Genomic DNA, 106755 nt, shown 5'->3' on the forward strand with positions numbered 1-106755 from the left:
GCATAAGACTCTCTGACCATGGTTCCTGTTCCCCCAGTGACATTATGCCCCTTATCCAACTCCACTAGTGCTGGGAATAGGTGAAAAACCACGGAAGCACTTCAAAGAAAAGAGAGACATCACCCTATCTTGCTAGGGAGATGGCCCTGGGCCCCTCTATTTTTGCTATAGTCTAGGAGGCTCAATAAAAGACTCAGTCATGGGTCCCAACTTGCAGTTGGGCCCTGGAACTGGGCCTCCTATCCCTTCAACATACTGAGGCCTGACAGGACCTGAAGTCTTTGTTTCCCCTCCTGAGCTATTGCCCACAGACTGAGAGGCATCATCAGAGTACCCACTTGGTGCTGGCCTGGCAGGGTGTGCAAACGAGACCCCCACTGTCCCATCTCTCATCAAGCGCTGCTCTTCCTGGGGCAGCCAAGTGCCTCTCCTCCCAGGCATCATTACCACCCATTCTCTGAAGACCCCTCGGCCCAGACTTCTTCCTGGATCTCAGTCCCCCTTCTGCCTCTGTCTTGACTCTTATTTCCTGTTTCAGCAATTTTACCCTCTCTCTATCTTCTTTTTGCAGATTTTTCCTCTAAGTCTGGTACTTCCCCTGGTTGCTGGGCCTCTGTTTCACCATTTCCCAAACAGGTTTAGAGCTGGAAAGAGACTTAGACAAAAAGACTAGTTGAACATTTCCCAAATGGTGTCTATGAAAGGGTAACGCCAGGAGATTCTCTATGATCTCATGGTCTTCAAGGTCAAATTAGAGGAATTCTGCCTCCTTGGCCTCCACAGAGCTGTATACTGCCTGCCTCATGAAAGCACCGAGAAATCCTGTGCCGGTCTGCAATTATTATGTACTATATGTTCTATGATTCTCCAAAACTTGGTTCTCTTTCTTTCTTTCTTTCTTTCTTTCTTTCTTTCTTTCTTTCTTTCTTTCTTTCTTTCTTTCTTTCTTTCTTTCTTTCGCAGCTAACATCTCATACTTCTAATGTTCTGAAGAGCATACTTTGAAAAAGCGCTAATTAGTTAATTCCTTCCCTTTACATGTGAGATTAATTTGTTAATCTCTGTCCCCCAAGCCTATAAACTCTAGAGGCCCAGACCTCCCAGATTTCAGTCATGTTTTTGTTTCCTATGGTTTTCATCAGAGTAGAACCTGCCACCTCAGGGACAGTGCTGCCAAGCTACCAGTCTGCCTACACTTAGAATTGATTCTGTCTCCTACACCCATCCTCCCACACCCAGCCTGCATTCCCAACCTAACTTCCAGCCCCTCCTGTGTTTGGCATGGTCCTTTGAGGGCATGGCCAAGATTCACCCCAAGCCTGTGGTTGTCCTGCAATTCAACAGAGAAATTTCTAAGGAAGGTTGGGGGAAGGGAAGGGTCAGAATAAGGGAGAAAAACATCCTTTTTGTTTTCTCAAATGGTATCTTGCTTCCCTTTCATTTAGCTAAGCTTGAGGTCAAGTCTTAGATACCCCTAAAACTGGAAAGGGGAGCACATAAAGGCCACTAGGAGCCTGAATTGTCTCTCACCAGGCTGCCACCTAGGCCTGGAGGGGCTCATATACCTCTCCCAGTCCAGCAAACTGAGGCTTCTCTGGCCAGCCACATCATATTCTCAGTGCTAGGAGAAAGTTGACCAGAAATAGTCCACTTTCCATCTGGATTAAGGGCCCACCCCAGCCTCACCCAGGTCCTGGGCTGCAGAGGATTCCATGAGGAGAAAGTTTAACACACACCAAGAACAAATCCCCAGGGTTTCCCAAGACTACAAACTTGGAGAGAAAGGACTGGGCAGGGCTGGATTTGAACACAATATCTGATAAGGAACTTGGGGATTGTTGGGACCCCACCCTGGCTCCTCTTCCGGACTTACCCACCCCTCTGGTATATGGGGTGGGGTGAGGCAAGGCAGCTCTGGTCCTGTGCCCACTTCCCACTGCCCAGCCCCCACCTACATTTGTTATGCTGGGTCCCTCTCCCTTAAGGGTGGTAATCTAATGAAGCCTTTCACTTTCCCTGCTGGAGTTTCATTAAGGAAATTTCGGTTCCTCAATGTAGCTTAATTTTTTTTTTTTTTTGTTCTCCACTTGGGATAGGAATTGTTGTAGTCTCCAGGGGAAACTTGTAAGGGATGTGGAGCTCTCCTCTCCTCTGACCAGGCCTCCAGATAATAGTCTGCGGATGTGGGGATTCAAGTGACCAATATTGAACTTTATCCCATGGAGGAAGATACCCAGAGTGTATCCTTCTTTTTTGGTTCCCAAGGATTGAATCCAGGGGCGCTTAACCACTGAGCCACATCCCCAGCCCTTTTTATGTTTTATTTTGAGACGGGGTCTCACTAAGTTGCTGAGGCTGGCTTTGAACTCATGATTACAGGTGTTTGCCCTGCAAAGTGTATCCTAATACATCTCATGGTGCTTATTTCACTGCCATGAATATTTCACTTCCACTAGGCAAAGAGGGACAATCAGGGCAGGCAGATTGCTGAGGGCTTACTGATAGGACACCTAAGTGAATGGACAGGGGGCTAGAGCAGAGTCTGTCTGACATCAAATGGAAAGACACTTGAAGCCCAGAATGGCCTGTTGGGAGGGCAAGGCAGGCTCTTCTCTCACAGATAAAGGTATAGAAGAATGACGTGTCAAACCAGCAGCTTGCTTTATGGACATGATCTCACCCACCAGCCCCAGCTGATAAAAATCTGGAGCTGTTTCCTGTAGTCCAAGGGTCTCAGACAATGGTGTGAACGGCTAGACCTACTGGAAAGCACATTGTTCAGGGAAGAAAAAACAACACCCCAGCACAAAGCCAGGGCAGGATCTGTCTAAATGTAAGGGCCTGTTTACAAATCCATGATTTTCAAGGGTTGGAACACAATGGGGAATTGTTGTGGAGAGGTTGGTGTCCCCTTCAGTATGCTCCTGTCTGGCTTTGATGGCTCAGACAGGTCTCAGATGCTCTGAGAGGGATGGACACTGATGGCTACAGACGCCTTCCTGTTTATCACGAGCATGCAGAGCAGGGTCAAGGAGCCAGTTACACCAAAGACAAGTCGGGGGCTCCTGGGCCTCACCCCTTCTATCCAGGCCTCATGCTGGCTCACTGCTCAGGGCCCCAGAATTAGAGGGGGTTTGTTAGGACGATTAAAGGGCAAGGGTATTAGGACTGGGGACGTGGCTCAGTAGTAATGGGTAATGCACTTGCCTATCAAGGGTTCGATCCCCAGCAATAACAACAAAAAAAAGGGCAAGTTTTTTTTGTTTTGTTTTGTTTTTTTTTTTTTTGTGATGAGAATGGTATTTGTGTGTATGTGTGTGTTTGTAAACATCAACTCTTTATATTTTATGGCCTCCAATTGCATGTTGCTTTTTGAAAAACATGTACAAGCCTTGAAACCTTTGAAAAATAGTTAGATCCTTTGGAATGGGGCTCGCTTGCTTGGTCACAGGCAACCTTCTCACATCTGGGGCCCCACGATGCTGTGATTCATTTCCAGCCTGCCTGGGAGCATACAGGGAACTGACGTGCCCCTGGGGTCAGGGCCAGTGGAGGCACTCTTTTTCATAGCAACCTGTTGCTCTGCCCACGGGGATTGGGCTTTTGAACCACTACCCAGATGTCCTGGTGTGAGTGAGCATGTGTTTCCGTGTGCATGTGCTTTTGTGTATGTGTGTGTGACTGTGGTAAGAGGGTAGGGCAGAAGAGGAATAGAAACATAGAAACATATTTCCCTTGAGACTGGCTGTCACCATTTTTAGTGTGGGAGGGCCACTGGGGTTAGGAAGTCTACTTTGGGTCTGGAGAAACAATAAGGGCAGTCTTATTTGAGGATTTGACCTGTGGTGGAAGTATCATTAGTAGCCTTTTTTTTTTCTTTTCCCTGCTACTGAAGATTGAACTCAGAGGCACTGAACTACTGAGCTACATCCTTATCCTCCCTACTTTTTTTGTTGACAGATCTCTATTTTTTATTTGTATTCAGTGTTGAGAATTGAACCCAATGCCTCACATATTTGAGACAAGCGTTTTACCACTAAGTTGCTGAGGCTGTGATCCTTTTGCCTCATCCGTAGTACATTTATACTAATATCTAAACCCAACAGAAGTATAGTTTACAAAAAAAACTAAAAAAAAAAAAATGAGGAGCAATAAGTGCCATGCAATTCCAAAAACAGAAGCAAACTTTTCATGAGGCTTTTATCTTTTCAGGTTTAAAGGGTTAGAATCTTCTTGGTCAACATGTTAACAGTGCCCTCTGGTGTTTGGCAGCAGAACAACAGGCATATTAGTACAGGGTATGAGTACTTCCATTAGATTAGCAGTCTTGAAACTGCCTCTGAATGTAAGATTCTGGGCCCAGCACCACTAGGGGAAGAAAGGCTAATAAGACAGATAGGTCTCTGCCTGTAAGAGGCTTCCCATCTAACAGGACAGACAGATCCACAACTGTAGGGCTATACAGGGGTTTAAATAGAGGCCAGAGAGCATGCAGGTTGAAGATGTGTGGCCCTATGCTGCCTTCAACAGGCTGAGGATAGAAGTTAGAACTCTCTAGGCTAAGAATCCTAGGCCCAGGTCCCAGGATTTCAGAGTGGCCAGGGCAGAACGCCCATGGTGGGGCTATCCTTAGAAATACAGCTGTGCAGGGCCCTATTTGAGAAGACCGCAAATGCCAATCTGAGCAGGGCCAAAAAGCTACCACATGTTTTATGGCAAAAAAGCTACTACATATTTTATGGCAAATGGCAGGAGGGAAAAGGGTGGATGTATCAGTGAAGTGGACATAGGAAGCCATGCAGACAGAAGGATTTTATAGCAATCCTGTGAGGCGCAAGTGTCTGAGCTGAGCATGGCAACAGGAGGGAGAAAGAGGCAAACATTCAAAAACCAGTCAAATTGACAAGGAACAAGGTGGATGAGAAGTGAGAGAAACAGAAGGAAATTCTTGAGGTTCTGGCAGTGGTTTATATTTCAACAAAGGTAAGGTGTTAGAAAAGAGGGAGCAGATACTTTGGAGAATTTTTGATTAACATTTATTTCTGGGTTCTAAGTTATGAAATGGTAATTAATTTGAATAGACACATCCATTATAAAAACAGGTATGTAAAGAATACAAGATGAGCTTGGAACATCTCATAGTGCCAGAAAGTCAGGAAGTGCTCAAAAACAAAGCAAACATACCACTATGGGATGTGAAAAAGATACAGGACCAATGCAGCCAACGGCCAAAGCTAGAACAATTTGAACAACAAAATAAATAGTATTGGATGGAAACCCAACATATAATATATACACCCACTGAGTCCATACTGATATAAGCAAATGACTGAATAAAAAAATGACTAAGAGAGAAAAATCAATCTCCCAAGCAGAAGAATTGAAAATAATTTATGTAGCTAATGCATCTTCAAAGCAGAAGGTACATAAACCCTCACTCCTTAATTGTGGGCTGCACACACTTTTTCCCAAAGGGTAAAATATGGAAAGAGGGACAAAAGAGGAACTACAAAGTGGACAAACACTGCTCTAGCCAGGTGACCAAAGTTAACATCAACAGTGATAGGTCATGTTGATAGTGTTAACTCTGATAAGGTGTGATAAAAATGGAGCTGTGCGCCGGGTTTTGTTTTCATGACTAAAAGGCTCAGGGGTCACTCCAGGGAAACTGGGCTGACTGAGCTGCACAAAATAACCACACAAGAGACATAAATACCTTTTTCTTTGGGGTCGCTGTGACGGCTCCTCTGACTTTAAGGGTCCGCAGAAAGAGAACAAGAGACAGCACACACACACACACACAAGGGGTCAGAGTATATCTTCATGATGTCCACTGTCAGCAGGTTCACTGCCACCTGGGTAGACCACACCCAAAGGCACAGTAAGAGAAGGGGACACACACAAGGCACTTCCATGGAACATTCTATTCTAAACAGGGCAAGGGGTTATATTACAAACAAACAGATGAGTGCAGCTCCACCCATGGGGCTGTAGCAAGACACACTCATGCAGGAGACACCAGTCCCTGGAACCCAAGAAGGGTGGGGAAAGCTCTGCCACATTTCTGGGACTGAGCGCCTCAGCACCCAGCCAGGAAGTGTGATTCAGTCATGTGCAAGGCTGGTCTCCCACAGCTGTGGTCTCCTCCCCAAGCCCAGAACCCCAGTCTAAACAGGACAAAAATATCAGATGGATCCCAATTAAGGGTCACTCCCCAAAATACTGGATCAGTACACTTGTAAGACTGTCAAAAGTCATCACAAACAAGGAAGTCTGACAAACTGTCACAGCCAAGAGGAACCTACAGTATTGGATGACTCAAAGTATGATTGGATAACCCAGACTGGATCCTGAACAGAAAAAAAAAAGTGGTAAAAAAAAAAATCTGAAGTTTTGATAATAACTGAGTGTGGGCTTTAATGAATAATTATATATCAATATTGGATCATTAGTTGTGACAAATTTACCATGGTAATGGAAAACACTAATAATAGGGGAAACCAGGTTTGGAATATATGGGGCTTTGCTAAACTATCTTCACAATTTTTCTGTAAAGCTATTCTAAAATTAAAAGTTTAAGAAAAATGCCAATTGTTTGCTGTGCTTGGTGGTGCACACCTGTGATTCCAGCAACTTGGGAGCTGAGGCAAGAAGATTGCAAGTTCCAAAGCCAGCTTCAGCAATTTAGTGAGGCCCAAAGCAACTTAGTGAGACCCTGCCTCAAAATAAAAAATAAAAAGGGGACTGGGGTTGTGGTTCAATGGTAGAAATGCTCCCCTAGCATGGGCGAAGCCTTGGGTTCAATCCTCAGCACCACATAAAAAGAAATAAATAAAATAAATGTATTGTGTCCAACTACAATTAAAATAAACAAAAATTATCTAAAAAAATAAAAGGGCTGGGGATGTGGCTCAGTGATTAAGCACCTCTGGGTTCAATCCCTAGTACCAATAAATTGTTTTGTTGTTTGTTTAATGGATAACAATTGATTAGGCCCACAGGAAGGACAGAACACTTCAAAGTTGGACTTTCCAGCCTACAAGAATGGGAGTAGCTATTAATTTCAATGAAGGATAAAGGTATAAAGAGAAAGAAATGGTTAATAGGTACGTGTATGTGTGTGTGCATGTACCTGTACTGCCCGCTAGCTAGCAGTACCTATTCAGGCCAGCTGCACGTAGAGGTGGGGCAGCTAAACGTCTGGGTGACAAAACCCTCCTCCATTCCTGCAACAAGCTTTGCCTTCCATCCACTGAAGCTGGAGGCCAGAGGGCACAGTTAGGGAGCCATTACCTTCTGTTAAGATGGTGCTCCTCACATGAGCAGTATACAAATGATCTCCTATAAAGGGACAGATACTACCATATTTCTCTAAGAATATTCCTGGTGAGCTCAGTTATAGTAACTATAGGTTAAGAAACTAAAGCCTGTCTTTAATCTAGGAAGTATTTTTCAGTTGTAAATGATCACTACAGGAGTTGAGTTTAGAGGGGTGGGAAAGATATTGCTTTTGAAATGAAAATTCATAATTTAAAAGTTCTCTTATCATTTGCAAAGCTTTGACAAAAATCTTCTTGGATGCTCAGGTTAGAAAGCATAACATTGCTTGTCAAATCAATGAGAGAGGAAATGAAAGGGCACAGTTGTGGGAAGCCCTAGGAATGACAACTATGCAGGAGGCCCAGGACAGCCACCTTAGAAGAAGGAGGCTTTAGAAGACAGGTCTTCCAGGAAAGAAGTGTAATTGAGAGTGATCTGTTGCCTGGCCTGTGAGGAATCAGTAATAGGTTCATAGCAAAAGAGAGAGAGGAAGTTGTTAATTTCAGAAAAAAAGCAAAACACTGTACAGAAGAGCAAACAAAGGTGATCATGATATACTGTCTGGATCAGTAGTAAACAATATTTACATAGTCATAATAATGTAAACACTAAAAATTAATTTAACAAAAATTGTAATGCAACTATTTTAAGATGGGGAGAGTAAAAATGGGAAGATTCTAGGGGCTGGGGTTGGGGCTCAGTGGTAGAGCACTTGCCTAGCATGTGAGACATTGGGTTTGATTCTTAGCACCACCTATAAGTAAAGAAAATAAAGGTCCATTGACAACTGAAAAAAAATACACATATATACACATACATATGTTCATATGTATATATATATATATATATATAAATAAAATGGGAAGATTCTAAAGGTGATACACCTTTATGTAACTTAACAGAAAGTTAATAATGTCTAAAATTAATAAATCAAGAAATAGCTTAAAAAAGAGGAAAATATTGCCTTTGGGGAATAGGACTGAAAATAGAGAAGGGTAAATTGAGAATGTTTTTCATTATAATCCTTCAGTGCTATTAAGACTATTTTTTTCTGGGTCCTGGGGATTGAATCCAAGGCCTCTCACATGTTAAGCATATGTCCTACCATTGAGCTACACCCCTAGCCATTTAGACTTTTTCAAGTTTATACTATATTGCCTACATACGTTGATAATAGCCAAAAGATAATAATACTTAGTTATGGTTTGGATTTGAGGTGTCTCCCAAAAGTTCATGTGTGAGACAATGCAAGAAGGTTCAGAAGAGAAAAATACATGATTGGGTTATGAGAGCCTTCACCTGATCAGTGAATTAATCCATTGATGGGATTAACTGAGTGTTGACTGAAGGCAGGTGAGGTGTGGCTGGAGGAGGTGGGTAATTGGGGGTGTACCTTTAGGTTATATATTTTGTATCTGGAGAGTCTCTCTCTGCTTCTGATCTTCATGTGAGCCAATTCTTCCACATCTTTCACCATGTTGTTTTGCCTCACCTCAAGCCCAAGGGAATGGAGCCTGCTGTCTATGAACTGAGACCCCTGAAACTGTGAGCCAGCCCCCAGGTAAATTGTTCCTCCTCTACAATTGTGCTGGTCAGGTCTTCTAATCACAGCAGCACAAAAAGCTGACTAAAACATATCTTCCATCCTATTTCAAGTGAATCTGGTCAAATCTGAAGGCAATCACAGTCTACACACACCTTGGATGTAAGTCTGCGGGGCTCAGCAGCATTTGTAATGAGAACACTCCACCATCAGTGACAATGACTCAGTGAAACCCTGAGAATTCAGTATCTGGCAATGGTTCTGAGTTTTCCCCGAATCATCCAAATCCCATGAAATTATAAAAACATACAAATGTAAGATGGGCTCTATTTAGTTTCTCCCTAGGCCTTTTGCCAGATTCCCATCCTAGCTGCCTTGCCTAATGTGAATGTCCTGGCATGCAAATTTGTAGTTACAGTTGGGATTTTAAAGCTCAAACCACCAGGCACCAAGAGTTTATTGAGTGGTTCACACATGCTGTAGAGAACACACTGGCCAGTAATGAGTGCAGTCTCTGGCCTCACTGGGCACAGGAGTCCCTAGAATGTTTTTTGAGTCTGGGGTCCCAAGCCTTGCAACAAGGACCTATTCAGTCCAGTGTGCACTCATACTGGCTGACCTTCCCGATGAGAACCTGTGTACTTATTTGCCTGTTATGGTTTAGATGTGGTATCCCCCAAAAGCTGTGAGGCAATACAAGAAAGTTTAGAGGAGAAATGATTGGGTTATGAGAGCCTTAACCCAATCAGTGAATTAATCCCCTGGTGGAGATTAATGGAGTAGTAACTGAAGGTGGGTAGGGTGTAGCTGGAGGAGGTGGGCTTTGGGGTTATGTCTTTGGGGTATGTATTTTGTATCTGATAAGTGGAGTTTCTGCCTTCTGATCATCATGGAAATGGCTTTCCTCCATCAGATTCTGCCTCAATTCTGGTGGAGGAATACAGCCAACTGTCTATGGACTCTGAAACCATGAGCCTCCGAATAAACTTTTCCTCCTCTACTATTCTTCTTTTAGTCACAGAAGCAGAAATGTGACTAAAACACTCACCCTAGGATGTCAAATTCCTTGCAAACTGATTCTTTCTCAAAGAAACATACCTAGGTTCTAAGGTAAAAGTTCTACATTAATTTACTAAATTTTATGGAGTACAAGGGTGACTTTTCTTATTCCCTTACTTCCCCACGCGCCTCACTCCAGATTCCTTAAAAATGCTGGAAAAATTCATGAGTGAATTTATAAGGAGACTTCAATGGAGAGAAAAACCTTTATTTGCATAATAACAAACTTGAGTGAAGTTAAGAAGAGGCATACGAAAACCATATAAAGGTGGAAGAATCTTGGTGGAAGAAGAGAAGAAAGAGAATTGGGGAAAAAAGAGCAGAGGCATTCTCATAGTCACAAATACGCTTGACTGTTGGCATCTGGACTCCGAGCGCTCCTTATGCTCCCTTGGGACTTCTTTCCTTGGCTCTAGTCTCACTGCTGGCCCCCTTTCCTTAGCTCACAGTCCCAAAGTGCTCCCTCCCCCAAATCCAATGGAGGAGTGCTGCTTCGTACCCAATTGTGCTTGGCAGCAACTACTCAGAAGTTTTTACTTGGACTTTTTGCACCTCTTAGTGATTCTGACACCCTTGGACTGCCAGGAGTGGTTCTTCCTGCCACCAGAGGACTCTGGAATTTCTACTAAGGAAGGTCCTGGCCAATCAGTCCAAGAAGGCCCTGGATTCTCTTCCAGGCTGTTGTCTCTGCAGAAATGCTCCTGAGGGTGGAAGGTGCTGCTGCAGCAGGGAATATCATTTGAGTTTTCAGGTCTGTAGTCTGTGGTGAAAGAAAGAAAGGGAAGGAAAATGCAACCCTTTGTTTCTCCCAGGTGCAGGTAGGTCCTTAGGCCCCTCCCTAGCCACTTTCCTTCCATTTTTTTTTTTTGTACCAGGAATTGAACTCAGGAGCAATTAACCATTGAGCCACAACCCTAGCCCTTCTGTGTATTTTATTTAGAGACAGAGTCTTGCTGAGTTGCCTAAGGACTCACTCAGTTGCTGAGGCTGGTTTTGAACTCACGATCCTCCTACCTCAGTCTCCCGAACTGCTGGGATTACAGGCATGCGCCACAACACCTGGCCTCTCCTTCCAAATCTTAAGGCTCCCAAAACCCCCTCTGGTGGCCTGCTTTCCTCCATCCCCAGGCACCACAAGTTCCCCAGCCCCAACCCAGTTCTTATACCAGACCATCCCTCCAGCCCACCTATGGCTGAAGCAGAAGGTGAACACTCATCACACTCCCATTTCTTGCTGTTGGATCTAAGAGAGGAGCAGTCCCTATGGGTTCCGTGGGATCCACACGTAGCACACAGAATGAGGCGCCACTTCCTATGGGGAGAGCCAAGGGGGGATGTCGGGACAAACAGACATTAACTGCTTCTCTGGGGGATGTTTGCTATGGACCAGCCTTGGTTATGTTGAGGGCTTTCACTATCCATTTTACTCATCTCAGATGTGTGAATTAGACCACGTGCTGATCCCAGGACCCTGTAGGCAGGCACAATCACTCATAAGGTGGATTTGGAAAGGAATTGGCTCTAAGTGTCTCTCTACTGGGCACAGGAAGAAGCAGACCATGCAGAGAGACTGGACCACTTGCACATAAATGAGTCAGAGCTGGTCAAAATGGGGTTAGCAATTGCATTCACCTGAGGTCTGCAGATAAACGACAACTTCTTGCTCCTAATAACTGTGCCAAGATCTAAGATGACACTGACAAGAGCTCTTTCTAGTCAGGGCCTTTTCCCTACCCTTCGTCCTGAAAGCTGTCTCTGCCTTGTTCGTACAGACAGATGGGGGCATCACAATGCTGATAGCGCTGATACAGCTCTGAGAAAGCCCCTGGCTCGAGTTCCCAGGCAGCATCTCTGCAGTGGGAGAAGAAATAGTGAATAAGGGACACAAAATCAGCTGGTGAAGCCTTTGTCCATCAAAGAGGAACTAAGGAGAAGCCCAAACTTCTCATTTCTTTTATCCCAGTGTGATTTTGAGGCACAGCAAAGGAGTCCAATAGGCTACCTGAACACCTTCAACAATTGAGTGGCTTGGCTGTGAGAGGGGGCTGACGCAGGGTGACTGGAACATGAGGGTTCCTTAGTTTTGCCCAGGAATTCAAGAACCAACCTCACAAAATGCTTTTTTTTTTTTTTTCAGAAACATCTCCCATCCATTTTTTCCTTGCCTTTTCTTCTGAAAAGCGCTCCTCCCACCTCTGGTATTCACTGTATGTCAGTGTCCCAGCTGCTTTCATTCTTTGAACTATCCTCACATTCACCTAGTGTGATTTCTCTAGAAATCCAGGCAACCCATTCCCTGGCTCAATTCCTGCTTTACAGTTTTCTCTACCTGTCTGGTATATGAATTCCCATTCTTAGCATTTCTTGAGGAAACTCTTCTCGATTGTTACACTGAGGACATTTGAAGAAATGTTTTGCTGATGTGTGAGCATATTTCTATAAGAGAAACAGAAGGGCTTTGTGTTGGTAAAAACACTAACCACCTTCTTTTCCACTCTCACCCTCACCCAATGGGGGTATGGAAAAGGAGTTTGGGTAGGTTAGGATGAGGGCTGCAAATCCAGGTGCCAGGCCCGGGATCAAAATGCTTTCAAGAAAGTTCCCAGGCATGCATGCCTCAGCTGTCATCTCTGGTTATAGAGTTTGGCATGCTGACTAGGTAGGGGATACATTTCCTTTTCTTTTATCCCAGTGTGATTTTTGAGGTTCTTTGAATTGTTCTGGGATGACTCCATTTGCTCTATCAATCCTGAGGATTTTGCTCAGTCTAAATCTTTTCATGAATGAGGTCCCATAGGCCAAGGATGACCAGAGACTGGGCTGAGTTTCTGCTCTCTGACTACTAACAACTTTGCACAGAGGCCTTCAGCATGGTGTACTGAAGCTGTGATTGAGCATTCCCAGGGTGTTCTAGTTCCATGTAGAGAACACTAAGGCAACTATGGAAGGTTCCCCCAGGGCAGAGAAAGCCCCACCTGGATGCACTTGCGGTGGTAGATAGCTTGACTACAACACGGGCTCTGGATGTTCTCAGCAATGGCTTGGGATAAGTTTTCACAACATAAGACACAGCTTTCCTCTCCCACATTCCCCTGTTGGATGTTCTGTGTTGGCCGATGTTTTCCACAAAATGATCTATGGCAGGATAAATAGATTTGGTTTCTGGCTTGTCACTGATGCAGATTCCAGCCGCCTGGCCTAGGAGGACAATCAGTCACCCCGCCTGGTGCCTGGTGAATCTCCACACTCACAGGGAGGAGGAGGAGCAGGGTGAAGAACAGCCACATGCCTTCTCATGGCTGCTTTCCCACTGAGCAAAGCTCCTGGGATTGTCTCCACAGCTTCTCATTCCTGAAATCCCCACTTACTTCAGAGCAGCTGTCTAAGAACCCCAGCTGTTTGTAATTTAAGGAGGGGATGAGAAGCAAGAAGAAACCCCTGTGAAATCTTCAAGTCAATACTCTGTTTCCCATTATTGAAAGGAGGAACAGATTCACTGGTGAATCAAAACAGGCCTATGAGAATCAGATTGTGATTTCATTAGTGCCTAAATAGCAAGTTGCAAAAGAGCAGCCTGACTTTTCCAATTCCTCACTCACTTGTACTCTCCAAAAAATTGTGAAAGGCAACCCCTTTCTTGGCCACAAGGCAGATGGAAGTTTCGGATGCAGTGATCCTTCTGGCAGTTGATAGCGGCTCCCTTTTTCTTGCACACAAAGCAGATCTGCAAATGAGATTCCAGACAGTGCTCAGTACCCCAAGACAACAGATACGCTGTGGCACATCTGTGAATAGCCATTCCTTTCGTTAGTGGTTGTGAAAGGTCCAGGGCCCCTAAAGCTGAGTTTCAAGGGGCACTTTTTTTGTTTGTTTGTCTTCAGGATGCTGTTCCCTCTTTTCACTTAGAATACTACATCCCAGAGGAAAATGGGACTCAAGGACTAGGGCTGGGGCAAGAGGTGAGGTAGCTCAGTGGTAGAGCACTTCCTTAGCATGTACAAGGCCCTGGGTTTGATCCCTAGCACTGCAAAAACAAAAAGATCAGTTGGGAAATCCAAAAGTCCTTTGACTTCTGACCTAGCAATTAGGGAAAGAACAGAAACAGGGATTCTGAGAAAGGTCTGAAAAAAGGCCTACCCCGAGGTCCCTATTGCAGGGGGTTCTAACCTTCCTAGAAGCCCGGGCTGCCTCCTTTTTGATGTCTTCAGGCAGGAATCCATGGAAACCTCTGTTGGATTGGCCCCTCTGAGGCAGCTTGCTAGATAGAATCTGGGGAAGCAGCAAAACAAGGCTATCAACATTGATGATGAATAACATAGTGCAATGGAGCGAGAATGCCAGGGTAAGAGAGCTAAGGAATAGAACTTGTTGGTTTATATATGTATTTATAGTGCAATTTATTTAATGACATCTTAGATAGCATTATGTTTGGGTACTCTGAACACTTTTCAAATATTAACCCATTGGGTACCCTAAAATCCCTCTTTTCTATAAGGAATAAGTGACTTGTTCAAAGCCCTAGCAGTCTAGAACCTGTACTCTTTGTATCTTTATGCTACACTGCTTTTCATCTTTCCTATTTTGTGCTGAGGACTTTGGAGAAACACTCCCATTTTTATGTTCACCATAGTTTCTGAGACTCTTATCTTACAGAGGAGGTCAATGTGGTGCAGTAGTGATCAGGCTGGAGTCACATGGTAAGGAGGAACAGAGATGTCATTTACACCTGGGCCCACACTCTTACCTCTCCTGCTGTATTGTCCCTTCAGTACAGAATAAATACCCTTCTTAGAGTTTTACAAGAAGATAAACAGGATTTAAATTTTTTTTTTTTGACTACAGTCATTCTGCATTATAGGGGAAGGGAAAGGAATTGTATTTTCTTTTACAAACACCCTTCAAAGGGCTATTTGTTTCTGAAAAACTTCTAAAGCAGTGTCTGGAATAGGAAATCAAAGCAAAAGAAGCTAAACTGATCTATTACATGCATTGGGAGAATGTCAGCACCTCACCTCCACACCAAGAATCTACCAAAAGTATTGGGGAGGGGGCTGGACTTGAAGTATTTAGGAAATGTGTAATGGGAGTTCAGGTTATCTTATTTCTGCATTATAGAAAAGTTTACCCTGCCATGTTAGACGACTCTAGGTCACTTGATTTCAGCTGCATGTTCCCAATTATGCTTAAAACATATGATATTATATATTATGTTATGAGTATTATTATCTCAGGGTTTTAGAATAATAAGAGAGATTTCTGTTTTATTTATAAAGTATTCACATTTTATACAATCATCATGTTATTGCTATAAACAGAAAAATCAATAAGTATCATAATCTAAACGTCCTTTAATAACAGGGGTTTGTTTTATTACATTTTGGCACACCCATACCATGAAACACCAAAGAGCTATAAAGAAAAAATTAGGTCTATGTGTTCTATATGTTCTAAGGAATAGAACTTATTGGATTATATATGTATTTATAGGGCAATTTATTTAATGACATCTTAGGTAGCATTATGTGTTGAGATTAAAAAAAAAGATACAAGTTAAAATGTATATACTTGTAATGCATAAAAATTAACCAAGCCCTGATACCTGGGCAGGACTTACAAGAAAGGAAAATAAGATCTATCTTTCTCATGAGCATAAATGTAAAAATCAAACAAAATATTAGCAAATTGAGTTCAGCACTATATAAAGACTATATCATGATCAAGTAGAGTTTAGACCAGCAATGCAAAATTAGTTCAACATTAAATGTTAAAGAATCCAGTTGATGTAACAAACCACATTAACAAATGAAAAAAAAATCAAGATCATCTTAACAGATGCAGAAAAAGCATTTGACAAAATTCAATACATATTCATGATATTCTCTGAAAACAAGGAATAAAAGGGAACTTCAAGTTGATAAAAACCACCTATGAAAAACCTACAGTGAACATATTTTAATAATGAAAAACTAGATGCTATTCCATAATGTTGAGAACAAGACATAGAAAACCATTCAGAGCACCTCTATTGAACATCAGGTTGAAGGTCCTAGCCAGTATAATAAGAAGAATAAATAAAAGACAAAGATTGAAAAGAAGATACAGAACTGTCTTTATTCACAAAACATGACTATGTACACAGCAAATTCTAAGGCATTTTACAACAAAATAAAAATAATTACTGAACTAAGTGAATTTAACAAGATTTCAGGATACAAAATCAATATATAAAAATAGACTGCATTTCTATATTCAGCCACAAACTTTAAATGAAATTTTAAAATGTCACTTACAATAGCATAACCACAAAATATTTAGGAATACATTTAAGAAAAGATGTGCAAGACTTTTTCACTACAACTATAAAATGTTGGGGATGTAGCTCATTGGTAGAATGTTTGCCTACATTGTGCAAGCCTTAGGTTTAATCCCAGCCATTGGGTGGGAAAAAAGTCTAAAAAATAAAGAACTATAAAACTTTGCCGATATAAAAGTTTAAAAGACCCAAATAAATGGAGAAATATACTATGTCGATGGAAGAATTTGATAATTCTCCACAAAATAATCAAAGTTTGAAGTAACCCTAATTACAATCCCAGAAGTTTCTTGGAAAAGAAAAACTAATAAACTTAATAAAAATTTCATAAAGAAAAGGAAAGGACCTGATAACTAAAACAATATTGGAAAAGACTACAACATTTATAATACTTACTTTCAAGACACTACAAAGCAATAATAATTAAGACAGTGGGGTAGGGTTTAAGTATAGACCCACAAAGATCAAAGACATAAACATCATCCAAATTCACAATTGACTTTTATAAAGTCACCTAGGTAATTCAATGGGTAGGCAAAGATTTCTTAGGACACACAAAAAGTACTAATCATAGAAGAAAAAAGTAATAAAGAAGAATTCATCAAAATTAAAAACTTGTTCTTCAAAACATGCCATTAAGAAAATGAAAAGGCAAGCCACAGAAGAAAATACAATACAGATATCTGAAAAACAATTTGTATCCAGAATAGATAAACAATTCTTACAACTCAATTATAGGACCAAACAACCGAATTTTAAAAATGGACAAAAATATTGGTACAGATTCTTCACAGAAAATATGAGAATGATCAAGAAGCTCAACATCTTTAGTTATCAGAGAAGTGCAAATTAAAACCATAATGAGATAGCAATATATATCCAGTAGAATGGTTAAAATGAAAAAGACTGACAATATCAAGTTTTGGCAAGACATCATGCAACTGGAACTCTCATAAATTGCTTGTGGGAGTGTAAACTGGTACAATCACTTTGGAAAATGACTTGGCAACTTCACATGAAGTTAAACATCTATTTAGCATACAACCGGTAATTCCACTCCTAGACATCTGCCTAAGAGAAGTGAAAACACATGTTCACAAAAAAAGTTGGACATGAATGTTCATAGCAGCTTTATTCACAATAGTTCCAAAATGGAAACAATTCAAATGTACACTAGCAGGTGTACACTATAACACATTCATATGACAGAATACTACTAGGCAACAACATGGATGGATCTCCAAAACATTGTGTTAGGAAAAAAAGCCAATGATGAAAAAGTAAAACATCATGGTTCAAATTATATGAAATCTACACTGGGGTTGTAGCTCATAGTAGAGTGTTCACCTTGCATGTGGAGGGCACTGGATTCAATTCTGAGCACCACATAAAAATAAAATAAAGGCATTGTGTCCATCTACAACTAAGAAGTATTAAAAACATTTATATAAAGTCAGATTATGCAGAAATAATCTATAGATCACAACTGTGATTATCTCTGGTGGAACTATCTAGAAAAGGTCAGGATGATGGAAATGCTGTTTGATTAGGGTGGTGGTTATACAAGGATATACTTTTGTCAATATTCACCAAATTGTACACTTAAAATTGGTTGCATTTTATAGTATGCAAATTTTACCTAACAAAAAAGAATACTGGGAAAAAAATAACTTGAAGGATATCCTAAAGTAATGGAAGTATTTGTCTTTGGGGAGGGCAAGAAAGATTGAGGATATTGTTTTGGGAAGAAGCTTTTAATTGTACATACTATACAGTGACAGGATTTTATACCAGGTACATATATTATATTTTTTGGATTAAAAAAAAAGCCTATTAAGGAAAACAAACAATACTATAAATTTGAGACTGGATGCCAAAATAGTCTGTGTGGGAAATGCCATGACATTCAAAGTAAAGGAGGCTTGTACTCACAAGACAGAAATAATGCACGCTGAGATTGTCTTTCTGAAGGAATTCTCCTAACTTTTCGGGATCCCCAGGTTCTCGAAAGCATAGCCGGCAAACTAGAAGAGTGAATGTTAAGAATTAACTATACAGGCTTGGCTCAAGTTTATCTACAAGAATGGAAAAGAAGTGGGAGCTAACCATATAAGTACAGGAAGGAATACAGATGCTCTTTGACTTATGAAGGGCTTATGTACAGACAAACCCTTCATAAGGTGAAAATATCATCGATCAAAAATACATTTAATACATCTAACCTACCAAACATCTCAGCTTAACAACAAAGCATGCTGTAGAGTGTTGGTGGTTGCCCATCATGGTGTGTGGCTGACAGTGGCTCACTGCCACTGTCCAGTGTTTAGTATCATACCATATATACGTAGCTTGAGAAAAGATCAAAATTCAAATTTTAAGTACAGTTTCTATTGTGAATGCATATCAGTTTTGCACCACTGTGAAGTCAAAACATTGTAAGTGATACTATGTTAAGTCAGGAACCATCTGTTTTGGGAAGACAGACATTTTGGCAAGGAGGAAGGTTAGAATGACATCTTATTCAGTATCATTTAGGATTTGATATAATTTTGGTCACACTGAAAAAGTTGGCTGCAACTACTCCACAATTTTTGGTTTTAAGTGGCTTTACTTGTTTCTTTAACTTTGTACATGAAATTTATAGACCGTGAGTTATTCAGGCCCTTAGAGAATCTGGGAAACAAGTAGGGTTGATAGTGAGAAAACCAAGTTTACTGCCCTATACAGGTGGCCTTCTTTGCTGAGGTCTGCAGGCAGCAGCTGAACACAGCCTCATCTTTCTTACCAGGCCCTGAAGATGGCTTCCTCTGGGTTACCTTCCTAGTCCTGGCAGATTTCCTATACAAGAGAAAGAAGTGCAAGAGGCCCTTTGAGGTTTGATAACCCTTATAACATTTCCCTTAAATGCCATTCATGTCTGATAAAGAACCAAAATATTTAAAGACTAAAATATCAACTTATTTTCGTAATTTTTTTTTTTTGTGTGTGTGTGTGTGGTGCTGGGGATTGAACCCAGGGCCTTGTACATGCGAGGCAAGCACTCTACCAACTGAGCTATCTCCCCAGCCCCTTATTTTGATAATTCTTAAAAGCATAAAATACCCACTAAATTATCTGAGGGTGGTAAAACCCCTTTTACTCTTTTATTGTTTACCGTGCCAATACTAAACTGAATTGTAAGGGTATCACCTTCACAAAGCACACTAAAGTGATATCAAAGTTAACTAAGCATTACCCATTGCTAGATACTAACCTTGCCCTTTACTACAGAATAGAACATTCTAAAAAGTGGGTTTGAGTTGGGGTTCAAGTGCTCAGTGGTATAGCACTTGCTAGCATGTGCAAGACCTTAGGGTCTGATCCCCAGCATGGGTGGGTGGGGAAGGTAGCTGCTATTATTTTGCACATCTTATAGATGAGGCATAAAGAAATGATTCGTCAGGTGCTAAAAACATTCATTGGAGAAAAGATAGCCTCTTCAACAAATGGTGCTGGGAAAACTGGAAATCCACATGTAACAAAATGAAATTAAACCTCTATCTCTCACCATGCACAAAACTCAACTCAAAGTGGATCACGGACCTAGGAATTAAACCAGAGACTTTGCACCTAATGAAAGAAAAAGTAGAGCCAAATCTCCATCATGTTGGATTAGGTCCCAACTTTCTTAATAAAACTCCTATAGTGCAAGAATTAAAACCAAGAATCAATAAATGGGATGGATTCAAACTAAAAAGTTTCTTTTCAGCAAAAGAAACAATCAGTGAGGTGAATAGAGAGCCTACAGAATAGGAGCAAATCTTTACCACAAGCACATCAGATACAGCACTAATCTCTAGAATATACAAAGCACTCAAAAACTTAACACCAAAAAAAAACAAAAACAAAAACAAATAACCCAATCAATAAATTGTCTAAGGAACTGAACAGACACTTCTTGGAAGAGGATATACAATCCATCAATAAACATATGAAAAAATGTTCAACATCTCTAGCAATTAGAAAAATGCAAATCAAAACTACACTAAGATTTCATCTCATTCCAGTCAGAATGGCAGCTATCAAGAATACAAATAACAATATTTGTTGGCGAGGATGTGAACTCATACATTGCTGGTGAGACTGCAAATTAGTGCAGCCAATCTGGAAGCAGTATGGAGATTCCTTGGAAAACTTGGAATGAAATCACCATTTGACCCAACCATTCCAGTCCTCGGTTTATACCCAAAGGACTTAAAAACAGCATACTACAGGGACATAGCCTTATCAATGTTTATAGCAGCACAATTCACAATAGCGAAATTATGAACCAACCTAGATGCCCTTCAGGAGATAAATGGATAGGGAAACTTTGGTATATACACAAAATGGAACATTACTCAGCATTAAAAGAGAATAAAATCATGGTATTTACAGGTAAATGGATGAAGCTGGAGAATGTAATGCTAAGTGAAGCAAGCCAATCCCAAAAAACAAAAGGTCAAAAAGTTTTCTTTGATATGAGGATGCTAGCTCATAATGACGATTGGCGGGGAAGCATGGGAGGAATGGAGGAACTTTACATAGGGCAAAAGGGAGGGAGGGGAAAAGGAGGGGGGCAAGGGGGTAATAATGATGGTAGAATGAATTAGACATCATTACCCTAAGTATAAGACACGAATAGTGTGAAATACTTTGTGTACAATCAGTGTCTTGAAAAATTGTGCTCTATATGTGTAATATGAAATGAATTGCATTCTGCCATCATGTATAACAAATCAGAATAAATTTTAAAAAATGAAAAAAAAAAGAAATGATTTGTCTCAGGTAATATAGTAACAAGCAGTAGGGCCAGGACATTAATTTAGGTAGTAAAGTTCTAGAGCCAGAACTTTGCAACTAGGGAATGAATTAGGTAAAAGGGCAGCTTCCTGGGACATTGATATGTGCTTTCACATTGTCCAATCCTACTCCTCGGGACCAGGCCAGGCCAAAGGGAGCAAAAAAGTGCAACTGTACAAGTCAATGGACAACTAGCCTATGTCACCTACTCTACCTCAATCTTAGGCGTTCCTTCTTCTTTTCTTTTATAGTCTTCATTCGCTGCTGCCTCTCTCTCCTATCTTGAATTCTTCTATAGTATTATGAAGACAATACAGGCTCTTCCAGCTATAAATATAAATAGGGCTTGGTCAGCAATTTAATCCTATATTTATTTTGGTTATCAAGTTCCACAGGATCAAAGCAATAGTGCATTTCACCTCTCAACCCATATGATGGAATAAAAGGGATGTACCCAGTATCAACAATAATAATAGCTAATAATTATTAAAACTGTGTCAAGAATTGTTCTAGGTACTTTATATATGTTAACACACACACACACATGCATTAGTTACTATTATTATGACCACTTTCAAGATGAGAAGACTAAGACATGAAGAAGTAATTATCTTGTCCAAGGTCAGAGTTAGTGAGAAATAGAAGTAGGATTTCAACCCAAATAGCCAGATTCCAGAGGCCAACATGTTGTACTGCTATCACATAGCACTTTAAGAACTTGGAATCATCGCTTGACCTAGAAAAGTGATTGTTTCCTTTGTGTCTACCAAATGCATGAGTAAAAAAGTCACCTTTTGCACCCAAGTGTGCAATTTGCCCAGTAAAAGCCAGGTGAGGTAGCTCTCTCCTAGAAAAAGGAGCATGAGGTTTTGGCTGCATAAAAGCAACAATTCCCTCAAAAAATAACACTGAGAGCAACTCAGGAGTCTGAGGGAGAAGGATCATGAGTTCAAAGTCAGTCTCAGCTATTTAGTGAGGCCCTAAGCAACTTTGTGAGACCCTGTCTCAAAATAAAATATGGACAAAGTGCTCAGGATGTGGCTCAGTGGATAAGCGCCCCTGGGTTCAACCCCTGGTACAAAACAAAACAAAACGAAACAAAACAAAAAACACTGAAAAATCAGCCCCTTAGCTCCTATTACTCCTTTTCACCAGGCTCAAATGGCCACTGAGGTTTGGCCTGTTCCTAACCTATGTCTAGATATGAGCAGTGTAAAATACCCTAAAGTGGATGACATCTTGCTACTCCTCTAGCCACCAATGTCAGCAGATTAGAAAGTTTCGAGGTTTTCACTGGTGGTGGGTAAATCCCTGAAAGTGAAGGGGGACAAAAAGAAATCAAATTCACCCCTGTGAAGGAAGGACTGTGTCTAGACGGAGGATAATATTTCTTAGAAGTAGAGCAGGGTGAATTAGGTCACTCCAGAGACACACTCCAGTCACTCCAATAGGTCATTCCAGTACCCACGGCCTCGGATCAAGGCAGGGGATCATGAATCCCTCCAGGGACTTTCAACTATTCTGCATGAATACCACTCTAAGGCAGTAGCTGCTCAGAAGACCAAGGCTAGCCTGCCCGCCTTGTGCTTGCTCCATCTCCTCTTCTAACCCATGAGTTGCAGTTGCAAAAGCTGACATTTGTCGCCTTCTTACTCATCAAAAGCGCTTGGACAGGCTGGAAGAGGAGAGAAAAGGGCGCACGCGCTAAAATTTGCTGTTCCCATAAGGGACCCACTGTAGCTGACATGACTGAGTGGTTCTCAGTTGCTGGGGTTATCCCGATCATCTAGCAATAGAAATAAACCTTGAAACTTCAGTTGTTTGCATCGCTGGACCACGACGTTCCTTGGGTAGGATTCTGTGCACACCGGTAGTTACAAGACGCAACAATCTTCAAAATATTAGAGGAGGGGCGTGGCCAATGCGGGCTTCCACAAGCTGCTCAGTCCGTGATTTCCTAACCCGGCGGTTGCTCCCTCCAAACGCTTACCAAGTTGTTTCACTGTAAAAATGCTGGGCAAATGCTTGCTGAGAAAATGAAAAATAAATTAACGTGTTCGGCCCCGCCGCCGTCGCAAGATAAACACTGATTTATTTGGAAAATACGTGTCGGTGTGGCCACAACCGTCCCCGGAGGTAACTGCCGGAGAAGAGGCTCAAGGACCATCCCGCGGGTGCCAGACCAGGCTCATGTCGCGCCTGCCTGGCGGCTGATGCGGGGTCGGGCCGGAGGTGGGCTCCGCTGCTCGCTCCTCACGATAACTCACGGGCCGCTGCTCCCGGCCGGGGCTGCCCACCCAGCTATCGCTGAGGGCGCCGCTGTCCGGGAGCTTTATTCGTTGTCACAAGCCGTGATAGCTACCTCACGGGCGGCCGCCCCGCGCGGTGACTGCACCCCGCGAAGGAGGCGAACGTGCAAACAGGGGCTGGGTCACGCGGACTGTAGCCCACCAAGAAGGTCATGACGCCGACCGTTGCCAGAGCGCGACCGCTAACGGCCGCGCGCTAACGGCCACGCGCCTGCCCCGCCCCTCCACGCATGCGCGTCCGTCTCCGAGCGCGCGCCCGCACCCCACCCGCATTCGGGCCAGCGGAAGTGGAGCCTAGAGGCGGGGCTGTCGCGCAGTGGTGACGTAGTGTTGCCGGCGCGGGCGGGTGACGCGGCGGGGCCCGTTGTCTGTGTGTGTGGGGCTGAGGGGCCCCGGGGGCGGTGGGGGCTCCCGGCGGGGGCGGCGGTGGGTCGGAAGGGCCTGGACATGGCGTTGAGGGGCCGCCCCGCGGGAAGATGAATAAGGGCTGGCTGGAGCTGGAGAGCGACCCGGGTGAGGAGAGGGCAGGGCGGGCCTCTGGGGTTGGGGAGGTCGGAGGGGGTCGGGACACGGCTGCCTGACCACCACCCCATCCTCTTGTCGCCCTACCCAGGCCTCTTCACCCTCCTGGTGGAAGATTTCGGTAAGTGCCTCTCCCGCCCGCGCTACCCGTGATGTGGGGGCCCATCCCTGTGCCCTCGCCGCAGGGCCAGGGGCTGCCCTTCCCTACCGTTTTCCTTTTCCTGATTGCAGGAGTCAAAGGGGTGCAAGTGGAGGAGATCTATGACCTTCAAAGCAAATGTCAGGGGTGAGTGGCTGGACCGGTCCTTTCACCCAAAGGGCCGGGGACAGGCGGGAACAGTTCGCCTCAAGGGAGGCAGTGTCAGGAAATTCAAATTGTAAAATATAACCTACGGAAACTCCCTTCTCCTTGGATGCTCCCCTAATCAAGCTATTTGTTTTCTGTCTCCCCTCAGTGCTTCCCTTTAGGTAGTAGCCCTTCCCCCATCCTTAACCATCCTTGGGGTAACGTTCAGCTGCCTTTTCTGTTCTTGCAACAGGAAGTCCCTTGCAGCAGGAATCCCCAGGTCATACAGTGCCTTTTGTGCAACTGTGTAATTCATTAATAAGTTCTTATTTGAACTGTGGCTGTAATTTCTACACAAAGATCTTCCTGTATTGATTGATTCATGTAACAAGGTCCTTCCTAGGTGCCCAAACTCAGGGTCTTGTCCTGTTGATGCTACAGAATAGAGGTAAATAGAGAGACTACTATAGGGACTGAATCATTTTCTGGAAAAGAAGATACTAGTGTGGGTGGCTTTATTGGGGCTTTGCCTTGGGGCCCACATTTGAAAATTAGTGCTTAAATTCCTCATCAGACATAGTATTTGTTCTTGACTCACTTTGTGTTCTGACCTTGTTTCTGGCCTCTTGGTTCCAGCTTTTCTACTCAAAACCATAGATTTCATAAGGAGACTGGGAGGATTCTTGGAGCATCACAGTCAGAGCTTATGTTTGACTGTACTTGTGGCAGGCCTCTGGAATGTGAGAGTTCAGGGCCATGTTAGATATAGTATCGGGAAGAAGCCAAGGGAGAGATGGGTTCATGACAGGAGCACTCAAGTTTTGACACGGTGCAAAGGATTAGGGGAAAAAAGAGGGAAATGCTGATTTCCTTCTGCTCTTTACTCCCCCAGCCCTGTATATGGATTCATCTTCCTGTTCAAATGGATCGAAGAGCGCAGGTCCCGTCGCAAGGTCTCCACCTTGGTGGATGATACGTCCGTGATTGATGATGATATTGTGAATAACATGTTCTTTGCCCATCAGGTCTGCTGGACTGTGCTTGTTTGGAGGGTGGGATGCTGCCATTTTTTTTTTTTTTTTTAACTTGGAAAAGGGAAGTAGGAAAGGCAGGAGGAGGAGATAGTCAGATTCCAAGGGTTGTGGCTATAGAACCCCCTTGGCAAAAGAATCCAGCTTTTATTCATTAAAGGGAATATTTTTAGAGTAGGATAGTATCTCAGTCCATTCTCCATGTTTCCAGACACTTGGGGGATATTGAGTTAGTGCATGTTAAATGAACAAATGTTGGGTAAAGATGAGGGGAATTGATAAGCATTGTAGTTAAGATATGACTTCCTGTCTTACCCCCTCTTCCCAATGAATATGGTTTGGGGGAGCTTGGAGTGAAGGGTGCTATGTATGAATATTCTTGGTTTCACAGCTGATCCCCAACTCTTGTGCCACTCATGCCTTGCTGAGTGTGCTCCTCAACTGCAGCAACGTGGACCTTGGGCCCACCCTGAGTCGCATGAAGGATTTCACCAAAGGCTTCAGCCCTGAGGTAGGCTGCAGTGCCTTGTATCTGGCCCATTGCTGGCTAGGCAGATTTGATCATCAGGGCCATTAATATTGCTACCACTTGGTATATGTGGTACTAGTTAGCTATTTGTTAGCTATTTCTTTTTCAGATAGTTGTTGATATTATATTTGACTTGCAACTAATTGTGTAAGGCAGTTGGTTTGTTTTTTTGTAGTACTAGGATTTGAACCCCAAACCTTAGGACCCTCAGGTGTTTGGGGCCTAGTGACAGGGGGTGGGATAGATACTGAGAATATCTAACTCTAGCCAGGATTTCACCCTGCACTGCATTGCCTGACCAACTCATGACTCCCTGACTCAATCACACTTCTCTATATTCCTTTTCATCCTACCACTGAGTTATATTCCCAGCCCGATTTTTTTTTTTTTTATATATATAAATGACACCATGCCAAAACCTTCTCTTTTGGTACTTTTGTTCTCCAGTATCTTCTGATTACTGTGCAAGGCCAGTATACCCATTTCTTTGGGGAACCCAGAACTCTCCACTATCCCTTTAGGAAAGTTCATCTATGTTGCTTCAGATTCTGGACTGTCTCTGGAGCTTTGCCCCTACCCAGGACTCCATTTGAAAAGCTATTCTGATGTGGCCTTATTTTATCCCTCCTAGAGCAAAGGATATGCAATTGGCAATGCCCCAGAATTGGCCAAGGCACATAATAGCCATGCCAGGTATGTGGGAGCTATGGTAGCTTATGTAGGGTGAAGGTGGGAGAGAGTGTCTTCTGTTAGGGCCCTGACACTTTGTCCTTCTCCAGGCCTGAGCCACGTCACCTCCCTGAGAAGCAGAATGGCCTTAGTGCAGTGCGTACCATGGAGGCGTTCCACTTTGTCAGCTATGTGCCTATCACAGGCCGGCTCTTTGAGCTGGATGGGCTGAAGGTCTACCCCATTGATCATGGTAGGCACCCTCATCTAGGGGCCTGTTGAATCTCTGTTTACTTCCTGGGTATCTGGGGCTTAGGACCCTCAGGTGCTTGGGGTCAAGTGGCAGGGGGTGGGGTAGATACTGAGAATATCTAATTCTAGCCAAGATTTCACCCTGCACTGCATTGCCTGACCAGCTCATGACTCCCTGACTCAATCACACTTCTCTATCTTCCTTTCCATCCTTGACCTGCCCAAACTCAGGATTTCCCACCTGCTGATTCCTCGTCTTGGTCTCCCTAGGGCCCTGGGGAGAGGATGAGGAATGGACAGACAAGGCCCGGAGGGTCATCATGGAGCGTATTGGCCTCGCCACTGCAGGGTAAGGATCCCGGAGCCTGATGTGCTATATACTTCTGGAACTGTACCCTCTTTGAGATTGTAAATCTCAAGGTCATGCAGTAATCTGGCAAGAACAACTTTAGATTCTGGGATTCCAACTTCTAGTCTTGTTTCTTGCTTGTGGCTCACTCTAGGATGGGCTGGGGGAGAAGCAGGCCTTGGCAGAGCCCTGTTTGGTCCAGATGTGCTGGCTCACTTCCTGATAGGACCTGATAAGTCATTGGAGGATACCAACTCAGGTGTCTGGGGTGCATGGTCAGCCACTGCCCACCTGTTGGGGTTGGGCCTATACCTATGGCTGCAGGTGTGACTGCAGGGAGCCCTGCCAGGATATCTGCCTCAACCTGATGGCGGAGCTGGGGTGGGAGCTGCTCTCACAGCTACGGCTGTGACTGCAGGGAGCCCTACCACGACATCCGCTTCAACCTGATGGCAGTGGTGCCCGACCGCAGGATCAAGTATGAGGCCAGGCTGCATGTGCTGAAGGTGAACCGTCAGACAGTACTGGAGGCCTTGCAGCAGGTAGATGCCCCTCTTCTCTGGCCCTGACCCAGCCCAACTTAACTCTCCTTGCCTTTGGTGCAGTGCAAGATCTGTCTCTGATTCCCAAATCACACCCTATTGTGAATCTGGGCTTGAGCTAACCACTCCTTTCCTTTGCTTTCTTTGTGGAACTTGGGAGGGAAGGGATAATGGCTTCTTATAGGAGGTTGTGGTTTGGCTTTTATTTTCCTGTGAATGGGTAGAACCAAGGCCATTGTGCTCTCTCAGCTTTTAGCTATCTAGGGTAGAGGCTTGGCTCTGCCCTCCTCTGAGCCTTGGATTCTGTTTTCAGTTGATTAGAGTAACTCAGCCAGAGTTGATTCAGACCCACAAATCTCAAGAGTCACAGCTTCCTGAAGAATCCAAGCCAGCCAGCAGCAAGTCCCCCCTCGTGCTGGAGGCAGGCAGGGCCCCAGCAGTCTCTGAGGGCATCCACACAGGTACTGGGTGGGGAGTGTTTTGGGGCTTCTTTCCTGAGAAGAAGAGTCATCCCTAATAACTTGACCTGAGAGGCCCATACATACCAAGTCTTTCTCTGTAGAAGTACTTAAGCAATTGGCAATGCAGAGTCTTCTACCAGAGGCCTGAAGGCCCAATGCCTGAAGCTCTTTTCACTCAGAACATAGGAGGAGAGTAGTCCTTCCCTAACAGTTATCTGTAAAGGGCTGCCATTACCCCAGGCCCCTGTACCCTCTATAAAGTACCCTTCCTTTCTTCTTTTCTCTAGAGGCCTCTTCTTCTTGCCTCCCTCTTTTTTCCATCTCCTCCTTCTCTCAGTCTTGCTGTGGGACCATGATTTAGAGCTTGCTGACTCCTATTCTCCTCTGGGAAGGGAGAAGAGCAGTGCTATGTTACAAGATTGGGGTGACTGTGGGCTTTTCTTGAGGATCTGACTGAAGGTCCTGCCTATACTCCTTGCCCTGTCTCAGACGGTGCAGAGGAGGTGGCTGGTTCATGCCCACAAGCTCCGACCCACAGTCCTCCCAGCAAACCCAAGCTGGTGGTGAAGCCTCCAGGGAGCAGCCTCAATGGGGTTCCCCCCAACCCCACCCCCATTGTCCAGCGGCTGCCAGCCTTTCTAGACAATCACAACTATGCCAAGTCCCCCATGCAGGTAAGCTGGGTACACCCTTGCAGGATTTCATCCAGGAATCTCTGAGAGGCCATGGTGGTTTCTTGGTGTTTGCCCTCTCCTGGGCCTGGATTGCCAGGTTCCTTGGGGCTTAGGGAGGCAGGGAGAGCTCCTTTAATCTTTAAATCCAGTTACATGGCTGTGGCACTAAACATTTAGGGCATGCTCCTTGATACATCTGTGTGGGTTGGGTTCTGCTGGTAGAATAAAAGCATGTAAGGGCACTCTAGAAGCCTCTGTAGGCCTCTGTGCAGTCAGTGGATGGCAGCCAAGGAGCACACCTGGAGGGGCTCAGTGGACTTGGCCTGCAGAGCTATGTTGCTTTTCTTCCCTGTGAGTATACTATGCCCACCATAGGTGAACAGCCCCTGCTCATGAGTGCCCTGGTCTCTGCTCCAGGAGGAAGAGGACCTGGCAGCAGGTGTGGGCCGCAGTCGAGTTCCAGTTCGCCCTCCCCAGCAGTACTCTGATGATGAGGATGACTATGAGGATGATGAGGAGGAGGATGTGCAGAACACCAACTCTGCCATCAGGTCAGCCCTAGCTCTGTAAAGCTCACCGACTCTAGGCGCCTTGGAGCCTGTTCTGAATATTCTAGCCCATGTCTGGGAACGCCTTGATTCAGCATATAACATTGAGAACCTACAGAATGCAAGGCTCTGGGAGAAGCTGGTCTGAAAGGGCTGACTAGGTTCCAAGAAGTTTTTGGTGGGCTTGAGGGAGAGCTGAACACAGGCATATATCAAAGCAGGTTCTGTTGGCATGGTCTTTCTGCTGGGCCTTGAAGGATTGGTTAAGGCAGGAGAAGAGGTTGGAGGGATATAGGAAATGGGGAGAGGAAGATATGGCATAGCAAAAGGATAGAAGTGAGGTAACTAGAATAGCGGAGGTGTCCAGTGAGGACACCTAGCTGCAGCTCACAGAGCCTAGGGTGCCATGCTTGGGGGCAGGGTCAGGCTGTTTGGAACAAATGTGAGTCACTTCAGGGTTGGCCCTTGGGAGACAGGGTGTGTTCAAGCCATGTTGGGTTTAGTCACTGGCCCACTCCCTTTGCTCACCTCTTCTTTGGGTCCACAGATACAAGCGGAAAGGGACAGGGAAGCCAGGGTCATTGAGCAATTCTGCGGATGGGCAGCTATCGGTGCTGCAGCCCAACACCATCAATGTCTTAGCTGAGAAGCTCAAAGAGTCCCAGAAAGACCTCTCAATTCCTCTGTCCATCAAGACTAGCAGCGGGGCTGGGAGTCCAGCCGTGGCAGTGCCCACACACTCGCAGCCCTCACCTACACCCAGCAATGAGAGCACGGACACAGCCTCTGAGATCGGTAGTGCTTTCAACTCACCTCTGCGCTCGCCCATTCGCTCAGCCAACCCGACACGGCCCTCTAGCCCTGTCACTTCCCACATCTCCAAGGTGCTTTTTGGGGAGGATGACAGTTTGCTGCGTGTTGACTGCATACGCTACAACCGAGCTGTCCGTGACCTGGGTCCTGTCATCAGCACGGGCCTGCTGCACCTTGCTGAGGATGGTGTGCTGAGTCCCTTGGCACTGACAGGTGGGCCTTGGGCTGACTCACTGCTACTTGGTGCAGCCAGGAGGGAAGTAGGAGGTAGCCAGGTGACCATGAAGTATCCTGTACTCTGACACATCTTATGCCTTCTTCCCAGAGAGTGGGAAGGGTTCCTCACCCTCTGTCAGACCAAGCCAAGGCAACCAGGGGTCCAGCAGCCCAGAGGAGAAGGAGGTGGTGGAAGCCACGGACAGCAGAGAGAAGACTGGGCTGGTCAGACCCGGCGAGCCCTTAAGTGGGGAGAAGTACTCACCCAAGGTGAGCCTCCCTTTGTAATTTTCCTTTACAGTCCTGGCAGAGGGAAAGGCATAGGCCTGAGTGGTGGGTTCTTGATTGGAGTTTTGGTGTGAAAGTTGGGGTCTGGAGCCAGGTGCTGGGAAGTCTTATTGGGTTGGGGAGTCAGGCCCCATGCATTCTGCTTGCTCACCTCAGCCTTTAGCTGCCTCCCGGTGAGCTTTGATGCTGGCCAGTCCCCCTCAGGTGCTCTGGTGGGTTTTGGCAGGAGCTACTAGCACTGCTCAAATGTGTGGAGGCTGAGATCGCAAACTACGAGGCTTGTCTCAAGGAGGAGGTAGAGAAGAGAAAGAAGTTCAAGGTGGGTAATGTCTCTACTGTCTGGTCCTCTGCCCCTCCTGAGGGCAGCTGCTCTGAGGAGATGATTTGTGATGCCCTGACCCTTCTTTATTGCAGATTGATGACCAGAGAAGGACCCACAACTATGATGAATTCATTTGTACCTTCATCTCCATGCTGGCTCAGGAAGGTGAGGGGGCTTACTTCTATGTCTTAATTGGCACACCCTTCTGAGATTCATATCTCTCAGATCCTCCTCCCTTAGAACTCTTGAGTAGACTGTGAGGCACAGAGATGTACCTGATGCTGTGGCTGGTTGCACAGCAACTGTGCAACCAGCCACCCGCTCAAGAGTCTCTGCCTTCCACAGGCATGCTGGCCAATCTGGTGGAGCAGAACATCTCAGTACGGCGGCGCCAAGGGGTCAGCATTGGCCGGCTTCACAAGCAGCGGAAGCCTGATAGGCGGAAACGCTCTCGCCCCTATAAAGCCAAGCGCCAGTGAGGACTACGGCTCTGACTCTGCAGCCTGCTCTTGCCGTGAGGCCCTCACCAGGGCCCCTCCCTGCCTCACTCCCCGTTTCCCAGTATTACTGAATAGTTCTAGCCAGAGAGCCCAGGCCTTGGGAGTGGGAGCCAGTCCATGTTATCTGTATCACATCCTAGGGCCTGGCAGTGGGCAGTCAGCCCCATAATGCTCAGGAAGCAGCAGCTGGAGTTGGGTCACAGTAAGGTGCTGTGGCTTCCTCCACAGCTGGCTGTGGAGCAGCAGGACCTGGCCCTTCTGCCTGGGTAGCAGAATATATATTTTACCTATCAGAGACGTCTATTTTTCTGGGCCCCAACCCATCTTGCCACTGTATTAACATAGCCACCTTCATGACTCTGCTTTCTCTCTTAGCAGCTGTCATCCTTGTAGGCCCAGGTCCCTGCATCACACCAGGGTCACAACTGTAGGGTACCAGCTGGCATTGGATCCTGCTGCCCCAGCTACCCGCCTGTCCCTGTGGTGAGGAAGCCAGGCCCACTCTCTTCATTCCTCCTGGGAGAATGCCAAACTCAGGGATGCGGCTGTTGATGAAATGGCAGTTGCTGGGGTCCAGTGACTTGAGCAGAGAGAGAAGTGTTTGAACTCTTTGGTGGCCTATAAACTGTCCTAGTTCTAGCTGGGCTTGTTGAGACTATTGTCCACAGCAAGGCTCTGGGGCTCTTTGCCTTCAGTGTTGTGGCCCTGACTATGGGCCTACCTTGGATTCCTGGTCTCTGTCCCTGGAGCCTGGGGCTCAGAGGAGCCTCTGCCCAGCCCCTCAGTATTACCATATCTCCCTCCTTTTAGGGACAGCAGAGATTGGGCTGCTTGCAGGAGCTGGTGCCTCTCAGCTCTCACTGCTGCACCCGCTTCCTCGGCCTCTGCCAGGCACTCAGGGTGGGGGATGGCAGGATCAAGACAAATCAGTTGGAGTCCCTGTGTTCCCAGAGGGCTTGATGCCAGAGGGTAATGGGCTCAGCACTGCCTCTGGAGCTCAGGCCCCAAACAGCCCTGTGGCCTCCGCCACATGGCTTTGAAGGTGATCCAAACAGGTCCCTTATCTGTACATAATGACTGGGGGGGCTGGCAAGTGTGGCAGCTGCCTCTCTGGGCTGAGCATGGCCTGTCCCTTCTGGCTCCTGTAAATACTGGATCAGTGAATGAATAAAACTGCTACGAAATGATTCCTCTTGTGGTTGCTGGCCTGAGGTATGTCTATAGGCTGGGCCATGGTAGGCATGAGTGATCTACTGGACTTTCTGGGCCCAAGGCCTTGTGACCAGAGGGGTAAAGTGAAGTATGCATTGGAACCTCTGGTTCAGAGATCTTTGGGATGCTAGGCCTGGGATGTAGGACCTGAGCTGAGGGGGACTTCAGATGGCCTCTGAGACAGCTGTACTGAGGACAGAGGACTTGATTGTCACCAGATCTGGTGACTTTGTGACCTGGGGATGTAGGGGACTCTGGGTTGAGGAGGCAGGGCTGCCTCTAGTTCTGCCTGATGTGATTCTCCCTGGAAGGGCCCTGGGACCTGGAAGGGTATATATCTCCCTTTGTGGCATCTGGACAGGTACAGCAGGCCAAAGCTGCCTCTGCCACTCTCTGCTGAGGCTGCTGCAGCCCCTCACCCCCACACTAGCAGTGGAGCCTACAGAGGGAGCCTCATTCAAGCAGCCAAGACAAGCTGGACTGACTGAAAAATGTGACTTTAATGGCTCTGGCCCTTCTGGCCAAGTTTAGTAGTCCAGGGCACAAAGGAGAGCCACACCGCGCTTTATCCAGTGTCGCTGAGGTTGGTCACTGGGGATCTCCACAGCAATGACATAGTTGGTGGAGTGGCCTGTGGTTGATAGTGTTCCTGGAGCAGGCAAGAGAGGGGGAGGGTTAGGTCATGCCTTGTCACTACTGGAGCAGGGATAAGGCAAGATCAAGGGCAATGTGTGGCATATTGAGTTGGGGAGAGGGAGGAAGGGGTCCTGGCCCAAGAGGAAGCCTGCCTGAGGAGTGGGTCTGGCTAAGGATCAGGCCTGCACTGAGGATTGAAGATGGAGATAGAGGAGAGTTGATGCTCTATTGCTCATTCCCTTATAGAACCAGCCCAGGCTCATTCCTGTCCTGGGTCTTGATTATTCCTGTGAACTCTCTGTGGTGTTCTAAAGCTTGTAGGCTCCAGGTCCCAAAGGGGATCTGCAAGGGAGGTGAACAGGCAATGAGTTAAGCCCCTTAACCTGCTGCTGGCCTGGCTCTGCACTGGCCCAAACATTGGCCAGCCTTTCTGTTCAGGTAACTTGGGTCAGTTTAACTGCCTTGGGCTGGGTAGGACTGGGTCAGTCCTACTTGTAGTGTAGGATTCATTCCCTGGGCCTCATACCAGCACGAGTCAGCGTCTTGTAGATTGGGCACAGGTAAAAGTCCTGGTTCTGGACCTTGCGGTTGGGTGTTGGCAAGAGCCAGATTACAGCCATCTCTGTGTATAGCTCCTTGGGCCGAGACTCAGTTAGCTGGAAATCCAGTGGGTCCCAGCGGGCCCCTTCCAGGAACAATCCATGGATATAACACCCCAGTTGGGGCCTTTCCTTGAGCTCTGATGGTGACAGGTCCATCACCTGTGACGGGCACACACAGATATCCACAACTTATCAACACTCAGAATTAGGTTTAGGGTTTTTGGTCAGGAGGCACAAACTCCCTTCTGAGAGCTCTGCCTGCCTGCCTGTCCTTGCTGTTGTAGCCAGTGGTCTGCATTCTGCACCCTGCCCCTGTGAATTTTCTTAGGGTGCATGGTCTCTCCTGGCCTGGGTCTTCCCACTTTCCTGCTCAGGGTTGCCCTAACTGCCAAGCAACTATGGCCTCAGTGACCCTCCTACCTAAGCTGTACCCCAGCTTGTTATCTGACCTGGCTCTGACTGTCCCCTGACCTTGAAATCGAAGGAAATAGTGTCAATGGAGATGACGAACTTGCGGGCAAAGTTCTGCAGAGTGCCTGTAAGGAAGGCCTGGGGAAAGAAGAAGCCACTGATCCAGAAGACAGCTGGGATGCCACCTTGGATCCAGGACTTCAGGAAGTCCAGGCGCTGTAACAGGTCCATGACCCATGAGGCCAGTGGCTTGAGTGATGGATAGGCTTTGGCATTCCAGAACTCAGGCACACTGTTGTTGTACAGGCTGGCAGCCATCAGCTCCAGTTGTGAGGACATTACCACCAGCCCTTTGAGTGCCTTGAGTAGGTCTTGTAGTGTCTGTGTGATCACCTGCAGCAGCCGGTTGTACCTATGGGGCCAGAAGCAAGGAAGTGGGCTGTGGGCTAGGGTCCCTAATTCAGGGCCAGACACAGAAAAGTAACGGCAGAACATAGAGACAAGAGTACAGAGCTGGATCAGGTGGCCTAGGAACAAATCCTAGCTCTGGCCCTTAGCAAAGTATGACCTGGGATAGTCACTTGTCACTTAACCCTTTCAGAGCCTCAGTTTACGTTGAGAGCCACAGTTTAGTCGGAATGACGCCTGGCATTTTTGCCAGAGGGAATGGTTGAAAGGTGACCCTGCTCCGGAATTAGGGCGGATCCTGCTGCCTTGAGGGGGGGGGGCCCACTTTGGAGTTCCCGTTGAGTTCTCGCTGGGTTCTGAGAGAATTGGTGTGCAGAACCCGGTGGAGGGAGTGTGTTCTCGGGAAGTGTGTGTAGCGTGCCGGTGAGAGTTCGGGAATAAAGAGTTGCTGTTTGAACCTTCAAGGCTTTTTGGCGGCTCGGTTATTTGTGCCCAGCCAGACTGCAGCAAGTTTACTCATCTATAACATGGGAATAAAAAACAATTGGCTGAGTTAGAGGATAGATGTATAGCACTGGTGTGGCACTGAGCCCATACGGACTCCTGTTGTCATTTCTCTATAACACAGTAGCCACTGACTCAGAGCTGAGGGTGGGGCAGGAAGAATTACCTAATGACCTCTTGTACTAGCACTGTGTTCATTGATTCTTCATATAGCACAGGATATTTGGCTACCACTGATTGCAGGTTGATTGGATCAGGCACCTGGAGCAGAATGTTCTTGGCCGTATCTTCTACTATCTGCAAGGGCAAAGAGACACTAAGGGACAGGGCTGGCCTCCTTTAACTCCTGCAAGATTCCACATGCAGAATCACCCTCACAGGGGACAGGAAGGATGGTGGAGCCCAATGTTGTCCCTCCCCAAAGCCAACACCCACCTCTTCCCGGCCCTGGCCGCCGACAGAGGACGATTTGGGCTGTAGCTGGATGATGGAGCCCAGCAGGGCAAAAGTCTCATTCTGGGCAAAGGTGATATTGGCATTGTCATGCAGGCCAAAAATCTCGGGCATATCGTTGAGTGGGAGGCTCTTGATATAGTTCAGGTAGCCCTAGGAGGCAGGAGGGCTGAACTGAATGCCCTGCCTTGCTCTATCCCAGCTTTCAGAGTCATCCTCCGTAGGAGCACATCCTAATTGTCATGACTCTCACTTATCACCCCTGGTAGCAACCATATGCATCTCCCTGTTATTCTTGGGACTGCATGGCCGTTGTGTGGTATGACCCTTGCTTTCCTCCCAGCCTGCCTCACTGCCATAGAGCTTCCTGATCTTCATTCAGCTGCTCAAACCCAAATGCTCCCTCCTGCATTGGTGCCCACCCAACCCAGCCTTGGCTCATGACTTCTGTCCACTCATCTCAGTAGAGGTATCATGTCCTCAGGGAGCCTTTCCTGACTGCATAGCATGACTCTGTTACCATCTTGGAGGAGCTGCCCCAACTTGCTCTGAGTAATCACACACAGAGTGGCTCAAGTGGGGTCCATCTCTCCCCAGAACCTGCTTTTCAGTGGGTGGGGACTGACTCTGCCTCCCTTACCCTGAGATGGTTTCAACAGTGAAAATGAGCCCCTGGATGGCCCTGCCTCCTTTCACCCAGCACTGAGGTGTTCATGATACCCCAGAAATCCAGCCTGGCAAGCCCCCTCCTGCTCAATCTTTGCAGGTGGCCTCACATTGAGGTCATAGGTGGGTTGGATCTGGTGGTAGATGCCCGAGTTACTGTAGACATGATCAGGGGAGAGTACGGCAGGCTTGTAGTAGTCCTCCAGGATATTCATGACACAGCGGCGGTCCCAGTCGTCTGTGACGCGACCCCCATAATTGATCTCCCCTGCCGTGTACTTGAGAACCTGTGGGGTGGGTTGGTGAGGACCCCACACAAGTGCCTGGCCCCTGTTCCCAACCTGTTCCTGGCCCACCTTGTAGGGGATGTCCTCATACTCGTCTAGGAACATCTTGAGCTGACTGATGCAGATGCGCAGGTCTCCATCTGTGAACTCGTAGGGGATGTTGAAACCCAGAGGCCCAAACTTACGACGCTCCAATGCATTCCCATGGAATAGGCACAGAGACAGCAGCAGGGACTTGAACTCCATCACCTGTGGGAGTTGGGTAGGGGTGGGGTGGGGTGCATGAGGCAAAGAGATGGGGGCAGGGCCGGCAGACAGACACGCACAGAGCATGTCTCACCTTGCGACAGGAATTGAGGAAGTCATCCGTGAGGCTGCTGTAGGACTTCAGCAGGTTGGCCTTGACACCACGTGGTGGCTCAATAGTCATTTTGGAGCCATTCTGCAGGATGGACACTGGGAACTTGTTGCTGGGCAGGCTGGTGAGCCATAGGCGGAAGTCCCGGTGCACCTGAGAGGCATGGCTCCTCGTGAACACTGAGACCCAACACCAAGCTCCCTTCTACCCAAGGGGCTCTGAGCTCACCTTCCACCTGACTCCATCTGTGGAGCAGGCCAGGAAAGGTTGCATTGACAGCTAGTTAAGAATATGAGCTTTTGCAAGTCCTAGGGTCACCCTATCTGTGCTGGGTAACCCTGGGTAAGTCACCAGGCTATGATACCCAATAACTTGGTTAATTTAGTCAATGCATGGTGCCTATGACAGTTATTGAGCACTTGCTATGTGCCCTGGGCTGGATTGAGTGTGCAGGATAATCTCATTTAAGCCTTATCAGTACTTGATGGGTAGATTATTAGTCCCTTCAGCAAGTCTATAACAGGCAGCATGGCATACCTTGTCAGGGTTGATGTGCTCGATGAGGCGCTCCAAAGCTGGCATCCAGCTTGGCGCCAGGTGGCAGTTCTGGAAGAAGACCCACTTGCCCCTCTCTATGGAGCTGCGCATCATGGCTTCTGCCCGAGGGCCCTGTGAGGGGCAGAAGCACTGAGTGGTGGGGGAAAGCTGCCCCCCCCCCCGGCCACTCTCCTTCTCCCTGCCTAGTCCTCACCTGCCCCTGGCCCAAGGAGATGGCAGAAAGCTTCTTAGAGAACTTCATCTCTTCAGCAAACTTGTAGAGGTCAGCAGCAGGGTCTGTGCCAGGTGACAGTACAAAGATGAGAGGTGTGGTGGAGTTGGACTCTTTGAACACCAATGACAGGTTGGCCGTCTGCAATGACAGGGAGAGATCCTTGGACCACCTGGGGCTGATGAGAGACAGGGACCAGGACAAGGAAAGGGGGTTCCTGGGGTTCTTGGAGAGGTCCCAGACAGGCTTCCTGGTGGGATGTGGAACCTTCCAGATTCTTTGGGATGGAAAGGAGTCCTGACCTGGCCAAGTCTGCAAGGTAGTGTACTTAGGTGCAGTGAGGCCCTTGAGACCCAGGGTGCCAGCTCTGCCTGGGTACCAGCACTTGCCTGGGGTTCAATGAAGCGTGGTTCCAGGTTGGTGGCCACAAAGTCCTGCATGGCATTAGTAACCTTGTCCCCACGCAGGCAGCGGAGGACCAGCAGCTTCTGGAACTGGTCCAGGAATTGGTCCCAGATGCCAGGCAAGGGCTGCCTGCAATAGTGCCCACATCTTCCTGAAAACCAGCCTGTGGGAAGCCTCTGACCCCAGGATTCTCCCAGCTGGACAGCAGGGGAGAGTATGGTGTCCCAAGAGCACAGGGTTGAGGGGCACAGGAGAGAGGTGGTCACAGCTGCATAGCACCCTGATTAGTCCCTTGGAGAAGCTTCCTGGGCAGGTTCCAGAGGCCTCACCTCCTCCCTGTTCCCATCCTGCCATGCTCTGGAACCCAGCTCACCGGTGGGGCTCAAGGCTGTCAAAGATGGCTCGGAATTCTGAGAGGTGCTTTGTGAAATCGAAGGGGAAGGAAGAAAATGTGGGCAGGTTCGAGAGTGCCAAGATATCTCGCCAGGCCCGGTCTGACAGCCAGTCTGGTGCAGGGTTCTCAGTCATGCTCTGGATAGAGCCCCCAGACAGGAGGTAGCGCCATTCAGCCTGGCAGGGGACAGGGCATGTTGATGCCTAGGCTCTGTGGCTGGCTCCTTCCTGCCTCTGGGTCCCCAACCTAGAAAAACTGAGTCATCCTTCAGGATGTTCAGTCAAACAGGTCCAAGTTAGTGTCCCTGCTCTGCTGTTTTCCTGGTTATGTATTCTGTGGGACCTCTTGATCAAACAGTTGTGGGAGGCTCAGGACTATCTGTCCCTGGGGATGGTTTCTATGCTCACTGGCTCTAAGAAGGCCTGTGTTCACAACGTTGGTGGGCCATAATTTACCCAGGGTCTCCTGTTGTATTTAACCAAGGAACTGTGTTTTCTTAGGCCTCTATCCCTCAGCTCTTTCCGTGCTCCTGCACCCGACTTTCTCTTTCCATTGACCGGGTTCTCTCAAGCCCACAACAGGGCAGCCCCTTAGGCAGTCAGCCCACCAGGCCATCTCCCCGCTTCTGCACCTGGTTGATCTTGCCCTCATTCATCATGATGCGGACGCACAGTAGGAAAGCAAACATCAGCTTGTGCTTCTCAAAGAGGCTGCGGCAGACGTTACTGTAGAGGCTATAGGTCAGGTAGCGGTTGATGTTGCTGATGCGCTTCTTCAGGTTTTCTGCAGGGCAGAGAAGTGATAGCAGAGTGCAGGGAGAAGGGAGAGGAAGGAAGATCCCAGGATCCAACTCAGTCTAGCCAGTCTCCCATCAGCCACAGGAACTGTCTGGGCATCTCCTTGGGCAGCTGGTGTTTGCAATAAGGGTAGGGAGTAGTGAGTGTGTACGTAGGTACCGTGAGGCTGATGGGAAACATGTGTCCGTGAACCTAAGTGTGAGTTTATGTATGTATGTGCCCCACAATGGAAATGTATGGCACATGTGTTCTGTCTGTGTTGGGAATGGGGGGGGTCCATTGTGCCTGTGGTCCCAGGGTTACCTGCCCTCTCTGAGTTGGCAATGCCTGAGAGGAAGATATTGAGGAACCACTCGAGGGAGTACTGGTACATGGGGTCCACATTGGCCAGGTCGGACACACAGAAGAAGAGGATCTGGGTGCGGACTGCCACGGGTATGTATTCCATGCGTGTGAGGTCAATGTCCTTCTCTGTCTGCTCTGCAATCCTGACCTTGGCCTGGGGGTACAGTGGGAGGGGTGTCAAGCCTAGGTAGGCTGGCAAAGAACAAAAAATGGAGGTGGATGGGGAGTAGGCTCCAGGCCTGGGGCAGGTGGGGAGGGGCAGGTGGGTGGGCAGGCCAGGCACTTGCCCACCTGGATCTCAGCAGCCTTCATCTTGGAAGCCTCTAGCACTTTGATGAGCTCCATGTCATCCACAGGGTTGCCCTCAGAGGAGCTGAGCCGGTACAGGATCTGGTCTTCAATGTCCTTGAGCTCTTGACGCATCTTGGCATTACTAATAATCAGCTGGTTCTTGGCGTCCTCTAAGTCGGGTCGCTCCTCAGCCACTACCTGTCCCAGTAGCTGGTCCTCTAGGCCACTGCCAGGGGCAGGAGAAACCTTGTTTGTAATACCTGATGAGCCCCAGACAGCTAGTTTTGAGCCTGCTCACTTATCGACTTGTGCTCCCAGAACTCCAAGAGCCCAGTGTCCTTGTCAGTGTCAGCCTGGGAGGCCTGGCCTCTATCTCAGGCTGCAGGGGTGGTACAGAACCTGCCTTTAGAGCAAATGGTTCTCAGTGAGACCTCAGGTGGCAGCCTGGAATCACAGCAGGAGCTGACCAGTTCATGTTAGGGTCTCTGAACAATTCTTCCTCAGCAGGAGGGGGCTGTGGGTGATCAATATGGACAGACTGGCTTGAGAAGAGGTTCACTGTGGTCACCAAATGGAGGCCTTAGCACAGATGCTTCATAAGGTAGAAACTTTGACAAGTACGAAGGCCAAAAACTTTGGAATGCCAGAAGGACTTGGAAGAAGCTGGTGGGGCTCTAAAATGGGAAAAGACTCCCCTCACCCCTGCTGGCCAAGTCCCACCCTGGGGGTAGCCAAGGAGCAGCTGAGTAGGAGGAGGCAGAGCTGATGCTTGGAGATCCCCAGTGGGGGCTTACCTGGGTGACAGGGTGAAGTTGATGAGGGTGAGTTTAGTGGAGATCTCCGGCGTGTAGTGTGGGTTGGGCAGCTTGGTGGTGATGTACATCCTGAAGTCCTCATGATAGGGGATCACTGTGTCCCCCAGCTTCATCACTGTGTTCCCCTGTTGCTTGTACGTCTGTGGACAGGCAGGTGCATGGGGCCTGAGTTCATCAGCATGGCACCTCCTTGTCCAGGCCTATAGCCCGTGTGCATCCTCCCCCCACTTGTCCACCTGCTTGATCAGCACGGGCTCTAGGGCTGGGTCTAGTTCCTCGCCCACGTTCTCCAGAAGGCACGGCTTGCCAAAGCGGATGGCATTCTCCATGCTGCGCAAGAAGTCGCGGTCACTCAGCTTGAACACATCTAGCCCACTGTCTTTCTCCTGGAGGGAGGGGGCAGATTGGGACTGAGTTTGAGACTCAGCTGCCCCTCCATGTGCTCAGCCCAGCCAGGGTGGGATGGCAGTCTTGGTTGGCGGGCTTATACCATGTTCTTGATCCATTTGTTGGCCTGGCTCTGGGGGTCAATGAAGTGGGTCCAGCGCTGGGAGAACTGGTTGATGACCCCATTCTCCACTGATAAAGTGTCGTTTGGGAGGCCAGCAATCTGTGGGAGACCAGGTACCAGACTGAGCCAGGGCTGTCTTACAAGTAGGGTCACCTGGGGGCATTTCTGCTCCTAACCTCATGCTTTGGCTGTAGACTTCTTACTCCTTATTACAGCCCTCATATGTGTGGGGCAGGGGAAGCGTGGGCAAGGTCTCAGCCCCCAGGGTGCCTGTCTCTCCCCTGCTCCTGGGCTGGCTCCTGATGCCCTCTTCCACTGGGCCTCTCTGTCCTCATGTCTACGGAGTCCTTGATACCACCTTCACAAAGCCCACCCGTTGGCCATCCTGGCGATTGCCTCTGCCAAGAGCCTTTCTGTTCTCTCCTTTTGCCAACTAACCTTCTCCTTTAGACATGACTTCTTCTTTTTTTTTTTTTTACATATTTTTTTCTATTTGTTCTAATTAGTTATACTCCACAGTAGAATGCATTTTGATACATCAGACATAAATGGAATATAACTTTTCATTCATCTGGTTATACATAATGTAGAGTTACACAGGTCCTGTAATCATATATGCACATAGAGTGTCCGATTCATTTCACTATCCTTCCTACCCCCATACCCCTTCCCCTCTCTTCACTCCCCTCTGTCTAGTCCAAAATACCTCTATTGTCCACACCCCCTTGTGAATTAGCATCAGCATATCAGAGAAAACATTTGGCTTTTGGTTCTTTGGGATCAGCTTATTTCGCTTAGCATAATATTCTCCAGTTGCATTCATTTACCAGCAAATGCCATAATTTCATTCTTGTTTAAGGCTGAGTAATATTCCATTGAGATATGACTTCTTTCTAGAAAACTTTCTTAAACCTCCCCCTGGACACTGCTCCTCCACCCTATCCCAACTTTTTTTTTTGCACCTGGGATTGAACCCAGGGTGCTCAACCACTGAGCCACATCCCCAGCCCTTTTCTAAAATGTTTTATTAGAGATAGGCTCTTGCTAAGTTGCTTGGAGCCTCCGTAAGTTGCTGAAGCTGGTTTTGAACTCATGATCCTCCTGCCTTAGCCTCCCGAGTGGCTGGGATTACAGGTGTGTGCCACTGTGTCTGACCACTCTTCTACTCTTAAAAGTCCCCCTTAAGCCCTCTCCTCCCATTTAGCTATCATCTGTGTTGCACCGCCTAGTTTTCTCCTCTTTTCCTGTCCTCCACCCTTTTGCCTCCCCAAGGTTCTGGGGAGACACCTCTGAGCCAGATGCCAGAAAAGAGAGTGTGAACGAGTGAGACAGGAGGTTCCTGCCCTGCAGCCCCGTCAGGTCACTCCTGCCTCCTGGGGCCAGTACCTGCCATGAGCGGATCTTCACAGGGTTCCCCAGTGTCCCAATCAACGAGGGCTCAGAGGAGTGCGGGACTTTATGTTTTGTGAGCTGCTGGATCCACTGGTCATAGAGCGCTGTGCGGTACTGGCCCTGGAAGACGCCTGACTCAGGACCGCTGCACTAGACAGCCCTGGTACCCTCTTCACCTCCTGCTACACCACAGTTCTGCACCCAGGTCAGAGCTCGGATGTGGAGCCAGGGACTTGCTTCAGGCAACTTGGGGATTCCACAAACCTCATCCTTCATCTCTGAAACAGGTAACACTAACACCACCCACCTGTACAGGCAGCTGGGTGGACTAAATGGGACCCAGGAAGAAGCATTTAGGGCAGAGCCTGGCACACACAGTTGCGCCTATGTGAGCTCTCATGTTCCCACGAGGGCCAGCCCCACACGGTGGCTATTCTGTGCAGTGCTGTGTCCCCAGAACTTGGCTCAGAGGTCTAGCCCTGCAGGCTGCCCTCTGGGAGGTGAGACCTTAAGGGAGGGTCCTCTTTGGGAGGTGCGGCTGGTCAGAGGCAGAGCTGGAGGCTCCTTACTGTAAAGGGGCCCAGGTAGGCCACAAAGCCGGCAGCCGCTATCACATCACCAGAGATGTTGTCAAGCATGTTCTCCAGGTTCTCCACCGTCTCCTGCCAACGCACCCTCTCATCCGACAGTCCATTGATGAGCTGCAGAGGTAGCACCATGGGGAGGCTCTGGGGTGCTAGGATGGGGGCTGGGACTGGCCCTGCCCACTGCAGCTCCTGAGGTTGCTAAGACAACCCAGAACCCCCTGGCCCCTGTCGGGAGGCACACACCTTGTCAGCCCGATTCAGCCGCTGCTCACACTGATCACACTTCACTTCCAGCTCCTCCTTCTTGGCGATGCATTCTCGGTACTTTGCCTGCATGGTGGCGATACCCTCCTCCACCTCCCGCAGGCGCTGCTTGGCCTCTTCCAGGATCTTCTGTGTCACCTCCAGGTCATCCTGGGCCTCCCGCAGGGCTTGCTGCAGGCAGAGGATGCGGGGGTCAATTTGCCAGCAAGCACCTGGGGCGGTGGGTGAGGGGGAGCCAGTTCTGCACCCGCTGTACTTGCTCCTCACCCGCTTGGGCTCCACAGCCTTGGCCACAAAGTGGTACTTGTGCATCGCGCGTACCCACTGGCAGATAGAGGTACAGGCCTTGGACACCTTGGCAATGGCAGCTGGCTGGAACTCTTCATTGTCAATATATGGCTGGATGGCCTTGATCACCACATCCCCAATGTTGTCCTGGGATGGGAATCAAGACCTCAGAAAGCAGCTTGGTGGCAGGGGAGGGGCTCTGTCGGGACACGCAGATCCTGTTTCTATTTCCTATGCCCTGTGCAGTACAGTGCCCTTCTCTTTAAAGAGAAAACAGCCCAGAAAGGCTGAGCGAACAGAAAATGTCAGTGTTCCCAGAATTTCACGTGAATTCTTCAGAAGCCTTAAGGTCTGATCATATACAAGTCCCCATTTAAAAACAAAATGAAAGTTAAGCGTTCTTTCTTGAGGACAAGAGCGCCAGGAGGTGTGGAGAAGAGAGAGGGGTTCTGATGCCCAACCAGGTCCCAAGAGCTTCCCACACCCTGTGGCTCTTGTCCCACCTGGGGAGAGGTGACCCCTGGTAGTTCACAGTGCACCTAGGAAATTGCATTGCTAAGGAACTCCCAGAGGTTTGAGCTTGGGGCGGGTCCAGGGGAGCCTGAGCCCTGGTCCTGAGCACTCCTGGCTGGATGCTTCTTTCAGAGAGGCTTAAATAGGCCTCTGGGTCTCTCTGATTTTCCATCTGATGGAAGAGGAGGAGGAGGAATGGTGTAGCCAAAAGGGGGTCCAGTGGCTTCTGAGATGGCCCACTGTCTCCATTCTCTGAACTCAGTGTGAGGGATGTCCAGTCCTTGATCCTGGCACCTGGTGGTCAACAGGCAGCTGCCCTTGACCAGTTTCTGGGCTGGAGAGAGTTCCTCTAAAGGGGGCTGCAGGCTCCAGTCTGATCTAACCATGGCTCAACCTATGAGAGAGCACTTACACCTGGGTACTGAGAGCCCCACATGGACAGACAGAGAAATCCAGAGACACATAAGGGAAGTTGAAGCTCAGATGCTGAAGCTAAGGAAGAGAGCTGATTGTAGAGCACACAGTGAAGGTCTTGGCCAAGCCCATGAGGATCCAGGAAGGAAAGAGCATGAAAGGGAATCTTCAGGCTGTGGAGCCTTGGAGTGACTGTGGGTGACATCCTATGGGCCCCAGGAGCCTACCCTGATCCCTGTTTCCTCAATGTCCATCTGTTGGTGGGTTTGCTGCCACTCTACCAGACAGAGAGCTCCTCAGGGCAGGCTCCATGCCGCATGGTCCCACTCATCATGTGGCCCACAGGGTGCTACTGGTGGGGACAGGGAGTAGGCAGAGAGATGCAGCTCCCCACATGCTTCCCTGCTCTGTTGGGTCCTGTCCTCACCCCCTAGCTGGCCCAGGTGCCTGGCATGTTCACCTTGTCAAACTTGAAGAGACTCTCTAGGAAGCGACCGGGGTCCTGCAGAAGCCCCTTGCCTGGTTCCCAATAGTCATCCACTTTGGTGCCCGGCTTCTCTCCAGGTACCTTCTTGGGCTTGATACCCTTCATGATGCACATAGCTTCTATGACCAACTTCACGCCTGGGGGTGGCCGCTGCATGGCACGCACCTGTGAGCCAAAGCATGACGTGGTGAAGGAGGAGGTCCATTATTGAATGGTTACCCCAGACAGGAACTCTGTCAGACAGAATGGGCCCTGCCAAATAAGTCCCTATTGTCATAGGGCCAAATGTATGCCCAAAGATTCTCTGAGGTCAGATTCAAGCCTGTGGCTTCCTGGGGGTAGGCAAAAGTGGGAAGGCCCAGGCAGCTGGGGTCTAGCCCTCATTCTGCCCACCTCCTGACACATGGCCTCCAAGAGATGTGCAGAGGGAGGGCCCAGAAACACCACCAGACCCAAGAGGACACCAGAAAAGAACACAAGAGTGAGTACCAGCCAGGCGCAGTATCCTACGCCTATAATCCCAGCGGCTCAGGAGGCTGAGACAGGAGGATCCTGAGTTCAAAGCCAGCCTCATCAAAAGTGAGGCACTAAGCAACTCAGTGAGTCCCTGTCTCTAAATACAAAATAGGGCTGGGGATGTGGCTTAGTGGTTGAGTGTCCCTGAGTTCAATTCCCGGTACCCGCCCCCACCACCAAATAAAGAGTGCATGCCAGGTGGCACCCGGCTGCTCACCTCAGTCACATCACTCTTGTTGAGGTTGCGCAGGCTGGCCAGGGCCGCATCCAGGGCTGGGAGTGCCTCATTCAGATCCTTCTGAGCATCATCAGCAATAGCTTGTGCTTTTCTGGCCTTCTCGTTGGCCTTTATCTCCTCTGCCTGCACTGATTTCTGGGTCTCCTCGGCAATGGTTGTATCCGCCTGGGGATGGGAGACAGGGGGAACCCAGCTAGTGGCCCGTGACAGAGACAGAGCATGCTTTCCTTCCGTTTTTCCCCTTTGTATCTTGGTCTTCCCAGAAGGAAGGAAATGAGAATTGGGATGTCCTATTCTCCAAGGGCCCTCCCGGTTGTGACAGGTCATAGAGATCTGGGAAGGCCAGCTGCCCCTTCTTCATCCTGAATCCTCACCATGGGGCTGGTTGGGGCTCCAGTCCAGCTTTGAGCATACCTGCCCCTGACATGGTCCCTTCAAGTACAACAAAGAAAGGCATTCCTCCTACCTTTCTTCTGGGGAAATTTTGCAATATCTTGACTTGGTAGAGCAGGACCCTGGACTACTGCCCGAAAACTTTCATAATGAATGTACAAGTTTGATGAGGTTTAGAGGGAATTTGGGGCCTTCAAAGGCAGGCCCTCCTGTTGTGCAGAATCTACATGTCTGCCAGTGGCAACCCTGCCACTCAGTCTGTGTTATGATTATTGGTGTTGCTTGGGTTCATCCGCCTTGCTCTGTTCTGCCCAGCAGACAGAACTGCAGTTACTGTCCAAAGGCCTCCCCCAAACCCACCTTATCAAGGCTAGTCTTCATCCCTAGCCCAGGGAGCACCTACCATAGGATAAGTTCTGACCAACCACTTGCCAAATAAACGGGTAACTGCCAAATAGGGAAACTGAGGCACACGAAGACTAAATAAGTTGAGGAAGTCGGGTAGCTAGTGATCTGGTGATTGTTTGGAGATGCTGAGCATCTTCAGACAGAGCCAGGCATCGAGAGGGTTGCGGGAGGAGGGTCCTGGAGCACTCCTAACCTTGATCTGTTCCATAGTGAGCACAGTGTCCCTGGCAGCCTCTTCCAGCAGGGGACGCATAACCTCTAGCTCTTCCTGCATCTTGGCTACATCTTCAGAAGTCCGCAGTAACTGGAGGGTAGGGGAAACAGAGGGTAAAACAGGTGTGACAGGGGAGAGAGAGAGAGAGAGAGAGAGAGAGAGAGAGAGAGAGCGAGCGCATGCCAGGTCTGGAGGATTTGGAAAGGGCCCTGTTGGGTTACCCCCATTCCTGAGAGGGGGGCCATAGCAATTTCAGTGACTCCCACATTGCTCAGTGGACCCCAAAGTAAGATGCCCAGTCTCCAAGAATTTGCGGGATAGCCTGCTTTAGCCTCATCTTTGGCTGATAACTTTTATTCTTTCATGGAGGGAGGGAATCACCTGTTTAAACACTGTGGGCTGCAGTTTCAAATGCTGGTTCACCCTGGCAAACACCCAGCAGGCAGAACTACAGCTACTGTCCACCAGCCTCCCCCAAACCCACCTTATCAAGGCCACTCTTCATGCGGTTTTTGGCAGTTTTAAGCTCCAGCTTCTTCTGCCCAATGAGGATGGAGAAAATATGGAGCAACTCCAAATAGCTCTTGGGGGTCACATAATTGTGGCGGGCCAGCTCTGCCAGGTACTCGATGCACTTCTTGGCCACTGATTGGTGGATATACACGCAAACCTGAGTCTGCATAGGGGAGACAACTGATGCTGGTTTTGTGGTCCCCCTGCAAAGACAGTACACTGGGTACCCACAAAGTTACTACAGCCTGGTCCCAAGGAGGGGGCCATGGCATCCCCATACCTCAGTCTTTCCCAAGATCCTTACTCTCTAGTTCAAGTCACCTCTTATGCAGATGAAACCCCAAGGCCCAGAATTGGCTTTGAATATGGACCCAGGTGTCTCCTAATTGTGGCCCAGTGTTCTTGTCACAGCTTCCATGACTTGCCTCTCACTGAGAGATCTATGGTGTGTCCTCTCCAAGGCTGGAACTATGGGAAAAGAAGGTGCAAGGCCCGACCATAGCCGGGTGGGGAAAATGTGGTGTTTGACTTAAATCTTGATCGCCAGAAGGCCATTACTCTATGAGGTTCTATCCAACAGATTTGGTTGTAATGGTTTGGATGTGAGGTGTCCCTCAAAAAAAAAAAAATCTCATATTAGCCAGGTGTGGTGGCACATGTCTATAATTCCAGTGACTTGGGAGACTGAAGCAGGAGGATCACAACATTGAGGTCGGCTTCAGCAACTTAGCAAGGCCCTAAGCAATTTAGAAAGACCCTGTCTCAAAACAAAAAATAAAAAGGGATGGTTAAGCACTCCTAAGGGTTCAGTCTCTGGTACACACAACCCCCGCCAAAAAGTTCATGTTAGATAATGCAGGAATGTTCAGAGGTAAAATGATTAGATTATGAGAGCCATGATCTGATCGGTGGATTAATCCATTTGATGGATCAATCATTTGAAAGAAAACTGTACTGGGTAATAACCACAGATGGCAGGGTATGGCTACAGGAAGTAGGTCACTGCAGGTCCCTGGTGCCTAGCTTTCTCTCTGCTTCATGGCTGCCCTGAGCTGACAGCTTTCTTCCACTATGACCTTCCGCCATGATGTTCTGCAATGGAATAGGTTGACCATGGAGGGAACCTCTGCAACTGTAAGCCCCAAATTAACATTTTGTCCTTTAAGTTGCTCTTGTCAGGTATTTTGGTCACAGTAATGCAAAGCTGATGAACACACCAGCCCACCTCCACCTGTGGTCTCTGGAGTCTTGTTAGGGGGGTTCTTGGAAGAAAAAACCTGCCATGAAACCCTGAGGGAAGAAAGGAAACAGGAACCACGTACCCATATGCCAAGCAACCTATATTACCCTAGACCCGTGCCACTCCCTAGTACAGATGAGGAAACTGAGACTTAGGCAAAACTGTCCGACCAAAGGCTTACTGTTGATGGTGGGCATGGGCCTCTCACCCAAGCCTCAGGAACTCTCTAAGTCCATTCCCAAAATGAAACAGTTCTCCCTGAGAGCTTGATCCTCACCAAGACACCTACCAGTCCTTCAATGATTTCGGCAGAAGATTCCAGTTCTGGGATCTCTTGCAGGAACTTGGTGGCCACGGATTCCAGGGCCTCTGCTGGCCACTCGTTAAACCAGTCAATGGTACAGCAGTTGACGAGGGAGGGGAACTGCCTCAGGCGAGCTCGGAAGATCTCTCCAATGGGGCTGCAGGCCCAGGATCAAAATGAGGCTCAGAGACACTGACTTACACCCCTAGGATCCCAGGACAGCCCTGTGGCATGGCAGCCAGGGCATACTAGCATAGCGGCCCGGTCCCAACAGTAAGATGGCCGGGCCTGGGGCCACATTTTATCTCAGACCTACACACCCAGGCCTTCAGCATCCCTGTCTCCCCAGACTTGAGGCCCCAGTGTGGCCTGACAATGGCTGCCTCTACCTCATGCACAGCACCAAGTGGATGTTGCTTTGTACACGCCCCGTGTAGGCAGCCATGAGATTGGCCTTGGTGGGCTGCAGACCCTGTTCCTGGATATAGGGCCTCATGGTGTTGACAATCTGGTCCTGCTCATCAAGGCTGTAGATGTTGGGAATGTCGCCTGAGTTCAGGACATTGTTGATGTCCTCCAGAAAGGACTCGTTCTTGATCTGTGGAAAGATGAGGGGTGGGGAACTAAGCCTTTATGATGGCTGCTGTGTGGTGAGCTCCATGACCACAGTCCCACTGGACCTTTACAACAGCCCCTTCTATAGACTGTGCCACTATGGTTCTCAGGAGCCCGGGGTCACTCAGTGGTCTTGTAAGTCATAGCAATGGACCTGCACCCACCCTGACCTGCTGCAGAGGCTCTGAGCAGAACTGCTGGGCTTTGACAGGACCCTGGATCCTGGGGGTGGGTGGTATCTTCCTGTTCACTTCCCAGCCTCCACACCCCAGTTTACTCCCAGAATCTTTGAGCAGAGACACCCGGTCTGTGTCAGAGGCATCTTCAATTTACTGATTCAGTGACTGACTAAAGGGATCCCTGGGACTGAGGCAGGGTTGGGAGCATAGGGACCCTTGTCCAGAATGGGGTACATTCTGGAGATTCAGCTTAGGTCCCCAGGTCCAATCTTAATTGCCAGCCAGGCTTAAGTGCTGCACAATTTGTCTTGTGGCTTCAGAGCAACAACCTCTCCTCAGTCCTGGGAGAGGCCTCACGCCCAAGGAGCTCCAGAGGGAGCAGCCCCTCAGAAGGAAGCCATGGGTCTCCAGCACAAGTCCTTAAAGTGGGAAGCCATTGGCCATGACACTCTTGGAGAATGAGTAATGATCTATGTTCCCCTTAGTTCCAAAAGGTTAGTTTGGCCTTACACTCCTGCCCAGTCCATCTGGTCCTGCCAGTTCCTCCCCACATCTGCCCTGACTGACAGTGAGCTAGGCCCAGGATGCCACCCTGGGATGGCATTGTGTCCAGCCCACCCTGAACCCTGCCCACTGCCATGCTGGTAGCACCTGAGTGTCGGAGAACAGGAAGGTGATGGGCTGGTTTTGCAGGCCAGCTTTGAGCAGGACCTTCTTGACATCTTCACGCCACTCAGACATGCCATAGTTCTTGGATAGCTCAATCTGGAAGCACTCGTACTCAGCCCTAGAGGCAGGAGTTTGGGTCAAGGTGTGCCAGAGGCCTGGGACCAGGCATGGACTAGTGGTAGACACCCACACCCTGCCCAGCTATCTGGAGTCTTGCTTCTATTCTGGGAGAACTTGCAGACTCTCCAGACCCTGAACCTGCTCTCTTGCCTCTCGACTTTTCTTTAAGTTGTTCTCAGCCTGAAATACCTTTCCATCTCTGATACCCTCCCCACTCTGATATTGAGAAATGGACGTCTCCCCTATGAAGCCCTCCAGGATGCCTGCAGCTATGCCTCCCTCCCCACAGCACTACAGGGCACTGCTTTTGCCTCTTGTTGGGGTTTAGGTCCCATTCCCAGTCCTTCCTGAGCCCGTGGAAGGACAATCTTGGGACTACCCCAAACTTCCACCAACATGAAAAAACACCACTGCCACTGGTTGCCCACTGTCCACCAAGCCCAGGGGCCCTCACATGTGCGAGGCAAGTCTCGTGAGGGAGCTGCGTCCACTGCCACCCACACCCAGCAGGAGTGCGTTGCCCAGTGCCTGACGCAGAGTACGGCTGATGCGGCAGATGTGGCTCATGGCGTCCATGAAGAGGACCAGCTTCAGCTTGGCTGTGTTGATCTGATTGTAGTCCTCCATGTACTCCTCGATGACCTGCATCATCTGGGGGCAATGGAGGTAAAGATGGGGGTGCTGGCTCTCCTCCATGGGAGGGTCTCCTTGGCACCTCCCACTTTGCTCTGTCTCAACGAAGAAATACAGAGTGTCCCAACCACTCTGTGATCTGGCCAGCTAAAGTTATTCCTCTACAGGCGTGAACCCAAACGGATGCTTTGAATGTTCCCAGTCACTGATAAACTGATTTAGGTCATTACTTGAAACGCTGAATGATCCGCCATGTTGCTCCATGTAGAAGTTAGCTCCACCTCCAGCCAAGTTCCCTAAACCCCATATAAACTCCATCACCCACCCCCTTGTGAACATACTAGAACATTTCTTGTCACACAGTGAATTATGGGGAAGCAGCAGCCCCCTCTATATGTAAGATCCCCTGAGAAAAGCTTCAGATGGATTGCCCTGGCATACAGTGCCTTTTTTTTTTTTTTTTTTTGGGAATCCCAGGTAGCTCCACCTTGGGATGGTTTGAGGAAGTTCCTTGTGTCCTTGTGGAAATCTCTTTGCCACTGCTTTGGCAGTGACTCCAACCATGGGTTCAACTGGTTGGAACCCTGTGCACCAAGTGTTTCCCTAACAAGGAGCTCACCAGCTCTTGCAGCTGGCCCTGATCTTTCTGTGCATGGAGGGATGCTGTCCTGAAAGAGACCAGACCCACAAGATGCATCATCCAGCACTGAGGGTCAGGATCAGAGTCCTGCCTGCTTCCTCTGGGGGTCACTAGGTGGTACTGGCCCTGGGACCCTGGTGGGAGCTATAGGAACTAGGAGAAGATGTAGGTGGAAGAGAGTCCTCAGGAGGCCCTCTCTAACCATGCAGGCCACTGATAGAGGCCCCAACTCTGTCTACCTAGGGTCCTAGCTAAACGCTGTATCTCCAGAGCCCCTGCTTCCCCCTTTAGGGGTGGGAATGATAACATTCAGGTTGGCCTGGCATGTCCCCATTTATAGGACTTGTCCCCCAAGTCCTTCTCAGTTGAACTATAGGCTCATTCTCAGAGATGGGCTGGGAAACATGGCCTCAGAGGAGCCAAGAGCCTGCCTGACTTCCCTGGTGGTGACCATAGAGGGCCTGGGTCCCAAGGAGCAGACTGAAGAGGATTCACCAAGGGTAAGGTACCAGCCTGGACTCCCTCACCTTTTGCTCACTGGTGATGAGTTCATAGGATTTCACATCCGAGCCTGGTGCCATGAAGTCCCCGTAAAGAATGGGCTGGAAGGGGCAGACCTTTTCAAAGGTCACCTCCCACTTCTCCATGTGGCCTTTTAGGAGCTTGTCAAACCAGCTGCGATCCTCCTCGTTCACCAGTCGGTCGCGGAACACGCGACAGTTCTCGTGGTACCACAGTCGCAGTAGTTGCACCTTGTCCTGCGGGCACCCCAGCATCAGTTGCCAGCCTTTGGCCCCAGGGGGTCTTAGCCATCTTGAAGCACCAGGAATGGGAGGAGTAGGAGCCACAGCTCCTAGGCCCTTGACCTGGGCCCGGCTCCTACCACAACCCAAGCAGAGCCACACTCAGGGTCTGTGGAAGGTGTTATCTGCTGACCGACGGAGGACAGAGGAACTGCGCAGTGCTGCCCAGGCCTCTCCACCCTCAGCTCCAGGCCCAGTTGGCCAAGCTCCTGATGGGCACCCAGTTCCACCAGCCTCAAGATTATCACTTCCCCTCTTTTAGCTGTCGAGACCCCAAGCCCAGGAAAGAGGCCTGGTTCACCTTCCTGACATCCCACACCTCACCACTCAACAAACCCTAAAAATCTCCTTTGAATCTTTTCCTCTTTCCATCTCTGGTTCTGCTGCCATCTCCATCCCAGCATCCCTGACTCTCCCAGGACAACTGGACCACCCTCAGGAAGTCCCCAGGCTCTTCTCGAGAGCTCAGCAAGGCCTGGGTTGGCTTCTGTCCTGTTCACCCTAGCCTCCCAGCCACACACACTAGCTGTCCAGTCCATGGCTCCACATGATTCTCATCACCCTCAGGGTGAAATTTGAGCTCTATTCTGGAGTCCCACAGCCTTGAGTCTGGCCCAGAGCATCTGACACCCCACTGACTGCTGCACTTCCTACTCCTTCTACCTGGGGATATTTGGTTCTTGGTAGTCCTCCCAGATAGTCTCACACATCTGGCCTCTCCTACTTTGGCAGTGACTCCTACTTGCCCTGGCTCCCTCTTCTGTGTGACCCCCATCAGGCCATTCCAGATATGAGTTCGACCTACAGGATAGGCTCAGCTGCACAAAGGCCAGCTAGTGGGGTCCTGGCACCTGCATGTCCCAGCCCCGCTGTGGGCCAAGCTGGATCATGACACAGGAGCCTTTGGGCAGTATGGGGGGCCAGGAGGGTGGAGAGGGCTGTGGGTGCTGGGGAGACAGCCTGCCAGATTCTTACCTCAACCTTGGCTGGGTCAGCCATGAGCATGCCCTGGAAGACCTTGGAGAGATCCCTTAGATTGAAGGTATAGTGGGACTTGGCTGGAGTGGGCAGCAGCTGGGAGGTGATGGTAGCATATACCATGATGGTGGCTTCCACCAGGGGATCCTTGAAGGCAGCAAGATGGGGAGCCCCGGCTGTGGGGATGGAGAGTGGCCTGGGTCACATGGGTGAAAGCTCTCCATGCAGCCTTTGCAGATCCTCACCCCTCTGCCTTTGCTTATGCTGAGTTCACCCCTCAGGCTGCCCCTCTCCTGGCCTGTGGGTTTGGTTTCCATTCACCCCTCGGCCTCATCTTTGATGCTTTCTCCTTTGCAAGGACTTCCTGCAGCCCCCACCTCAGAGTGAGAAATCTCACGCATAAATCAAAGGCATTTCTGTATATCAGTGACAAAACTTCTGAAATGGAAATGAGGAAAAACACTCCATTCACAATATCCTCAAAAAAAAAAATAAAATACTTGGGAATCAACCTAACAAAAGAGGTGAAAGATTTATACAATGAAAACTACAGAACCCTAAAGAGAGAAGTAGAAGAAGATCTTAGAAGATGGAAAAATATACCCTGTTCATGGATAGGCAGAACTAACATTATCAAAATGGCGATATTACCAAAAGTTCCCTATAGGTTTAATGCAATGCCAATCAAAATCCCAACGGCATTTCTTGTAGAAATAGATAAAGCAATCATGAAATAAAAGACCCAGAATAGCAAAAGCAATTCTAAGCAGGAAGTGTGAATCAGGCGGTATAGTGATACCAGATTTCAAACTATATTACAGAGCAATAGTGACAAAAACAGCATGGTACTGGTACCAAAACAGGCGGGTGGACCAATGGTATAGAATAGAGGACATAGAGACTAATCCACAAAGTTACAACTATCTTATATTTGATAAAGGAGCTAAAAGCATGCAATGGAGGAAGGATAGCATCTTCAACAAATGGTGTTGGGAAAACTGGAAATCCATATGCAACAAAATGAAACTGAATCCCTTTCTCTCACCATGCACAAAAGTTAACTCAAAATGGATCAAGGAGCTAGATATCAAATCAGAGACTCTGTGTCTGATAGAAGAAAAAGTTGGCTCCGATCTACATATTGTGGGGTCGGGCTCCAAATTCCTTAATAGGACACCCATAGCACAAGAGTTAATAACAAGAATCAACAAATGGGACTTACTTAAACTAAAAAGTTTTTTTCTCAGCAAGAGAAACAATAAGAGAGGTAAATAGGGAGCCTACATCCTGGGAACAAATTTTTACTCCTCACACTTCAGATAGAGCCCTAATATCCAGAGTATACAAAGAACTCAAAAAATTAGACAATAAGATAACAAATAACCCAATCAACAAATGGGCCAAGGACCTGAACAGAAACTTCTCAGAGGAGGATATACAATCAATCAACAAGTACATGAAAAAATGCTCACCATCTCTAGCAGTCAGAGAAATGCAAATCAAAACCACCCTAAGATACCATCTCACTCCAGTAAGATTGGCAGCCATTATGAAATCAAACAACAACAAGTGCTGGTGAGGATGTGGAGAAAAGGGTACACTTGTACATTGCTGGTGGGACTGCAAATTGGTGCGGCCAATTTGGAAAGCAGTATGGAGATTCCTGGGAAAGCTGGGAATGGAACCACCATTTGACCCTGCTATTACCCTTCTTGGACTATTCCCTGAAGACCTTAAAAGAGCATGCTACAGGGATACTACCACATCGATGTTCATAGCAGCACAATTCACAATGGCTAGACTGTGGAACCAACACAGATGCCCTTCAATAGATGAATGGATAAAAAAAAATGTGGCATTTATACACCATGGAATATTACGCAGCACTAAAAAATGACAAAATCATGGAATTTGTAGGGAAATGGATGGCACTAGAGCAGATTATGCTTAGTGAAGCTAGCCAATCCCTAAAAAACAAATACCAAATGTCTTCTTTGATATAATGAGAGCAACTATGAACAGAGTAGGGAGGAAGAGCAGGAAGAAAAGATTAACTTTAAACAGAGACATGAGATGGGAGGGAAAGGGAGAGAAAAGGGAAATTGCATGGAAATGAAGGGAGACCCTCATTGCTATACAAAATTACATATAAGAGGTTGTGAGGGGAATGGGAAAATAAACAAGGAGAGAAATGAATTACAGTAGATGGGGTAGAGAGAGAAGATGTGAGGGAAGGGGAGGGGAGATAGTAGGGGATAGGAAAGGTAGCAGAATACAACAATTACTAATAGGGCATTATGTAAAATTTTGGATGTGTAACTGATGTGATTCTGCAATCTGCATTTGGGGTAAAACTGGGAGTTCATAACCCACTTCAATCTAATGTATGAAATATGATATGTCAAGAGCTTTGTAATGTTGTGAACAACCAATAAAATAAATAAATTTAAAAAAAAAAGAAAAAAAGAGAGAAATCTCTCGCTCTGTGCTTCCCTCATTACTGATACAGCCTGCTGTGCATCCTGGAACTCAGGTGTATGCACAGAATTGCTGGCCCTACTGGGGTCAGTGCTGGTTGGGGCCCTACTGCCTTGCCTTATGAGCTTGTGCCCGGACATACACATACCAGCCCTGGGTCACATGTGGGAAGGAGTCATTTGGTCTACACAGATTTCAGGCATGCTGCATAGTAGGTGTGGAGAGACCTGGAGCTCCATCCTGATCTTCAGGTCTCACCAACCCCCTCAGAGCTGCTGCCACCTTATACCTGCAGGTCACCACTAATAGATCCTTTTGCTGGTTTTTTGAAAATTGTCCAATTCTTTGCTGGGAACCAAAATTCTATCAGTGGGATCTTGGGGTAGAGGAGGTTCCCAGAAGTGGAAAAAAGGAGGGAAGGGGCAGGAGAGGGGCTCATTCTTGAACACAGGCACCATTCTAGGTGCTGGGTACTCTTTTCCTTCACCAAGCTGACATTCTTATCAGGGAGATGGACAATGAGCAGGTCACAGTGATAAGTACTAAGGACAGAATTATAGCAGGAGTGAGGTTTGGGGCGTGCCAGGGCTTGGCTTTAGGGCCCATTCCAGAAGTGCTGGGGGAGGATTTACTGAAGGGGACATTCAAGCTGAGACCAAAGATGCGAGAGGCAAGAATATGTTTATCTCAACAGCAAGGGCAAGGGACTGGCGGTAGGAGCATTCCTGGGGTGTTAAGGACCAGCCAGGAGGGACCTAGTGGAAGGAGATGAGATCAGACTGGAGACAGCTTTGCCAGCTGCTGTTGGGACTTGGGTTCTTGCATGGATGCTGAGCAAATGAGGAATGCATCCCTCTGGCTGTATGTTGGGGATGGAATGAAGGTAGGTGAAGACAGAAGCAAGGAGACCAGGGGAGGGGCTGTGGCACTCGTGGGGTGAGCAAGGACAGAGTGATGAGTGGTGGCTGATCTGGGACAGATTCTGCAGGGTTTCCTGATATATGAGATGAGGTGCGAGAGGAAGAGGGGAAGACAGGGGTTGGAGGTGACGCCAAGGCTCTTGAACACCTGGAAGGTGAGACGGGAAAGGGGCTGGGAAGTGGGACATCCAGGAGTTTGGGTTTGAAATGCCCAGTGGATATCCAAGAGATGTGGATCAGGGGTTCAGGGGAGAGGTCTGAGCTTTGAGTTGATGTTCAACTCAAAGCTGGCTTTTATCACTAGAGGCAGGACGAGACTGTCTGAGGATAGCATAGATAGAGGGAGAAGAGGCTAGATAGCAAAGTCCGGTCATCAAGAAGGGACATCCAGAGAGGGTGGAGGCCTGAGGGAAGCTGCAGGAAGGAGGGTCTATCTATGGGGCAACACTGCTGACACCCAGGGCAGATGAGGACCTATAGCTGACCACTGGTATGGTCACACAGGGCCCTGGTGACAAGAACACTCTCTGGGGGAGTAGCAGTGGCTTGTGGAATGTGGGGGTGGACAGCTGGTGTCTGCAGGAAAAAAGCTGTTGAGGAGTTTTGCCATGAAGGTGAGCAGAGAAGTGGGGCGAGGGACCAAGGTGGGTGGAAAAGTAGCTGGCCAAAAGAGGGCGTTTTGTGTTTGGTTCAGATGAAAGAACTGGGTTATGTGTGCATGCTGAGGGAATGCCCAGGGGAGCAGGGAACACTGGTGCTGGGTGAGGGATGGATCCTATCCCCCAGCAAGCCCAGGAGAAGAGCTTGCTTCCATGAAAGCAGGAAGTCGACTCCTAAAGGGAGAAGATGGACCATGAGGGAGGCTGGATGCAGGTAAGCAGGCAAGTATGGATGCCCAAAGAGGGAGCTTGATGGCCTCTTTCAGCTGAGAGGAGGGGACAGAAGAGGTGGAAATGCAGAGAAGACAGAGTCTGAAGTGGCCAGTTGCCCTGCAGTGATGACCAACAGATCTGAGTTGTGCGAGGCTGCTGGTTGAAGGATGCCTGCCCCCCGTTCAAAACACTCCCAGTTCTCCTGCTCCTGCCTGCTCCTTGGAGAAGGCCTGCTCTCTTTTGTGCTCTGGCTGATAACATAGTGTGTAGGGAGGTTGTTGGGTTTCTTTACTCATTCATTCATCTTGCATTTACTTTGTATCTACTATCAGGTGGACACTAACCCAGGCCCTGAAGGATTGATTGGTCATAAAAAGGGATGAATGACCCATGAAGGCAGTTGACCTTTGCTGGTGACCTTTACTCTGGACCCCATCTGAGCCTAAGGATGGTCCATTTTGGCCTCTGGTCTCAGCACACCTAACCAGAACCCAGGGGCCCCATTCCATCCATGCCCTCCCAGGCTCCTACCCAGCCCACACTTACGCACAGGCTCTCGGTAACTTCTTTCTCCAAGGAGTCCATCTAAAGGATTGAAGGAAAGTCACAGGCCTTGGAGTTAGGTGGGTCTCTTGCTGGGTAACCACTGTAGCCAGCTGTGTCCAGCTGAGAAGCTCCTAAAGTAGCTGCTGACCATTCCCAATTCCCCAACTGGACATGCAGTTAAGTCCTAGCTCATTGCCCCTGGGGACATAGGAGACCAGGACAGATTTCCATTGTCAACCACCTGGTGTCATGCCAAATGGAGTTCAGTCATCAGACTGTATGCTGGGTGGGAGGGAAACAGCATCTTGGGGTGGACTTTTCCCCAAGCTCCAGGGAGGATCCTCCTTCCTTCATGTCCTGGGGACTTTTCTTAATTACAAAAGTAACATCATTTCATCTGAGTTTCTGGGCAAATGCTAATATGTACATGTGTATATATGTGGGTGGATAAATATAGGTATGCATGTATCTGTTATATATTCAGCAATCACCATGAGCCAGTTTTCATGCCAGATTCACTAACATTCATGACTTGGAGTGACAGGTCCTAATATCATCATTACCCATTTTAAGATGAAGAAACTGAGGTTCAGAGAGGTCCATGAGCTTGTTAAACAAAGGTAACAGCTGGGTAAGGAGTAAAGCTGGGGTTGTAGTTAAGTGACTCAGCCACTTGGTCCTTTTCAGTGGCTGCCCAGCTGTCCTTGGTGTGACTTACCTGGGCTGGGCTTCTGTCTTTGTCCATAGCCTCTCCTGTCCCCACCTAATACTCACTGATCCAACAGCCCAGAATGGTAGAGAAGATGCATTTCTTGCTGGTCTCATCCATCTCGATGAAGGACAGGTAGTTGAAGTGACGTGTAAGCCTTGGGGTGATGGCATTCCTGCCTCCTCCCGGTGGGCCCATGGCACAGACAAAGTTGATGTCCACCAGGTTCTTGAAGGCTCCTGAGTGGGGGCAAGAAGTCAGGAGGGGCCCCGCCCAGAGCTGCATTATGATTTTCGTGGGGCTGCTTTCCCGTGAAAAGCACATATATTAAAATTAGAATTTGCAACTGTATTGGTATAAAGGACAGATGCATTAATAGCCATCAAAATTTTTCTTTGAACCTAACAGTTCATTTCCCCTGATCTTTAGAAAACTTAGAATATTTTCATGGGCCCTGATGCCTACAATAATCCTGACCAGTGAATATAGCCTATGCCCTGCAGACCTGGGTTGGCACATACCGATGATCTTGCGGTCATACCAGCCTCCATGGTCCATCCACTGGCGCAATAGCTCAATGGGCGGCTGTGCACCATATGTCTCCAGGGCTGGCATGTTCAGGTCATCGATGAAGAAGATGAAGTTGCGCCCAAGGGGTGGCCCAAACACACCCTTCCGCCTGCAGGAGGGACTGTGTGAGCCCAACACTCATGGGCACCAGGTCCTCTGAGTATCCAGGGACAGCAGGATGGTACCTCACTAAATCTGAGCCTCCTCTAAATTGCTAGACCTCATGACCAGCCCTGTTTAGTTCTGAGTGTCCTAGGACTGACTTCTGTGTGAGCTCCTTTAAGGGAGTCTTATCTCCTAGGCAGATGGATGACAGGCATCTCTAAGACAGACCCAGGGCCTTGCCTAGGTGCCCAGACCAGGATGAGCACCCCAAAAGGCTCCAGAGGAATCTTGATGGAGAGAAATCTCTAGAGCAGTCTGCAAAAGAACCCAGCGCCTCTTGTGGGGGATATTCCAGCTTCCCCTGGGAGGGTTCTGGAAAACCCAGGAACATGGTTCATCCAGGCTGAGGGACACTAGGGCCAAGGAAGGAACAAGTGGTGGGTGCCCTGCCTCTTGTCCAGCTTGCTGTCAATGAGGTCCTGGGTCTGGTTGGCTGAAGTGCGGGCTGAGAAGGTGAGGAAGTGGCTGATGTACTCCAACGGCAGGTTTTTGAGGAGCTTATCGGAGATGGTAAGCGTCTTCCCTGTGCCCGTTGGCCCAATACACAGCACCTGGGAGAGCGGGGATGGGGCAGGCAGAGCACACACAGGGTGGGCACACGGGGGGAGCTGCTACCTTATCAGTGTAGGGGGCTAGCCTACACTGGGACTTGGGGTGGGCTGAGGCAGGGTAGGGTGGGGGTGCTCACGGGCTTGTGATTGGTGAGCAGCTTGTCCAGCAGGAAGGACATCTGTATAGTGTCTGTGGTGGGCACGATGATGTTGCAGTAGTTGGTGTCTGGTGTCATGGTAAATGGAGCTGAGGAGTTCATCCACTTCACCCAGGCCACCTGGAACCACATCTGGCTTAGGCTGGACCCAGATCCCCTCCCACCCCACCTTTGGCTGTGGTCAAAGAAAAGAATGGCACTGCTGGACTTGGCAAGAGGGTCCAGGAGAGGGGCCGCTTTTGACAGAAGAAACAGGAATTCCCCTGCCCTGCTTTCTGTATAAGGTGGGGGACTCCCAGCACAAACCACCAGAATGGGGGTTCTCTGCACATAGCTATGCAGGTGGAGGCTCCTTGCATGCATCTGTCTAGGTGGGGACTTCCCTACACACAGCTGCCTCTGATCATGGGGCACCCTAGTGACTTCGAGTCCCCAGGTCTCTGCAAGAAGGAGAAGTTCTGGGAATTGGACAACTCAGAAATGCAAAGGGGCTTGCTGTTTAGTTTTAGGCTAACCAAGGAATGTGGGGGTCAGAACCAAGGGCACTAGTATCAGCTGGATGGTTAGAGGCCTCTTGGTCTAGTCTCTCCACCAACCACACCTACATGAATCCCTTCACCCACAGCCCTTGACCTAGCTTGCTGACCTCCCTCAATGGGGAGTCTCACTGTGGACAAACCAACGTGTCCCACTGGGAAAGGTTCTGATCATTCCAACCCAAATATGCCCTGTACCCCACCCCCCAGCTGAACCTTGCACAGTGACTCTCTATCCCCCTTGTCTTGAACTAGGGTCCTGGTTCTGGAATGTGGTTAGGCTCGTGGAGACCTTACTGACACTGAGGCAGGCCACAGAGTTTGCCCTTGAGCCTTTTAGGGAGTTTGGTTCTTGGGAAAATTGATTTTTTTTTCTTTCTTTCTTTTTTTTTTTTTTTGGTCTCAGGGATTGAACTCAGGGGCACTTAACCACTGTGCCACATCCTCAGCCTGGAAAATGGGACGTTTTTAAAAAAATAGTTATATATAGATAGATCGAGAGAGAGAGAGAGAGAGAGAGAGAGAGAGAGAGAGAGAGAGAGAGAGTGAGTGCACGTGTAAGGATTGAACTCAGTGCCTCACACGTGCTAGGCAAGCGCTCTACTGCTGAGCTGTAACTCCAAAATGGGACTTTTAAGTAGAACTGCCAGTCCTTGGGCTCAGAATTGAAACAGAGGAAATGCACATGGTTGGGAAGGGAGACCCACTGAGGTCTCCCAGCTCCAGGTTCAAGCCCAGCTCTGCCCAGGTGTGACTGTTCTGAGTCAATGTCCTGGTCTGGAAAGTGGGCACATAATTGACCCACCCAGTGGGGCTGTGAAGACCCATGAGGTGATGAAAATAACCCCCAGTCTGAGGCCTGGTGCCTGTCACTGTGGCTTCCTCTCTGTGGCTATTATTCCTCAGGGAGAATGGTCACTTGCCAGTGCGGCCCTCCCCACCCCGGCTCCTGGGCAGGCCTGCGGCACCTGCTTGCTGTCCTCGTCTTCCTCGTAATCATCCTCTGTGCTGCTGATCCCAGCGTCCTCCAGCCTGTAGTCGTACACCAGCCCCTCCTCAGGGAAGAGCAGAGTCAGCTGCCGAGGACCAGGAAGAAAGCAGGTTTGAGGCTCAGGAGGTCTGCCAGCTGCTGGCCCCTGGGGGCGGGGCCTGGGGGCTTGCCATGGCTCACATTCTCTGCGGACATCTTGGTCTTTAGCCATTGGCTAAACTTGTCACGGCTATTGCTGTCTCCAGTGGCACCCACAGTCCAGACCAGGGAGAAAATGAACCAGGGTTCGATCAGTTCTTGGATGCGACTCAGTTTCTCAGGAGGAATTTTTTTGAGGCCCTGGGAATGGAAGGAACAGTGTTAGGCTAAGACAGGAATAGTACCGGGCAGCTTGAGGAAGTCGGGTAGGGATGTGTCATAGTTTTGCCTCTCTACAGCCCATTGGATGAGGGTTGGGGGCGAGGGGGAGGTCCCATGACCTATGCTGAGACAATCTGGTTTTTCTTCCAGGAAACTGGACTTGGAATTCAGGGCAGGAAGAGCAGGGGGCAAGAAGGATTATGCTTTCAACACTGCTGTTCAGGATTGTACCTCTCTAGGTAAAAAGGGCTTGAAGAAGCAATCGAGCAACTTGAGGAGGCTCATGGTCAGGTTGCTATTGGTTGAGGCGATCACCTCCTTCACCGAGGAACGAACAAAGTCGATGGACTCCTGGAGGGAGTTAGTACTCAGCTCTCATGGCTGGTGGCCACAATGCCCTGCCACCCCACTTAGCTCGGTATACCCATACCCTCACTAACCTCCAGGAATCTGACAAATAGACTTTTGAAATGCTCCTCGTGGGGCTTCAGCACAGCAGGGAGCTTGCTTAGCCAGCACTCAACGAAGGGCATGAGTCCCAGGATGCTGGGCTCTAGGTACACCATACCACAGCGGGACACGGTAGCTGGTGAGGCCACTGCCAGGTCCTGCACCTCAAACATCATGGTCATTGCCTAGTGCCAAGATAATCCTTGTGAGTGTGCCAGCTGCTGGACCCCAGAGCCAGAGGAGGCTGCAGGGTCATGGCGGGGGTAGGGGGCTACCCATCCTACTAGAAGGATCTGTGGGCAGGCCATGGGGTGGGACAGGGCTGTGGTGGGGATCAAGAATGTGGCCTTCCTGGGATCCCTGAGGAGAAGCCAAAATTGGGAGATTCCTGGGATTCTCTGGCCAGCCTGAGGTCCCTGAAGGCCTAGGAAGTCTGACAAGAACTGTGTGCTTTGCTCCAGAATCCCCTGCCATGGACACAGGTCCACACGGACTGCCAGGTGTTCTCAGAACGACTCAAGAGCTCAGATCAGCATGCAAACTGAAATGCTTCTATGCCCAGAGCATAGCTCTCTTTCTTGGGAACTGCCCACTAGACCCTGGGTATGTTTTTAGGATGGGCTGGACACTAAACCCAGACTGGGCCAATATGGCTGAAAGTGGATCAAGGAGGCACCGGGCCACATCAGCCAAGGAATGGCAGGACAGTCCTCCTGGCCCTGGGCTTGGGGAATCACAGGAAGTGGGTCGACTGAAACGGTAGCACAGAGCAGCTAGCGGTATAAGACACAGCAAGGTGATGATGTGCAGGGCTGGGAGCTGAGCCTGAGCGCCACTGGCTGGAAGGCTCCTGGGGGGGGGCGGGTCACAGTGATGGTCTGAGACACAGCTGTGGCCCTGAGAGGCAGGGATGGAGGGGATAAGGCCTGACCTGTGTGGTTCAGCCTCCAGGCCCACCCAGCTGTGGAGGAGTGAGCAGGTGCACCTCTGTGAGCTTGATGATCTCCCCGGAGCTGAGGCACAGCTTCTTGTTATCATCCAGCACCGTGTTCATGTTCTCGATCCAGACAGCGTCCACTGGCCCATCGAACATGTACCACTTCTTGTTGGTGTCCGACGCAATGGCCCCCACCCGAATGAGAGAGGAGAAAATCCCATCTGTCCTGCAGTCACCAGGAAGGAGAGGGTTGTAAGTGCCAGGAAGGCAGGGTGGTGGGTGTGACTGGCTCCCTGGGAAACCTGGCTGCCCGAATGGCCCCAATGTGCTTCCCCACTCCCTTCAGTACCTTCATTTATTTAAAAATTACACTAGGAGAAATGGGACCTTGGGGTGCAACACGATGTAATGAGGATTTGCTCTATCCCCTCCCTGCTGAATCTCCACAGAAGTCACATTGAAAGAAGATAAACAGTGGCATCCTGACAGGAACCAGGGAACAGGGGAGGAGGCAAAGACAGAGATGAAGGCACACACAGTTCTGGAAAGTGGAAAGAGCTGAAGAAGGGCCAGATCCTGCCACAGAACCCAAGGAGGCTCACACTTCAGAGGCTCTGCAGGCCAGGAAATAGGGTACAAGGGGTGACAAAGATTCTCTGCTTGGCCAAATTTTAGTCAGGCTCCTGAGGCTTCTCCTGGGCCCATCTGTGCAGTTCCTTTGCTAAAATCCAGTTTTAGCAAAGAAGGCTTCAATGTCAGTTCAGCCAGAACCTGTCGCCCTGAATATCTGGTCACCCTGGATACTTGATCGACCTTGATATCTAATCAGGACCCTCCTCTTTCACCTCTCCCAGGTAAGATCTGATCACCTGACCTGTCTTCACCCAGAATCCTGTTAGGTTGGCTTAGCCAGAACCCCTCTTCCTCTCAATGTGTCCTCTTGGCTATAAATTCCCACTTGTCCCTATTGCATTCAGAGTTTTGAGCTCCGTGGCAGACCCTGTTGCAGTTGTCCCTACACTTACGGTGTATCCTGAGTAGTCTTCCTTATCGTGCTTCCAAAGATAGTATTGAATAATTGTTTCTTTAATGTGGTATTTTTTTTCTGTCCTGCAGAGTGCCTCCCCCCAGTAGGTATGGGTGAAACCCTTCACCAGAAATGGGGAAAGCAGGACAGACTCACATTGGGAAAAATAGTTGACTCTCCCTTCTTGATACTCAACCCCCACTGGTTTGTAGAACACTGGAGCCATGCAGACATCCTCACCAAGAAAAGGGAGGATTTTTTTTTTTTTACTAAGGAGTGAATCTAGGGGCACTTAACCACTAAGCCACATCCCCAGCCTGTTTGATATTTTATTTTGAGGCAGGGTCTTGCTGAGTTGCTTAGGGCCTTGCTAAGTTGCTGAGGCTGACTTTGATCCTCCTGCCTCAGGCTCCCCAGTGCTGGGATTACAGACATGTGCCACTGTGCCAGGCTAAAAGGGAGATTCTTTGGAGAGACAGAATAGCTCCAGATGAAAGACCCTCAGGTGCTGATCTTCAAGGAGTCTCCATCCAGTTGCTCTTCTCCCAGCTCAATGCACTTCTCCTAAAATTCGTGTCCTAACCTGGAGCAGAGGCCCAGAGAAGGACCACCAGACTCTCTTGGGGCAAGGATAAGGGCCATTTACTGAGCATTTACTGTATGTCAGACATGATTCCAGGCACTTTCCGTGTGTTAAGGTCATTTGCACCTTATCATAATAATGGCATCATTGTCCTTATTGTGTTGATGCAGGGACACAGGTGGGGAATGGCAATACATATAGGGAGGAAGTAGAATGGTGGACAGAATTCCAGGCTTCGGGCTGCAGAGCCTGGACTCCCAACCTGCCACTGGTCTAAGTGGGCCCACGCACGGCCTCCAGAGGCCTGGGAGTACAGCAGTCACCAGAGGGAACGGGGGTGGGGGCACTCACCACTCGTGGGTGAGCAGGTCAAACTCCCCATACAGCTGGCCCATGGTGATAGACTTGGGGTTGAGCACATAGTAATTGACGGCCTCGTACACGCCGCCACTGATGGACGGCTGCCCCTTCAGCGATGTCATGGCGGCTGCTAGGACTCTGTAACACTGGGGAGATGGCCACCTGAGAGTGAACCTCTTGTTGCCTCAGACAGCAGGGCTGGAGGGGACGGAGGACCACAGGAAGTGGGAGGAGAAGTCTCGAGGTCAAGGGGGTACAAAGGAGGCCGAGGCTCCTATCCAAGCTGCAACACCCCCTCAGGCCTTCTGACCAGGCCCTGGGCTGCCCTGCTGGGCTCCACTTACGTTACTTTTGCCAGAGCCTGTGGGCCCAACAAGCATGAGGCCGTGCCGCACCACCGTGGTCTCATAGAGCTGGATACACTTGGTCAGGAAGCCTGGGGGACATGGCAGAGGAACCCAGGGGTCAGAGCATAGGCTTGGGCCATGGCTCTGCCCTTAGCTTGTGTGATCTGGGGCGAATTACTTCATTCCCTGAGCCTCAGTTTCCTCATCTGGAAATTGAGGATGGAGGCAGAACCTACCTCATAGCAGCCTAGGAAGCAGCTAAAACCCTAAGCACAGAGCCTGGCATTGCTCAAGAAACTTCTAGATGCCAACCAGTATTCCCACTGGGACGATCATTCCCTAACATCCTTTGGGTGGTCTGTTGTCCCAGGCAGGCTCAGTGTTGGCTGTCACGGGCCCCACAATCAACTTCTACACAAAGCTGAGACCTCTTAAGGTACTGGACAATATGAGGCAAAATCTTGGCGACAGAGTCCTAGGGACAGTGAGGAGCTATCAGGACAGATGCAGGCAGAAGGTCAGGCCCATGTGGATAGGAAAGGAGTGTATTGTTTTGACACAAGGGTAGTGATGGCTCTGGCACTGCATGCCTGGTGGTCCCTGCCAAAGGGAGAAGATCCAATTAACCAGAGATGGCAAAGATGATCTAAGGCTTGGAGGGTAAAAAAAAAAGTCCAAGGCTTTACTCAACAAGGCTGCTGGGACCTGGGTACAGGAGGGGGCCAGAGGTAGAGGCATGAGAGCCACACATGGAACTGAAGAGCAGTGGAGAACACGGAGAGAGGCCTTAAAGGGCTGAGCATGAGCTCACCGATTGCTCAGGTCCTACAGGAGGGGTCTGTGTGGCCAGGGTGGTCAGGCACACCTCCCTGGAGAAGCACACCTATCCCCCCAAAAGACCAGCTGGAATAGACTGGGAGGAGAGGAGGGAGCAGCTGTGTCAGGATGGACACGCAGTGGCTAGGCTGAGACCCTCCCCCACTACCAGCAAGCAAGCAGAGAAGGGAAAATCTGTCAGCAAGCAGCTGGCATCCCATGGAGCAAAGCCCAAGAAGGGATCACATGGACAGGCGGGCCTGAATCATGAGGTCCCAGGAAGGGGACAGTACTTGCTTCCTATCACCTAGTGGGCTCCAGTAGAAAAAGGGTCAGAAACATCTTCCCTGCCCCCAAATGCCAAACTGAGAGACCCTGCCCATGCACACTTGGCCAGGTATAAGGGACCCTGAGGTTTGGTCTGCCTTGCCTCTGTCTCCCTTCTGGGCTCCAAGATGGCTGGAGCTGGCCTGAGCCAGCCCGAGCTCACCCATTAGACATGCATGGGACTACAGGAGGCAGGGGCCGCTGGCTCACCCTCCACATCCTTGAGGTTGCTCTTCTCACAGGCCTTGCGGATGGCCTTGTCCAGGATGCCGTAATCAGTCTCCTCTTCCCTGATAGTGGGGAACAGGTCAGATACAATCCCCGAGAAGAGTTTGAGGTCCTCCTGTAGGAACTTGGGCACGTTCACGTCCCGAATGGCCCGGAGGCAGATCAGCTCCTGAAGCAGGTGTGGGCACCAGCTTCAGGGTCAGGCGCCTCTCCAGCTGCCCTGCTTTCTTGCCCCAGGAGCCCTCAGGCTGGAGCTCACCTCATTCATATTGGGATTTTCTCGCTTGAGGTTCCCAGCAGCTGAGATCACAGTCTTCACAGCTCTCATCCCAAAGTCATAGTGATCCTGTGGTCACCATACAGGAGGAGGCATGGATGGGCCACTCTGGTGCCCATTTGTTACCTGACCATGCCACCTCACCCAGCTCACCCTCAAAATATCAGTTCCCCTGCAGCTCTTTGGAGACCACTCACCTGGGTGCCTCTCCTTTGGGCTCTTCTGACACCCCCCACCTATTTCACCATCCCAATAGCCATCTTACTTTATCTGGCTGCCTATTCTGCATCCCCTGCTCTGCACTGCCTTGGTCAATGCTAAATACTTGTTGTCCCAGCACAGTGCCAAGGGCAGGGATATACTCAAGTTGTTTTGAAAAAGTGAGTGAAACAGGAAACATTTTTTTGGACTCATCTGTGCAAACGAATAGGTTGGCCTCGATGGCTTTTGAGTTTCCTTCTAACGTTCTTTGCAATATCTTTCCTGACTTAACCTTTCGACTGCAACACTGTGGCTTTTCCCATTGGTCCTGTCTCTCCCACATTATATAGCAGATGTGTTAGAAATAGTTAAGTGATTCATTTTGCCCCGTGGTGCCAGCCCATGACAGCTACCTTTAGACCTGACCCAGAGACCAGCACCCATCCCAGAAGTCTTGGTCTCAGAGCTGCACATAGAGACTGGGCTTGACTCTGAGTCATCACCACTTGGGAAGGGCTGAGGGCATTTCCAGAGCCATGTAGGATAGTTTGCTTCAACAGGGGGTGGGGAGGGGCACTGTTCAAAGTGGATGATTAGAAGGCAGACTGTGTCGGAGTGCTGGGTGGCATCTGATCCTGACTTCTGCTGCTGTTCCACTGTGCACTGCATGAACCTGGCCAGGCTCTTAGCTGCTCGGGACCTCAGCATACTCACCTGAGAAACAGGAATGTAACTCCTATCTCACAGGGTTGCTTGGAAGAGTCTAAAGTAACATCTGTGAAGCAGATAGCACAGGGCCTGGCCCTTGGCTGGTGCTCCACGAAAAAGTGAACTTGGAGCATCTCTGGAGGCTGGGGTGGGGGGAGCAGTCTGAGGGCCTTTGGAAACTGGCTGAGGCCTCACCTGGGAGCTGAGCTGCTCAGAGGACAGCTTGAAGGTGGTTGTGATCTTCTTAGCGAGCACATTAGCCTCATTGAATCCAAAGGAGTAGAGGGAGATCTCAGCAATCATGGCATAATCCGGGACCATCATGGCGACAGGCCGAAAGAGTGCCTGGGCACATGGTATGTGGGTCTCAGACTTCAACCAGCCACAGGGTACCACCCACTCTCTATCTGGTCCTCAGAAGGCAGCTTCACCTGACCTTCCTCCCTGGCTAATGCTGGGATTCCTTTCTGCATCATGCCTGCCATGACTGAGCCTTCCATTTGCTCTGTGGCTGGACAGTTTGGGCCATTAGAAACAACAGGTCCCCTGTGTTTGTCTGAAACTGGTGGCCTCTCTTGGCTTCCCATTTCTTCTGCAGGCCTAGCCTAATGGCTCCTATCAGATGGCCTTCACATGCCTGAGCATCCCTGACTTCTCCCATGCCCCGAGGACAAGTGTGGGGCATCCCTCTATGGCTGGGCCTTAGGACCCTTGGGCAGGAGATCTATCATAGAGAACCACGGCTCCTTTTATCCAGGCAGCTGTGTGTCCTTAAATAAATTATTTATTATCTTGGAGCCTAGGCTTTCCACCCGGGGAGCCCATGGCACAGACAAAGTTGATGTCCACCCGGAGCACCCTGGGCCTGAACTTGCCTTCAGATTGTCAGGCAGTTCAGTGCGGCCAGCGTATCCTGGATTCATGGTGATGAACACTGCACAGGATGGTACAAGTGGGATCTCGACCCCCTCAAATACGAAGCGTTCCACCTGTGTTGGGTAGGGGTCAGGGGGTGAACTCACTTGGGGCAGGAGTTGCCCAGCCTTTTCCCTCCTCTGGATGTGCCCTCCTTTCTTCTACTCACTCCCCTGTCCTGATGGCAGTGTGTCAGCTAGTACTGGATCCCGGGTCATGGATGGACTTTCTTTCAGGATCTGGCTTAAGACCTCAGGTCCCAGTGAGCACCCATGGCCTCCTAGGCCCTGGCTCTGGTCCTTTTTTAAAATATTTTTTGTAGTTGTAGATACATACAATACCTTTATTTTTATTTATTTATCTTTATGTGGCACTGAGGATTGAACCCAGGGCCTCACATGTGCTAGGCAAGTGCTCAACCACTGAGCCACAACCCCAGCCCCGGCTCTGGTCCTTTTGAGGTCCCACGCATCTTTTGCTTCCTACTCTCTCCACTTCCAGTTCCTGACACTGATCTTCCCAGACTTAGACAAGCTCAGCCCTGACTAGGCGCCAGGGCTCTCCCTTGCAGTGAGTAACCACCAGCCTCTCAGCTCTCATCTCTAGGACAAGATCCCTGGGGACCTACAACAAGGCTAGAGAGAGAACCAATATCCAGGGCTTTGCATTAGCATCAGGACACAGGCAGGGACCCCTTTATCTGTCCCAGCTTGGCCTGGGATCTGCCACCAGACCAGGATAAGAAGGTGGGGCTTCCTGATGAGCTACAAAGCCCCTCAAGACACAGTTCTGCAAAGGTGGTGGCTCGTGGGCAGTGCCATGCCCCTGTGAGATGAGAGACTGGCTCTAGGCAGGCCTGATGGCCTGGCTGTCCACCTGTGGCATGGGAACCCCTAGTGACAGAGCTGATGGCAGTAGTGAGGGGGTGGCTCACCCGCTGTTGCTGTGCCTTCTGGATGGTGGTGATCTGCTGTGCCACCACAGATAGCACCTCAATGTCGATCCGATTGAACTCGTCAAAGCACGCCCAGGCCCCAGCACTGTGAGAGTGGAGGAGGTGCATTCAGAGCCCTCCTGGCCCCCACTGTCATGTGATGCTCCTGGCCCTCCCCAGGAAGAGGGCTCAGTCTTTATGCCCTCCCTGGTGCCACCCTCACACCCCAGCCTCACCTGGCCAGGCCCTTGAAGAACTTGCCCATGGCCATGAAGTCGAGCTGGTCAGAGCAGTTGAACACAACCGTCTGTATGGCCAAGGCCTTGCCCAGATCTTTGGTGGTCTCTGTCTTCCCTGTGCCAGCTGGACCAGCTGGAGCACCACCAAACTTGAGGTGCAGGGCCCCAGTCAGAGTCAGATAGCACCTGTGGGACAGAGGAAGGCCACCTATGTCCTGGGCACTTCCCCTTCTTGGGGATTTCCACAGCTCTTTCTTTTGGGCCCTCTCTCCTCTTGAGTCCCAGATGTGCCCGGCCTGGCTGTTGGGGTCAGGATTGGAGCCTATGACTACCTGTTAAGTGTTCTCCCTGTTCCACTTCATAGCCCTGGAGAGCTTTGCTCAGGGACCCACAGAGCTGGCTGAGGTGTGGCCAATTCACTTCCCTTACTCCAGTCCCAACTGGGGCCTGGCATGGTGGTACACGCCTGTAATCCCAGCGGCTCAGGAGGCTGAGGCAGGAGGATCGCGGATTCAAAGCCAGCCTCAGCAACTTAGTGGGCCCTAAATAACTCAGTGAGACCCTGTCTCTAAATAGAATACAAAAAAGGGCTGGGGACATAGCTCAGTGGTTAAGAACCCCTGGATTCACTCTCTAATACCAAAAACAAAACAAAAAAACAACCCAACTGGGGAGGGGACCCGCACCTGTCAGTGAGGGGTGTGATCACCAGCCTCCCACTGTTGCCTAGGTACTCGTAGCCATAGATGAACTCAGCATTCACAGCCCGGATGTACAGATCATTATTGGTCCAGTAGTACCTGGCAGTACAGGGAGATGGGTACCTGGTCATGGGACCACAGGCCACTGGCAGGCATGCAGTTGAGCAGAGGGGGTTCTTTTGAGGAATGAGGGTTTTAAAGCCCCCCCTGCCCAGCTTGTCCCAGAGCCTCAAGGGCCAGGACCAGCCTCTTGTTAAGTGACTGTTCATCCCTCTCTGGGCCCCATCCTGACAGCCACTCTGGCCCTCACCTGAGCTGTGAGATCCACTCAAAATCATTCACACTGACCACGTGCTCCTCGATCAGCTTTTTCACCACGTCCTTGGCATGGACCTCGATGACGATCAGTGCTGACAGCACCGCCCGCTGCATACGGGACAGTTTCCCTCGTACCAGGGCTACCAGGTCACTGAGCTGCAGGAATGGGGACACTGTCAGCTGTCTGCTATCTGAAGGGAGACTTCTCCCTGATACAGAGGGTGGGTTCTGCCACACAGAGTTCCTCTCTCCAAGGACTGATAGTCTAGGAGAGCACGGGTGCAGGGACCAGGCAGGGGGAGGAAAGTAAATAAAAATGGAGACTTATGCATGGCATCTGGAACCTTCAGGGACTGGTGGAGCCTGCTGAGTGGCTGGAGGCTGGAGTGTGGTATGGAGCCAGAAAGGCCTAAGGGACAGTGCAGGAGGGACATGGGCATGTGCTTCCCTCACTGACCATTGGAAGAGGGGCACCTGCCTGGCCTCAGAGCCTCCTCAGGCCCCCAGACCCTTCTGCTGGTTGCTGTTGTGAGACACATTTCAGGGGTTCCTGACCTGCTTTTTGAACCCAACCCTAGGCCTCTTCCAGATCAATGTAGGAAAAAGTTCCTGGAGGTCTGGGCTCTCCTGGGGGCATCAAGGGTGCAAGGAGTAATGATCCTCTTCATTCCCACCTGCTCGGAGAGCTTGGGGAACAGATCGGTGCTGAGGTTGTTGACCTCCAGAGCCTGTGCCACCTCCATGGTCCAGTAGGTCTGGCAGCCAGCAATGGTCACCTGGCCAGGCCAATTCAGAACCCACTGGGTCCTGGGCATCTGAAAAGACAACAGGGGCAGGTTGATCTAGGCACTTTCCAGCTCTGACCCTTCCCCTCTTCTTCCTTTAAATGTTGTTTGTGCTTTGGCCTTTAAAACCTCTGGGCTCAAAGGGTCAATTGTGGACACGAAGGCCGGGCACAATGGTACACGCAGATAATCGAAGTAGCTCTGGAAGCTGAGGCAAAAAGATCTCAAGTTCAAAGCCAGCCTCAGCAGCTTAGAGAGGTCCTAAGCAATTCAGTGAGACCCTGTCTCTAAGTAAAATATAAAATGGGCTGCAGATATGGCTCAGTGGTTAAGTGCCCCTGGGCTTAATCCCTGGTACCAAAAAAAAAAAAAAAAAAAAAAAAGGGATAAATTGCACCTGTCCCTTAAAGAGAGATGCCATTAAGCCCTGGGTAGGCAGAATCATTTTTCCTAAGCAGATGAGACCTTGGAGCAGACAGGTGGGAGCCCCAGATCAGGGAACACAGTCCCAGATTCAAATTCTGGCTCTGCTCTTGCAAATCACAATAGAATAGAAAACATCTCTGAACCTCCTCTGTGGGGTGCCTTGCCCTGCAGCCCAGTGGCTGATGGGAAGGCCTAGAGAAGTCTGCAGGTGTTATTCCAGCCCAGGGCTTGGGGTGAGTGTGATTGTGATTATTATTAGGAGGAATTTCACTTTCTGGGAGTGTGTGTAGAAAGGAAGGTTTCTGATTCCCACCTGAGTCCCCAGAGATCCCATAAAGATGAGAACAACTGGCATTAGGGCTGTGGCCTAAGGAGGAAGACGGTGGGAGCACAGAGAGGGCCTGGGAAGGGAGCAACATGGAGGTGGCAGGAAAGCTCCATGGCAGGGCGTGCTCACTGTGGGATAGGCCAGGATGGCCCTCTCAATGAAGTTGCGCACGCTGGCCTTCATGCTCTGCTCCACCTCCCGCAACCAGTCCTCCACGTTGCTGGTCGGGTAGATGGAGAAGGTCAACTTCACCTCTTCACCCTCCGCAGAGTACATGTGTGTGATCTCCAGGTCCTCCTGGAACAGCAGCTGCAGCCATGGTGGTAGTGGTGGGAGGGGGGCAAGAACAGGGTTACTCTGAGTAAACTAGAAGCTGACCCCTCCCACTGGTGCCCTCCCGCTTTGGAAGGGAGCCTGAATGTCTCTCTTGGCTGGGACTTCTCTGACTGCAGGTCCCCAGCTGTGCCCCAGCCCTGGCCTGATGCAGACCCTTGGGGAAGGAGGCTCAGTCTGTCCTGTGTGTCTCTGTTGTGCTCAGGCAGCAGAACAGAGAGGAGATGAGGAGGGTTGTGAGCCTTTTGAACTCATGGTCTCTCTCTCTCTCTCTCTCTCTCTCTCTCTCTCTGGATGCAACTTTACAACCATTAAACTAGACAACTTTTTTTTTTTTAGTTGTAGGTGGACAATACCTCTATTTTATTTATTTTATGTGGTGCTGAGGATGGAACCCAGTGCCTCCCATGTGCAAGGCAAATGTTCTACTATTAGGCTATAGTCCCAGACCTCATGGGTGTCTTGATCTAGCCAACACCTTAGTGTGCTGGGGGACAGAGAGCCCTTAGATGAATTGGGAGCCAAGATCCCCCAACCCTGAGAAGATGGGACAGTTCTGTAGCTGACCTTCCTCCCTCTAGCCCCAGGTGTGTCGTCTCTGAAGACCAAACTCTCAATTTCCACCTTATCCCCACTAAGAGAGCTTGACACAAGGGATGTTCTTCCTGGAGTGTGCCCCAGGGGTCCTGGCCCTGAGCCCCAAGCCCAGCTACATACCCGGGCAATGTTCTCAAAGCACTTGCGCAGGTGGGGTTGCACGGCTGTGGGGTCCTTTGTCTGGGACAAGATCTCCAGTAGTTCGTCATCGGATAGGAAGTAGAATCTGCCACGGGAACAGGGATGAAAGAATGGGTCAGGCAGGCTCTCTGGGCCCTGGCAGCCTTGGCACCACTTAACATTCTTGCCCCCTAGCCCGGCAGGGCCCTTGATGTTCACCCTCAAGGGCTGACACTGACAGTGGACAAGGGCCATGATGCCTACCTGGGGAAGGCACTCCGCTTGGTTTCCAGGTACTCGCTGAGGCCCTTCTGCACCATGTCCAGCAGCTTGTTGCAGTCCCTAAGGCTGTCCAGCAATCTCTGGTCAGCGCACACATTGATTACCTGCAGGGGTTAGGGAGGCATGAGAACAAGTGAATGTGAGCATGCTCCAACTGGGAGGCTGCAAGGCAGGTTCTCCCACACCACCTAGAGACCTTCAGAAGGAAGGAAGGGGCAGGAAAATTGTCCCTGAGTCAGGGGCTGCCTCCATCAGCCCTGCCAACTCCACAGAAAAAAAGTCTATGATCAAAAAAAAAAAAAAATGAGGGTTAAACGAAGGTAAGTAGTTTGCTTTGCTGCAGGACTTGACAGAGCCTCTAAAATGATAATGTGGTTGGCAAATCTCCAAACCATCAACTGTGGTGCTTCTGAGGAGCATCTCTGGGACTAGGGAACCCAGACCTGAGGACGTGGGCTACGATCAAAGCCTCAGATGTGTTCTCCAGTCCTTGTTTTAGGAGGGAAGAGACCGAGAGACTCCCAACAATGTGACCAGGCCCCTTGAGGGTCTTAGCTGCTCGCCAGCTCTGCCACACTTGCCTCCCGGTTCTCATAGACATTCTTCATGATCTTCCTCCAGATCCGCTCCATGGTCTGATAGCGCTTACTCTCTACAGGCAGCTGCCGGGTGATGTCCTCAGAGCTGAAGATGGGCTCCAAGTAGAGCCAGGCCCGCTGACAGTTCAGCCATTCCTCCAGTACCTCCTAGGCAAGTGGGATAGGGTAAGGTGAGGATATGAACTGCCAGGGCCTGGGGTCTGAGTTGGGTTCTGTTCCTCATGACCAAATCATTTTGCCTCATCAGAGTGCTGGGCACCAGAGCCAGTGTCCACAGGGAAATTTCTAGATGGTGCTGTGAGCATGGAACTCCAGGCAAAAACCAGGTGGAGAGATGCCTGCCCTCCAGAGAAATCCCATTACCCATGGGAAGTCCATGCCCTCTTCCCTTGGAAGAGCCAAGGTTTCTGCTCTTCCTATAAGGGACCATGCCCAAGCCAGCAAACCTCAAGGTGACAGGAAAGGGTCCTGGAGGTAGTTCTCTGGAGTGCATGACCCTAGCATTCTCTGAGATTCATTTTCGGGATCTTGAGATACCTAAAATGTTCTTTGAAACCTCAGTCCAAGGGTGAGACATCTTCAAAACAAGATATTTCCCCCTTCTGCCTCCCAACTCCCCATTTAGGAGGCACCTCTCGACTTCTCTAATCATTGCAAATTCATTAATTTATCTCCTCCTCGTCAACTGTGTGCCACATTCAGCTCTGGCCAGGGCCATGCCAGGTCCAGGTGGTCACCAGGAGGAGTAGGGGAAGAGGGCATGGCTACTGCCCTTGAGAAGCCCTCAGTCCACTAAGGAGCCAGTTCTGCCCCTGGATCACCAAGGGCCCAGCATGGTGATAGCCTCTATATGAGGCACTGACCAAGGGACTCAGTGAGATTACTTTGCAGGTACATGTTGGGAGAGTTGGCAAAATGCTTGTGCTGAGCCTTGGAGAAAATGGAAAGTGGGGATAAAACTGTAGTGGAGCTGAGTCCTGCAGGCCTGTAATCCCAGCAACTTGGGAGGCCGAGATAGGAGGAACTTGAGTTCAAAGCCAGCCTCAGCAATTTAGCAAGGCCCTAAGCAACTCAGCAAGACCCTATCTCAAAATAAAATATAAAAAAGGGCTGGGGATGTGGCTCAGTGGTTAAACACCTTGGGTTCAATCCCCAGTACCCAAAACAAAAACAAACAGGACATTACCAGCAAAGGAAGAACTCCCTAGGGTCAGTGCTGATCAGCCCAGGAATCTCTAGGTGGTCCTGGGGCGTAGAGATAAGCCCTTCTCATCCAGTTTCGACCTTCACTGGAGGCCTCCCAGCAAGGCCCCAAGAAGGGACTGTCAGACATACCTTCAGGTTTGTTTTTCAGGGCTCTGTGGGCTGTCTCTGCCTCTGATTTTGAAAGCCAGAGACAAGAATAGTCCCAATGCCCTGGCTCCCTCTCCCCAAGGTAGATCCAAAGGAGATATGGTTGAGGGCAGCGTGGGAAAGGGTCGTGAGAGCTTTGGGGCCTCATGGTGTCCAGCCCACAAATTTCAACTGTTCCAATGGTTTTACCCTTTGAAGGTCTGTTAGTAACCATATTTTTTGGACTAATCCTGTCCTCTTCACATCCCTACTGCTTTTTTTCAGTGGCCACACGTCATGGATGGACAGTCCCACCCATCCTGGTCACTCTTCTCAATGGAAGAGAGTCAGGAGCTCAGAGAACATGGGCAAGGCCCTCCACTGCTTCAAGCCCCCATCCGCTTACAAGACAGGGTTCTCTGGGGGTGGGGACAGGGACAAAAGACAGGGGAAGGAGGGCCTACCTGGGTCAGCTTTAGTTTGCTCTCCCAGGAGTTGATGCGTTGCTCGAAGGGCTTCTTGTAGGGTGAGAAGGACATGCTCTGGGTCATGACGATGTGGTCGTCCAGCAGCTGTGAGGCCTCATCTGGGCTCTTGAGAATGTAGGTGTCTGTCTCCTTGTAGGGCAGCACGTTGAACAGGATGGTTGACCACTCCTTCTCCATCTTGTCCAGTGCCTGGGGTGGGGGATGAATCAAGGCTGGGTCCCAGGAAGGGGCCGGCCATCATGCTCTCTGACCAGCACTGGTCAGGGAAGAAAAGACCTAGTGTATGACTTCTGCGTAGGGCCCTCTGGAAGATACACTCGGTTACCTGGTCCACAAGTCCTCAGTGGGCCCTTTTCTGACTCACTCTCCTACATGTGCTACATGTATAAGACACACTTACACACATGTGTTGGGAGGCAGCAAAGTTACCAGTGTGGGTGCTGGTCCTGGTTCTGACTGTGTCACCTTGGCCAATTGCTGAACCACCCTCAGCCTTAAGGTACTCATCTATTATTTATTTAGTTAGTGGTGCTGGGGATCAGACCTAGGGCCTGTGCACCCTAGGCAAGTACTCTACCACTGAGCTCATGTACTCATCTGCTAAATAAGGATAAGGCTATCAATTTTTTCCTGGAACCTTGAGAGGAGTAGCTGAGGAATAATAGCCAAGCACTTTACATACATGATTAACTCATTTAATAGAATGCACCTCACCCCCTGGGCATGACGGCCCCAGGAATGGGGCCGATTACTATCAGTCTCCCAAATGGCTGTCATTGCAAAGGCCAGAGGCCAAGTGCTAAGGTTTGGAAGGGCTAATCCGGTGGGGTGGGGTGGGTCTACTGGTGGCTGCTTACCTGCTCGATGGCATACTCCTTGCCAGCCACCTCAGCCACCTTGCTGATACTTTCGATGTGGTCCTGCAGGTTCATCTCGAGGCAGCGAGAAAAGGTCAGGTTGGCCTTGGGCCTGACGTTGATGTTGATCTCATTGGACAGTATATCCCAGTGCCGGTTCCGCATGCCAGGGTTGCGCAAGCCCTGGATCAGCGGGATGTATGGCTTGAACTCCTCAATTCGGGCTCGAATATCTAAGGCCACATCCTGGCAGGCTGTTGGGTAGGGAGGCAGGCATAAGAGGCAGCCAACATCGGCAGGGGGACGGTGGGACAGGTTGGTTTGGCCACCTACCTTGGATGTCTTTGAACTGCTTTACGCACTTATGCATGGTCTTGAAGGACTCAACGACGTTCTTCTCCAGCTGCTCAGCATCAATGGCTGTCAGGGGGTCATTCATCCAGCTTTCAGACCAGCGCAGCCAGTCGGAGGCTGTGGTCCAGAGGTCCAGGTAAGGCTGGAAGTCCTTCACCATCCTGGAAAGCTTGTCGTACTGCAGGGACCGAGGGCAGGGTTGGGATGCTCCCCAGGCTCTCTCCACCCTGCTCCTACTTGGGCCAGCTACTCTCTCCCTCCTTGTTCCTGAGTGGTATCCCTGTTCCTGTGCCAGAGACCCAGGCATGGCCTCCCTTCTTTCTGTCCCTCCCAGGCTATGGTCTCCTTCGTCTTTCCAGTAGCCTCCTGAAAGCCAAGGTCAGATTATCTCCTCTCTGCAGCATGCTCAGTCTCTCCCCAACATGTCAGAGCCCTGGGCAAAGCAGCTGGATTCTGCTGTGACTATAGCTGCAAGCTGCTTCCTGAAGCTTGGGGGATCAAGAGGGGACAGTGCCTGCGGGAGGCCTACATTGGTGACGGGCAAGCCAAAGATGCGCTCGCGGTTGTTGTAGAGCATTGCCAACTGCTGGCAGTCCTTCAGCTGCTTCTTGACCCGCCGCACCTCGTTGGCAATTTCGTGTGCTCTTGCCATCTCCACGTGGATGGAGAAGCCAGCTACCACAAGCTGCAAGCCAAGAAGCAAGGGTCACATGCCCCTGCAGCACCACCATGCCCATGCGTCCACCTACTCCCACCTCAAGGAACCTGAGTTCCTGGGACTTTGACTCCTCCCATCTCTGAGGGGACTTTGGAGTGACAGGTTGGTAGCCCATTACAGGCAGGCTGACTGCCTCATGGTGGCCTGGCAATGCTCGGGGAAAGGAGGGGGAGACTCAGTGCCCTAACCATTTGTGCCCACTGCCCACTGGGGCAGCATGGACACAAGAGAAGATTTAGGGCCCACTCCTCTGAATTCTTCTGAAGCTTGCTGCTCAGGCTTCTCTTTGGCCTTTCTGTTCACTTTTTCAGCCGTGTATCCATTCACTTATCCACGCATCCATCATGCATTGACAAAACATGTCTTAAATGCAAGAAATGAGGCCAGGCCTGCAGTGCAATGTGTGTGTGTGTGTGTGTGTAGGGGGTGGGATCCTAGCACAGAGCCCTCCACCAAGCCCCACCTGCAGCCCTTCCAGCTTCTCCTGGAAGTTGTTCTGATCCATGACCTGGATTTTGTGGAACTTTTCTTCTTCCTCAATATGCTGCTGCCGCACCATCTCTAACTGCCCGAGGATCTTAGAGGGCCAGTTGCTGGCAGCCCACCTGGCCGGGATGGGAGTTGGGATGGGGAGAAATGCCACAGCTGAAATGAGGGGGTGGAGAGGCCAGACAAGGATACTCTTCCAGGAACCCAGGGCCTGGGTAAGAGCAGGATTGGGGGAACCTAGGTAGCAGTTAGAGTCAGCTGGGACTGGGAAACTGGGAAGTCCAACTGAGCGGAGAGATACCACCTTCCATCAACAGGGAGGCCACCTCTGCTCTAACCTTTGGGAACTGCAGTTGGCTTGCAGTGAGGTGCATACCCAATGTGCCCAGGAGGAAGCAGAAATGAGAAGAGGGATGCTAAGTTCCCTCTGAAGCCCCAGGGACGGTAGGGCCTCACCTTACATGAGGCAAAGCAACATTGGTGACAAACCAAGGCCACCAGGCCAGCTTCCTTCCTATCAAACCAATTTCCTCTGCTTAGCTAATGTAGGCCATCCATGGAACTTGGGAATTCCACCTGCCATAGCCTAGGATGCCAACCCTGAGGGGAGGCCCCTTTTAAGCACCTGTCAGGATGGTGTCTTGGAGTTCCTGAGCAGGGCCCTGATGCTCTTGAACTTGTCTGTGAGGCAGGGCTGGGGGAGGGGTTTCTAGGGGCCCAGAGGCTGCCCACCAGGTAGGGCCTTGCCTTCTCTCAGTGCTCCTCAACCACAAAGCAGGGGTCTAGGTCCAGGTCACCATGTGTATCACATTGTCGAAGGGACAGAGACTAGACTGAAGAAGCAGGTAAGCCCCTCCACCAAGAGGATTGTGCCCCAAATGATTTCTTTCTGCTCCATTGATTACCTGGCCCTGCCTGGTCCTGGCCCCTGTGTGGAGCTATGACCTCTTTCATCTTGGAAAGACATTTATTTTTTTCTCTCTTTTCTTTCTCTTCTTTCTTTCTTTCTTTTTTTTGGGGGGCGGAGGGACTGGGGATTTAACCACTGAGCTATGTCCCCATCCCTTTTTAATTTTAATTTTTTGAGACAAGGTTTCCTTAAACTTCGGAGACTGGCCTTCAACTTGTGATCTTCCTCCCTCAGCCTCCCAAGTGGCTGGTACTCCAGGCCACTGTGCCCAGCTTGGCAAGGCATTTTGATGTGATTCCACAACCTGTAGCAGCTGGGACATTTGAGAAACCCTGTAGTGCCTCCTTCCCCATTCCCTGGGAGCGTGGGAGACAATGTTCCCACTCACTTGTCATTGAAGTCCTCTGTGCTGAGGTTGTAAAAGAATTCGTCCATGACCTCGTAGTCACTCATGACTTTGACAATCCGCTCCTACATGAACGGGGGTGATAAGAACTGGGCTAGGGAAAGGGTCTATTGGGACGGGGGCTGTCTGAAATGACTGGGGACTAGGGAGGGACTGTTCCCTTCCAGAGAGGAGAGGCCTGGGTAGAAGGAGATAGACAGGATGGAGAGACCAGCAGCAGGGCCAGGGCTCCAAGAACCATGACCACCTCATTTGTAGTTTCCAGGCCCCTGACCCATGCCTTCAGTCCTTGTGACCTCCCACACAGTATAGCTCCTAGTATCTGCCAACGCCCCCACAACCTCCTGAAGTCCACATGTCCTCCTGGTATCTACCTCACCTTCAGCCTCTGAACTCCCAATCTCCCAGCCCTGCGCCTGTCCCCTGTCCCTGAATATTAAGCCCAGTACCTCCAGCATCGAGTCCCCCAAGTGCCCACTGGACTTCCAGTCCTACTGGGCTCCTCCTGAATACCGGTCCCCAGTCCCATGTACCCACCTTACCTCCAGCCCCACTTGTTTCTCAGGGATGCCCTTCATCCACTCTCGCAGCTCGGCCAGCTCCTCAATGCTGTTGGGCTTCTCGTAGATCTTGCGGCTAATAGCGCGGAACTCCTCGCAGATCTGGCAGTGGGATGAAGGTGCCGGGGAGGTCTATGTGACCCCTCTTTACCTTCTTTGGGGCCTGCTTCTCCTTCTAGGTCCCTCGTGGCTCCCAACAGGTAACTGTTCCACCCACTCTGCAGTGCTTTCTATGAAAGACACTCCCTGGGATGCCGAGGTCTCTCGAGAGGCAAGGGTATCTCTCGGTAGGCTTTATTCTCCCAGATTTCTCTGGTCCCACTAACACACTCAAGGCTTCTGAGGCCTGCATTGGCATATCCTCACCTCTGCAGAACCATCGATTCCAGGATGTGCTAAGTCAGGGCTTCCCAGGTCTCTGTGAGTCCAGGAAAGGAGAAAGCAACCTCCTACACAGGACAGCTCAAGATCAAGACAGGGGGGCTTCCATTTCCTTCTCTTGGCCTAGGCCTCTGCAGATACCCCTGACCCTGCCTGGGGACATACCGCTAGCAGGAGTATACCAGCTATGCAAGGATGCTGGTATTGAAGCTGTGGTCACTGGGGCAGGGCCAGTGGGCACCTACACTGTCCACCTCCTTGTGCAGGTTCTTGGCCAGGATGTCTAGCATGGAAGTGGCCAGGGCTTTGCGCTTCTTGGACAGGCTTTGCTTGACATTGTCTACGTTGATGTAGAAGGGCCCAATGATGATGCTGCTGGGCAGCGAGTTGTCCAGGATCTCTTTCTCCTTCAGGTGGGTCTTCACCGCCTCCCGTACCTCGTTTGCCGATGGGCACTCGGTCTGGTAGGCCCTTAGGACAGGGTGCAAAGGTGAGGGGCAGAGTGAGCAAGGTGGGTGGGGGATACACACGGACACACTCAGGCTTGAACACATACACGAAGAAGCAAGCACGCACTTGAGGAAGACGCTGATGTCGTTGTTGTTCAGCTCCAGATACTTTCTGTACTCCTTGGCATAGGCCTGCAGGGGGATCATGGCCTTGCGCAGAGCATTGGTGATGGTGGACCTGAGTTCCTCCACCAGTGGCTCATGAAGCCCCACGGACTCTAGCAGAGGGTTGCCGCTGATAAAGATGTCCTCCATCACCATCTAGGAGAAAAGGGGCCGGAAGGGACAGAACTGGATGAGCTGTGGGGTGGGTGGGCAGAGGGACTGGAAATTCAGCTGTGCTCCCAGGGAGCTAGGCAAGCAGGGGCAGGGTGTGATCTCAAAACTGAGTGGGTGACAATGCTCAAAGCATGGGGTGGCAAGTCCTACAGGGGGCTGAAGACCAAATCGAAGCCAGAAGCCACCATGAGGCCCACTGAGGGACAATATCCTCTTCTGCCTGGCCTCACTCAGCCCAGTTCCAAGGAAAAGAGCAGAAGGGGCGACCATGTTGCTGATGGACTGGCAGGGGAGATGAGAGGGGACTTGAGTTGCAGGGTTTTGGGGGTCTAGGGAGTGGGCTACATGCAGCTGGGTACAATAGTCCCCTGTGTGGATGTTGGCCCTTGTCCACTCTCAGGATGAAGAGAGGCCAGTCCCAGTGGCTCTGGAGGCTGAGGCAGGAAGTTCATGAGTTCAAAGCCAGCCTCAGCAACTTAGTGAGGCTCTAAGCAACTTGACAAGACCCTGTCTCTAAATTAAATTTTAAAAAAAGACTAGGGATGTGGCTCAGTGGTTAAGTGCCCACTGTCCCAAGTCCTCTGTCCCTGGATGTCTCTGCAAAGGTTGGTCCCTCCACCAAGTAGCCCCAACATATCCTGTTAGTTCTCACACCTTAGGTGCAAAAAGAAAAGGAGAGAGAGAGAGAGAGAGAGAGAGAGAGAGAGAGAGAGAGAGAGACCAGAAGCTTGGTGGGATCAAAGGAGTAGGACTCAGAGCTGTGGCAGTATTAGTCCTGCAAGTCCAGGAATTGCAGTTCTCACTCTTAGCTCTGGGACTGAGGCTAAAAATTGAACTTCTCCAGGTTTACAAAGTGGAGATGTGAAGAGCTCACAATTCAGTTTTTTTTTTTTTAAAGAGAGAGGGAGAGAGAGAGAGAACTTTAATATTTATTTTTTTTAGTATTTGGCGGACACACATCTTTGTTGTATGTGGTGCTAAGGATCAAACCCGGGCCGCACGCATGCCAGGTGAGCGCGCTATCGCTTGAGCCACATCCCCAGCCCTACAATTCAGTTTATGGTGAGGATTAAAGAAGATATTTGAGAACTTCAGGGCCAAGCACACTGCCAGCCAGTTGGGAGACCTGTTGTAGAACTTTAACAGCTCTGATATTAGTGGCAGCACCCTGCAGCGTGGAGAGCCACTAACAGCCAGGGAAGCAGGTACCCAGGACCTTCCCAAGCTGCACTGTGTACCTTCTCCAACTGGGGCACAGAGTGGGTGGCCAGGATTCCCTTGTCAAAGAGGTTGAGCAGAGATGTCTCAAACTGCTCCAGCGCTGTGCTGTAGTGCACCCCTGAGCTGTCCAGCACCAGGTCCACAATGAACAGGGGATTCTTCCGGGGCCTGAGAGGCAATGGTCAGGCTGATTATGCACAAGGGTCTGAGGAGCACCCCTTGCCCTTCCTGCCAGTTCTATGACTCTCCATGCATGTGGCTGGCTTCCTCCTTCCTTCCAGAAATGTCCAAGTTACCAGAGAGAAAGATCCTGGCCAGTCAAGTTCCTCGGTAGCTACCTCGTGTCCAGAGATTCCCAGGCACCACAGAGAGAAAGAGTCATCTCCCTGTCCTGAGGTCCTCAGGGAAGATTGGCCTAAGCTCTCCCTGGAAGCCCACATTCTTGGCTTCAGATGTCTACGACCCACCGAAAGCCCCACGTCTGGATCCCAGCCGGAGCCCCTTCTGTCTCATTTAGATGAAATCCAGCCCCTGATTGTGACCCCAGGGAACCCTTCCTGATCTGGAATGGTCTCTACAACCTCTCCCACTTCATCCTGAACCAGGCTTCTCTGCCCCTCCCCACTCCAGTCTCACTTGCCAGCCTGTCCTTCCTCCACTGTCCCAAATCCTCTATCCCCTGGGTGCCTCTGCACAGGTTGGTACCTCCACCTAGTAAGCTCCAACATAGCCTGTTTCTTCTCACGCCTCAGGTCTCAGCTCAGATGCCATCTTCTCTCTGGAGCCCTTGGCAAAGGCCCACCCCCAATTATCTATCCTAACCCCTAACAAAATCACTCATTGTATTTTCTATTTAAGGGTTTTGTTGTTTGTCTTCCAGTGAGAACAGAAACTGGATCTCTGGTTTCCTTAGAACCATGCCTGTTTCATGGAAAGCACTCAAAGAACACTTCTCAACTGAGTAACTCATAGATGGAGTGATGAGGGTCACCCAAATGCAATCCAGGGCTTGTGGGGCATTGCCTGGTAGCCTAGGGGCCACAGCCCTTCTCAGGACCCTTTTCCCACTACCATGAAGCCACCCCAGAGACCCACCATCCACAGGATGCTGCCTTGGACCTTGGCCCTGGCTGCATGGACCAAGCCACTAGGGCCTGGCAAGGAACAGCTGCCTCTGCCCAGCAGGGCCCCACCTGTAGGGGCTGTTTATGAGGTCCTCCCCCCAGACCATGTCATCGGTGCAGTCAAGCACACTGCAGCAGGCATCGCTGATGAACTGTGAGAAGCTGGTCAGTGAGTCTTGCACCAGGAAGCGCAGCGTGTCCTGAAGCATGTACTTGATCAGCTCCATCAGCTTGCGCAGCTTCGATATGAGGTACACCTCCCAGTTGGTCTCATAGAGGTTGTACCAGCCCTTGCTCATGTCACGTAGGCTGCTGCGCATGGCTACCTTCAGCGTGCTGACCCAGCTGTCCTTGAGGAACATCTGCACCTGGAGTGGTCACGGAAGTCATTACAAAGCCCACCCCAGGGACCCACCGTCCACAGCTGCTGTGCTACAGGACTCTACACACTTGGATTTTGAGGTGGCCTCAGGACTCATCTGAGGGATCTCTCCCACCCCCAACTTACTGCCAAAGTGACTAAAACACAAACCCTGCCAACCCATCTCTTCACATGCCCCCCAGGGCCCAGGGCTGCTCAATGGGGAAGGAGGGAGAGAAGGAAAGATACAGATCAGGGCTTTCCCCTCCAGCCATGAAGACAGACAGAGACAAGGGAGGAGTACATCTTGCACACACGTAGGTATATATACCTACATACACGCAGAGTGACCTTAATGGAGTGGAGGGAGGCTGCCTTCTGCCTCCCTCACATTGATCTTCAGGTGGAACCAGAAGTGGGGTTTTCCAAGACAAGGGACCTGCCCCATGACAACCAGGCCTGGCATAAAGTGATTAGGAAGGGAGCTAGACTCTCCTTTTCTTTTCAAGACAAATTGCACACCTGGCCCCACTGCAGGCCCCCAAAAGGCCTTGGAAGAGGCCATAGCCTTGTCTCAAGTGACCGACTAAGCCTGAGCTTCCCAGGGATTCTGTTGTGTTGGCTCCCAGGACCTGACTGTGCCCACCCACCGTGCCTGGGTACCCAGGTACCTGGGAGATGGTCTGAGACTGGATCTGCTCGAACTCCTCCAGGCGGCTGTACTTGGAGAGGTTGGAGTGGAACAGCGACATGGCGGTCACCTTGTTGCACTCAGCCCGAACCTTGCTCAGGGCTGTGATGACTTCGGATCGCGTGAGCAGGGACACAAAGGTGAAGTCTTCCTTCTGCTCCCGGAAAGGGTACTTGGGGACACTCACCAAGCCTGCAGGGGTGGGAGCCTGAGGTCAGCATTAGACCTGCCTAGGACACACCAGGGGTCAGGACACATCCACGGGGTGCTTGGTGGAGAAACAGGGCTCTTATCTCCTCCCCCAAAACAGATAGCCACATTCCTAGAGCCCCTCTTTTCCCAGAGCTTGCTGGAGTGGCCCCCACACCCACAGTGAGTAGCCTGCTCTGGGAAAAGGATAAACTCCAGGCCTCCCTAGTCAGATACCCTTTTGAGAATTGGGTGGCAACTGTGGTTTCTCTCCCCATCTTCTCCCACCCATGCTACACACAACCTGAGGCCTGCCTGGAGCCTGCCCTAGAACCCCAAGGAAGGATGATGTGGGCACCAGGGCCCCTCAGAGCCTACCCTGCTATCCACACCCCAGCCTGCATCCTGGGTCCCGGGTATAGGAAAGCCAGGTCCAGGAGATAGAGTTAGCAGGGATCAGAGAACTCAAAGCAGAGATTTCTTAGGGGACCTGACATCTTTCTCTGAGGCTCAGTCTGCCATGCATTCATGGGGCTGCAGTGATGCCAGGCTTACCCTTGCTACTGGAGGAAGAAAGGGCTTGGTGACCTCGAGGCCTGACCATCAGAACCCCGGACATCGACTTCTGAACGATGGCTTTCCTGGTACACATTTACCCTGTGGCTTCTGCATTACTCAGACATATATTTTTTTTAAAAAAGAGTCCTCCTCCCTCTCCCCTGACCAGAGCTCTTCAGACAGCCAACACAAGGGTATGAATCCTGGGGACCAGGTGGTGCAAGGGAGGGTCTGGCTCATGGGGCCCACAGCAGCAGGACAAGTGATCCTAGAGGGAGAGATGGAAGGGGGCACTGACCAGCTGAATGGCCTCGGGGTCTGACAACCCTCACCTTGCTCTGGCACCGTCTCTTCCTCCTTCTCAGGCAGGGTCACATAGGAGAACGTGTCAGGCTTGGAGGAGACAATTTGGTCAAAGTTGATCTTGTTCATGCTGCGTTCATAGTCCAGGCTCACTTCTCGGGCGAGATTGCTGAGGTGCTCGAGGACCCTGTCCACAGTGAGGGAGTTCAGGGTTATCAGGGCCTCCACACATCCAGTCGACCCCGCGCTGTGGGCCAGCTGCAGTGCAGGCTCTGTTCTGGCATAGACCTGGGACATCAGCTTGAAGCTTCCTCTCTGGATACATGGGCATACTGCCACCTGTCCCTGAGCCAATAACCTCCTTGCCTCTTGTTCCCTGCTGCTTTTATAACCCCCCTCATATCAGTCCCTGAGTCTGTGCATTTGGCTTCCAGCTTCTCGATGTTGTCCCAGGGCCAGGTCCCCTGTTCCCACCTCCACCCGCTCCAATCCACTCCCTGAAAAACTCAAATCTGATCACACCTTTCTGCTTAAAACCCATCTATGCTTTTCTAAGCTCCTAAGGTACAGACCAATCTCTTTATGATGATCTAAGAGGACCTTCCATTTGCCCCTTCCTATCCTTCCTTGTAGACCAGGCTCCCCAATCTCATCCCGATCCCACCACAGGAAGCCCCTCTGAGTCTGTGGAGACTCCAGGCCCTTGCTCACCTCAGAGCCTTTGCATATACTGTTTCAGCTGGTGGTCATACTCTTGTCCACTCAGCCCCTACTTAAGCCTGACTAGCCTGGGATTTCTGTCCCCGGCCAATCTCATTTCCTGAGGAAGAGGGCAGGCCCTAGGTATGATCCCAAAGTGCTCCCCATCCCCCACCATCCCAATACTCCTCACACTATGTTCAGTGGCTGAGCCCCTCTGGGCCAGTGAGCACCAGGTGGGGAAGGTCAGTGCAGGGAGGCTAGGGTCCAGCTCATGGTCATTTCTGCTGTGCTGTGCAGAAGGCCTGGCATTTCCAGGATGTCCAGAACACAGACGTTGAACACACATACAAAGGATTAAAGCAATGAAGCCGGGTGTGGCAGCGCATGCCTATGATCCCAGTGGCTTGGGAGGCTGAGGTAGGAGGGTCTTGAGTTCAAAACCATCCTCAGCAACTTAGTAAGGGCCTGAGCAGCTTGGTGAGACCCTGTCTCAAAATAAAAAAAATTAAAAGGACTGGGGATGTGGCTCAGTAATCATCCAGTGCCTCTGGGTTCAATACCTGGTACTCAAAAATAAATAAATAAATAAATTTTTAAAAATGCTGTTGGGACAACTGGTCAATCATTTGGAAAAATAAAAACTTAGATCCACACTACATATAAGGATGAATCAAGAAAATCTATGCAATACCATACACGTACGAGAAGAAAACCTCACTATAAGGCAAGACTTTCCGACTTGACTCAAATTTCAGATGTAGTTAAAGATAAGATTAATAAAATTGCTTTACTATTTTATTATATGGAAAAAATCACCATAGAAAAGTCAAAATACAACTGAAATACCAGGAGATATTGATGACATATATCACAGATAAAGAGCGAATATCCCTAATATACAAACAACTCTTAAAACTGGAAAGAAAAATCCTAAACTGAGAAACAAAACAAAACAAAAAACAAAACTACAACAAAAAGAACAAGCAAAAGATAAATAGGTAAGTCACAAAAAGATTATCTTTAATACTATGAAAAGATGGAGAAGATATTCAGCCTCACTTATAATAAGACAAAATGAAAGCCACACTGAGATACCATTTCTTCCTTACCTTCCAGAGTGGTCAAAAATTAAATAGTATTAAATATACTCTGGGAAAGGCTGTAGAGAAGCAGGCATGCTCATACATTGCTGGTGGGAGTTCAAAATGGTACAAGGAAAATTTGGCAATACCTAATATGGCTGGGTGCAGTGGTGCACACTTGTAATCCCAACAGCTCTGGAGGCTGAGGCAGGAAGATCTTAAGTTCAAAGCAGCCTCAGCAACTTAGCAAGGCCCTAAGCAACTTAGCAAAATAAAAAATAAAATATGGCTCAGTGGCTAAGCATCCCTGGGTTCAATCCCTGGCACTAATCAATCAATGAACAAAACTGATGTATTTATCTAGCAATTCTACTTCTAAAAATGTACCCCAAAGCTATACATCCACCATTTTGAAATAAAAATGTACAAGTATTTTGGAATTACAAGATAATACAAGATAACCTAAGTGTCCATATTGTGGAGAATGGCTGAATATATTATGGTACATCCCCACAATGATTACTATGCAGTTGTAAAAAGGGACTCAGAAAATCTCAATGAACTTGTATGGATTGATTTCAGGTATACTGTAAGTGAAAAAAGCAAAATGTAAAAGCTTTCTAAAGTGTGTTACATGCATATATACCTAGGATACTTTATTTATGTAATAAGATAAACCAGAAATTAGTGATACTGTATACCTACAGGCATGATGGGAGAATGACAGATCTCTGAATAAGTCTTTTTTTTTTTTTTTTTGGTAATGGGAATTGAACCTGGGGGTACTTAACCACTGAGCCACATCCCCAGCCCTTTTTTATATTTTATTTTGAGACAGTGTCTTGCTGAGTTGCTCTGGGTCTCACTAAGTTGTTGAGGCTGGCTTTGAACTTGAGATCCTCCTGCCTCAGCCTCCTGAGCCACTGGTATTACAGGGATGCACCATCACTGAGTAAGTCTTTTTGAGTTATAAATATTGTGAGTCGTATACATTCACAGAAAGAAAATATTACAGAGTAGTGTATATATATAATGTACATATAAAATATGTATACATATTTAACACATATTATATATTTAATATGTTTATATATATGTGTATATGTAAATAAATGAACCAAGATGCAGTTCAAAAAATAAAGTGGGCATCTCATTGAAAGATGTAGGAAGAAAGAAATCAAGTAACTTCCAAATGTAGTATTTGGACTATAAGCCCCAGACTAAAGAGAAAAAGGATGCTAAATAAAGACACCAAAAAGTCTACTAAAAGGTATGGATTCGCGATTTGACACTACCTTCTGTGTATTCTAGGACTAAACAAATAGGTCAATGTACCTTGAGAAATGGGAGCCAGTTTTCTTCTAGAGGATGGAATTAACAAGTACATCAAAGCGAGAATGAGCCCTGTGGTGTTAGAGTCGGTTTGAAGGTATCAGCAGGATCTCGTAGGTATTTAACAGATAGATCAATACATACAGAAAAAGGTATGTGTGGAGGTTATATATAACATAATGCAGCAATATTTTATATCTCTATTATTTCCCAAATCTGTCTGCTCTAAGAACCTTGAAGCAATGATTTCCCAGAAGGAACAAATACATCTAATGTCCAAATCTTGGCCTCTAAATTCCCCACTAAAAGGAATCAGACAGAGCTCCTTGGAGAAAAATTTGATTTGAGGGCTGGATCTGGGAAAGAACAAGATAAGCCTGGAACTTCTCAATGTACCAGAAGGTAAAGACATGCACACATTATGATAGAAACATGTCAAAAACACAGAGGAAGTAACTTGAAGAAGCTCCCCCTGGCCAACTTTGAGCACTGAAATTTAAAAAAAAAATGATAGTAATGCTTCATACCCTTTTCACTAAAGTAAGAATCCGTGACTCTTCTTTTTTGGGGGGTGGGTGGGTACCAGGGATTGAACCCAAGAGGGCTTAACCACGGAGCCGCATCCCCAGCCCTTTTTAAATTTTTATTTTGAGGCAGAATCTCACTCAATTGCTTAGGGCCCCACTAAATTGCTATCCTCCTGCCTGAGCCACTGGGATTATAGGCGTTCACCACCATGCCTGGCTCGGTGAGTTCATCCTGATAATGAGGGATGTGGAGATGAACATCTGGGGGCCCAACAAGTCCACAGTACAGTGGGCAAGACAGCCCCACACAGATGAACCCCGAGGGAGCTCTACCTGCCAGGTAGTGCTACTTCCCCATGGAAAGACCCCAGGAGGTGGCAGCGCAGGGACTCACATGGAACCTTTGCGCATCCGGGGTGTGCTCATGGCCCACTGCTTGATTTTATTCAGGCTCTGCTCATTGATGAGCCGCTCGCCCTCGGTGGGCATGCAGTCCACATACAGGTTGTACAGCAGCAGCGCCTCTGTGTTCTTGCGCAGGGCATTGGCCTGGACCACACGCTGCGTGAACACGTGAGGGTCCTCAGCACAGAAGAGAAGCTGGATCCGTGGCACCCAGTATTGACAGATCAGAAGGGGTGGCCTGCCTGAGGGGTTAGGTAGGAGGGAGAAGGGGGCATATAGTCAGGCTCTCTGGGTCAGGCACAGGGTTCTAGACAGCTGTGTCACTGATGTGCCGTGGCCCTGAGTACAGTGTTTAGCTTCTCTGATCTCCTGTTGAACATGCAAAATGAGTATGATAACACTCCCTGCCCTGCCTACCCTACATGGTGTCATGGATGAACGTGAAAGTGCTTTGAAGACTACAAAGATCTTGCTCATAATCCCAATGGCTTGGGAGGCTGAGGCAGGAGGATCGTGAGTTCAAAGCCAGCCTCAGCAATGGGGAGGTGCTAAGCAACTCAGTGAGACCCTGTCTCTGAATGAAATACAAAATAGGTCTGGAGAAGGGGCTCAGTGGTTGAGTGCCCCTGAGTTCAATCCCTGGTACCCATCCTCCCGAAAAAAAGAGCTATGCTCAGACAAGGAGTTGTACAAGGGTGGCCATTTGGGGCTGAACACCACACCTAGGGCCAATATCACTCATTTGATGGCCTCAGGCTTTCAACATCGTGCTACATGAAGCATTGCCAACTGCTCAGAGTTGACATACCAAATAATGGCCATTTGCCTTCCTGGGGTCTCTGAGACATAGGCCTGCTGGTTCTTACTGATCAGGGTCCAGACAGCCATCGATCAAATCGAGCAAGGCAGAATTCAGATCTGAGCTGGTGGTGCCCTTGGAAGGATTGGCCTCAGTCACAGCATGGGCTTGGCCTGAGCTGGGGGTCAGCCTGGGGCAGAGGCTGAGCTCATACCTCTGGAAGTGACCCCTCCATTCACTATGGGCTTCCCCATCTCGTCCCGCACGAGGCCTCTCTGATCCGTCTTGTGCACCAGGTACAGCTTCGTCTCCTCGTCATAGTCCAGAACTCCAACCTCACACCATTTGTAGACCAGTTCCAGACTCTTGGGGTCCTCTGAAACAGGAAGGGACACCCCACCAGTGATTCCTGCCATTCGGGCAAGGTAAGACCTCTTGAGTGTGGCAACAGGTGCTGGGAATGGATCTCAGAGGTCACTAGACTGGCCTCTCTCCCACCAGAACATCCTGTTTAGCTCCCACAGAGTTCGGATCCCTCTTCCTTCCATCTGAGTTGGCCTCTTTGGAACCCCTGGGCCACAGGAGGATCCGAAAGGATGAGGCCTCTCTGCATGACCCCCACCGGGGCAGAGACAGACACAGGACGAAGGCCCTGGCCACGAGGCAGGAAAGCCTCAAGCACACAAGAAACTTGTTGAGGGACGGTTGTGGATGGGCATCGTAAATGAGCTGGACCTCTTCAAAGTGACCAAGGCCAGTGTGAAGCCCTCCCCGGAGGCTGCCCTCGCTATTGAGCCACAGGATGAGACCACTGCCCTGCAATGGGCTCTTAAGTAGTCCCTGGGGCCAGTTTAGTCAGGAGGGGCCTCCTACCTACTCCTCAGACTAAGCTCCTTTGCCCTCTTCTCCAGCTCACCTCCTGCCACTGCCCACCCCCAGCTTTGCTCTAGCCACCCTTGATGTCTGCCTGTGCCTGTGATTTTACAGCTTGTTCTTTCTTCGGGGTCTTTGCATTGGTTGTGTCATCTGCCTGGTGGCCTCATTACTGGTTTGTTCCCATTGGCTTCTCCTTGGAGAGGCATCTCTGCCTAAAATAACACCTCTGCCCCAGGCACTGTCTAAACTGTTGCCCTTTTTGTGTCTCTGACAATGCCTAGATTCACTACTTATGTCTCATCTCCTGGTTGGTGGTCAGCCTCCTCACTCTAGTGTCAGTTCCCTAAGGGCAGAAGTGGACCTGGATCTAGAATGGAAACTGGTGCAAAGTAGGTGCTCAATAAACTGTGAAAGAAGGAAGATGCACACACACTTGCTACTTAGTAGAGGATGCTTTATCATACAGTGGCATAAAACAAACTGATGCATTCTACAGACTACTGTTGAGGAAGGAGGGGCTGGAATTCCAAGGAAAGTGGTTCTCACCTGTTGATGCCAGAGGGGTGTGGGAGGCCGCTGTTGTATACCACCTTGGCTTTGCTTTGGTTTTGCTTTTCCCCTCCCTTCCTAGTAAATTTTCTTTTTGAAAATGCTGACCTTGTTTTGGCTCAACTTAAAGGAAAAGTGTCACAAGCAGCTCCCAGAGGAAAATGAGAAGGCTCTGACAGAAAACTGTTCCCTGCTAGCCCCTCCTTGCCCCTTGAGAAGAGGGGAGGCTGGCACTCCATGCCCTTGAGGTTAATGCAGCCTTGGTTTTATCACCGGGAATTGGAGATCTGGGAACCACTGAGTTCAAATATTTTTGTAATTAAGTTCAAAGTGAAGGGAATATTCCGGGCCTTTTATCTGGTTCAGAGAAATTGATTCCAGCATTGAAGTGTTTTTGAATGAAACAAATTTGCAGCCTGCTCAGTGGACTCGCCGCAGGCCTCCTGGAGGCTGTGCAGTCTTAAAAAAACAATTAACGCTCTTAGTCCGGCCCCCGACTTAAAGCCTGCCTGCCTGAGGCCACTTCCCACTCCATGGAATCATTTCCCTACAAGAGGCAGGGTGCAGAGCCACCTTCTGTCCTGCATGGAGAAATGGTCACTTCCAACCTCCAAATTTAGGACGCCAGACTTGCTAGGAAGCCTGCACAGAGACCCAGCCTTGCAGGCCTAGATGGTGGCCATGGCAACTCATCCTGTTCCTGACAGCAGGCAACTAGGAAGAGCCTCCACGGCCACCAGGACAGACTGAGGCCAAAGGAGGAGCCAGAGGCACTCTGTGGGCAGACACAGGTGAGGCCGAGGCACCGCAAATCTGTGTAGCATCCAATGAATAGGTGTGATAGTGGTTATAAATGGGTGACTGGTAAAAGTGTATATATGAGTGTCATAGTGTGTGTGTATGAGGGTGTGGAATATGTCCAAGTGTGATCGTAAATGTGGTGGTGAAAGAGTGCAACAGCTCAGAGTTTCAGCTCCCTGCTTTCCTGTGACACTCTGGCTACTGTGAGAAGGCTTTTACAGAGGTAAAAGTTGAGAGGCCATTGTTACGAGCGGAATGATGGTGATTTTTGGATGGTGGGATGGAAGGGTCCAGCCGGGGACCTTATGCATTTACCTTTAACATTTCCAATGAGCATGTATATTTTTATTACCATCATATCAAAATGTCTTTATTTGTTTAGCACTAGACATATCCAAACTGTCCTGTTCCCAGTCCTCCTGACCATGTCCACCCTGATCCCTGCATTTCTTGCCTTGGTGTGGCCAGCTCCTTGGCCTGTATCTCAGCCTCAGATGACCCCTTAGCACCCATGGCTGCCAGGGGAGCCCAGGAGTTCTTGACAGGACTGCTGCTGGGACAAGATGGTACCCCACCCCAGGCTGGCCCTGCTTACCATGTCCCAGGAAATCGTTAGTGGGCAGGAGGGCTTTTCCAGGAACTGGTTTCCTGGTGTTCGACCCTGGCTCCAAGCCCATATTGATCCACTCTTGGGGAGTGCGACAGTCAAATTCCTCATTGTCGAACACCTGGGAGAAAGCAGGCAAAGGTCCGGAGGAAGTGGCTCCCCTAGAGGCCGGGGCGAACTGAGCATGGACAGGGCTGCCTCAGTAAGTAGCCTGCTCCCTAGATGAAGGAGCTGCAGGTGACCAGGAGGGCAGAGCCCTTACTCTACTTCTCCCAGGGGCACACAGGGTCTGGAGGAGAGGGAAACCCTGGATCCTTGTCCAGAAAAGGCACCTAAGGCTCAGGCAGAGGGCTTGGGGATTCAGGGCAAGATGTAGACGCTCTCCCCTGCTGCCCTGGAACATCCAGCTCAGGCCCAAGAGAACAGAGAGCTCTTGGGTTTCTTGAGCACCCCACGGGAAGGCGGTCATCCATCACTGGAAGGATCATGTACATCTAGATCCAGAGTCTCCAGAGACACTCAGGACACAGAGAGGAAGCGGAAAGAGCCAAAGCCAGGGCCAGGCTGTGCAACCTCTTTCTCCTCCTCTGACTCTGTTTTCCCATTTATATCTCAAGGGGCAGCACTGACACCCTCCTCCATCCCTGGTCTCCACAGTCCAACCTGGCTGCATCTAGGTACCCATGGGGGTGGGGGGACACACAGGCTGCCCAGGCTCCCGGGGAAGAAGCAGAGAATCTGCCTCCCAGGGATCACGGGTGCCCTTCCTACTCCAACCTAGGATGACTAAGGCACCTGGGGTGGGTTATGATTATTCAGATGCTATGATTGACATGTAAGTATTTGTGGTTGAAGTGGGGCTCTCCTTTGGGGTCTGACTCCTGAATTTCAGCCGGGGTCCCACACTCCCATCCCATCTCCATTGGCAATCCACAGAGGCCTGGCTTACCTTCAGTGGGAGATAGATGGGGAAGAGTGGGTCATGGCCCTGTTCAATGGTTTGGGGGTTTTGGGGGTCTGGGTGCCTTGGCATGAGCTCGTTGGAGTCGATGCCCTCATTAGCCAGCAATTGCTCGATGTCCAGGCTCAGGTACTGCCGCTTTCTCCTGGAAGAGAAGGTAGGGTTCTCAGGACGGCTGGGTTCGTGTAGGGGCTCCGCTAGTGAGTCCCAGGGCTCTTGTTAGGTAGTAGCTAGCAATGAGCAGTGAAATACATGGTAAGGTCACAAAGTGTTCCTTAAATTACTTTAGGGTCCTTCTTTAAACCATCTTACGAAATCAATAGTGGCAGTTCATCTGTAGAAAACAAAATAAAGTAAGGGGCTATTTGTAAAACACGTCAAGAGAAAAGGATGAATGGGACTAACTCTTGACAGGGTCCACTGAGGTTGATGTGAAGTTGGGAATTATGGCTGTAAGTGTCTCCAGTTGTCTGGGAAGGAGGATTCCTTTAGTAGCGCAGGCACACAAATGATAACTTCTGACCAGCTACTGACCCCAGTGCCCGCATTAACATGGGGTTGACTTATAGATGAAGCCCCCCTAAATAGGATGGCCACCATGACAGTTCTGGAGAGGACCAACTAAAGTCAAAAACTCCATCACCTGAAGAGAAGGAGGAGTTGAACACCTGATTGGTGAAGGTTGTTGAAGGAGGACCTCAGTTTTCAAGCCAACCATAAAACTAATAAATTTGGGGATAGCATTGTCTCCTTTTGTTGTTCTCTGCTCGGAGATCTCTCTCTCTCTCTCTCTCTCTCTCTCCCTCTCTCTCTCTCTCTCTCTCTCGTGCTCTCTGCTTGAGCCTCACTTTGCTTTTACTTTATTTTCACCTTACTTTCACTTACAATAAAGTTCTCTTGCATGACATCTGGTGTCTGACTTTAAATTTTCTTTCACTGGAACACTAGAACCAAGGTTTGGAGTTTTAGCTCCTTGCTTTCCTGTGACATTCTGGCTACTGTGAGAAGGCCCAGGGTTTGTGATGATAGTGGTGTGGACCCCTTTGAGTCCCTGGGTTCCAATTACACCTGTATCCTGCCATGGCAGTCCCACTTCATTGACCTAAATGCCACCCTCTCTGATTCCACAGCAAGGAAAATCCATTTGTTCTTATGAAAGAACCAAAGAACTAGAAAGTTTAAATATTTTTTCATAGAATCTGCCATGGAGATGGTCACCTAGTGGTCTTTAGATCCTCAACTTTTCATTAGGCAGATACCACCTCCCGGAGGACAGGTCCTCTCTACAGTCCACCCAGTCGTACCTCTCAATCTCAATCTTTCGGGGGCACTGGCCGGGCAGCACCTGGAAGGGCACCTGCACCTTGGGCTCATAGGCTTGCGGCGGGAAGTCAGTCTGGGTGAGCAGCTTGGTCGTGGACCCGATGCTCTGCTGCTCTATGCACTCCTCAAAGTCATCAGGAACCTTGAAAGTTTCGACTGCAGGCAGAGGCAGAGGCAGGCACTGTGGGAATCAGGCTGGGGCCCCATGACTCCAGTTCATCCAGTAAGACAAATCGCCAGGCAGGAACCATGTGGGCACACTCTGATGTGTGGGAAGCTTGGAGCTTGCCCAGTTGGGGTCATAAGGAAGATAGATGACAAACCAGATGCCCAATGGGTGCAGACCAGAAGGAAACAGGGCCTCCGGAATGTCTGTTTTAGTCCTACCATCCATGTTCAGGGCCAGCATGCTGGGCTGTTCCCTTATGAAACACCCAGGACCCCAGCACCGGAGCCATTGCTCAAGCCAGGTGCTGAATTCAAGTACTGGTGAGGGTGACCACTGGACAGGAAGGTAAAGTGGGCAGATGAGAGTTTGAATGCCATTCACTGCCTGGGGCCCTTTCCAGACTGGAGGCACCCTGAGTAGGGGTGGATGGTCCCTGTGGGACCCTCAAGCCACCAAATGGCTGCCCCTACTTGGACAATGGCAGACTGAGCCTTCTATTCTAGGTATGGGGGGAAGGGAGTTGGTGGAGTGAGATCATAGATAGGATCACCCATCATCCCAGGTTGCCCAGACTGAGGGTTTCTTGGGACATAGGGTGCTCAGTGGAGAGGAAAGTCCCAGGGGAATGGAGACCACTATAGTTGGGGCCAGGGGGTGTAGGTGCCCCCCTATGTATTCTCCTGGCAGAGGAAGGTTCCAAGGAGTCCCAAGGGTCCTGGGAAGCCCTAGTGACCCCCCTCTTGAGACTCACGACTTCTTTGGGGTCAAGAGATGGTCACGTTACACAGACATCTTGGGGTAACTTCTGGAGCCTCACAGAAGCTTCCAGATTCTGGGCCTGGGATGTTGTCTGAGGTTTGGCAGAGGCCTCCTGCCTTCAGCTGAAGTCCATTCTCTTAGCAGAGCTGCCAGCACCAAACAGCTCAGACCCAAGGGCAATTTTCAGCTGCTTGTGGTGGTGCACGCCTATAATCCCAGTGGTTCAGAGGCTGAGACAGGCAGATCACAAGTTCAAAGCGAGCCTCAGCAACTTAGCAAGGCCCTAGGAAACTTAGTGAGACCCTGCCTCTACATAAAATATAAATAAGAGCTGGGGATGTGGCTCAGTGGTTAAGCACCCCTGGGTTCAATCCCTGGTACCAGGGAAAAAAGGGGGGGGCAGTTTCAAACTCCTAATCTCCTGCTCTAGTGCCTATGGATTCACAACACCATTCTGCTCCTGGAACCCACTTTGGGAAGGAACCAAGAAGGAGCCAGGGTGAAGAGGTGGCCTCTAGCCTCTGCTTCATCCCCGAGCCCCTGACAGGCTGCTCAAGCCTTCTCTTTAGTTCTCAGGCAGCAAGGGGGACTTCTGTCACTGGCTTCCAAGAGCCAACTGGCTCCACACTGTTGGAGCTGCTTTTCCTCATGTGGGAGGGACTGCTGAGCTGCTGACCCCTGCCACAGATGGTGGGAGCACCATTCCAATGCCCTGAAGGCCTGAGATCTGTGGTTTGTAGCCATTTTCCAGGTCACGGTTGCTTGTGGGACTGTCGAGAACATCAAAGCAGATCCTCAGATAAGTACACAAATGTCCGTATTGATGCCATTTTCTGGGCACCAGTTTAGGAGTTCACAGACCCCATGGCTCATGGGCTCTGATGGCACTAATGTAGGCAGTGCCAATAAGTCTTTGACCTTCAATCCTGCATACTTTGAAGAAACTTTCTCACCAAAAAACCCTTTTGATGATAAAACCTATATAATAAATGTGCTAGGCTAGCAGTGGGTCATTATTCTGCATCTTTAATGTCCTACCTGGGCTCAGCTTTCTCTCTGTGTGTGTCTGTTTTTCTTTTCTAATCCCCCTTCACCCCTTGCTGGTTTCTGAATTAACAGCCCTGCTGGTTGCAGCACTACACACTGCAGACCTGTCCTAGTCCTTACTCCCAGTTGTGTTCCGAGACTTGTCCTGGAGACTGAGAGGATGTTCCTCCTTCCTTTCTCCAGCAAAGATCTCCTGGGTATCTAACTGGGCCATGTGCTCTTCCAGATGCTGGAGCTCCAGCAGAGCACAACTAAGACATATTCCTGGCTTCCTCTGAGCTCATGTTCCAGCTGAGGTAGATGCCCTATTGACCCTAGCCAGGCAGACAGAATTACAGCCCTGCCCTTAGCAGCTCCAGGCCCTTACGGCAGTTCTGGGGAGGATAAGGATGAAGCACTCTCTGTAAGTCTGGCCCTCGCAAAACACTTAATCTTTTACTGGTCTCATTTTACCTTCTGAGGCCAGAAACCCTGCCTTTAAATGCACACCAGGACCCACCCACCCCGTTCCCCTGGGCACTGACCTTTTGGGGTGAACTCGCTGAGGTCGGCTTGACGTAGGAAGTTCTGGTTCATGCAGGGCCCACGGCACACGTTCTGAAACCAAACCCCAGAGGCCTGAGTGTTCTTACACATCCCAGGGACATGGGAAGGATTCCAAGGCCAGGGCTTTCCCTGAGGACCACCAGGGAGCACTCCAGGAGCACAGAGGTAAGGCAGAACTGATGAGTTCATAAACTTTGTTCAAAAGTGGGGGGGTGCTGGGGTTGTGGCTCAGTAGTAGAGCGCTTGCCTAGTACGTGTGAGGCACTGGGTTTGATCCTTAGCACTACGTAAAAATAAATAAGTAAAATAAAGGTGTTGTGTCCATATACAACTTAAAAAAAAAAAAGTCACAGTGGGTGACAAGCTAGGACATCCGGGGCCGACTCTGTTCTAGTCCAACACAGCTTCTCTCATTACTGAGAACTCCCAGCATGCATCAAGGGGCTGAGCCATGAGACAGGTACTGTAAGGCCAGCCAGTGTCTCTGTGTGCATCTCCTCTCCCAAGGATCACTCTGGCACCACGGGTGGACTGGGTATCAGTGAGTTCTTGCCCTCTCTCTCTTGGCCTTTCCTCTGTCTCAAACTTTCCTAAGGCTTCCTGGGATACACAGGGCTCTGTGTTTCTGTCCTAGTCATCCCCTTCCCATCTTCCCCTGGCTGTAGCCTCATCCCTGACCTCTTCCCTTCTACTTCATATGGGCCATGCCCTCTCTCAGGGACCCCAGAACTTTGTACCTGCTGTTTCCTGTACCTGGAACACCCCAAGTACCTAAAAAATGCATGCCCATTGTTGTGGTTGATGTGAGGTGTCCCCCAAAAGTTCACATGTGAGACAATGCAAGAAGGTTCAGAGAAGAAATGATTGTGTTACAAGAGCCTTAACCCAATCCGTGAGTTAATCCCCTGATGGGATTAACTGAGTGGTGGCTGAAGGCATGTATGCTGCAGCTGGAGGAGGTGGACATTGGTAATATGGCTTTGTGGTCTATATTTATCTGGAGAGTGGAGTCTCTCTCTTTGCTTCCTGATCATCATGTGAGCTGCTTTCCTCTGTCATACTCTTCCGCCATGGTGGAGTTGGCTATTTATGGACGTGAACCCTTAAATAAAATTTTCCTCCTCTACAATTGTTCTAAAACACCCATCTCTTAGATGTCAGCAGCATGCCATCTCATCCACGGATGCTTTTCTAACCAGGGTTAGGGGGAAGGCAACTGCCCCACCAATGCTGTAGCTCCTTCCAGGGCCTGGACACAGCGGGAGCTCAGTAATGAGTTGTGAATGAATAGACAGATGAATGGATGGATGAATGGACAGCTAGATGGATGGCCAAAAAAGATGGCTGGCTGACTGGCTGGGGATGGGTGGATGGATTTGGGGGTTGACAGGTGGCTAAACGAACAGATGAATTGATGAAGAGAAGAAGAATGAGGGAATGGAGGCTACAGGGAAAGCTCAGAGGATAGCTGCTATATTTACCCCAAGTTGATCCAAGCTTCCAGGGCTGAGGATTTCAGAGTAGAACCCACGCTGCTTCATCACTGGGTACTTCTTGTCAGTTCCGGTCAGTGGTAACTTCCCGGGCAGCCCCACGTCTGAGGGCAGGGGTGGGACCAGGGGCACCACTACAGGTGGGGGCTCTGGCTCAGGGCCTGGAGGAGGAATCCTCACATCATAACTTGGTCCCTGAAGAGCCCTCTCCATGTTACACTCTAGGCCTCCAAGAGGTCCCCCCAGGTTGCACTCTTGGTTCGTAGGAATACTGCTGGGTCCCGGTTCCTGAGGGGCCCTTCCTGGATTGGGTGCTTCTCTGTTCCGATGCTCCATGGTGCTTCTCAGGGAGATGCCCAGTCAGAGCTCCTAGGAGAAGATACAGTGTCACTCAGTCCTTGGCAGCCTCTGTCTCAGCCCCCAGAGGCACCATGATACACCATGCCTCCTCTCACAAAGCCCCAGCCCTTGATTCACGGACAACAGAAGAGGGAGGAGAAAAAGAATGGTCTCCTCCTAATTTGGACAGAAACACAATGCCAGGAGAGTCTCACCAGGAGACCCTGAGCCCATCCTGGATACTGCAAGTGAGAAATGAGCACCCCCCAGAATTAAGGGCTGAGCTAGGGGAAGATCTGCAGGTGCCTGTGCCTCTGTATCTGCCCATGTCTCCTTCATTTTTGAGAAAGCTTCACTTCTCAACAGGGGGAGATGGGCGGGGTGGGAAGTGCCAAGACTCGCTTACTCAGTGAATTTTCCCAAATGACCTTCAGCCATAAGTAGCCCCAGGCCTCCCATCCAACAATCCTGTGGAACCAGCCTGCCTCTCCCCAGATGGGCACAAGGTCTCACTAGCATTTGAAAGACCCAGGCCAAACTCTGCAGTCCATCCCATCCAGGCTCACCCTACCTCCCAGCATCCCCCAGGAGCCAAAGGACTAAATGGCATCCCCAGCAGGATCCTGATGCTGACCATTGGCCCACAGATCCCTGTATCAGCAACAAAACAGCATTCACTCACCCAAGCTCTGGGGGTCAGCCCAGCTCAGGGAATATATACCCTTCTGTCTTCGTGGAGGGAGAAACAGATATCTCCAACTTGCACGCACATCCACCACCTCGTGGACAAGAGTTTGTGGGGCTTTATTAGCAAGCCCTTGCCAAGCCGCTGTTGCTTTTGGCTATCTCAGTCTACATCACCAGGGGAAACCCTTGGGCAGAAGAACATTACAAGAAATGGGGTAAGGGTATAGGGAAGAGATTTTCACCTAAGGCTGGTGTAGAAACAAACAAACACAAAAAGGAAGTCTTCAATTATTTCAATAAAAATGTCAATTAACAAAAGAAAACAAAAACATCTTAACAAAAGGAAATAGGGGCCTAAACCAGCAAGCCCTCCTTCCTGGACCCATCACATTTTCCTACCCCTCTGTATACTGGGATAGGACAGTGAGGAGCTTGCAGAACAGATTATTCTTTTTCCTTTTTCTTTCTTTCTTTTCTTTTCCTTTTCTTTTTTTTCTTTTCTTTCTTTTTTTTTTGTGTGTGTATGTGGTACTAGGGATTGAACTCAAGGATGTTCTACCACTAAGCTATATCCCCAGCCCCCCTTTTTCATATTTATTTACTAGTTATAGACGGACACAATACCTTTATTTTATTTTTATGTGGTGCTGAGGATTGAACCCAGTGCCCCATGCATGCTAGGCAAGCGCTCTTCCTCTGAGCCACAACCCCAGGCCCATCCCCATCCCCATCCCTTTTTATTTTTTATTTTGGGACTTGCTAAGTTGATGAGGCTGGCCTTAAACAAACTTGCAATCCTCCTGCCTCAGCCTTCTGAGTAGCTAAGATTACAGGTGTGCTCCACCATTCCTGGCAAAGCCACTTTTTTGGCTGGGTGCTTTGTGCTCTGCCATTCTCTGACTTAGCTACCCAGAGGGATGTGCTGTGGCAGAGGTTCTTACCTACACTGGCCTGAGGAATGGAGGGTGGCTAGGCCTGTGTGGAACAAAGCTAGCCAGTAGCACCAAAGCAGCCTGCATCAGCTGAGCCCATTTCCAAGAAGAGGATGGTGAGTTGGCAGACTACTTGAAGGATGGAGAACGGCAGAAAGGGCTCAGGCAGAGAATTCCAGGTACCCAGCCAGAAGGCCCATCAGCCTCTAGCTTTGCCAGGTCTTCCCTACTGGAACTCTGCTCCATGAACCCACTTTCTGGCGGCCAGCTATCTCCCAGGGCATGTGCTAAAGACAATGCTGATTCTGGCCCACCTTTCGAGGAGAGTCACCATCCCTATTCAGAACACCCTAAAGGGCAGAGGACTCCCCTGAGGCTCAGCTCAATTGTGTTATAAATCCACAGGTGTCTGTTTCATCTTTGAACAAAATAATTGAACGGACAGAGCAGAGCTAGGAGAGGCCAGAGTCTGGTTCCATAGGAAATATTCCATTTCTGGTTTTGCCGGCTTGGCTTGCTTTGCTGGTGCCTAGAGATAACAGGAGCACAAATGTCCAGGAAACTGCCTGGGACAAAAGGAGTCCATGATGGGTGGATTTGCCACCCTCAAATTGCAGTTTCCCACTGAGTGAGGGTGGCAGTGGGGGCATGCATTGAGGTATGTTCCAAGAAGGAATGGGGGTGGGGAAGAATGAGCTGCAGACTCAGCACCCCAATCCGCCCTCACAATGACTTCCTTCTAACCTATTTCAACTCTGGGCACCTGGACCTGGTCAGTGTGCAGGAGCTAGCTGCAACAGACAGACAGACCTGTGCCTCCTGTTATAGTCTCAAGGGTGACAGCATCTGCCTGGGAATGAGTATGGCTGGTGGGAGGAAGAGGGACATGGTTCCCAGCAAGGCCTCTGCTGCTTGTCACTCTGGATACGTTCTCCCCATTTGTATTTCAAAATGAAATATCCTCATTTCTCAGAATGAAGGGAAATGAGCCAGTATGGTGGCTCATGCCTGTAATCCCAGCAACTCAGCAGGCTGAGGCAGGAAGATCACAAGTTTAAGGCCAGCCTCAGCAACTTAGTGAGAACTGCCCTAAAAAAAAAAAAAAAAAAAAAATAGAGTTAAGTGATCTGCCCAAAGTCACAGAGCCAGCAAGAAGAGGCACAGATTCTTCTTGTTCCTTACTCAGATGACCCAGGAATCCTACTGTCTTGAGGTAGACAGGGCTTCAGGTTGGATTCACTAGCATTCAATACTATGTGATTCAACCACCTGTCGATCAGCTGATGCACACAGATGAGCAAAGGTATTTGACATTATCTATAATTTACAAACAAAGATGTTCAGGTCCAGAGAAGTCCAGGAGAAACTTCAAAGAACTGACAGATCTAGAATGGAGACTGAGGGCTTTACCTTTGGTTGCCCCAAAGGCTCATGTTCCTAGCTCCATGGCAGGGGTTCTCAAACTGCATACCAAGGAGCCCTGAGATTGTGCAAAGTGGGTTCCTGTGGGGAGCAGCAGCTAAGCAGGAGGGCTTCTAAGCCACCCACTCCTGATTCAAAAAGGACCCTGTACCTTTATGTTTCACACCACAGTGTTCTGGGTGACCTCTCATTTGATAAACAGACTCTAAGGAATTATGGAAGCCTCAGCCTTTGTTGGATCAAGCACTTCCTTGGCTTGATGCAATCGGGGTCTGTGTTCCCAGGCTATCTGAATCTCCTTGCCCCAGAAAACATCTTCCAGAATTACATATGCATATATGTTTCCCCTGCCAACTGGGCAGGGACTTTCAAGTAACACTGCTCTCTGGGAACTGGGTGCCTTGCAGGGGATTGGCATGGACTTGGCACACAGTAGTTCCAGAAAGCATTTGCTGAAGGCTGTGTGAGTCAAGGAATTAATGAATGGGGTAGGTAAAGGAAGAAATGAAGTTGATCTCTGTAACAATTCTGGTCCGCCTGAGGTTGGGTGGCTGATGAGGAACCAGCCAGAGGAGGAGGGGGCCACATCCTATGCACCGAGGTGGGATCCCCAAAACCGTTCTGGTAAGCAAGGTTAAATGAAGTGCGCCCTCCGCCCTCACCTCTGTCCCCCTGGTCAAGGGTCTGTCGGGCATCCAAAGTCATGGGCAGGAATGGGGATCCTGGTCAGGAAAGAGCCTCTTCCATGTCCACTCGCCCTCTGCGCCTTATCTAGGTCTCCCTGTCCCTGCAATCCCTCGGCCTCACCGACCTACCTCTCCACGAATCTGCGCTGCGGTCAGACGGCGGGTCTCTAGGGAGGGACGCGGGCCGGTTGCGAGGGGGCGGGACCCTCGGCACCGCTGGGCGGGAGCTTCCGTCCTCGTGAACCTCCGATCTACACTCTCCCCGAGTAGGGTCCTAGTTTCTCAGGCTTTCCCCAAATCTGACCTGGGCTGGTTGCTCCTGGCACACCCTCCCAGGATGGCGGGGTTAGGGTCAGTCATCCCTGTAGATTCTCCCCTCCCAGACCCTTCTAGACGAAGAAACCAAACAACTAAATGCAACCTGAGAACTTTGATTGAATTTTTTAAGGCAATGCAAATAATCTGGGGAGTTGGGAGGCGGGGAGAAGAATTGAGGAAATTTATGAATTGGAAATTTGTGTTTAAGCCACAGATGCAGACAGATAGTGTATGATCCCTAAAGAAAAGTGGAGGCAGTAAAACACCATGTCCCTGAATGCTCCCCTTTCTGTTCCCAAAAAACCTAGCCAAGTTAAGGGAATAAGGAGAGCAAGCCTGGGTCAGAAAGCCCAGATTCATATTACCTTGAAGGACACCAGCCCTCTCTTAGGCACACTAAGAACTAGGGCAAGTTAGTGTTATCTGTAGAAAGCCACTTTCTTGCATGTACACCAGGACAGTTGCTCCTTGGGATGCTGATCATGTAAGCAACTTGAGTAAGTTAATGCTGATGTTCTTGTTTCTACATCCAACATTATAAAACCTACTCCAAGAAGTAACAGCTTGGGGCTGGGGAATGTGGCTCAAGAGGTAGCATGCTCACAGGCATGCGGCCTCAGTTCCATCCTCAGCACCACATACAAAGTTGTTGTGTCTGCTGAAAAGCTAAAAAATAAGTAAAATTCTCTCTCTCTCTCTCTCTCAAAAAAAAAAAAAAAAAAGAAGAAGAAGAAGAAGAAGAAGTAACAGCTTGGCAGCCACATCAATTCTCTCTCTCTCAAAAAAAAAAAAAAGTTAAGTAACAGCTTGGCAGCCATATCAATGTTTATAGCAGCTCAACTCACAATATCTGAACTACGGAACCTAGGTGCCCTTCAACAGATGAATGGATCAAGAAAATGTGATATATATATATATATATATATATATATATATATATATATGAAAAATGAAATTATGGCTGGAGAATATCATGCTAAGTGAAATAAGCCAATCCCCAAGAAACAAAGGCTGAACGTTTTCTCTGATATGCGGTTGCTAACTCACAATGGGGTGGAGAGGGCAGTGGGGGTGGATAGAGATACTTTGGGTTAGGCAGAGGGGAGTGAATGAATTGGACATTATCACCCTATATGCATATATGACTATAGGACAGGTGTGATTCTACCTCATGTGCAACCAGAAGAATAAAACGTTATACTCCATTTATGTGTGATGTGTCAAAGTGCATTCTACTGTCAGGTATAACTAATTAAAACAAATGAGAGAGAGAGAGAGAGAGAGAGAGAGAGAATAGTGTGGAACTGAGGATATTGTGGAAAGGATACAT

General features: G+C 49.6%; 3 protein-coding genes across 11 annotated transcripts; 1 reads left to right on the forward strand and 2 right to left on the reverse strand.

Moving 5' to 3' along the window:
- Positions 1 to 10114: 10114 nt before the first annotated feature.
- Phf7 (PHD finger protein 7) lies at positions 10115 to 23613 on the reverse strand. Of its 6 annotated transcripts, XM_021730896.3 has the most exons (12): positions 22861 to 23611; positions 22405 to 22731; positions 21271 to 21383; positions 19021 to 19073; positions 18168 to 18259; positions 14090 to 14191; positions 13522 to 13646; positions 12898 to 13057; positions 12252 to 12358; positions 11657 to 11773; positions 11110 to 11234; positions 10115 to 10682 (listed from the first exon to the last, which is right to left on the reverse strand). In XM_021730896.3, exons 3-12 carry the CDS (start codon positions 21312 to 21314, stop codon positions 10456 to 10458), a joined length of 1152 nt encoding a protein of 383 aa, XP_021586571.1. In that variant the 5' UTR covers positions 21315 to 21383; positions 22405 to 22731; positions 22861 to 23611; the 3' UTR covers positions 10115 to 10455. The 6 variants fall into 6 exon arrangements, with proteins under 6 accessions (XP_021586571.1, XP_040145599.1, XP_005317231.1 ...); XM_040289665.2 differs by having other exon boundaries at positions 22590 to 23613; XM_005317174.4 differs by lacking the exon at positions 22405 to 22731 and having other exon boundaries at positions 22861 to 23610.
- A 99-nt stretch (positions 23614 to 23712) lies between these two features.
- Positions 23713 to 32554, forward strand: Bap1 (BRCA1 associated deubiquitinase 1). Of its 4 annotated transcripts, none has more exons than XM_078038498.1 (17): positions 23714 to 23878; positions 23979 to 24008; positions 24119 to 24173; positions 25066 to 25198; positions 25596 to 25715; positions 26365 to 26426; positions 26513 to 26655; positions 26925 to 27003; positions 27476 to 27545; positions 27859 to 28006; positions 28496 to 28680; positions 29098 to 29231; positions 29776 to 30254; positions 30367 to 30527; positions 30772 to 30864; positions 30960 to 31032; positions 31213 to 32554. In XM_078038498.1, exons 1-17 carry the CDS (start codon positions 23842 to 23844, stop codon positions 31344 to 31346), a joined length of 2136 nt encoding a protein of 711 aa, XP_077894624.1. In that variant the 5' UTR covers positions 23714 to 23841; the 3' UTR covers positions 31347 to 32554. The 4 variants fall into 4 exon arrangements, with proteins under 4 accessions (XP_077894625.1, XP_077894624.1, XP_005317230.1 ...); XM_005317173.5 differs by having other exon boundaries at positions 23715 to 23878; positions 27422 to 27545; XM_078038499.1 differs by lacking the exon at positions 30772 to 30864 and having other exon boundaries at positions 23713 to 23878; positions 27422 to 27545.
- Positions 32555 to 33058: 504 nt separating this feature from the next.
- Dnah1 (dynein axonemal heavy chain 1) lies at positions 33059 to 102248 on the reverse strand. Its single transcript, XM_005317415.5, has 78 exons — positions 102063 to 102248; positions 101030 to 101410; positions 99527 to 99599; positions 97009 to 97183; positions 95693 to 95849; positions 94732 to 94864; positions 92125 to 92286; positions 91101 to 91353; positions 87093 to 87250; positions 85994 to 86205; positions 85031 to 85329; positions 83855 to 84005; positions 82405 to 82598; positions 82074 to 82299; positions 81430 to 81549; positions 80870 to 80952; positions 79546 to 79687; positions 78894 to 79049; positions 78344 to 78542; positions 78011 to 78264; positions 77130 to 77342; positions 75316 to 75480; positions 74717 to 74838; positions 74453 to 74558; positions 73532 to 73711; positions 72538 to 72678; positions 71856 to 72019; positions 71531 to 71644; positions 70842 to 71030; positions 70606 to 70711; positions 69632 to 69745; positions 68952 to 69101; positions 67830 to 67916; positions 67553 to 67739; positions 66197 to 66288; positions 65844 to 65998; positions 63931 to 64108; positions 62936 to 63130; positions 62727 to 62846; positions 62316 to 62474; positions 62113 to 62220; positions 60588 to 60728; positions 60290 to 60450; positions 59686 to 59843; positions 59230 to 59403; positions 58456 to 58494; positions 53637 to 53815; positions 52386 to 52616; positions 51040 to 51236; positions 50448 to 50583; positions 49392 to 49600; positions 48988 to 49159; positions 47430 to 47621; positions 46925 to 47035; positions 45910 to 46095; positions 45150 to 45341; positions 43742 to 43909; positions 43454 to 43645; positions 43193 to 43324; positions 42618 to 42743; positions 41211 to 41330; positions 40957 to 41106; positions 40700 to 40860; positions 39906 to 40131; positions 39573 to 39768; positions 39104 to 39255; positions 38452 to 38648; positions 38063 to 38207; positions 37656 to 37814; positions 37442 to 37573; positions 36887 to 37057; positions 36616 to 36795; positions 36370 to 36546; positions 35576 to 35746; positions 35307 to 35437; positions 34289 to 34640; positions 33742 to 33976; positions 33059 to 33228 (listed from the first exon to the last, which is right to left on the reverse strand). The coding sequence occupies exons 2-78, from the start codon at positions 101375 to 101377 to the stop codon at positions 33107 to 33109; spliced, it is 12813 nt and encodes a 4270-aa protein (XP_005317472.2). The 5' UTR covers positions 101378 to 101410; positions 102063 to 102248; the 3' UTR covers positions 33059 to 33106.
- Between the last annotated feature and the right edge of the window lie 4507 nt (positions 102249 to 106755).

The sequence above is a fragment of the Ictidomys tridecemlineatus genome, chromosome 2, assembly GCF_052094955.1.
Source record: "Ictidomys tridecemlineatus isolate mIctTri1 chromosome 2, mIctTri1.hap1, whole genome shotgun sequence".
Classification (NCBI taxonomy): Eukaryota; Metazoa; Chordata; class Mammalia; order Rodentia; family Sciuridae; genus Ictidomys; species Ictidomys tridecemlineatus.

What these genes read in the sequence shown, in the direction of transcription:
- Bap1 (XM_005317173.5), top strand. Translation starts at nt 23,842, where the DNA reads ATGAATAAGGGCTGGCTGGAGCTGGAGAGCGACCCGG. An exon ending in CCAAAGGCTTCAGCCCTGAG is followed by an intron (nt 25,716 to 26,364) that starts GTAGGCTGCAGT and finishes TATCCCTCCTAG; the next exon opens with AGCAAAGGATATGCAATTGG. An exon ending in TACTGGAGGCCTTGCAGCAG is followed by an intron (nt 27,546 to 27,858) that starts GTAGATGCCCCT and finishes TTCTGTTTTCAG; the next exon opens with TTGATTAGAGTAACTCAGCC.
- Dnah1 (XM_005317415.5), bottom strand. Translation starts at nt 101,377, where the DNA reads ATGGAGCATCGGAACAGAGAAGCACCCAATCCAGGAAGGGCCCCTCAG. An exon ending in AAGTTACCGAGAGCCTGTGC is followed by an intron (nt 53,816 to 58,455) that starts GTAAGTGTGGGC and finishes CCATCCCCACAG; the next exon opens with CCGGGGCTCCCCATCTTGCT. An exon ending in TCCTGTTCTCCGACACTCAG is followed by an intron (nt 49,601 to 50,447) that starts GTGCTACCAGCA and finishes ATCTTTCCACAG; the next exon opens with ATCAAGAACGAGTCCTTTCT.
- Phf7 (XM_040289665.2), bottom strand. Translation starts at nt 21,314, where the DNA reads ATGAAGACTATAAAAGAAAAGAAGAAGGAACGCCTAAGATTGAG. An exon ending in AAGGAACGCCTAAGATTGAG is followed by an intron (nt 19,074 to 21,270) that starts GTAGAGTAGGTG and finishes TCTCTTGTATAG; the next exon opens with GAAATCTGCCAGGACTAGGA. An exon ending in ACCTTCTGCTTCAGCCATAG is followed by an intron (nt 10,683 to 11,109) that starts GTGGGCTGGAGG and finishes CTTTCACCACAG; the next exon opens with ACTACAGACCTGAAAACTCA.